The sequence below is a fragment of the Mus musculus genome, chromosome 16, assembly GCF_000001635.26.
Source record: "Mus musculus strain C57BL/6J chromosome 16, GRCm38.p6 C57BL/6J".
NCBI classification, from domain to species: Eukaryota; Metazoa; Chordata; class Mammalia; order Rodentia; family Muridae; genus Mus; species Mus musculus.
In genome coordinates this window covers 22,056,611-22,200,789 of record NC_000082.6, presented here as the reverse complement: position 1 = coordinate 22,200,789, position 144,179 = coordinate 22,056,611, and the positions used below count along the sequence as shown (strand labels likewise).

Below are 144,179 nucleotides of genomic sequence, written 5' to 3'. Positions count from 1 at the left end.
TGAGGGGATGAAGAGAAAGACATGCATAGAAGAGCTGGGGTGAAGTTGCCTCTCTGATGGAAAGACTGTAGTGTTGTGGATGAGCCTGGTGCTGTTGGTATTTTGATGCTAATTCTGCTCTCCTGGGATGGGTTGAGGACATGGAGTGAGTCACATGACTTACTGTGAACCAATGCCCTAATGAATAAAGGAGCCAATCACTGAGCAGGTAGGAGGGGCTTCTGGGTTGGATGGAGGAAGAGAGGAAGCAGGAGAGAGTTAGGTCTTTTTAGAGGGGGATAGCGTGAGAACAAGATGTAGCTATGAGTGCTTCCCTGTTTCAGTGGCAGATCCATCATGATTTGCTACGGGAAGGTTTAGATTTAATAAGGCTTACAAGTTAGGATTTTAGTTGCTGCGCCCAGCAATTGAGTTACCCTAGTTTCTGAACTAACATTGTATTGTGTTTTCCTTCATGCAGTGGCTTCTCTGGGTTCCAGAGAGAAAAATACTGTGGCAAAGCATGAGTTTCCCTGAGTTGCACCACAAAGGCCGTGGGAGATCTGAAGCATGGGACTGGTGTGGTAACGACCCATCAGTGGGAACTTAGCGAGCTGGGTGGAGACGTTTTTGGGAGTTCTGGGCCAGAGAGTCTCCATGAGATAAAAATAGGTAGGCCATTACCCACCAGTGCATGGCTAGCCAGGCTGCCAGAGCAGAGGCACAAGTGTAGAAACATGACTGTATTTTTTGTTTGTTTGTTTGTTTATTTGTTTGTTTTTTGTGACAGGGTTTCTCTGTATAGCCCTGGCTGTCCTGTAACTCACTTTGTAGACCAGGCTGGCCTCGAACTCAGAAATCCTCCTGTCTCTGCCTCCCGAGTGCTGGGATTAAAGGCGTGTGCCACCACGCCCAATGACTGTTTCTTTTGTTTGGTTTTTGTTGTTGTTGTTGTTGTTTTTTTTTTTTTTTTTTTTTTTTTTTGGTTTTTCGAGACAGGGTTTCTCTGTATAGTCCTGGCTGTCCTGGAACTCACTTTGTAGACCAGGCTGGCCTCGAACCCAGAAATCCGCCTGCCTCTGCCTCTGCCTCCTGAGTGCTGGGATTAAAGGCATGCGCCACCACACCCGGCGACTGTTATATTTTTTAAATATTATCCGTAACACTGTAGCCTCCAGGACTCACAGCATTTTTATTATATACATTTGGCAGATAAACAGGGAGGCAGAGTTTATGGTATATAGCTGAATCGACATAAATACCAGTGTGAGGTCTATGGTAGACATTTTATTTTCTTTTTTAAAAGGGAGTTGTAGAGAGAATATCTTATTTTGTTTTAGATTTACTTATTTGTTTGTTTGTTTCATGTATATGAGTATACTGTAGCTATACAGATGGTTGTGAGCCTTCATGCGGTTGTTGGGAATTGAATTTAGGACCTCTGCTTGCTCCAGTCAACTCCACTTACTCAATTCTAGCTCGCTCCAGCCCAAACTTTATTATTATTATATGTAACTATACACTGTAGCTGTCTTCAGAGTCACCAGAAGAAGGCATCGGATCTCATTATGGGTGGTTGTTGGAATTTGAACTCAGGACCTTGGGAAGAGCAGTCTCACCAGCCCCCTGTGGTAGACATTTTCGACTTTCATTATCAACATCCACATGTGGACCAGAGGAAGACTTTGCCATTTCCCTTTGAGCTTCATTCACCCTGGTGGTTGGGAGAGGAAAGCTTTCCTATTTTTCCACGAGTCTGAGGCTCTGGGGTCCTTGACATGGCCCTGTCCATGTCAACAACACACATTTACTCAAGGATATCACAGACTCAGAGCTTCCTCTGCTGTGTGTGTGTGTGTGTGTGTGTGTGTGTGTGTGTGTGTGTGTGTGTGTGTGTGTGTAGGCTAGAGGTCAATGTTGAGCATCTTTCCCGATTACTTTCCACTTTATTTTTTGAGTCTGCGTCTCTCCATGGCCCTGAAGCTGACTAATCTGCCAGCCCTGGGGATTCCAGTCTCTGCCTCCATGGTGCTTAGATTATAGGAACATTGCTGTAACCCACTTTTACTGCTACACAGTGAGACCCTGTCTCCAGAAAAAGAAGAAAAAAAAACCCTCCAAAATACAATTTATGTCCACCCTCCCTACAATTCTTGTCCAGAACACAGCCTTGCTATGTGTGGGTAGGGAGGGTAGGGGGCCCTGAGGCTGCACTCAGGTCAGAACTTCAGGGAGTCCCTTAGACTTGGAAAGACTGTGGACTGAGGACTGGGATTTCCACCCCCAGGACAGGCTTATTTTCTTTGGGAATTGAAACCATTCTACAGGAGCGCAAGTCACCTGTTGGCTATGCTGTGGTGCTAGGCACTCTGAGAGGCCATGTAAATCTTCCAGATGACATTCAGGACAAAGCATAGTGTTAATCTTCACTTTTATTTTTTTTATCACTTGCATATAACACCAGTTTTTCCTTCTGCTGGGCATTTGGCTTTTATTCACTCTGTCATAAAAACATTACAATGAACACCTCGTAGACCTTTGGCCACATTTCTGTTTGCAGTCCCATGTTACTTAGTGGTGGGGATCTAACAGGGACAAACCTGTTGTTAGGTAATCTATCACTGTTTTGACATATTACCAATGTTTCATAGGAAGTCTGCCATCATTCAGCATGACTGCGGTTCCAGTGGCGAGATTCCTAGGCACGTGATCATTTGGCCAAGGCGATGACCATTGTTCAGGCTCTTGATAGAGGATTGCCAAACAGCTTAACCAAAGGGTCGAGCTAATGTGTTCTCCCACTAGCACAGTCTTCAGATGGGCTTGTCATGGAAATGAACATTTGATGGTAATGTTATGAAAATTATTTTCTTTTCCTGGACATTTATATTTCATGATTATCATATTGCACCTAGTTTTATTTATTCGAGAATATACACATTTTTAGTTGTTTGAGAATTTTATCCATGCATATAATACAAACGTTTTGATAATGTCTACCCCCATGCTCTTTCTCTCTCCAGTTCTTCCCCCATTGCCTCACTTTTCCCTCTCAAATTCATGTGTTCTGTTTTTAAACACACTGAGTCCACTTATTGCTGCCAGTGCGTGCATGGATTGGACGCCCCTGCCCCCCATAGCCCCACATCTACACACAGTGAGGGGTTCTGCCAGTGCGTGCATGGATTAGATGCTGCTTCCAAACCCCCCATCTATACACAGTGAGAGGGTTATTTTGACAAGAATTGTGGAGGGAAGAAAAAAACTTTTCCTTTAAGATTTTTTTCCTTCTCCTTTTCTTTCTTTCTCCTTTGTTTCTTTCTTCTGAGGGCTGGCCTGGAACTCCCTCTGTAGACCAGGGTACTGGAACATCCATGAAGATGCACCCTTCCATTGTCAATAGTGCCTCACTAGGGGTTTGACTTCATGACCCCCTCCATCCATGCTAGAATTTTAGCTGGTTTATTCTTGTGTAGGCCTTGTGCATGTAGGCACAGCTGCTATGAGTTCAGGTCCAGAGGACACTTTCGCTGTAGGCACCCACTGCCTCTGGCTCTTATAATCTTTTCTTACTGCCTGCTCTTCCACAATGACAATGTGGTGGTGGTGGTGGTGGTAGTGGTGTGTGTGTTTGTGTATGTGTGTGTGTGTGATACACATGTCCCTTTTAGAGTTAAACACTACCATTTCTTGTTTTTTTTTTTCTCTTTTTTTTTAATTAGGTATTTTCCTCATTTACATTACCATTTCTTATTCTCTATATGCTGACCAGTTGTGGTCTCTGTAATCATCACCAGCTACTACAAGAAGAAGCATCTCTGGATAAGGTTCAGAGATACTCTTTGAGTATAGTATAAAGCTAAGTGCTTAGACGGCAGTTTATGTCCACTTAGCAGAACAATGCTAACAGACTTTCCCCTAGAGCCTAAGGCTTAGCCAGTCATAAGTTCTTGGCTCAGTTAAGTCCTGTCTTGTGGAGTGGACCTAAATCCAATCATAAAGTAATTGGTTACTTCCATAACATTGAAGCCATTATCGTAACAGCGGACTTATCTTGTCAGGCCAGTCGCTGTTGTAACTAAAGGCTTCGTGGCTGGTAAGACATGGGTCAGACAAGTGATTGCTCTTCTCTACCAAGAGTGTGCACAGCGCTTTGCAACACCATGAAAGTGAGTAGGGATGAAGGTTGGTACCGTCGTCCTCATTTCTCTGTGCTCTATGGTTCAACTGTGTTATAGGGTCTTGCTATTGGGTTTTAGAGAGTAACCAAGTATGTTGACAATTTGTAATACTTGAGGGACCTATAGGGCCCCACTGACCAACTACTCAGCAAGTGGCAACCCCTACTTAACAATTGGATTTATTTGATGCCTGTTACTACTATAGACTAACTCCAGTTAAACTTTTTATATATGTATATATTTTAGGACGCTTTTACAGTTGTAGGTCTCCACATAGCTCTATCATGTTAGTTGTCCCTCCCATGTTCTCTCTTCTAGTTCTCTCTTCTATCTGCCCTCTCATCCCCATCCACTTAACCCTTCATCTCCCGTTACCCTTTCCCCCTACATATCACCTACATTCTATCTTCCTTTCCTCGAAATCCCCATAACCCCTTACAAGGTTCCTAATTTTTCAGGGTACTCTAATTTAAATGCACACTTCTATAGAAAATTAGCATCCACATATGAGAGAGAACACAGTTACAGTAAATCTCCAACCCCAATAAGTCTGTGCAAAACCACACAGCTCAGTTACAATATTTATAAGCTGCACCCCTAGACTGGGCAGATTTACCACTACACTGCTCTATTCCCAACCATGAGATCCCTTGCTACTTGCAGCTTCTCCGGGTTACATGGTTCTGCTCCATCTTCCTTTCACCTCCTCTTCCTCCATCTGCCTCCTGCCCTCTCTTCCCCCACTCTCTAAAACCTCAAGCCCCACCTTTCCCTTCCACTGCCCAATCACAGGCTCCTGCCTTTACAGGGGGCAGCCGCTCTCGAGAAAGCAGAAGGTCAGAATACAAACAATACCAGGGCAACCCACAACAACACATGGCCTTTATCTTCCTGGATCTGGGTGTCGCTCAGAGTGATTATTTCCAGCTCCATCCACTTGCCTACAAACAATCATTTCATTTTTCTTAACAGATGAATAATATTCCATTGTATACATGGACCACGTTTCCATTTTCTGTTCCCCAGTGGATGGGCATCTGGGCTGTTTCCACTGCCTGGCTGTTGTGTACAGAGCAGCGGTGACCATGGGTGATCAGAGATCTCTGTGGTAGGATAGAGTCCTTTGGAGATGTGCCCAGCAGAGGTATTTATGGGTGCTACATTTGCTCTTTCTAGTTTTTTGAGGAACCCCCAGATTGATTTCCATAGTGGCTCTGCTGTTTTTATGTCCTCACCAACAGTGACTGGGAATTCCCTCTTTCTCCTGGCTGGGCTGGAACTTGACATGTAGATCAAGTTGGCCTTAAGCTCTCAGAAATTTACCTGTCTCAGCCTCTCAAGTATTGGCAGTAACAGTGTGCTCTACCACACTCCAGCATGGCTTATTGATTTTTAAAGATCCTGACGGAGTAAGATGTATTGTTTTATGAAGACCGAGGAGCCAGATCCTATGGTGAAAGCTTGCTAGCTCAGAGAGGCAGAGAAAGCACCTAGCTGACTTTCCAGCAAACATTCCAGGAGGAAAAAGCTTTCGCCTTCTCTATACTGTCTTAAATCCCTTCAACTCAAAGACCTCCCCACCCCTTTACTTCCATTCACTCCTTGTTGTCAGCTGGTGACTTGCTCCACCTCCTGACCTAGGGTTGACTTTCTTTAGCTCTAGGATTAAAGGTGTGTGCTAAGGCTGAGCCTTACTATAACTACTTGTTTACAGTAAACAAAGAGCTCTAGTATCAAAGGCTGAGCCACAACTAGAAACATTCTTACAGTTCACAGTCTCAGGGTTTACAACGTGATCAAATATCCCACAACAAAGATGAAATCTCTAACTAGTTTTAATTTGCATTTTCTGATGGGAAAGGATATGGAACATTTTTTAAAAAATGGTTTTAGTGATTTGCATTTCATTTTTTTGAGACCTCTCTGTAGAGTTTTATGCCCCATTTTTTTCTTTTTTTTTTTCCATTTTTTATTAGGTATTTAGCTCATTTACATTTCCAATGCTATACCAAAAGTCCCCCATACCCACCCACCCCCACTCCCCTACCCACCCACTCCCCCTTTTTGGCCCTGGCGTTCCCCTGTACTGGGGCATATAAAGTTTGTGTGTCCAATGGGCCTCTCTTTCCAGTGATGGCCGACTAGGCCATCTTTTGATACATATGCAGCTAGAGTCAAGAGCTCCGGGGTACTGGTTAGTTCATAATGTTGTTCCACCTATAGGGTTGCAGATCCCTTTAGCTCCTTGGGTACTTTCTTATTTTTTAAAAAGATTTATTTATTGCATGTATATAAGTATACTGTAGCTGTCTTCAGACACACCAGAAGGGGGCATTGGATCTCATTACAGATGGTTGTGAGCTACCATGTGGTTGCTGGGAATTGAACTCAAGACCTCTGGTAGAGCAGCCAGTGCTCTTAGCCACTGAGCCATCTCTCCAGCCCCTCTGTGCCCCTGTTTGAATTGTTTAATTGAGTTGTGTTTTTGGTGTTCAGGTTTTTCTTTTTTTCTTGAGTCTAGATCATAACCCTTTGTCAGATATATAGCCAGTAAAGGGTCTCTCCCCCACCCCCATTTGTAGGCTACCTCTTCCCTTGAATGATGGTGGTGTTTACTGTAAAGAAGGTTTCTAATTTCATAAGGTCCCATTTATTCGTGTAATGCTGTGTGTGTGTCTGTGTTGACGTGATGATCCTGAACATCAGTGGCCTCCAATTTTCAACCAAACAAAACAAAAATCACAGGCTAGCATGCTGAATTTAAAACAAAACAAAAGAAAACAAAAAAACAGGCTCCTGGGCTGGAGAGATGTAAGTGCAGATGTCCTCAGATATCCTAGGGGGAATTGTAGGCAGTTATAAGCTGCCCATCCAGGTGCTGCTAACCATACCTGGGTCCTCTGGAAGAGCTGTCTCTCCAGCCCAGGAGCTTTTTTTTTTTTTTTTTTAATTCAGTATGCTAGTCTGTGATTTTTGTTTTGTTTGTTTGAAAATTGGAGGCCACTGCTTTTCAGGATCATTATTGAGAGATGTACAGTTAAGAGGCCAGACCTATTCCATCTTGGAACCAGCCTCCATCTTAAAAGAAAAAAGAAAGGAAGGAAGAAAGGAAGAAAGGAAGAAAGAAAGGAAGAAAGGAAGGAAGGAAGGAAGGAAGGGAGGAAGGAAGGGAGGAAGGGAGGAAGGAAGGGAAAGAAAGGAAGAAAGGAAGAAAAATGCCTGAGATCTTGGTTCACACTGAACCCAAGCTGCACCCAAGTACCAGCAAGGACCTCAATGGCTTGTTCTTGACCAGAGTTATCTCTAGCTACTTCCTAGCAACAGTTAATCAAAGATTAGTTTGATTGTTTCAGATATACTTTCAGACCATTTGTGATTGTATATGATCTTGCTTCTTAGCACCCACCTGTTGGCTTACAAAAGTCATCTAGTTAAATGCTTGCCAGGATGGACACCCCCTCACTTACTTCCACTTCCTGTAAAACCTTATTCCCAATAAGAGTTTGGGGCTGCTTCACCAAATCATCCTGTGGGTTGGCAGTGAGTGAGCACAAACTCAAGTTTGTAATCGAGACTAATGTGGTTACATTGGAAATGGCTCCTTGGGGATCTTTTGGGGTTCATAAACACTTCTGCAGGGCTGGCAGAGGTAGTCATAAATTTTTTAACCTGCTTTTATTATAGAAGTTTTCTTTTTCTTTTGAGGATGATGGGTAGTTTTGCTGGGTATAAAAGCCTAAGAGGGCACCTGTAGTTTTTTGTTTTTGTTTTTGTTTTTTTTTTTTTTTTCAGAAAACTTGTAGAACATCAGCCCAATGTCTTCTGTCTTATAAAGACTCAATTGGAAAAAAAACTCAGCTGTTATTCTGATTATCTTATCTTTATATGTGATTTGGTCTTTCTTTCTTGCAGCTTGCAATATCCTTTGTTCTGTGCATTTAGTGTTCTGTACTTTGGGGAATTATGATTTTGTTGAAAATATTTTCTGTACCTTTAACTTGAGTTCGTTTTCTTTCTATGCACTATTTATAAAAAAAAAAAAATGTTTTCTTTGACTAAGTGGTCCAATTCTAATACCCTGTCTGTAGACTCTGAAACTTTCTCTTCCACTTAATCCACCTGATCTGTTGATGAGGCCTTCCACTGAGTTTTTCATTTGACTTCTGAAAATCATCATTGCAAGTTTTATTTTGTTGGGAGTGGGGGTTCCTCAGAAATTCTATACCTCTTTATTAAATTCTATTTTGATATTTTGAATGGTTTTATTTTATTCATCTGTTTGTGTTCTATTCATTTCCATTTTGGCATTTATTTAAATCCTCATGAAGTTCCCTGAACATATTTTATATTATTATTTTGAATTTGTTTTCCTCTGTCATCTAATTGGATTTCCCCAGGAAACATTACTATAGGATGCTAATGTTTGGAGGTAACACACTGTCCTGGTTTTGTTTTTGGTTTTTGGTTTTTGGTTTTTTTGAGACAGGGTTTTTCTTTGTAGCCCTGGCTATCCTGGAATTGACTCTGTAGACCAGGCTGGCCTCAAACTCATGTTTGTATTTTTATGATGGGACCTAGGCATCTGAAGTCATCTTTTAGTATGGAATCTGCCCTAACTTTGTTGAGTGGGAGTTTGGGTTTCTGTTTTATGTTATTCTGACTCAGGTTTCTCAGGTTTAAATAGTCTGAATGGTGCTTGAGGTTCAGTCTTAAGTCACTCAATGTGGATGTGAAACTGGGATACCAGAAGTGGTCTTACCCCAAATGCATGTCTTTAATCCCAGCACGTAGGAGGCAGGAGCAGGCAGATCTCTCAGTTCCAGGACAGAGTAAAACTTTGCTTCAAAAAAGCAACAGAAGGTTTTTTTGGAGGTGGGCACTGGAGAGATTGCTCAGTGATTAAGGCCATTTGTTGATCTTTCAGAAAACCTAAGTTTGATTCCCAGAATACACCCAGGGTAGCTCACAATTTCACAACAACCTTTGACTCTAGTTCTAGGAGATCTGACACCCTCTTCTGGCCTTTAAGGATACCAGTACATATGTGGCATATATTTACACACACATGTGCAAATATAAAAATACTCTTTTTTTCTTTTTTTAGGTATTTTCTTCATTTACATTTCCAATGCTATCCCAAAAGTCCCCATACCCTCCCCCTCACTCCCCTACCCACCCACTCCCACTTCTTGGCCCTGGCATTCCCCTGTACTGAGGCATATAAAGTTTGCATGACCAATGGGCCTCTCTTTCTACTGATGGCCGACTAGGCCATCTTCTGATAAAGAACTCTTTTTTAAGATTTGTTTATTTTCATGTATATGAATACACTGTCACTGTCTTCAGACACACCAGAAGAGGGCATCAGATCCTATTACAGATGGTTGTGAGCCATCATGTAGTTGCTGAGAATTGAACTCAGGACCTCTGGAAGAGCAGTCAGTGCTCTTAACCGCTGAGCCATCTCTCCAGCCCCAAATAAAAAACTCTCAAAACCAAAATAATCCTCCTCATTCAGCTAGGGCCAGGTAAGTTCAGCTCCTGAGCATAGGAATGAATCCTTTAGAAAGAGTTCTTGCAAGTCCTTGGATGTCTAAAAGAAACACTGCATTCTGCAGGTGGTCCTTTAATGGAAGAAGCTGGGGGCATGGTGAAGGTGGACAATGCTTGCTGTGTGGTCATGTTCATGCATATGTGACACTCTGAAGGGAGACTTGGTTGCTATGGACGACTTGCATATCTTCAGAGTGTCACATATGCATGAGCGTGATTGACATATACAAAAACCAGTGCTCTGTCAACCCATCGCTAAAAGGGGCAGGGCTAAAATGAGTTAAAGGAGAGAGAACATGATATAAAGGTATTAGGAACATGAAAAAAGCAAGTCTGAGCTGGGTGTGGTGGTGCATGCCTTTAATCCCAGCACTTGGGAGGCAGAGGCAGGCGGATTTCTGAGTTCGAGGCCAGTCTGGTCTACAAAGTGAGTTCCAGGACAGCCAGGGCTATACAGAGAAACCCTGTCTGAAAAAAAAGAAAAAGAAAAAAGCAAGTCTGAGATGACCACCAGTCTGGCCGCTGCATAGGCCCAGACAGGCCACCAGAGCGAGGAATGAGCTGGAAACCAGACAATCCCCACTTGGGGCCCGTGGTCTCGGGCAGTACTGATGAACCCTAGGTGGGAGTGAGCCCAAGACAGACAAACCCCCAAACGGAGCCACAGAGGCAGGCCCAGGCAATGAGGAGCAAACCTGAGATGGCCACCAGTCTGTCACCAAGCAGGCCTGGGGGTGGGGTGGAGTGGGGCAGACCGTGCCTAGGATGACTCCTGACTGGTGTGATTGATAATGCACAGGAAGGCACAGCACTCCCGAGACACTCAGAGGCTCTGAGGTCCCCTGCTGTGGGAAATATTAAAAAACGAACCACCTCTGCTCCAGCGACCTCTCCGGCCTGTTCTTATCTCATGGAGATTCTCTGGCCTGGAGCTCCCAAAATGTCTCTACCCAGCTCGCTAGGTTCCCACTGGTGGGTTGTTAGCACACCAGCCCTATGCTTCCAATCCCTCATGGCCTTTGTGGTGCACCTCAGGCAAACCCACGCTTTGCAGCCATACCTCTCTCTTGAACCCAGACGAGCTGCCGTGTGAAGGAAAAGGCAACACAAACGTAATTCAGAAACAACAGTAACTCAATCACTGGGCTCAACAACTAAAATCCTAACTTGTAAGTCTTATTAACTCTAAATCCTCCAGTGGTGAATCCTGAGGGATCTGCCATTGAAACCGGGAGATACTCGTAGCTACATTTTGTCCTCATGCTATCCCTGTCCAAAAAAACCTAACTCTCTCCTGCTTCCTCTCTTCCTCTGTCCAACCTGGAAGTCCCTCCTACTCGCCCAGTGATTGACTCCTTTATTCATTAGAGGATTGGTTCACAAGAACAGCCACCAAGCCCATCCACAACAAGGAGCCACTTAGCAGAGGAAGCAGGTGGTGGAGAAATGGAAGAGAAAGAAAAGCAGAAGGACGTGGGCACAGCGAAGAGAGGCAGAACTGGAGACTCAAGAGTAGTGAGGAACAGCCTGATGTGAGTAGCCACCTGTGCCCTATGATGCCATGGTGGGGCCCTGGCCTGTGGCCCTGCAATAGCGGGGTCTGTTGTCACAGAGAACCAGGCAGATAGCCCTTGTCTGGGCGGCCATCTGGTGTCATATTGATGTCTGAGGATACAGAGCTGGCCTCTCCCCTCACCTGGGCACTGTGGGAGAGCTGGCCCTGGGGTCCTAAGAGCAGGACAGCTGGTGCTGCCTCTCATCAGCTGCAGCACTTAGCATAGCACTCCTGAAATGACCCCAGACACTCAGGCAAGGTGAGCCCTGCACCTCAGCTGGGCAGCACAGTAGAGCTAACCTTGGTGGCAGTGATGTGGGCAAGCCTGTCCTGGGGGTTTGAGCATGGGACAGCTGGCCCTGCCTCTTCTCTGCTGTATTGTGGCTGCGATGGGGGGAGTGATCCCCTCCTCTACCTTGTCCCTACCTACCTATGACAGGCAGGAGAGCTGGCCCTGGGGCCATGAGAGTAGGAGAGCTGTCCTTGCCCCTCGCCTGCTGCAGCACCCAGGCTCACCTGCACTCAACCCTCACCTGGGCTGTCTGATGGTAGAGCTGGTCTGATGGTGTGGGCACAGATGCTCTCAGGAGAGCCGGCTCTACCCCTTATTGGTTATAGTATTGGATGGACCAGCAAGGGCAGGCCAGAAGAGCTCACCCCAGTATGTGGGTGCAGGAGACCTGGCAGGCTGACAGATAGGATCCAGAGCTTTGAATTTGTTCACCCCAACATCTAGATCATTGGAACTGCTGACATGTGTGAAGGGGCTGGTCCTGCAGATCTAAAACTACAGCTCTCCATGACACAGGGCAATGATAAGGCCTCATGCCAGACCAACAACTCATTGCAATGTACATTTGCAAGCAAATTAGTGTGGACAAAAGGGTGTACTGTGGGACACACTGTGACACACTACAGCTTCCACAATGAGAGTTTTTTTTTTTTTCTTTTCTCTGTTGTAGGGGAGGTTGCAAGGGTAGACTGTGGGTACGAGGTGGGGGGGGGGGGAATGAGTGGAATTGGGGTGCATGATATGAAAATCACAAAGAACTAATAAAAAGGTTTTTTGTTTGTTTGTTTGTTTTTCGAGACAGGGTTTCTCTGTGTAGTCCTGGCTGTCCTGGAACTCACTTTGTAGACCAGGCTGGCCTGGAACTGAGAAATCCACCTGCCTCTGCCTCCCAAGTGCTGGGATTAAAGGCGTGTGCCACCACGCCCGGCCCTAAAAAAGTTAAAAAAAAAAAAGATATTAGGGACAGGCTTAAAAGATAATCGTGAGGAAGTGGCATTAGGAGGAAACGTCTTCTGTGTACCAAAAGAGCAGATGTAACCCTCCGGGATTGCAGTCACCCTTTAAAGCGTCACTGATGCAGAGAGAAAGACCCTGAGATGGAGCTTGTAAAAGTTCAGAGTGCTGCCTGGGAACACCATCCTCAGGGTTTTTAGGGTTAGTGGCGTCCTGCGTCTGCTCTGCCACAGGGCTCGGGCTGCTGGAGGAGGCAGGACACAGGAGTTCTGACCGAGCTTACCCCACGTCGTTGCCAGGCAGTTGTCAGTTGCCAGTTGTCGAGCTATGGGAAGCTATGGGAAGCCTCAGGGCACCGCTCCGGGTGTGAGGAAGCACAGTCTAAGGTACCGGGGGACAGCTGGAGCTGGCTTGGGGGATCCCGCGGCCTGCGATGAGGCCAGGGCCATCTGGTTCTCATCCAGGCTCTTTGGCACCCAGGTGCCGCTGGATGCTGCGGAAGAGCTGAGAACAGAGTGGGGGCCCGAGGCCTGGATGTGGCCCTGGGCCAAGGGGGAAAAGAGGGGAGCTCTGGATATATCCGGCGGGGATAGAGTCCTTGGCTTGTTGGCAGCGGTAGGTTTGGGCTTTGCTTGGTGGAAGCCTTGGCTGGGGGCACTAAGAGGAGGTTAGTGGTTACTGGCAGGTTAGACAGCGGCTCTGTAAGTGAAAGCCTTCTCCACTGCGCCCCATGGCGGATCTCCATAAAAAGAGGCAGTCCGCGGTTTTAAGACATTTATTGTCATGGTGGAAAGTGGATGAGTAAAACCTTACTCTCGGGCTGGTGAGATGGCTCAGTGGGTAAGAGCACCTGACTGCTCTTCCGAAGGACTGGAGTTCAAATCCCAGCGGCCACATGGTGGCTCACAACCATCTGTAACAAGATCTGACGCCCTCTTCTGGAGTATCTGAAGACAGCTACAGTGTACTTACATATAATAAATCTTTAAAAAAAAAAAATCTTACTCTCTCCCCCCACCCCCTAGTGTCCAGGAACCAGGCAAAACACCTGCCGCCCCTTTAGGGTCACCGGGGTTTCTAACCTTAGCTCAACCAGGAACCAGGCTGCCTTCACCGTCCTACAAGGGTGGCCCATGGCTGGGAGCCCTGCTGACGCTCTCAAGGATGCTCTGGAGACTGCCTGACCACCTGCATCCTGACCTCTTTCATGTCCCTCCAGGTTCATGGAGCACCACTGTGTGCTCTAAGGTATGAAGGTCACTAAAGTCAGAATTATGTCATGAACCCTTCGAATTTAGGCTTTTCTGTTTTGTCTTGTTTTGTTTTGTTTTGTTTTGCTTTGTTTTTGTTTTCCATTCTTTTGGTCATTCCCTACTGGAAATCTATCCCTGGGTTAGACCCTCCCACAACCAACACTAATCAAAATAAATAAATAAATAAATAAATAAATAAATAAATAAATAAATAAAAATTGCCCTACAAGCTTCCCTCGCCTACCAGTCAATCTGAAGTTCCCTGCTCCTAGATAACTGGAGCATGTGTCAAGTTGACAAAAAAAAAAACAACAACAACAAAAAAAACTAACCTGTACTATACCTCCTAAATGGCCATCAGATCCAGCCAGAGTTCTGCAAGTGACTGAAACTCAGATTAAAGGAACAAGTCCAGTTTCAAGTTCACAGGGAGAAAGCAGCTTGGAGTCAGGATCTTGGATTTATATCATTTCTTCTTCGTTTTTGTTTGTTTGTTTTTTGTTTTTTTTCGAGACAGGGTTTCTCTGTATAGCCCTGGCTGTCCTGGAACTCACTTTGTAGATCAGGCTGGCCTCCAACTCAGAAATCCACCTGCCTCTGCTTCCCAAGTGCTGGGATTAAAGGCATGTGCCACCATTGCCCAGCTCTTCTTCGTTTTTAAAGACTTTATTTATTATGGTTATTATTGCAGGGCTAGAGATGGAACCCAGGGCCTCATGCATACTACGTAAGCACTCTATTACCAAGCTACAGTCCCAGTCCTTGATTGCTTTGAGGCAGATCTTACTTTGAAACCCAGGAAGACCTGGAACCTTCCATTCTTCTGTCTGTGCCTCCGTGTGCAGGGCTTATTGGTATACAGTACACTACCCAGAGCAGTTTGCTGATTTCCAAGCAATGTTGTGTTTCATTTAGTTAATAACGCACCTCAGAAAGCCTGCTTGGGTCTGTTATCAAAAGCACTAATTCTGACCCTGTTCTATGTCCCCTTGACTTTAGAGAGTGTTTCTAGAAGTAACTGAGTTGGATAGTTCACAATCCCAAGGGCTAAGGATGCCTGGCAGTGGACGTCACTTATGCAACTGAAGGCCCCGAGTCCCATCCCCAGGGCTACCGAGTGAAAAAAGAAATTCTGCTGGGTGTAGTGGCTCAACCCTGTAAATCCAGTGTTTGGGAGGGCGAGGCATGACTGCCATGAGTTTAGGCTATCCTGAACTACACAGTGAGTTCTAGTCCAGCCTAGGCTACAGAATAAGACCTTGTCTTAAAAGATGAAACAAAACCAAGCAAGCAAACAAACATAAAAGCTAAAAGGAAGAAGAGATGGGAGATGTGGTTTGAATGAAAATGGCCTCAAAGGCTCGACTGGCACTATTTGGAGGTGTGGCCTTTGTTGGAGTGGGTGTGGCCTTGTTGGAGAGTATCACTGTGGGTGGGCTCTGAGGTTTCAGGTGCTCAAACCAGGCCAGTGTCTCTCCCTCAACTTGCAGCCTGTATATACAGACACAGAACTCCCGGCTACCTCTCCAGCACCACATCTGCCTGTGTGCTGACATGCTTCCTACCCCGATAATGAACTAAACCTCTGAACTGTAAGTCAGCCCCAATAAAAGGCTTTCTTTTATAAGAGTTGCCGCCAGGCAATGGTGGAGCAGGTTTTTAACCCCAGCACTTGGGAAGCAGAGGCAGGTGGATTTCTGAGTTTGAGGCCAGCCTGGTCTACAGAGAGAGTTCCAGGACAGCCAGGGCTATACAGAGAAACCCTGTCTTGAAAAAAACAAAAAAGAGTTGCCATGGTCATGGTATCTCTTCACAGCATAGTAACCCTGGCCAAGACAGGAGAAACCCTCCTTACTGCTGCATTAAGATGGCAGACCACTAGCCTAAAGGACAACAGAGCTTTGGAGACACAGGACTCACTGTGCCTCCCTTCCTCCCTTCTCCAAGACCGGAAAGTCTAAACAGAATTCAGTGTAACACTGATACTACAAGTGAGCCATATTTGACACTGATTCCATTATTTGTGATGTGTTATCAGGAAAAATAAAACTTGCCTGTAACATGTAAGAAAGTGAAAAGGCTTTCTAAACAAGCCCTTAAAAATAATTCACACAGAGCCGCAAAGTACAGTCACTGCACTATTCTGTGAGGCTGCAGAAATGCGCCCTGTTCAGACTGGAGCAGGAGGGAAGGATGCTGACTTCGTCTTTCACGGGTAGTGGTGGAGGGGGGCTAGCTGGAGCCCAGGACATCCCCAAAGAGCGCTTTGGCTGAGGGAGTGTGTGGTTTAAGCCCAGACCTGGTGAGAGTTGTTAGTTGTTCTTTCTAAAACATCAGCAGCAGTTGGACATGATGGTGCTTACATGGACACAGTAGGCCTGGGGAGGCCTCAAAGTCAGCTTCACTATGTGACAAACTGGAGGCCAGCCTTGGCTAAATGAGACAGATGTAAAAAAACAAAGGGAGGAAAATAGGAACAGTCATCATCTCGTGCCAGTAACCACGGCATGGGCATTATGCTAATGGCCCGCTTCTGTCTTTTTAATTGTGTGTGTGTGTCTGTGTGTGTGCGCGTGTGTGCACATATGTGATGTGTACCACAGCACCTGTGTGGAGGCCAACCCTAGGGACTCAGTTCTCACCTGCTACCCCTTGGGCTCTGATTCAACTCAGGTTGTCAGGTCTGCCTGGCAAGCACTTTTACTGCTGAATCAGCTATATATTTATTTATTTGTTTATTTATTTATTTATCCATTCATTTATTTTTAATGCATTGGTGTTTTGCCTGCTCCTATGTCTGTGTGAGGGCAAGGGAAGCCCTGGAACTGGAGTTACGGACAGTTGGGAGCTGCCATGTGGGTGCTGGGAATTGGCCCTGAGTCCTCCGGAAGAACAGCCAGTGCTCCTAACTGCTGAGCTGTCTCTCCAGCCCCCACTGCTACACTGATCCCTCCTCCAGGTCTCTAAACAGCCTATCTGAATGGTGGGAAGCCAACAAGGAGATGTCACTGCAGTGCTTACCGGCTCTCTGTCTGGACAAATCAGTCAAACCAGCCCCTTCTCAAACCACCTCTGGTGTGGGTCCTCGAAACACTTCTTTCCCATAAAGAAAGGTGATTTAAAAAATTTTAAATTGGCCAGCCTTTAATCCCAGCACTTGGGAGGCAGAGGCAGGCAAATTTCTGAGTTCGAGACCAGCCTGGTCTACAGAGTGAGTTCCAGGACACAAACAAACACAACTTTAAATTATGTTTAATTGTGTATGTATATACGTATCTATTGGATGAGAGTGCAGGTCAGAGGCAATGTGTATGTAGGCAGTTCTCTTGCTCTATCACATGGCTCCCAGGAACTGAACTTAGGTAGTCAATCTTGGAGAAAGGGAAGGGGATTTCTAGAGACTTTACTCTCCACTATGGTATGTAAGCACATGCCTATAATTGCAGAAACTGGGAGGTGGAAGCAGGAGGGGACAGGAGGATAAGAAGTCCAAGGTCATAGCTGCACAGTATGAGTTTAGGGCCAACATGGGTTACCTGAGATGCTGTCCTGAAAAATAAAAATAGAAAAATCTCAAAAAGCACAAATCTAGATATATCATTGATCTTAAGTTACTAAGACAATATCATCAAATTAAGTGTTGGTAACTACAGCAATTTCACGAAACAGCAGCTTCTCTGACGACTGCTAGTTGAATAAGTCAGTGGGTGAACACAGCAATCCTTTCAGCCAGGCTACCTCCCGCTTGCTCAGAAACCAGGAAGAACTACTGACACTCCCCTGAACGGTTCTGGAAGAAGAGCTACAGATACTCCCCTGAACGGCTCTGGAAGAAGTAGCCTTCTCTGCCTATTTCCAGAAAATCCTATCAATGCTAACCTGCTAGGTTTATCTTAAAGTTATCAGAACCCCCTCTCCACTCGCTGGAGAAGACATCAGCGCCCCATGTGTGCCATACATGTTAGGCAAGCATTCCACCACTGCACTGTAGGCCAGGCTCATGATCCTGACAAGTTTCTCATTGTGCTCTGACCCACTGTGATATAGCTGGGGATAACCTTAAACAACCCCCATCCTCCTGCTCTTTGAAGATTGCTAGGCTGTCTCCTCTCTCTATATCATCTTTTTTGGGGGGGGGGCGGGGAGGGGTTGGAGGCAGGGTTTCTCTGTGTAGCCCTGGCTGTCCTGGAACTCACTTTGTAGACCAGGCTGGCCTCGAACTCAGAAATCTGCCTGCCTCTGCCTCCTGAGTGCTGGGATTAAAGGTGTGCGCCACCATGCCCGGCTTATATCATCTTCTTATGTTAAGGGTTAAAAAGTTAAACCGCACTCAGAAGTAATTTGGCAAGTCTCACCAAGCACTTCCTCTGCGCCTGGCACAAGTGTTTCAGAAGTATCCTATGTCCATTCAACAAAACTAAGGCATCACATCTACTGCACTTCATCCAAGCTCTGCTGGGTGTGTGTCGCTCGAGTTCTTGGCATTTCCAGGTCTAATGACTCTGATCTGACTCACAAGCAGTCTTATTTCATTCACAGTGGGTCAGAGCACAATGAGAAACTTGTTGTCAGTTCTGCAAGTCACAGATGTTGCATATGCAAAGATGAGGGACTGGAGAGCGGAGAGGAGAGGGCCTGATTCATAGGATGGGGAGGGCAACACTCCAAGACCTGGGCTGATGGTAACACTGAAGGACCAGAAAGAGTGCTCTCCTGCCTCAGCTCTAGGGAAAGGGTACCACGCCTTCTCTCCTCGACTCTGCATTCTTCATTCACAAAACTAAGTGATGGGCTTGAAGATCTTACAAATTTCTTTTAACTTTCAAGGGTCATGAAGATCTAAAAATAGAGATAAACTGATTGTAGTTCAACTTCATGTAAAGTTTTCCTCTAATTAACCAGTTTTTTGAAACTCCGTGGGGAGTTTCAAGATGCAATATGGGGACCATTGGGCCATCTCTGGTGACTACCTGTTAGGGGTCTCACTGGGCTAGGTGACTGCCAAAATCCCAACAGCTCTGTCTAGAAACTAATTTTTTTTCCTAGTAGCCATTGAGTTTGTAGCTTTTGTTATGGTGATGCTACAGTGTCCCAAGTCAGGGGCCGCCTCAGGAGGACAACATCTGACAGCAATTCTTCATTTTTTTAAATATTTTTTATTACATATTTTCCTCAATTACATTTCCAATGCTATCCCAAAAGTCCCCCATACCCTCCCCCCCCCCACTTCCCTCATTTTCTTTTTTTAAGACAGCGTTTCTCTGTGTTGCCCTGGCTGTCCTGGAACTCACTCTGTAGACCAGGCTGGCCTTGAACTCAGAAATCCCCCTGCCTCTGCCTCTCAAATGCTGGGATTAAAGTCGTGGGCCACCACTGCTTTCTTTCTCTCTTTTTTTAATTCTTCATTTTCAAGATGGAGGACTCAGGAGGTTACACAGGTAGCAGTGAACATAAAAGGAACTCAACTTTAGGTCTCTGACATTGATATAGCACTTTTCTTTGTTTTCTTCTACTAAAGGAGCAATGCAGCTCAACAGGAGAAGACAAGGAACAGGATCAGAATGTCAGGGAAGCCCAGTGAGAAGCCATAAGTAAAGGCTAAGCTCTCAGGTCTGTGGGCAGTGAGTGTATGTTGTATTTAACAGGCCACTGTGCCAGCAACAGACATTTATTGTGCTGGATAATTCTGTTTTGTTTTCTTATCAGCTTGACACAAGCTAGAGTCATCTAGGAACAGTGAACTTCATTGAGGAATTGCCTCTTCAGATGGACATTTAGACCACTCAGTGCCTAAAGGGCCACTGATTAGTGATTGATATGGAAGGGCCCAGGCCACTGTGGGTTGTCCTGAGTGTATAAGAAAGCAGGCTCGCCAGTAAGCAGCATTCCATCGTGGCCTCTGGTTCAGTTCCTGCCCTGACTTCCCTTCATGATGGTACTACAGCTGAAAGATGAAATACCCCCTTGAAAAATACCTTTGGGCTGGTGAGATGGCTCAGTGGTTAAGAGCGCCGACTGCTCTTCCTAAGGTCCTGAGTTCAAGTCCCAGCAACCACATGGTGGCTCACAACCATCTGTAATGAGATCTGATGCCCTCTTCTGGAGTGTCTGAAGACAGCTACAGTGTACTTACATATAATAAATCAATAAATAAATATTAAAAAAAAGAAAAATACCTACGTCAATATTTCATCTCAGCAGTAGGAAACAATCTAATACATGTGTTAGACTGGGGGCTCTTGTTGCTTCTACCATCCGGACCTTGGAACATTTTACCTTAGTCATTCTCCAGACCCAGCACAAAGAAGTCTGACCTATGATGCAATAAAATTGCTCATAGTTTAAGTCTAGAACACTCATGAAGGAAAGACTGGTCATTACCTCCCATAACTCAAAGCTTAACCAACATCTCAGCTGCCCCGTTGCCCCTTTTAAGGCTTGTTATGTGGGCTGAGTTTAGGTACACACTTGGCTGTACTGCCAATTTCCCTCAAATGGTCTGGGAATTGGCTGTTATAATCACCTAGGACACAGATTCCTGGCTTTGCCACGCCAACCTAGAGAACAGCTCTCCAGAGCAGAGCCCTGCAAGTGGTTCAGCTGGCATCGTCGTTACTTGGAGCCTATTAGAGCTGCTAAATAACCTACTTCTGGAGAGTTTGTATCTGAAGGTGAGGATCTAAGAAGGCGCAAGCAGCCATAATGTGCTTGAGGAGTCATTCCCTGAAGGAAAGAAGTTAGAAGCTGAATATAAATAGAATAATTTCAAACTGGTGGTGGCGCATGCCTTTAATCCCATCACTTGGGAGGCAGAGGCAGGAGGGTCTCTGGGTTTGAGGCCAGCCTGGCAGTAGAGAGTAGTAGTTGAAAGTGAGCTTTGAAGTCCATCCTAACTCACAATTTCAACCTAGTTTTCTGTCTTGGAGTGACTTTCCTCCAAATCTCACCCCTCCTCAAGATCTGAAAGCTAGGAATAATAAAAGTGAGTTCCTGCTTTGTCATGGCCTTAGCACTATGCTCAACAGAATACAGATTCAGTCACGTTATCTTCGGCAAATCATTATAAAACAAGCTGGGATGATGTAACCATGAACTAAAACTTGTGAAGCAGGAGAGTGGCGTGAGGCCCTTGTCATCACTTTGACCTCCCAGGGAGGTTTCCCTGCCAGAGATCAGACCCGATTCCACAACCTAGCTCACACTTCTGGAATCAGCACTTGAGAGTCCTTGGCAAGAGGATCAGGAGTTGGAGGTCAGATTGCGTACATGGTAAGTTCTAGGCCATCCTGGTGAGACAATAAGACCTGTCTGACAAAAAAGTCAGTACATATTTAGAAAATGAGTGGACTCTTTTCTAATGTGGGCACAGAAGAAATCACTTAATAATAACCTAGAACCAGATGAAACTAAGAGAGACAAGCTTGAATACATAAATGTGAAATATTTTGCATTGGAAAGAACATGATAAAGACAAAATCTGGGAAAAAAATAATTGCCACATGTATGTAGACAAAGGGCTCATATAACCAATACTTTAAAAAAAGTCACAAAATGGGAAAGAAACTCAGTAGAAGAATGGACAGTAGACAGGAACAGAAAATGTATAGATGCTATACTCTTCTACATAGAAAGGGACCCTATAGAATCCTATACTCTTCCAGAAGGGATCTCCCCCGCCCCCAAAGTAAGAGAATTATAAACTAAAATAACAATGATACCATTTCTGTAAGATTGGAAAGAATTAAAAATCACCACACACTTTGTTGGCAATAGTTGGGAACCAGGTACCCTTTTACAATGGATGGGATGCAAACAGGTATAACTGTGTTTATATGTGGAGGCTGGAGGTCAGCCTTAGGTGTGGGCTCCTCAGGAGCCTTGGGTTGTTTGTTAATGCTTGGGAAGGGAACTCACTATGTAGGCTTTGTTGGCCGGGCATTTACAATGAAGACCCGCTGACTTCAAACTCAAAGATATGCCTGCTCAATACTGGGATGAAAGGGGAGTGGCTACCACACCCAGTCAGCAACTTCTTGTTTGAGACAAGGCCTTTCACTGGTACCTGGGGCTCATCCATTAGACCAGGCTGCCTGGCTACCTCTGTCACCACCTCCCAGAAGTGTGCACTCTAAGTCTGTGCCACCATGCCTGGCTTTTCAAACTTGAGTCCTGGGGATCAAACGTGGATCCTTATATCTATAGGGTAAGCACATTTCCAAGTGAGGTCTCCTCCCCTAATCTGTTGTTTCTGGAGAATACTTTCGCGTGTATATATAAAACATGCATACACAGGTTTTTAATCTAGCAGCCTCACTCTAGGAATGCATGCTGAGGATAAAGCTTCAGAGACTCCAAAAGCATGCATACAGGGTTCTTAGTGGCATTTCCTATTTTCTTTCTTGTGTATTATGTGTGAAGGGTGCCTGTGCATATTCATGATTGTGTTCGCATGCACATGTATGTGTGTGCACGTGCACGCATGCCTACGTGAAGGTCTAAGGTTGATATTAGGTATCTTCCGAGACAGCTCTCTACCCCATATCAAGGACTCTTGCTGACCCACAAACTTTCTGTTGCCTAGGCAGCTTACCTTCTGTGAGCTGGATTACAGACAGACACCATGCCTGCCCACCATTCAAGTGAGCTTCAGGGATGCAGATTGTTCGCAAGCCTTTACTCAATGAGTGATCTCTTTAACTGAGCATCTGCCTTTGGAAAAAAATGGTATATTGGAAACATTGATTTATCCACACACTATGCATGCTGTGCACTTAAAGGGGCGAGGGAAATCTGTATGAACTGAGAGAGTAATTTTTTTCCAGGATGTATTATTATGTCAATAGAGAAAAGTACACACAGGCCTTGGGTGTGGCCTATAGAAAAGTACAAAAGACTTTTATTAACAGGCTATTTTTCCTGTGGGAAGGAAGAGGAATAAGAAAACATGCATGAGTTTAATTGTACAAAAAGAAAAACACATAAAAGATAAACCAAGGATTAGTAAGGACAGCCACCCTGGTGGATGAGAAGAGACGGGTCAGACAGAAGAAGAGGGCATGGACTGCTTTATTAATATTTACTATAGTATTAAATAAATCCATCCCTGCAGCGGCACATTCCTCTCTACCTGCCCCAATGCTCTGGGTTCCTGAGTGAAAGACACACACTCAGTCTATATATTTTGATATGTCTCAATCAGCTCAATAGCTGGGTGACTTCCTAGCTTCCATGTGTTAATCTACTCCCCACCGACAATCGAGAGCTATTACTAAGTCCTACATTCTATGTCAGCTGCTCTGGACCCAGAGTGATGCCCAGCTGGGCCACACTCTCCCGGCTCCTTCATGTGCTGGCTGTGCCTCCCTGTCCTCCACTCTCCTCATGCATGGCGGTTTTCTTCTTCTTCTCCCAGAATGGTGGATCTCCTCCTTCTCTTTCCTTCCTCTCTATCCCTAGCCTGGGAACCCTGAAAGTCCCTCCTCTGTCTGCCCTGCCCAGCCAATGGCTGTCAGCATCTTTATTTACCAATCAGAACCAACTGGGGGTAGGGTCCCCGAGTTTTGGGGACCCAAAGCAACATAAGAATACAAGCAGCTACATTTTACAACCACTTAAATACTTTATATATTAAATAACAGTAAAAAGAGAAAAACAAACATAGTAAAACAACATGAGAAAGAGAGAAAGAAAAAAAGAAAGAAAGAAAGAGAAACCAAATTTCAGGTGAAGGAGAGCAACATTATAGAAGGGAATAAAGCCCTAGTAAGTGTTAAACACTCAAGTGTTCTTAGACCAAAATCAAATGGTAGGTGATAGAAGGCTAGAAAAACACTTATTTTTAAAAATTATTTATTTTTATTTTATGTGCATGGATATTTTGTCTGCATGTATGTCTGTGCATCACATCTGTGCAGTACCTGAGGAAGCCAGAAAAGGGTGTCAGATCCCCTGCAGCTGGAGTTAACAGACAGTTGGGAGCCACAATGTGGGTGCTGGGAATTAAACCCGGGTCCCCTGGGAAAGCAGTCAGTGCTCTTAACCTCTGAACCATCTCTCAAGTGCCATTTTAAAACATTTATTGTTGTTTTGAGACAACAACAATATTGTTGTTTTATTATTGTTGTTATGTACTCTGGCTTGCCTGGAACTTGCTTTGTAGATCAAGATGGCCTTGAGCTTAAAAAAATCCATTTACCTCTCTCTGCCTTCTAAGTGCTAGAATTAAAAACATGCACCCCACATTATTTTTAATTATGTGTGTGTGTGTGTGTCTGTGTAAATGAGGACCAGAAGTGTTGGACCCCCTAGAACTGGAGTTACAGGTGACTGTGTGCCACCTGAGCTGGGTGCAGGAAATTGAACTTGAGTCCTGTGCAAGAGCAGTATGTGCTGTTAACTACTGAGCCATCTCTCAAGCCCCAACAACAAACTTCTTTTTCAAAGATAGATGAGTAATTCTATACATTCTAGTACTGAATTACTATAACCATAATGATTAATCCAATGAAGAATCAACAATAGGAATAGGACTATGGCTCAGATTTTTAGGATGTATAAGGTCCTAGAACAGGAAGGGAAAAAGATACAGAAAAGAATCAGTACTAGGATAACAAACACTCACACACACACACACACACACACACACACACACACACACACCCTTGAATTTTAAGGGTAAGAAAGCAACTACATAGTTTCAAAGTCTTTAGTAACTTTGTAACACAGAAACCTGATTTATACTGACATAACCAGTAGGCGACACATCAGCAGCGAGTCCCCCAGACACAATGGATACTATTATCTAAACAGTGTCGTCTCTTGGGAGGTCCCGTGAGTAACCTAAATCTCCTAAATCTACTCAGGAGAAAACCTCAGATAAATCCACTTTGAGAGCTCTTTACACAGAGAAATCTTTTACACATCAAAATGTCAACACGGGAAGAACAAATGACCAATAAATGATGTATCCTAAAGAAGAACAAACACACCCAAATGCAAAAACTGATTTCAATTTCAATTCAATATATGAGAATTTCATATATGCATGGATATTATCATAATCCATCTCTCCATCCTTCTGCCTAACTCCTCTCAAATCTAACCTTACAATCAACCTATCCCAACTTCTTGTCTTTTTTTTATAATTAAAAAAAATTGTTTATGAGTATTTTGCCTGAATGTATGTTTGTGTACCACATGTGTACAGTATATACAGAGGTCAGAAAAGGGTACTGAACCCTGGAACTGGAGTTAGGATGGTTGGGAGTCACCCTGGGGTACTGGGAACTGAACCTGGGTCCATTGCAAGAGCAGGAAGGGCTCTTAACCCCTGAGTCCCTCTCTGTGTGTGAGAGAGACAAAGCCCCAACTACTGACAGGAATGGATTGCATCTGAATTGTTAAAGGAGCCTCATGGAAACCCCCAAATTCCAGTTATTGCCAAGGCTATTTGTGGCTCTCCACAAACTGATGGTGAGGCCCCATGCTAAACATAACACCCACAAAACTCACTGAACACAGAGAAGTCGAGCAGGTGCCTACCTAGAGCCTTCAGCCCCACTGACTTGTGTTCACACTCTGCACTCTCCCAAATAAGAAAGGAAAACACCAACCCAGCTATAAACCCTGAGCTCTACAATGGTGATCTGCCTGCAGGATACCCTGGTGCAATAGTGGCACAAAAGTCGTGGGAGTAACCAACCAATATCTAATTTGAGTTAAGGTCCACTCCATGAGATGGAACCCATGCCTGATACTGCCTGGGTGGCTAAGAACCTGAAGGAGATGTCCAAGAACATAGAAGAAATCCAAATGCTCTTGTTCTGCCAAAGAAATGGAGCAACAAAGTGACTCCTAAAAGCTTTTTCCTTGTCACAGATCAGTGCCTTCCTCAGCCATCATCAGAGACGCCTCCTCCTGCAGTAGACAACAAGTACAGAGACTCACCACTGGACAACGTACAGAGAATGAGAGACCTTGAAACACTTAGACCTAAATGGGGTGTCTCCACTAAATCCTTCCCCTCAGGGCTCAGTGAACTCTGAGGAAGAAGAGGCAGAAAGATTCTAAGAGCCAGAGGAGGCGGAAGAGATCAAGGAAAACAACGTTTTCTAATCACAGCAGAACTAATGCACATACGAACTCACAGAGACTGGGGCAGCATGCACAGGGCTAAGACAGATGGGGTCCCAGGGCTGAGAGGGGAAGTGGACATGAGAGCACACCTCTGCCTCAGAAGCTATGTCCGATTGATAACCACTCACAAAAGGAAACTTAGTCCTTTCCAGCAGTCTCACTAGGTATACAGACCACACTGAGGGGCTGGAGCCAGGCAGACGGGCAACACAAGATGAACTTAGTGGTAGATTGGGAGGAATTTTGCCTCACGGTGCTTTGTCTTTTTCTCTTTTAAACTTTACAGCTCTTTTGCTTATATATTTTGGTTTCTAATTTTGTTGTTGTTTTTTATGGTTTTCCATGTGTGCTAATGTATGTGTGCGTGCGTGTGTGTCTCAGAGTCTGTGTTTCTTGTGATTATTCATTGGTTTTTTTTTTTCTGTTTGCTTTGTTCTATTCTGTTTTGTTTTTATTTTATTATTATCACTGCCATTTGCAGATGCCTGTTTGTATTCTAATCAGAGACAGAAAGAAAGGGTGTAGACTTGAGGGGGTGGGAATGTGGAGGATCTGGGAAGATTTAGGAGAGGGAGCTTTAAAAATATATTTCCAATAATAATAATAATAACAATAATAATCCCAGTAATAGATCTTGAAAATCTGTATTCTTTATTTTTTTTTTTTTGTTTTTTTTTTTTGTTTTTTCGAGACAGGGTTTCTCTGTATAGTCCTGGCTGTCCTGGAACTCACTCTGTAGACCAGGCTGGCCTCGAACTCAGAAATCCGCCTGCTTCTGCCTCCCAAGTGCTGGGATTAAAGGCATGTGCCACCACGCCCGGCTGAAAATCTGTATTCTTTAAAATGACATTTATTTTGGGAGCACAGCAGTGCATGCCACAAAGCACATGTGGGGCCGGAGGACACCGTGTGGAAGGAAGTTCTCTTCTATACCATGTAGGTTCTGCCGAGGGAATGAAAGTCAGCAGGGTGGCCCACAAGTGCCTTCACTGTCGTGCCATCTTGCCAGCTCTGGAATTTGCCTTTTTTTGGTTATCCTAATGATTATGATGTAAAGTCAAACCTGGAAAGCATTCTTTGTCTTGTAATAAAAATTTGTTAGGGCAAGATTTTTAAAAGCTAAATATCCATATATTCACCATCAAGCTTTATTATTGTTTTTTAAACAAGATTAATAATTTTAATTAAAAATTGCGACAACTAATTCCTGCCTGCCATCATCCTGGACTTCGTGGCATTGGCCTCTAGCACTCAGAAGCCTGAAGGCAGCAGACCTGTGCACCTGGGAAACAACACCACTTTATTCAAACAAACTTAACATTGAAATTCTGGCCCCCGCCGGGCGTGGTGGCACACGCCTTTAATCCCAGCACTCGGGAGGCAGAGGAAGGCGGATTTCTGAGTTCGAGGCCAGCCTCGTCTACAAAGTGAGCTCCAGGACAGCCAGGGCTATACAGAGAAACCCTGTCTTGAAAAAAAACAAAAAAAACAAAAAAACAAAAAAACAAAAAAACAAAAAAAAAAAAAAAAGAAATTCTGGCCCCCATTTTCTTTTTCTTTCTTTCTTTTTTTCTTTTTTTTTTTTTTTCCTCGAGACAGGGTTTCTCTGTATAGGCCTGGCTGTCCTGGAACTCACTCTGTAGACCAGGCTGGCCTCGAACTCAGAAATCTGCCTGCCTCTGCCTCCTGAGTGCTGGGATTAAAGGCGAGCGCCACCACGCCCCGCTTTCTGGCCCCCCCCCCGTTTTCTATTCTCCCTCATCAGGGCCAAGTGTCACTTCAGATTTTGAATGGCTTGACTCCTGCCTGCTTCCTGTCTTCTAGATCATAAACAACGACCTGCAGTGAGAGAGGAGACAGTGTATGCACACAGGCTGAGCAGATGTGCTGAGGTTATCAGGAGTAGAGGCTGAGAGAGCTGACAGGCGATGATCTTCTGCTGGGTGGAGGTGTCAGCCAGTCACCCACGACAGTGGCAGAAGAGCATTTCTCATGTTCTGCACCTCCAGTGCCTCAGAACCTAAAACTCTTGTCAATTTGCTAGTTGGGAGTGGTCTTAATTTTCTCAATCACTGGCACATGAGCTCATTTGCATTCTGTCTTCTGTGAATTAGTCCACAGTTCACCGTCTTTGTTTATTTCTCTACTGGTTTTGCTCTTCTGGTTGTTCTGTGGAGTTCTCTTGTTGCTGCTGTGTAATATACCGATGCTTATGTTGTGACTGTACGAACACTTTCACAATTGAGCCTACAGTCAAGGCTCCTGGCTTGAATGGTTATATATTTTTCCACTTGTTGTGTTTCCCATATGCCTGTCATTTTATCAGGAACATTTACTGTTTGTATGAACAACACGCCCCTTTTTTTCCTGGGGAGTGGGTGTCCTTCTTCAGTCTCCCTCCGAGCCATCCATTCTCTCTTCTTCCAATCTGTGCCCATTGCTTTCTGGATGGGTGCACGACGGCATTCTAGGTGTCTATGCAGAATATTCTGTATTGGCGGTCCTACTTCCCAAGCTCATGTCTTCTTTCAGTGTGGCTGGTACTCATCTCTGAGGATATCACTATATGGGCATATTTGTATCTTTGCATGACTTTGTAATCGGCCTACCTTTAGAATGCCAGATTAACATAATCTCCACTATGTTGTAAAGGCATTGCTCCATCATCCTCCAGTTTCTTTTGTTTTAGGAAAATTCTTAGTCATTCTCTTTCCAAATCCTTTGCACATTGTTTACTCCGCCAACATATGCTTTTATCATTTGAGTGCGAGATGCCACAGTGATGTGCTCTTGCTCTGGACAGGTCACTACTTGCACTGAGCCTTCTGCATACCCTTCAGTCTGGAGAACTTATCTTGGATTTTGAGAACTTTGGCTTTTCTTTCTTTCTTTCTTTCTCATTTTATTGTTTTTATTTCTCAATCTATGTGTGTGTTTGACTTTGGGGGTTGTAGTGGTCTTAATAGCTTGGGCCCCCATAGACTCATGTGTTTGAGTGCTTGGCCCAGGGAGTGGCACTATTAGGAAGTGTGGCTTTGTTGGAGTAGGTGCGACCTTCTTGTAAGATGTGTGTCACTGTGAGGGTGGGCTTTGAGACCTTCCTCTTACCCGCCTGGAAGATAGTCTCTACCGGTTGCCTTTAGATCAAGATGTTGTAGATTTGGTCTAACTCTTACATTATGTTGAGTTCCCAAAATTGCATGAGATTCATATGTAAGATGCTGAGGGTCCCTGACCCCAGTTGGTTCTAATAGGTAAATAAAGTTGTCTGTGGCCAATGAGTGGGCAGGGAGACAGAGGCAGGACTTTAGGATTCGTGGGCAAGGAGAGATAGGGGAAAGGAGGAGCCCCATGCCAGGAAAGCAGGAAGGTCCAGGCCTGAGAGGTACAGAAGAGAGAGCATACGATCATGTAAGAGGTGGGAAAGAACAGCGCCGGAAGGTCCCCTCGCCTGCGTCCAGGGTAGCAAAGATGGAATATAGATTTCAGTAAGTAATAACTAAGGAGTATCAGAGAAGAGGTGTTAGCAACATGGAAGTTTGGGAGTGGCCCAGCCATTGAGCTGATTAAGGCATGTTAAACTAGAAGGCTGTGTGCGTGTGTGCCTCTTTCATTTGGGAACTCAGAACACTGGGGTGATAATGAAGAACTCGTGCTGTCGCCACCAGGACAATTTGAGCGGCATTAATCAACTACTGTAACATCAAGATGCAGGACTCTCAGCTCCTTCTCCAGCACCATGTCTGTCTGCAGCTGTCACTCTTCCTACTATAATGATAATGGACTGAACCTCTGACACTGTAAGCCAGACCCAATTAAATGTCTTTATAAGAGTGCGTCGTCATAGTGCCTCTTCACAGCAATGGAACAGGTGTGGAGATGATTTTTTTTTATCTGTCTGTCTGTCTGTCTGTCTGTCTGTCTAACTGTTTGTGGGTGTTTGAGTGGCATGCATGTCTGTGCAGCATGTGCACGCAGTGCCTTTGAATCCAGAAGAAGGCATCAGGTCACCTAGAACTGGAGTTACAGACAATTGTGAGCTTCCATCTGGCTGCTGGGAAAAGCAGCCAGTGCTCTTAACCACAAAACCATCTCTCTAAGCCCTTACATGTTCTTCTTTTTGTCTAGGATATTGTATTAGTTAGGGTTTTATTGCTGTGAAGAAATTGAGTCCATTATAGTCATGATAGAAAGTATGGCAGTGTGCAGGTAGACATGGTGTTGGACATATGTTGGAGACATAGACTTGGAGAAGGAGCTCAGAGTTCTACATCTGGAACAGCAGGCAGCAGGAAGAGAAGATGCCACACTGGGCCTAGCTTGAGCACAAGAACTCAAAGTCCATCCTTTTGTGACATACTTCCACCAACAAAGCCATACTTATTCCAGTAAGGGCATACCTCCTAATAGTGCCACTTCCTATAAGCCTATGGGGTCCATTTTCTTTCAAATCAACACAGATGTTTTAAATTTATCTTTATTTATATGACTACACTGTAGCTGTCTTCAGAAACACCAGAAGAGTGCCTTGGATCCCATTACAGATGGTTGTGAGCCACCATGTGGTTGCTGGGAATTAAACTCAGGACCTCTGGAAGAGCAGTCAGTGCTCTTAACCACTGAGCCATCTCTCCTGCCCCCTAACACAGATTTATAATTCTTTTCATGCCTTTTTCTAGCCTAATAAACCCTTACTGTGCTGGCTACTTTTATGTCAACTTGACGTTATCTGGAAGGAGGTTCCCTCCTTTGAGAAACTGAGAAAATATCTTCATAAGATCAGGCTGTAGAGCATTTTCTTAATTAGTGATTGTTGGAGGAGGGACCACCTCCACTGTGGGTGTGCCATACCTGGACTTGTGGTCCTTGGTTCTATAAGAAAGCAGGCTGAGCAAGCCAAGGGGAGCAAGCCAGTGAGCAGCACTCCTTCATGGCCTCTACATTGGCTCCTGCTTTTATATTCCTGCCCTGACTTCCTTTGACTATGAACTGTGATATGGAAGATAAGCTGAATAAACCCTTTCCTCCCCAACTTGCTTTTGGTCATAGTTTCATCACAGCAATAGTAACTCTAAGACACCTACTTATCCTTCAAACCGCATTTCCAGTATCAATTCTTCCATGATGACCCCTGGTAAGCCTAGGCTGAATGGCACCTGGTTGCCAATAAACTGTCACATCTGAAATGCCATGGTACCTCTGTGTGCACATCTGCCTCTAACCACAAATCTGTCAGGTCTGGAAAATGCTTACATCTTGTGCATGCTTATTGCTTTGCACTATGACATCACATGTCATATATATATATGCCTTCATTCAATCTGAGGTTTCAGGTGACCACTGTTTATTCAACAACATTATCTGGACGAGGTCATACTTGCTGGAAGATTGAAGGGGAAAAAAAACCCAAGAGTCTCGTTCATCTCGAGACTTACTAAATAAAGGGGAGACCTTTTCTCATATAACTTAAACAGTTTTAATATTTATGTGTGCCTATGTGTGTATGTGTATGCACACACCATGCTGTGGCGCGCAGGTGGAGGTCAAAGGACAACTTGGTTCTTCCCTTCCCCCATGTCAGGTCCTCAGTCTTGACAGTAAGCACCTTCACCTGCTGAGCCATCTCCCTAGCCCCTTGTATAATTAAAAACAAAAAACAAAAAATCCAAGATATAATTCACATCAGCAGTAGAGCATCTATCTGCCTGGGATCAATCCCAGTACAAAAACCAAACACGAAAAACCCACAGAAGATAGGTACTTTAGTGAGTTCTTCTTAAGCATATTTACAGCAGCAAGCAACTATGACTACTAGCCAGGATATTTTCTTATCTGTGTGAAGTGCTGAATGTATCCTGGTGCCAAGATGGGAGGAGAAAGGGGGTTACAGAGGAAGAAATGCATTCCAGGGCAGGGAACAGCACGTTCGAGAGTAGGTTATTCCGAGAAAGCAACATCCAAGGGCAGGTTATTCCAGGGAAATGGAACAGTATGTGCAAAGGGGCAGAGTTCTGAGAAGGCGCGGGCTTTGGAAAGTGCAGGGGAGGTGGAGTTTATTGTGAGGAAAGGACTGAGTTATTTCAAAAATGAGGAATCTGAACGGAGCAAGGTTAAGACACTTTTCCCTGTATCGACTCAACAGAAGACGTCTAAGGGACACTACTGTACACACAGATGCTGCTGTGGCCATCTCAAAGTTACACCATGCTGGCTTTGGCCCCATCTTCCAGGATGGTTTCCTTTTCTCTTCCAGCTTCTCGCATTATCTAAAAACACTGACCATATTAACCTCGTTTGGGATAACCATTTCCCCCATGGTTATGTAGCTTCAAAAAGTTAATGCTAACATGATTCCATCAAAAAGTACCTCTGGCCAGAGGCAGATCTATTTCTGTAATGACGACTTGGCCCTTTGTGAACTGTCTGGCTCATCTATGTTTACCACATGTGTCTTAAGCCTGTGTGTGACCATGAACTGCTTGCTGCATCCCAGGGCTTCAGTATTCCCACCTGCAAAGTGGGAATAGGAAATACTGTCCCAGCCACCGTTTTGTTACTCTGCCACAGAGAATCAACAGGAAGCTGTAGATTTCTCTACTGCTTCTGAAACTCTTGGGAGAAAAGGCTAACAAAGTGTCTTAGGGTTTTCAGACACCTGTGAACAGACACCATGACCAAAGCAACTCTTATAAAAGCAAACATTTAATTGAGGCTCACTTATAGATTCAGAGGTTTAGTCCATTACCGTCATGGCAAGAAGCATGAGAAGCATGCAGGCAGACATGGTGCTGGAGGAGGAGCTGAGAATTCTGCATCTTGATCAATAGGCAACCAGGAGAAACAGGCAGTTTCAGGCAGCTAGGAGGAAGCTCTCTTCTGCAATGGGTGGATCCTGAGCATGGGAAGAGACCTCCAAAGCCCATCCCCACAATGATACACTTCCTCCAACTAGGCCACATTTCCTAACAGTACCATTTCCTATTGTTGCGGTAAATCTCCAACCCCAATGAGCCCATGCAAGGAAAACACAACTCAGTTATATATTTATAAACTGTAGGCTTGTATTGGGCAGATATGTCTCTACCCACTTTCTTCCCCAGCTATAAAATCCCCGCTACGTGCAGTTTTTCCAGGCCATGTGCCTCTGCTCCATCTTCCTTCCAACTTTTCTCCCTCTGTCCTCCTCCACTCGTTATCTCCTTCTCCCCTCCTCTTCCTATCTTGCCCAGAAAACCCACCTCCTCATTTTTGCCCACTGATAGGCTATTTCTAATCTTTCTTAGCCAATCAGATAATTAAGGGAAATTCCTCTATCCCCTACGGGCCAAGAATATTCAAACCACCATACATAGGTTTTAGAAAGAAATGTAAATACTTGAAGACTGTCCCCAAACTTCTGATCCTAAACTCTCATCTTGCTTTACTAGGTTTACAAGATCACTCGGGAACTCTGACAACCATTTCAGCTCTCTAGGGAGGGCTAATGTAGGGAAGATTGAGAGAAACAGCCAGGAGTGCGTTTTGTTAGGTAGGAGCGAGGACCTCTATAGATTTCTGGCTTTCCCTTGGAGGTTGCTCCTGCCATCTCCAAAGGGTTCCCTGGCCCCCTTCCTATCACAATTGCCTCTAGGAACTGTGGCTACTGCATGTTGATCTTGATATCAACACAATGGGATTTGGAGTCATCAGGGAAACAAATACCTGACCATGACTCTGAGGGACTGGGTTTAGGTGGGAAGAGCCATCCTAAACGTGTGTGGCAGCATCCCTCATGGGCTGGGCTGCTAAGCTGCAGAAAGAGACAGCGAGTTGAGCATCAGCCTTTATTCTTCTGCTTCCTGACTGTAGACCCAATGCAGGCAGCTTCTTCACACCCCAGCTCCATGCCTTCCCTACGAGGGTGGGTGGTATTCTCAAAACATGAGAAATGACTAGTATAGAAAACTGATACTCAGTAGTGGGGCCATGGGTGTGATAATCCTGCCTGTATGGTCTGCAAGAACTTGGAACTGGCTTATAGGAGGACTGTAAGTTTGGAACTTTGGGTTAGGAAAGTCCTAGAATGCTGTAGGCAGAATTTAATAGGCCAGGCTGGTGGGAATTTGGAAAACTAGAATGTCAAATGTGGGCAGTGGAAACCTAGCTCGTGAGGTTCTTGAGGAGAACAAGAACCCTATGGAGAACTGGGTCAGGGACCGTTTATGTTCTACTGTAAACACTGGGGCTGCCTCTTGACTGAGTCCTGAGATCCTGAATGAAGTTGAATTTAAAAGTAATGGGATGAATGTGCTTGGTAGAGGGAATTTTAAGACAGGCCAACACTCAAACTGTAGTACAGCTGCAGTCCATTGCTCAGTCAGGCCTACAGTTAGAGAAAGCAAAGAGAGGAAAGATAGAAGTTTGATAGACTTGAAAGCGGCTGTGGCTGTTAAGTACCATCAGGAAACTTGGGTCTCTGTGCTGGGCCTACAGGAGAGATGCTCTGAGGGGAAGATCCCATCTATTAAGATTTCCAAAATACAAATTTATCTGAAAGGAGCTAATGCTACTGAAGGGGTTCTTTACTCAACCTCCCCCCCCCCAAATAAAACAAACAACAAACAACAACTACTTAGGAAAAATGTGTTTCTCCAGGATCAGAACACCACAGCCAACAGAACCATGGTCCAAGAGGAAACTGTGGGGGCAGGCTCCATCTTGAGCTGGCAGCAGAACCTGGCATCAGCATCCACATGAGAGTAGTTGTAAGCACGACAGATAGATGGGGAAGGTGTCATAGAACAGAACATCATGGGCTGGAGAGATGGCTCAGTGGTTAAGAGCAGTGACTGCTCTTCCAGCAGTCCTGAGTTCAATCCCCTGCAATCACATGGTGGCTCACAACCATCTGTAATGGGATCTGATGCCTTCTTCTGGCATGTCTGAAGACAGCTACAATGTACTCATATAACTAATAAATAAAACTTAAAAAAAAATAAACAACAGAACATCATAGTTGCACGGAGTCACGGAGGCTAGACTATGTGTGGCAGGGTTGATGTCCTTGTGAAGAATCTCTGTGAGGCCATTTTGTGAGCTCTAACAAGATGAAGCCTGACCTGCAATGGAGACTCCATGTTGGAGATGATAAAAACAGGGGACTCCAGGAGGGAAAGCTGCATGTGTTAAGAGAAGCCAGCCCCAAACAGAGGCTATGCTTGCTGCAGGTCGGCAGAGCTGGTGGAGCAGGGCCACCCAAGCCCTCTGGAGCCCAGCGGGTTCCTCAGAAGCCCCAGATGGCGGAGCTGTAGGATCTTGTTTGCCCTGCTGCCCTTTGCTTCTGTTTTAGTCAGGATTTTTCCTCCCTCTGGAATGGGAGTCTTTATAATGGCATTGTTACCAGAAATGGGCAACTTGCTTATTAACATTATAGTGGTTCTCAATGAAGTGATAACCCTCAGTCTTTAGAGAGACTTGGGACTTTTCAAACAGTGTTAGGAATATTTAAGATTATAGGGGCTTTTAGAATTGGACTAAATGTATTTTTATTACGAGAAGAAAGCAAAACTTTAGGGAGCTGGGGTGGAATGTTATGATGCTTAATCTTGTCAATTCGATGAGATTTCGAATCACCACAGAGGACACAGGACTAGGTTTAGTGTGGAGGACCTATTATAGATAGAGGTGGCACAGGTTCTCGGGTAGGAGTTCTAGACTACATAAAAAGAAGAAAGGGACCTGAACACCAGCGCTGGGCTTTGCATCCTAGCTGTGAATGCCATGTGACCAAGAAAGACTCCTCAAACTGTGAGCCAAAGTAAACCCTTCTTTGCTCCAACTTCTTTTGGCCGATACTTTGTTGCAGTACCAAAAACAAAAACAAAAACAAGTCAGAAAAACCACAAGAGGTGTGGAGAAAAGTGTCCTTTGTGATCACTAAGGCCGTGCTATCTTCTTGAAATACCATTTACAATGTCAACAAGATAGAACACACTAAAGACAGCAAAAAGCAGCTACCTCCCAGAAAGATGTCTGCAAGTAATCTCAGAGGCAGTGTAAAAGAGGGCTCCCCTCACCCCCGGAAACCTATGCTAAGAAAGAATCGGTCTACTGCATGTGCTGCTCTTCAGGGTAGCCATGGTTTGGCCACAAACACTTGACATGTTTGAAAATGTAATGCAACAACCAAAAAGGCTCCCTAACCTTTCAGCCAGGGAGAACACCAACCCGTGGTAATTCCTTGTCTTCTGTAGCCTGTAACTATGACTTACTGTGAATGGGCAAACATAGCCTTACAAAGATGACGGCCTAATTAGCAGCCTCCGTGTAAATAATCTGAAGGCGGCTTCCAGTCTGCCGTGAGTTGTGCAGCACTCACAAGTTGTTTTCACTGGCGAGCTTCTTCCACATTTTACTCAGGAAGCATCTATCCCTGGTTTATCTGTCAGTCTGGGCAACACTATCAAAGCCCTATTCCCAGTTCTAGAAGCAGTAAAGTCCAGAGAGGAAAATGTGTGGATAGTTGATGAAAGCTAGAATTGAGATGTCAGTAAATATCTAGATGAGAAAGAATCATCCATCACTTCCTTATCAAGACAAGTAATTAAGGACCGCTCCCCCTGTCCTGTCCACCCAGCTTTTAAGTTTCCCTGGGTAAAGAAATGGAAGCAGAGTGCAGTGTGTCACACATTACTCAGCTAGCCTTTTATGTCACCCTCACAAGGGGTGGTTGTTTTATTTTCTCTAGGGATAAAAGTTAGGCTCAGGGATGTTGGCACACTTTGGGGCATACTGCTGGATCTGAGTATAGAGGAGACAGACCCTATGGCCCATGGTGACTTCTCCACCCAGACATACCTCCCAACACGTAAGCCTTCTAAAAAACCAAGGAACACTTCCCGGATCACACAGAAGTCCAAAGCCATCTCACCTCAAAATCCCTCCGTTCTTTTCTGGAGCCCTTTATTTCTACGATTCCCACGGAGCCATGTGACTTAGATTGCCGCTTGGCAATCTGTCTGGCTCCTTCCCGGGAGAGGGACTAGGACCCTGCCTCTTCCGTCCTCCGCGTGGAAGGACAACTTTCTTCTCCAGTTCCTTCCCTCTCCAGTTCCTTCCAGAGTTCAGGGAACGCCTACCAAGCCTGGGACTGAAACCCGCCCCTCAGCCTGTGCATCGTCACCTCGGCCATCACCTGGCCTCGGGTCTGGCTCTCCTTTCTTGGTTGGGGAAACCGAGGCTCGGCGCCACGGTAACTTTACTAGAATACACGGTCTGGGGGAGGGGACCCGTGTGTTCCTCCGTCCTTTGACCACATGCGCCCCCTTCTTCCAAGAGCTTGGCTCGCAGCGAGTCTCTAGATCGGTGCGTGGCTCGGGACGCGCGAGGAAAGTTGTCAGCCCTAGCGTGCAGAGCTCTCCTCAAGGTGCACCTCACTCTGGCCCCGCGCCCACGTCGCGTCCACCTTGCACACACCCCGCCCACGTCCGCGCCCCTCACCTCCCGCGCGCCGCCTGGCTCCGCCGCTCCCGGCCCCGTTGGGGCCGCCGCCGCTTCCGCCCGCCGGGCGCGCAGCCTGGGAGCGCCGAGCCCTCGGAGCGCGCGGCGCGGGACGGGCAGGGCGCGCACTCTCGGCGGTGCACACGCCGCTCCAACTCTCAGGCGCGCGGGGTGCGTCCGCCCGCCGCCGCCGCCCCGGCACCGGGAGGCAGAGCAAGCGCTTTGTCCGCACGCCCGCTCGGGACTCTGCCCGGAGGAGGCAGCCGCGCCGAGTCCCCGCCTCCGCCTCTGCCCCCGGGCGGGCCGGGCCGGCCGCGGTGGGGGGAGCCAGGCTGAGGGCGAGGGTGGGGGCGGGGGCGGGCGCAGGAGGAGAGAGGAGGGCAGCGGAGGCGGCGGGAGCGCCGGGTGCCGGGCCGGGGGAGCCGCGGGCTCTCGGGAAGACGCGGATGATGAACAAGCTGTACATTGGGAACCTGAGCCCCGCCGTCACCGCCGACGACCTCCGGCAGCTCTTCGGGGACAGGAAGCTGCCCCTGGCGGGACAGGTCCTACTCAAGTCCGGCTACGCCTTCGTGGACTACCCCGACCAGAACTGGGCCATCCGCGCCATCGAGACCCTCTCGGGTGAGCACTCGGCGCAGCCCACGCCGCGCCTCGCCGGCTCGGGACGGCGGCAGCGGGGAGGCCGAGCCCCATGGGCCGCGCCCGCCGCGACTCCCGAGCCCTCACGCTCACTTTCACGCACCAGCCCCGCGACTCTCGCGGCGGGCTGGCTCCGGGATGGCCGGCTGCCCTGCCCCCACCGCGGGGGCTAACACAGACCCTTGGGCCTCAGAGTCGAGGCGACCCTGTGCCCCTCCGAGGGTCCCCAGGCTCGCTGGCTCCCTAGGAGCGCCCCTGGAGTGCCCAGCTGCTCTCCAGAGCTTCCCCCGCCCCCACCTTTGCAGAGTCCCCCGTTTTTCTTTTTCTAGACCCTTCTAGTACCCCCTTTGCCAGGGACCCCCCCAAATCCAGCATCTCTCCTCCTAGCCAGACCTTCCTTCTTCCCATGCCTCGTGCCAAAGACCTCTCGCCCTCTGTCGTCTCCCAAGCCGCACTCTCCTTTTGAGACCCCCTCTTGTCTTCTGGCCCCCCACTTTCGGCATCTCCTCGACTTCACCTACTGAACCCTTCGAGGTCTTGGGGTTTTTCCCCACCTGGCCCTTGTCGGACCGCACATCTCCCTCGGTCCTTTCCCGAAGCTCAGTTCCCTCTCTCTGGTCTCGGAAGCGCTCCTATTTTTCCCTGAATTTTTTGTCCGATTTTATTGAGAAGAACTCGGGGCTGGGGGCTTTCCGCCTCCCGTCTCCCCGCCTCCTGCTCGGCCAGGAGCACCTTTTTACGAGGTACCCTGTCTCAACTCGGTGGGGGCCCGGGCTGAGAACCGGGAAAGAGGCGACCGGGGGGCCCGCGAGCGCGCTGGAGCCCGGACGGGAGTCGGAGCGCGACACTCGCCCGCGCGCGCGCTCCCAGCTCGCATCCCGCACACGCACGCGGCGGGCCACGCTCCCGGGGGCCTGGGACCCCCGGCCCCGCAAGGGAACCCCCTTCTTTGGGAAACCTGTGCGGCGGGGCAAGCTGGCGAGACCTTTGGGTCACCCCAAAGCAGGCGTCCGCAGAGCCAGGGACTCCTGTGCGTGTCCCCGGGACCGCTGTCAGGGAGGGCAGGGGGCGAGCGCCTGGGAGCCTCCGGGTCCCGGGATGGCGGGATGGGGTGCTGGGGGCCGGAGAGACCGAGGCGCGCCAGCCTTGCAGCTTGAGTTTCAAATGAGCTCATCTTTTCAAATTGGCGCCGCTCTTTATTAAATGTGTTTTTCCGGTAATGCCACCCACAGCTATACCTGGGGTCGGAACCGGGCTTGCGCCCGTCCCTCCTCGCTCGTTACCCGGGGCGTCCACTTTTCATCACAGTTGGCGCTAAGTTCGCCCAGCTGCGGCCGGGTGGAGACCCCTTGAAGGCTCCAGAAGGAGGAGCCCGAGCGCGGAGTAGTGTGCGAGCCCCTCCTTGACCCCCGCGGGTTTGACTCTGGGAGGTTCTGAGTGCTTTAAATTTCTGTTTTAAAGGTAAAGTGGAATTGCATGGGAAAATCATGGAAGTTGACTACTCAGTCTCTAAAAAGCTAAGGTAAATATATTTTGCCTAGTTCTTTTTTTCTTTACCCCTTCTGTGGTTGGGCTTCCATACGCATAACTAAAGAAATACGCTCAGCTTAAAAAAAAGTGCCTATATCGTTTTTAAAGGGGTTTTTGTTGGTTTTGTTATTGGACATTCATAGCTTTAAAAGTTATTATTGTTATTATTATTTACTTTTGTTCTATAAGGTGTTTTCTGTGCTTGCAAACTGGTGCCTAATTAGGGGTCGAGATGGAGAACACTAGGTGGATTCAGTTGGCTGTGACCGATTAAGTTTATCATAAATTGCCTTTCACTCCCCACGGCCATCTCTAACCCCAACACAATAGCAAACTTCCTGTGAGATGTTAAGAGTAAATATTTACTGTTGTCAGCTGAATTGCTTAACTAAACCATGCGATTAATTTTTTTTGCATAGTTTAGTGATGAATTATAAAATAATTCAGTAAATACGGAGGGTTTTTTGGACAGTATTAGAAGTAGCATGTTTGTATTGGATTGAGGGAGAAGCCAGACTTTAGTAACTGAAGCGCTGGGCTTGGATCCTGAGCACTTTGTTGTCACTGTTGCTTTAGAGAAACGTTGGGGGATAAACAATGTCTCGGGGAAGTCGATAGTTAGCTATTGTTAATGAAGGAGTAACGCGCTCTGTGGGGGTTGGGTTTCCCCAGTGATTCTCTACGGAAGAATGAAGGAGAACATCTTTGTCTAAAGCTCCTTGTGTACTTTAAATTGGGAGTCTTTCTTCTTTCTATCCCCACCCACCACGTGTCCTAACTTAGTTTTCTATCCCATTAACCAACGTTTCTTTGCCGTTCTTCATTAAGCATCTGAATTGGGGAGGCAAAGTCTGATTTTTTTTCCACCTCCTTAGTCTGAAGTAGATGCTCAAGTTCTATCAGGATTAAGAACATTTTAAAACAAATTAATTTTATAAATACTTGGATGTGTTGGAGGGTCTTAAAAAACATTGTGTGCCCAGTTCTACGCACATCATAATGTAACAGAATCTGTTTGGAAAATGGTTGTGCCCCATTAGAAAGCTGTTTTAATACTTTTGTTTTTGAAAAGTTAGGAATTCTGATTTTCAGTCTGGGCTGTTATACTGAACAGATTCTCAGGCTGAAAATGTGTAGCTGGTTCTCTGTAAAGTGTCTTATGCTTATATTTTCCTTCAGTGGCATTATTTTTTTAAGTTGGGATGTGTAAGGGGATGTTTTCTGGGATGCTAAATGCATTCTGTAAGTTTAAACCATTCGTCTCTTAACAGTTGAAGATTTGATGAATAATGTTAGGACCACTGAGAATCCTTAAGGCAGTATGCATCTATAAATATTTCATTTTTGTTGGCTGTCTTGCTCTTGTGAATCTGTTTGGAGATTAAAATTAACAAAAGTCACTAATTTTTTAATTGAGGTTATTTGATATCCCATTATTCCACAATGCAGTGTATATCATTTAATTTTGAAAATAAGTGAAGTACTAGTTTATTTAAAGTCATCGTGATCACCTAAAATTTAACAAAAAGACCACTTTGTTTTTTTGTTTTTAAATGTAGGAGTTGTTTGCTTTTTGGCTGAAATGTCACGTAATTCTGCTTATGATTTCAAAAGTAGTCATGTCACAAGTTTTAGCATAAATTAAATAGTCTAGGGCGTCTATAGGAATAAACGATTTCTTTGAACATGTTGACATTATCAAATAACTTGGAGGAATCTGAGAGCAGGCTGTGTGATTGACTACACCTGAAGACAGTTAACATTCCAAATGCATGGGTAGCCTGCTGGAGAGAGTGCTCTCTCTCTCTCTTTCTCAGTTTAAAAATCAAAAGTTACCTCTTGCTGTGCTAAAGGGGAGAAGGCTAAACTGGTTGGAATTGATTAGCTGAGGTCCTTCTGGGATGAGACATCATTAATTCTTCATAATTCTGGGCACAACTATGCCTTATGGCTTAAAAAACAACAGCAAAAACCAAACAAACAAAAAACAGGGTACTGTGACATTTAAGACCAAAGCTTTCATGTTATGCAGTGATTATTTTTGTGTTCTTTTATTGTTTTTTGATGCAAATTGACAAGTTGGAAGTAAATTTGTGAACTATGAGGGTAAGTGCTGTATGTGTTTTTTTGAGTTTTGTAGAGAAAACAAGTTATTCTCTCTTGTTTGCCTCCTTGAAAAAAATGATTCAACAATTGAGTGATAATTTTTTTTAATATTGTGCTTGTTTCTTTGATTTCTTAGGGAAATCACATCTATATCCCAAATACTTTTTTTTTTAAGCTAATGATAGTTTGTAAGATGCTTTAGTCTTTGTGGAATTATTGGTATGCTATTTGCTTACCACTGGGTCTTCAGTTTAATCACATAGCATCATTTTATACTGGTGGCTACAAAATAGACAGACTAGACACTAGTCACCCTGGAGAGGATTCTTTTTCTTTGTGCTACATATGTTTCATCCTTTGTAAGTGCAAAGTATTGTCTGTCTGGCAAGGCATGCCATTGTTTGTCCCACGTACATTCTCCTTGATTTCAGTCTGCTGAATATAATTTTTTTTTCTGTATTCATATAGTAAGTACCTGTAGGTCAAAGATTTTTAAGAGGAAAAAAAAAGATAACTTTAAAAGTGCTGTTAAAAGTTATGGAAACTTTCTTGATAGAAATTTTACTATGGGTACTGCTGAAAGTTTATCTAAGAAGCCATGTCTGCACACGGGTACACATACTGCATAAGTTGTGTTGACCTAAGACATGCTAACTTAATGTGCTTTTGTCCCTAAAGTTGAATGATTCTGGGAAAAAAAGAACTTAAAAAAGCAGGCAGTATCTGCCCACTTCTAGGAAGTAGCTGAATGATGGTAGATAGGGTTCTACTGGGACAGTTAGATCCTGCGAGGTGGAGCAGGGAAAGCTGTGAATCTGTCTTTCATGAGTTAAAAATCAGTAACTGTCTTCTCTCCAATGCAAATGAATTTGGGCTCCTATAGGAATGCTAAAGAAAACAGTATCCCAATTGTATTTTGCTTGTATGTACTACATTGTGTATGGCTGAATTAAATACCAACCCCCCCCAAACCCACCCAACTTCCAGCCCTCCCTATAACAAAGGCTTTTTCTGCATTAATTTTAATTTTCTAGAAACAAGAAAGACCTTATTAGTTTTAAATCTTATTTAGTAGCCTTCTATTTCAAGACTTTGTTGAATTAGAAAATAATTCATTATATATGTGGATAGATTAATACAATGTCACATGAATATTAAACTGCAAAGTCACAGATTTAGCTTTAAAATGGCAGTAGCACATTTTAAAAAAGATAACTTTTTTTCCCTTTATTTTCTAAAGAACACACATTTTCCTGATCTCTAGAAATTTAAATCTTATTTAGTAGCCTTCTATTTCAAGACTTTGTTGAATTAGAAAATAATTCATTATATATGTGGATAGATTAATACAATGTCACATGAATATTAAACTGTAAAGTCACAGATTTAGCTTTAAAATGGCAGTAGCACATTTTAAAAAAGATAACTTTTTTTCCCCTTATTTTCTAAAGAACACACATTTTCCTGATCTCTAGAAATTTAAATCTTATTTAGTAGCCTTCTATTTCAAGACTTTGTTGAATTAGAAAATAATTCATTATATATGTGGATAGATTAATACAATGTCACATGAATATTAAACTGTAAAGTCACAGATTTAGCTTTAAAATGGCAGTAGCACATTTTAAAAAAGATAACTTTTTTTTCCCTTATTTTCTAAAGAACACACATTTTCCTGATCTCTAGAAATAAGTGTTTGGGTTAGAATAGAAATGCTAAAGAAAAAAATTACTTGGTATTTAGACAACAATGTAGTCTTGAAATGTTTGTAAGAGGCTAGCACTTAACTTTTTATATATTGTTAAACATTAGAAACAAATGAGGTCTACAAATAAAATAAAAGAGAATTGATACATAGTCCATTTGCTACATTGTGCTTTCTAATAATAACATTTATTTGCAACAATAGATAATAAAATGGCCACTAAGAAGTCCCTTAAGAGTTATGTGTCTTGTTGTGTTAAGCTGAGGTTGTCATTTCATAGATGAGGGGAAATTAATAATATTTGGAGAAAGCTTTTTATATATCATGGTCTGAAGTATATTTTCTTTAAGAAATGATTTTACCTTTTAAAATACATTTAAAAGATTAGAAGATTCAAAACTAATTACATGTGAAAATTATTTCATCTTTTTAAATGTGTGTGTGGTTTGTGTGTAGATTGCTTTAAGTTTCTTAGTGCATTCAAGAAGAATGTTAATGATGTTGTATTGTGTATAAAAGAACAGAGACCAGGGCAAATTTGTCACAAGACAGAAAAGCAGTAAAAAAACAAACAAAAAAAAAAACCAAACCAAACCAAAACAAAAACAAAACTTTTAGAACTATTTATAAATGTTTGATATTTTCTAAATATTTGCTATCTACAACTGAATCACTATTCTATGTCTCAGTTGGTCACTTGTTACCAAACTAAATTGTCATCCCTCTGATTGAGCAGTGTGTGTGCGTTCTGGGGGGGCAGTAGTTTTACACAGATCAAGTAGCAAGACAAAGAGGAGATCTTTAATTGAGCAACTGTTACTCTGAGTTTCAGTTCAGACAAAATCACTAGATGATTGAAACTCACAAAGGAAGGCACACATAATGCCATCTTCCCCGAGTGATGCCCAGCTTTTACAGGTGCCAGCGAGGACACAGACACCTGCAGAAGACTCTTCAGTGCCAAAACTACCTTCTTAGAGTTCTCTCAAATTCAATTCCATGAAGGCTTTGCTCTCCCCAACACCCCTACACACACACACACACACACACACACACACACTTTCATTTTATTTTTAAGACACAGCCTCTCTCTGTGGAGCCCCAGCTGTTACCGAACCCATGAACCTCTTTGCTTCAGCCTCCTGAGTGCTGGGATCATAGGCACACACTCCTGAGTGCTGGGATCATAGGCACACACTTCTGTGCCCAGCTTTTAAAGTGTGTTACTGCATGTGAATGTTCGCTTAGAAATGCTGTACTTGGGAGGATGCTTTGTTATTTTTGTACAACTAATTATGGATCAGTTTTTATTAGAAGAGGCGTAGAATTGGAAGCTGCTTAGAAAATTATAAATATAATTTAAGATATAAATTTAAAGAATGCATTTAAACATCGTGAGTGTATTTTCAGTTGGTTTCTTTTTTTTTTTTTTGAGACTGTTGAGCCTTGGCTAAACTAACTTTTAAAAAAATGTGTTGCTTTGAAACTTCTAGTCAAAAGCGTAGTATCTCAAAAACTACGTCTGACTTCTTAATTTGAGGGACAGAAGAGTTGTGCTTAAGAAGGCATGCCTAAATAATTGATTGGTCTGTTTTGTTTTGTTTTGTTTTTGCAGTCACTGGGAAGTACAAATTAGTCTGGGGGAATATTCAACAATATAATAAACACATAAAAGCAAGCAAATAGCATATATCTACCAGTAAAGACAACTCTCCCCTTCTTCTTATTTATTGCATTAAACCATTTGAAGCTTTTTGCTCTATAATTTGACTTGGTGCTTACAAACTTATAATTTTCGTTTGATGGCGTGGGTTCTATTTTAGGCAGCAAATGGCGGAGTGTCCTGAATTATTTTTAAGGTTTTACTTGTCCTGTTTTGATTATGGATTTTAGTCTGGTTGCTTCACAAAATACGGGAAAGAAATTATTTTTTTTTTATTACAGAAAACCTTAGGTTCTGTCGCTTTCACTGTCAAAGAAGAGAAAAAAATTATAATAATGTGTCTTCAATCTAGTTCAGAGTTGGGTGGCATGTTGATGCTGGATAAGGAGAGCAGAAACAGGTGCTTCTGTGGAAAGGGCCATCATGTCCACAAGCCAACCCTAAGTCCATGGTTAGACATCGCCTCCCGAATAGTGATAGCCAGCCCCCTTCCTCCACCCCTACCCCGACCCCCAAGCAATAATTTTGTATTGTTGCTTATTCTTGCACCTTCTAATTGTTTAGGTCTCTTATGTTTTTATTTCCTAAAATGCAAACACTTAGTTACAGTTTTCCTGGTCTGTTAAAGTGGGCGTTTTAAGTTCAGTGCTTTACCTAGCAAATAGAAACACTTGTGTGAACTTTTGCAACCAAAGGGATGTTTGCAATTTATCTCATTGCTGTGTATTTACTTAATACATATGGAAGTGTGAATTGACTTAACAATTCTTAAAGATTTTTTTGTGATCTGGTACTGTTATGAACACGGTACTAGAGAGCATTGTGGTAAGGTGTAGCTCTTGTGACTGCATCTTAAGTTCATACAGTAATAAAGCTATTATGGCCTCTACGACAGAAATTTTACTTTTTTAAAGTGAGATTTGGAAAGGGGGGGGGGATGAGTTCTTTTCTCATCTGAGGAAGCTTAGTCTTAGAGAAATGGAGTCATTTGTCTAAGGCAGATAAATAGATTCACTAGCAGGGAAGAACCCAGGCCAGAGGTCCATCACAATTCACACTTAATCAGGGAGGGCCCAGATCCCATCAGGAATGATAGAACTTGTTTGTCAAGTGCCCAAACTTGCAACTGCTTCATTCTTACCCTGGTCCAAATGATCTGATCTTCTGCGCTACACTATTTTTATAAGAAACATAATTAGAGATAGGCACAATTTTTTATTATTTTATTTTTTGGTTTTTCAAGGCAGGGTTCCTGTGTGTGACAGCACTGAGTGTCCTGGAACTCACTTTGTACACCAGGCTGGCCTCAAACTCACTGAGATCCACCCACCTCTGCCTCTGAGTGCTGGGATTAAAGGCATAGAGACAAGCAAGTCATTTTAAAAGCAGCATTGATCCTTGCTTTATTTCTGCTTGCCGTAGACAAGAGAGTGGGGCATTTATCCAGGGAGGTGTTTGGTGGTTTTGTTTGGCTGCTACTTATACTGTTTTGTTTTTTAGTGGTTACATTCTTTGTATTAAGAAATAGACAGTGCTAAAAAGGACATTCCTCACTGGGGACAGTGGCACACACACCTTTGATCCCAGGCTAGCCTGGTCTACATAGCAAATTTAAGGGGAGCCAGGGCTACATAGAGAGACCCTGTCTGTCTCAGTAGGCCATAAAACCAAAATAGGACAGCGGGCTCAACATTTGAGCCACAAATTAGGCACTGACTTTGGTTCTGGTCAACGTTGTATCACCTTTCTGCAAAGTTGAAGAATTCACCTGGTGGGCTTCTCCAAGCTCAGCCTGTTGCAGGAGGCAGTGCTGTGTTTTGACTTGTTTCCTTGGTGGGAGCTGCCAGTCTTTCTTCCTCTGCTTCATTTTCTGTGTGAAGAAGGACTTTGACCCCTGCTTTGAGTATAAATGAAGGTATGCCATGAATGGAGTCAAGTTCTTAATGACATACTCAGGAACTGAGCTGGTGTGCAGTGCCCTTCATCTCTGAACTGTAATGTTCTCCTGAACTCACCATTTGGTTTCCTTTTGTTGACTCTCATGGTAGTGGTGGTGGGACAGAGGGTGGAATTATCGAGAAAAAAAAAAGTAGGTGAAGGGTTAATTTCTAACTTCTTATGCGGGTCTTCAAGTTGTACAGCTCAGGGCTTGATGTGGCATTTTCTGTGTAGTTGTGACTCAGAGGATGGGACAGGAAGAGAGTAACTAATAATTACAGAGTGGTAGCTGCATCTTGTGCATTTGTGGCTGTTTCTTTAGTAACATGAAACTCATTTTCTTCTATAGAGGGAGGTGGTACTTTTTTTAAAATTAACTTTTTATTGATTCTTTGAGAGTTTCACAATACGTACCCCACTCTGACTCATCTCCCCCCCTTGCAAACCTCCCCCCATAAAAAATAAACAAAAAATAAGCAAAACAAAGCATAGAAAACATGTCATCATGGACGCCATAGTATGTCACAGTGTGTCCCCACAGTATAGCCCTCTGTTCACAGCAGATGCTGTTGCAATGAGTCACTAGTCTGGTTTGAGGTCTCTGGCTTCTGTGATGCTATCAGTATTGGATCCTCACCTGGTCTCTTCCGGGTTATCCCTTTGTTGCGTGCGCTGTGTCACGTATATCCTTCAGCAGGACCGTCAGGACAGCCCTCTCACAGGCCCCGCCCTCTCACAGCCCCAACAGTGGAGGTGGTACTGTTTTTTTGTTTTTTGGGTTTTTGTTGTTGTTGTTGTTGTTTTTGGTTTTTCGAGACAGGGTTTCTCTGTATAGCCCTGGTTGTCCTGGAACTCACTTTGTAGACCAGGCTGGCCTCGAACTCGGAAATCCGCCTGCCTCTGCCTCCCGAGTGCTGGGATTAAAGGCGTGTGCCACCACGCCTGGTGGTGGTACATTTTTAACCGTAAGATAATATTATGAAATGTGTTAAATTGTAAAGGATAATTTCTTTCCTCAGTCAAGCTCCTGAAGGTAGCTTAAGGTATCAGAAGAGACTCTCTCTGTGTGTGTGTGTGTGTGTGTGTGTGTGTGTGTGTGTGTGTGTGTGTGTGTTTGTGTGTGTGTCTGTGTGTTTTCAAGGCAGGGTTTCTTAGTGCAGCCCTGGTTATCCTAGACTCAGTTCATAGATCAGGCTGGTCTAGAACTCAAGAAGCCTGCCTGGCATTAAAGGTGTGCATCACCACACCTGGCTTAGAGGATGCATTTTTAATACATATCTTCTTTTACCCTTTTCTTATTGAGAAAGCAAAAAAACGGAGTGGCCTTCCTGTGTGCAGGTAGCTTCCTATCAGCCACTATTGAATGAGATGCTGGCCGTGCTGCACTGCTGTGTGGGTCTTTGTCTCCCCTTGGAACCTTTTCCTTTAGCTCCTTGTCTCTGATGTTAACAACCCTACTTTGAAAAATGGATGTTTTTCTTCATATTGTATATGCTCAGAGTTCCGAAGTGCAGTTCTCTGTGTATTTCTTTGTCAGCTGTCGATGATGAAAGATTAACAGAGAAAGAGCGTTTAGTCCTCTCATCGATTAAGAAAGAAAGGAGGGAGGGAGGAGATGCCACAGAAGCAGCCCCTGGGTGGCTGAAGCCTGGGGTGCCGCTGAGTCCTCTGGGATTTCCAGAGCACAGCCAGGGCTGGGCAGCTCTGTAACCTTTCTTTCCTTGACGATGGAAACCTCCTGGTGTGACTGGTCTGCTCATGCATTTTGTTCTTTAAGCCCCTGCACTGACCGTGTCCTCTCCCCCTGCTTTCCCTTTGCAGTGGTGCTAAGGAAGCCGGCTCGCAGGCCTGGTGTGTATGCTAGCCTCAGTGCCCCCCCCCCCCCCCCCCCCCCCCCGCCAGCTAAGGTTTGGGGCAGCCCAGGAGGCACGTGTGTGCTTGCTCAGTGTGTTGGAATGCATGATCTCTGTGGCACACACTTCCCTGACCTGTGCAGCTGACACACCAGCTTCTATGGGTGTGGGGCCACGCACTGCAGAGTTTCTGTAAATGGTTGAAAGATTGGGGGAAAGAGTTTCTTCTCCCTGGTGAAGGTTTTTCCTCATTAAGTGCAGTTGTCTGCATTCTTTGCAAAAGGAAGACATCTCTCTCATTTCCTTCTTAATTATTGAAGGATAGAAAAGAATCTGGACCTAGAACTCATCTGACTTCTGCATCCAGCTAATGCCTTGAAGCCTGGACTCTGACGATGTGCTTGATGGGACACCTGAGAAGGAGGGAATCGAGTATCTTTAGAAGTACACACCCTATTCTCCCTTTTAGGGAATTAAAAAAAAAAAGGCTAATGGCTTAAGATTTTTACATTTTAGCTGCTTTTATTCTTAAAATTTTATACATTTTGTCTGTTCCTCATGAAATACCCAAGATGACAGAAATAGGACTGAGAGTTTGTAAAAGGGCATTTTGTTTTTGGTGTTAAAGAGGCCTGGGAACATCTGGTTGCATCTTAGACTTTTGACCTGGAAAAGTTAGTTCTTTTGTCCATTGATTTTCATATAAATGGTTTGACATGTTTTATTACTATTTCAGTAATGCTACCAAAATTGATTTGTAGCTTTAGTAGGGTTTTTGGTGGTGGTGTTTGTTGTTTGTTTTTATTTTTGTAGACAGGGTTTCTCTGTGTAGCCCTGAGTGTTCTGAACTCACTCTGTAGACCAGGCTGGCCTCGAACTCAGAGATCCGCCTGCCTCTGCCTCCCCAGTGCTGGGATTAAAGGCTGCTACTGCTGCAGGTGTGTGGGTTAGCTTACTTGTGATGATAAGGTCACAGTGTTATTTCTGCCTACCTGACAGATTTCAAGGCTAAGCTCTGAGTTTGACTTTCCATGGCAGTGGTTTGTAGCACTGCCCCACGCACAGAGCCTGTGACTGAGGATCGCTGAGTTTGTTTATGGGGCCAAGGAGTAGCTGTGTGTTCTGGACAACTCCATGCTTGCGGCTGTGCTCAGGGCTGCTGTAGACTCTGTAGTTGCCTCTCAAATTTGGTTTAGAAAGAGGTGTGGTATTAAGAAAAAAGCCTACCGGTGTGTGAGGTCTGGATGATCTTAAGCCAGGTTTTGATTGGTTTACAGAGCACCCAGCCCTTCTCCTGGTCCCCTGGGCACCTTCCCTCTTGTGTAGTGGCCCTCTGGCCTCTGTCACTTTCACTTTAGAAACTGCTTTGCCAGTTGCATGGCAGGCTTCCAAATCTATGGATTTTCCTGTAGTCGACAATAGTTTCCTTTAGGAACTTCTAGGCAAGCAGCCCTTTACAGATCCACTGGAGTCACCTATGTGTGGTGACATGGGACCCTTACCTAAAAGGGACAAGCTTTCACTTTAGGCTTTCATGCTCTCTTACCAGTTGAAGCTGCACAGGAGTAACATAATCTTGAAAACATTAAACGGGTTAGATTGACAGCCAGTCAGATGGGGTGGGAGTTGTCATACTCTTTCCATATCACATGGAGTTTATTCAGAAAAAGGGTATTACCCTTAAAAACGGCTAAAAATAATAAGGTAGCTGCTTAGCAAGTGGAAGGGGATTGTGGGGGTGTGTGGAGGACAGTTGGGTGAATGTAAACAAAGTCCATTACATCCACGTATGTAAGAACAGGAAAGCGTCCTAATGAAATCCATGTGTTATGTGTAACTAATATCTGTTAATAAAAGCATTCTCTTAAGAAAGGCCAGCAAGAAGGCTCAGCAGGCAAAAGCACGTGTCAATCAAGCCTGATAGTCTGAACTCAGCCTCGAGAATCAACTCCTGCACGCTGTCCTCCGGCCTCCTTGTGCCTGCTGTGGCACACCCGTGCTCAGACTCACACAAACACAAAGAATTAAATAAAAACAAGTTTAAAACCTAATTAAAGATTGCAAACAGAGTACAAAGGAAGTCATGGTTACATTTATCATGTAAATTTTATTTTATCCTTGGGGAGTCGAGTGCACCCCAGCATGTGGGTGAGACTGGAAGGGCTTCCTTCTGCCTTGTGGGTTGGAGTGTTAAACTCAGGCTACCAGGCGTGCACCTTCACTCCTGAGCCATGTTATTGGCCCATGATTATATTATTGATGACTAAAATGTTTTGAATAAACTATAAAGTAGCCTTTAAATCATAGTGGTGGCAAGATATCAGTGGTCATACCGTGTAAAATAATCCCCCCTTTCTTACACCGTTCTTTTTTCTAATCACTTATTTTATAGGTCCCAGTAATAACTAATTACCTGAGAGTAATTATAGGTCAAATACGAATTTTTGAAACATTTGTCGGTTCTCCTTATTTTTAACTCTTTGAGGATTTTGCACATACTCTTCCAAACTCCTCAGATCCACCTCCCTTTCTCCCTGTCCTCCTTTCAGTTTTTAAAAACGTACAGCTAAATAAAATCTTCAAACCCAGTTTGCACTCCCCCCCCCTTCATCAGCGTGAGACTCCTCCTCCAGCAGCCATTGGCTGGCAGCAGCTCCCTAGTGGGTGAGCTAGGTGGGATGGGAGCTTGCACCCCTCTCCTCCACTCCATGCTGGAATGTTCATTGGTTTGATCTTAGCAGGCAAGCTCAGCTGTGAGCTCATGATCTACCCTGTGCTACCCTGCTTATAAACCCTCTCTGAATCTTCTGGGGTATGTAAATTCTAGTTTCTCCTATTGGCTTTGTCTATTGGCAAAACCTGGAAGGAGAAAAAAAATAATTAAAACCACCAATTCTTTAGTTACTTTTACCTGAAGCTAGGGACTGTTAGGGAGCCTGCAGGGCTTAGGAACCCCATGGGTGATGCCCAGCATGGTGCTCTGCTTCTTCCTGCTGCCTCTTGCCTTCCAGGATCAGTGACCTCATACATATATACATCCACCTTTTGCAATAAGATGAGAGCTCACAGGTTCCATTCTCAGGTATCTCTAGACAACTGCAGCAGCAGCAGCAGCAGGTGGTGGCGGCAGGGGGGTTTCTAGACTGTGCAGAAGAGAGCTCCAGCCGCCTGTGGCCACTGGGAAGTGTAGGGCCAGTGTTTGCAAATACAATTTCCAAGAGAAAGATTAAACAGTTTTTAATGCAGAATCCTTATTTATAGTTATATTTTATATGTATTTTGCCTGTATATATGTATGTGTACCACGGGCATGCCTGATGCTCATGGAGGTTCAAATAGGGCATTGGATCCCCTGAAAGTTGGAGTTACAGTTGGTTGTGAGCCACTCTGTGGGTGCTGGGACCTGAACCTGCAATCCTCTGGCAGAGCAGCTGGTGCTCTTATCTGTTGAGCATCTCTTTAGCTTCTAAACCCCGAATCTTTAAATTTTGCTAACAGTTCAAAAAATGTTTGTAAACATTGAGGATCCAGAAAGACACAGGTAGAGGTTAAAGAAGACTCAGGGGTTAATAACATTTGCTACTCTCTACCATGTGAGTGTCTGTATCCATAAAGTGAATGCATACACAGGAGCTGAAGACACTGTGGAGAGAGAGAGTGTGTGTGAGTGTGTGTCTGTGTGTGTGACTGTGAGTGAGTGAGTGATGGAGTGTGTGAGTGTATGTGAGTATGCAAGCATGTGTGAGTGAGAGTAAGAGTGACTGTGTGTGTGTGTGAGTGAATACATGAGTGTGTGTGTCTCTGTGAGTGAGTGTGACTGACTGTGTATGTGTGAGTTATGTGTGTGAGTGGCTGTGTATGTCTGACTGTGAGAGTGAGTGAGTGAAGGAAGGGGTTCTGAGACAAGACAGTCTCTGTGTGGCCCCAGCTGTCCTGAAACTCACACAAAGGTCTGCCTGCCTCTGCTTCCCTGAGTGCTGGTGTGCAGCACCACACCCTACCCACTGCCCACTATCATTCTTCGTCCACGAGTGATAAATAAGAGGAAAATCCTTCTCTCAAAGGGCTGGATGTGTTGTGTCCTCCACATTCCTCTGTGTGTGCCTGTGGGGACCAGCGGTTGACATCGGCCGTTTCCTCAACCACTCCCCCTCCTGTCACTTTGTCTTGAGACAGAGTGTTTCATTAAACCTGAAGCCTGCCATACTGCCTGTCTGCTCACTGCCGGGCTTATTGAATACCTGTTTTGTGGAGCCATCTAAAATCTTTTTAAATATAGGAAGTATATATACTGACTATGTATATTGTCTTAAGTGCATGTATTACACAATGCAGGCTCATATGATAAAATATAGCCCTCTATTTCCACTTAATCGGCAAAATAATTTGATTCCACTTTCTGATCCAGACAAGGCAACCCTAGCAAGTGCTGTAATTCATGTGCTAGGGAAAGGTGAGTCTCTGTGTCTGGCAAGCACTTTACACTTTTGTTTTACATTTCTTTGTGAGTGTGTGTATGTGGGCATGCAGTAGAGGTCAGGGGACAGCCTTCAGGAGTGCTTTCTCTCCTCCTCCTACCTAGGTTCTGAGGATGGAACTCAGGACATTGGGCTGGCTGGCAAGCCTTTACAGTGTGCTTTGAATAAGGAATGCCCTCCACAGTCGGGCACATGGACACTTCCCCAGATGGTGGCATCCTCTGAAAAGGTGTAGGTGCTAGAGCCTTGCTTGCTTCAGGATAAAAAGCCTTTGCTACCTGGGGCTGATCTTTGAGATGAAAAAAGCTTGCAGACTTCTAGTTTGTGCTTGCTGACTTCTAGTTTGTGCTTGCTGACTTCTAGTTTGTGCTTGCTGACTTCTAGTTTGTGCTTGCTGACTTCTAGTTTGCTGCCTCTGCTTTGTGCTTGTGGCTGAGGGTGCGAGAGCTTAGCACCCCGTCCCCACTGCAATGCCTGTCACCTACTTCCATGTGTCCCACCTGCCTGCCACCTACTTCCATGTGTCCCCACCGTGATGGATTCTTAACCCCCTGGAACTACAAACCAAGATAAGCCCTTCTTTAACTTGCTTTTGGTCATGGTGTTTTAGCACAGCAGCAGAAAAGTAGCTGCTATAACCATTGAGCCATCTTGCTAGCTCAGATAAACACTTCTGAAAATATGTTTCAGGTAAATGTCTACTATAAGGCGACGTAGAACGTTTTAATTTTTTTCTTAGAATGACTGGCCTGAGATGTGTAATTACCCCGCCCCTGCTTTCCTGTGTGCTGGGGTAACAGTTGTGCTCCCCACTCCTTGAAAAGGCAGATGGGTTTGAAAGTAAAATAGACCAGTAAAGAAATATGTTAATGAAAAGCAGGGTGTTTAAATAGGTTTGAAAGTGTTCTGGTTAGGGTTGTTACTTTTTGTGTGTTTAAATTGAGGCATTTGAAGACTGTTTAGATTCTGATCTTTGGCTCTGGGTGCAATAAATACGCATTAAAGCCAAAGTAGAAATTGTTGACTTAAGAGACATTTAAAAAAAATAAAAATAAAAACCGCTCTGAGGGCTAGGATGTAGCTCGTTGGTAGGGTGCTTGCCCGGCGTCAGGAAGCTCTGATTCAGTCTCCAGTACTGCGTAAACCTGGTGCAGTGGGTCCCCTGTCATCCCAGCATTGCATGGGGAGCCATCAGAAGTTGATCCTCCGTGTAGTGAGTCAGAGCCAGCCTGTTTGTGTCAATGCAGATACTACTCTGACAACTAGAAGTACCACTTTAAAACGGTGTCTTGTACTATAATTCACAAGCATGAAAGAGCTGGTCACAGTCTCCAGCCAGCATAGGTCAGATACCAGTTTGGAATTTCAGGATCCAAGTGGTTTCACAAAGATGGCCAACCCTGATTTGCAGGGCAGGGTGATGAAGAGAGGGGGGACTGGAGAGGACTGGTCTTTGGCTACATTTTTCTTCCTCCTCCTCTTCTTGTTTTTGTTTTTGATTTTTAAGATTTTATTTATTTTATATATGTGAGTACACTGTTGCTGTACTTCAGACACACCAGGAGAGGGCATCAGGTCACAATACAGATGGTTGTGAGCCACCATGTGGTTCCTAGGGATTGAACTCAGGACCTCTGGAAGAGCAGCCAGTGCTCTTAACCTCCAAGCTATCTCTCTGGCCCACATTTCTTTTTCTTAAAGACAGGGTCTCACTATGTTATCCTGGCTGGCCTGCGTAAATCAGGCTGGCCTAGAGCTCATGGAAATCTGCCTCTGGAATGTTGGAGTTTTTTGTTTGCCAGAGCAAATGATGGGATTTAATGCACATATATCACCATTCCCAGCCTGGGCTGGTCTTCTAAACAGAAACACTTTTTTTTATCACTGTGCAGACCAAGCTGGCCTAGAAGGCATGTAGACCGGGCTAGCCTTGAACTCATAAGATTGACCTGCATCAGCCTCCCTAGTTTTACAGGGCAGCGTGCACTCTTAAAGGTCCACACAGACAGACAAATTGACAGCAGCTCGAGCTGCTGCTGCTGCTGTCATTGGAAGGCTTGGTGGTGGCTCCTGACAGCACATCCTGCTTTTTAGTTCTGTTGGGATCATGACAGCAGGCTTCCCCAACATGAGGACAGAGGAGAGTGATGTCACCAGCTGCCTTCCATGACCTTGGTGTTGTTTTTGCATACCCTCCCTTTATTAGACATGAGACACTAAGTCTAGGCCACACACTCGGGATGTTGGACAACTTTGGGAGCTGTGGTGGATGTTGAAGTCAATCAGGAAGCAACAAGTAGATGCGGGCTTTCTGTGTGACTTTCACTGACAGGCAAGGATGCCAACACAGTAGCTTCACAGTTAGCGCCTTTCAGAGTGAAACTGGACTCTGGAGAATGATGGTCGAACCTGTTGTTGGCTACTGAGTGGTGTTGACTCCGTACACCTACAGGTTAAGGAAGCCATCCACTCTCTCCATTTCGGAGACTACAGAGTGAAGCACAGGATTTTAGTGCCTCTGGTGAGGATACATTTTTACTCTCTCAACCTCAGTTTTAGATTTTTGTTGTTGTTACTGTTTTAACCTCTTTCTCTTCTCTGAAGAGTAATTTCAGTCAGACAACTCTTGGTAGACACAACTGTTCCCTCCCTGCCTCGCCTGAAAGAGCTAAAGTTTTTAAATACCTAATTGAAGACACAAAAAACACTTTTCTACTATCAATACAGATGTTTGCTACATTTCTGCCAGCAGCAGAGAGCCCTTTTTGCTATTTTTGTAACTGGGTGAGGTCTGATTTCTCCAGAATTACGCCATACTGTGGTTAGCCGTGGCCTACAAGAGGGAAATAGATTTACTCTTTAAAATCATGGGTTTTCTAAGAAATGTGCCATTTACTATCCAAACACGAGCATCTTTCTCCAGCAGAACACAGTGGTCACTGTGATATTAGACACATGCAGTTCTCTCCACCCCCTAGAAATCGAAAGCCATGGGTCCGTAGATCTTTGGCCCCTACCTTTATCACACACTAGAAACACACTGCAGACACGTCTATTGGGACCTGTCGTGTTTGAAGAGATTTGAGAGTATTTAGAGATTGTCTTTCATGTCGAGCATGTCTCTGTTAGGCAGTGGAAGCCAGGGCCTACAGCATTCTAAGCAAATGTAGCCACCGAGCCGTATCTCTAGTATAAGCATATCAGGTGGCTTGTTCTGTATTTTACCAAACGGACGCCAGTTTCTCAGCTTTGCATTTAGGCTGCTCTGAGCTACTTGCCTTACTCAGTGAGTATAATAACAGTCATGATTAAAACTCCTCTTTAAGCTCATCCCTGGCTATCTGCAATGTGCTTATTCCTGGAATACATGTAACGTAAGAAAAACGTTTCTGGGGACATAAGTTATGTGGCATGGGAAGTTTTTTCTTCCTTTTAAAAATAAAAGTTACTTATTTATTGTCTTAGTTATGGTTCCCATTGCTGTGGGGAGGCACCATGACCAAAAGCAACTTGGAGAGAAAAGGATTTATCTCACTCTCCCATATCACAGTTCATCGTTGAAGGAAGTCAGAACAAGAGCTCAAGCAGGGCAGGGTCCTGGGCAGGAGCTGATGCAGAGGCCATGGAGGGATGCTGCTTACTGGCTTGCTCCTCATGGCTTACTCAGCCTGCTTTCTTACAGAACCCAGGACCACCAACCCAGGTTGGTACCATCCACAATGGTCTGGTCCCTACCCCATCAATCACTAATTAGGAAAAGGTCCTACAGATTTGTCTATGACCTGATCTTACAGAGGATTTTCTCAACTGAGGCTCCCTCCTCTCATATGACTTTAGAGTATGTTAAGTTGGCATAAAACTGGCCAGCACATGTATGTATATATGTGTACACATGTGAGTTTTTGTGTATCAGGTGCTCCAAGTATCTCTGGGAGCCTGTGTGTGTGTGTGTGTGTGTGTGTGTGTGTGTGTGCGCGCGCGTGCCTGTGTGTATGTCAGGTCCTCTGGACCTGGAGTTAATGAGAATTCATGACAACCTCATGTGGGTTCTGGGAACCAAGCCTCTGTCCCCTAAGAGAGAAATGATTGCTTTTAACTACTGAACGGTCTTCAGCCCTGGTCCTTTCCATTGTGTGTAGAGTGGGTCTTAGAATCCTAGTCCCTTTAGTGTTATCTACTTCAGAAAGAAAGGTACTTTTTAAAATTTATTTTAAAAAATGCAATGCTAAATTTTCTGCAAAGTTTACGTATTCCACTGAACCAGTGTATATTCCCAATCGTTCTTCTTACTCCCTTCTCTCCTTGTTTGAGACTGGACAGGAGTTCACTATCTAGACCAACCAACCTGGCCTTGAGGCTTGTAGATCCTCCTGCCTCTGCTGCTAAGTGCTGGCATCAAATCTCTGCATCATCAGGCCCGGCTTCTGGCCTGTGATCTGAGTAGTTTGCTGATTCCTCTACAGTTTAAAATGTTGACTATGTGTGTGCGTGATCAAGACCAGAGGTCAGCCTTGGATGTCATTCCTCAAGAGCTGTGCATTTTGCCTTTTGAGATAGGGCTTGTCACATGTTAGTCTGAATGCCTGCATATGTTTGTGCCTGCAACTGTAAGTAGGAGGGCAACCTTGGATGGAAGATAGTCTCTTCTGGTCTGCAGCTCTGAGAGGGCTGGACTGGTGGCCACTGAGCCTCCGGAAAGCAGTTTGCTTTACTCTCTAGCCCGGGAGTTACAAGCACTCACCACTACACTTAGACTTGTACAAGGTGGCCCTCTGTGAAGTAACCTAAGTGTGGACTTTGAGAAATGCCTTTGCGTTAGGACCAGCTAATACTTGAGCCTCAGTTTGTGTTCCCAGCTCCTAGGAGCCACAGGAAGTAGGTTCCATTTCCCATGTGTCCTTCAGCACAAATATCTGAACCACCACTCTGAAAACATAAGCAATTCAAGAAAGTTAGGTTTCCCTGAGTTGGATGGATACGGTTCACTTATACAGTTTGCATCGTCAGTTGAAACTAGTTGAAAAGGAAGGCAGTGATAATTCCTGTTCAGATGCATTAAAACACTACTTTCAATGACATACTCCAGCCCGGGTGTTTGTCAGACTTGGCTGTGTTAAACTCCTACCACGCTTTCTCTTTGAGTAAAAATATGACGTGTTTCTGGTGTGAGTGCTGTACAAATGCTCTGGAAATGTGTTTAGTTAGCTTGTTCTCTGGTGTGGTTTAAAGTGCCTTCTTTGTGATGGTGGGATATTGATTTTCTCATTGTGTCGGTGTCCTGCCTCAGGCTCCTGAGTGCTGGGGTGTCAAGTATGAGCCACCAGCCCCACTCTGTGAGATTGAGTCTAAAGGTTTGCATTCATGGGACTAAGATGACCTTATGGCAAGAGAGGCTTGCAGGGCTTGAAATCTTAGTCTGTATCCTCCACATCAGCTTGCTAGAGCAAGCGTTATACCAGTTAACATCTAAAGTTATTTGAGCTCTAATGGAGAGGTTGTATTAGTTGCTTTTTTTGTTGTTGTTGCTATGATTAAAAACATTATGACCAAGGCAATTTATGAAAGAATATTTACTTGGGCTTGTGGTTTCAGAGCGTTGGGAGTCCATGGTGGTGGATCAAAGACATCACAACAGGAATAGCTGATTGCTCACATCTCAAACCACACACAGCACGCAGAGAGCTCACTGGGGATGGTAGGAGTTGTTTGAAACCAGTGGCACGCCTCCTTCAGCAAGCCCTAGCAGCTTAATCCTTCCCAAACAGTTCTACCAACTGGAGACCAAGTATTGAAGCATAGGTGTCTATGGGGGCCTTTTTCATTCAAACCACCACAGAGGTATTTATGAGTGCTTTCCTTGGGAAACAGTTTCATTCTAGGCATCGAGTCTCAGCCAGGTCATTTCTTTTAGAGACTCAAACATTGTGGCTGGTGCTTTAGTCTGCTGGTGGGAATAAAGGGGCTTCTCTACCTCATGGTGATGTTGTATTGTGTTGAAATAACCCATTCATCCCCACTGGGCCCCCTCCTGTTTTCACGTCTCTGTGTGTGCTCCACTGTGTTTGGTAGTCTCTTGTGCAGCTTGCAGAGGCTACACCACTGGGGAACAGAACTCCCCCTCTGGAACGCTTCTAAATGCCTGTAGCCCGTTAAGGCTGGGATGGGACACTGTTCAGAACAAAAGATACTCAAAACCTGTGGATACCCCCAGGATGCAGTTCCTGTTTCCCACATACATCCTCTTCATCATTTACTGCCAAACCTTCAGCAAGGGATTTCTGAATGGGAAGCATTGGATTAGTACTGGAAAGTCCAAAGGTAGGAAAAACAGAGAGCCTGTCAGCCTAGAATTCAAACTAGCATGCATCATTAGCATGATCATTCCCGAAATGGCTGGGGACAAGGTCCAGTCAGCTCGTGGGGCAGGCAGTAAATTGCAGAGGCATTGTAAAAGTCGTTGTGAACGCAGGGAAATTGGCAGCTCCCTTCAGCCCCATAGTCTCCTTGAACGCCCATCTAAAAGGTCTTGTCCTACATCAAGTGTCTTCTGGCCCTGAGTGGCTCTCTCCAGATCTCAGTTATGCTCTCAGTCATAGGCCTATGTGTCTGTTTACAGCCCGAGCAGGAAGGAATGAGGCACTCATGGTGTGTGTTCCTCAAGACTGGCTGTGGGCGGGGATCCCCAAGGATGGAAATACATTGTATCTGCTTTATTACAGTTTAATTTTGGTACCATTCTTAGGGAAAAGTATACTCTAATAAAGCTGTTACCCTTTTAAATTGACAGGTAAGCAGAAAATGCTTTTGTTCAGTTTTAGTCTCTTGTAGCCCAGGCTAGCCTTGACTTTTCTGTATAGTTTCAGAGAAGAACCTTGAACTCAAGCCTCTACTTCCCCATTGCTGGGATTGCAGGCTTGCATCAATCACCACACAGGGAAAACCCCATTTCTCTGCCAACACTGCTGAAAACCAATCTGAAACCTTAGCACGCCTTTCCAAAGTGTAGGTTAATTTTTTTATTGGATATTTCCTTTATTTACATTTCAAATGTTTTCACCTTTCCAGGTCTCCCTTTCAGAAACTCCCTATCCCATTCCTCCTCCCCCTGCCTCTATGAGGGTGCTCACCCACCCACCCACCCACTCCCGTCTTCCTGCCTTGGCATTCCCCTACACTGGGACATCGAACACCCTCAGGCCCAAGGGCCATTCCTCTCACTGATGTCCAACAAGGCCATCCTCTGCCACAAATGCAGCTGGAGCCAAGGGTCCCTCCATGGAACCTCTTTGCTTGGTGGCCCAGTCCCCAGGAGCTCCAGGGGTGTAGGTTAATCTTTTAAGGAGGTAAATTAGGATAACAATGATGCTCTTTAAACAGAGAAGGCTGAGTTGAAGGTTCTCAGTGTGGCCTGTGGGCCAGGCACATCTGTACTAGGCGGCGGCGGGGGATTCCTTAGAATTGTAAAGTTGGAGTTGGGGTGGAAAATATAAATGCAAAGAGTATACTGAATCAGAGCTGCTGATGGCGTATAAGTGCATCTGGACGGACATCCTAAGTATGTAGGGAGTGACCTTAGCCCACCTGATCTTGGGGGGCTGGGCTCTGGCACAGCTTTGTGTAGGTAACAGCCAGTACTGATATGGGTGGCCAGAAGTTTAGAACACACTTCCAGTTGTCCTCTGAAGTGTCCACCTCCTGAAAGTTTAGTAAAGAAAAGCTTAAAGTTGTTTGTTTAGTTGGGTCTTGCTGAGCAGGCATAATATCACACTATAAACATACCCCAAGAGAAAGCACCCTAGAAAAGTAGCTTGGGGTGGGGACTGGAGTGATGGCTCAGTGGTTACCAAGGACCCAGTTTGGTTCCCAGGACTCACATGGAATCTCATGACTATCTGAAACTCCAGCTATAGGGGATTTCACACCCGCTTCTGGGCACCAGGCATGAACGTAGTGCACAGACATCTCTGTAGGCAAAGTACTAACAGAAACATAGGAATCTTAGAAATAGTTAAGTGTATGTGGGTATATATCTGGGAGTGCTCGTGCGTGCACACACACACAGAGACACCCCCCCCCCCCCTTGTGTGTGAGTGTACAGAGGTGAGGGGTCAACGTTGGGTGTCTTCCTCTGTTGCTTCCTTCCCTCATTTTTTGAGACAGGCTTTCTCAGGAAACCTGGTGCTCAGTGATCTAGCAGGATAGAATGGCTGGCCAGCAAACTCTGGGGATCTGAGGGTACAACTGAGGTTGCCCTGCCCAGCTTTTATGTGGGGTGATGGATTGGAACTCAGCTCCTCACACTTTTATTTAGTGAGCCATGTCCCCAGCCCCAAAGCAGGGGTAGAGAGATTGCTCAGTGGGTAAACACATTTGTCTTAAAGGCCTGAGGACCTGAGATTAAACCCAGAATCCACACAGATAGTCAGATGCCTACTGGGAGCTGTAACCCCAGTGCTCCTGGGAGGCAGATGGGAGGCAGAGACAGGAGACTTTATGGGAATTTGCTGGCTTCTACTGTGGTGTACAGAGTGGGAAGACAACAGAGAACCTGGCCGGGCTCAAGGTGGAAAGCTAGGGCTGACACCTGAGGTTGTCCCTGATTTCCATATGTATGCTGGGATGCAGGTGTGCCTGGGAGGAAGGGAGGGAGGGAAGGAGGAAGGGAGAGAGAGAGAGAGAGACAGAGAGAGAGAGACACAGAGAGAGAGAGAGGTAGAGAGAGAGAGAGAGAATGAATTATACAGGTATTGTAAAGCAGTGGTATTTCCCCATAGTCACAGGGTCACATTTCAGTGCTAACTTCCTTATTAAGGCTCCAACATAGAGTAAATCATAGAGTGGGCCTGGAACATGTGATGAAGTAAACGCCACAGTAATTGTAGGCATCTGCAGTAATTTACAATATGAATGTTGCACCACCCCTCAGAACACCCCCCCCCCCCACACACACACACACACACAGAGGTCTCAGCAGTGAGGGAAAAAATGTGGGTCATCTCAGCAACAGATTCTGAGTCTAGTGTTTAATATACTGTGCTTGGAGAATTTGGATAGGAAAGATTTGGAGAGCCTGGGCTTCTCAGACTGTCTCAGGAGGTCTGGAAGAATGGCTTCTCCACAGTTTACTTCTGGGTGGGGGATCCAGCAGTGGCTGCTAGAGACAGGAAGAACAAGGGGTTTCTGGAAAGTGTGTGTGACATGAGTGTGTGTGGAGGCCAGAGGTTGGGTTGATGTGAAGTGTCTTCTTTAGGCTTTTTTTTTTCTTAGTATTTAAAGATTACACATATCGTGTGTGTGTGTGTGTGTGTGTGTGTGAGAGAGAGAGAGAGAGAGAGAGAGAGAGAGAGAGAGTGTGTGTGTGTGTGTGTGCTCGCGATACCTGCCTGCCTTATGACACCTACCTGCCTTGCCCGAAAGGTTGTAAGGGCTGGGGAAGTTACTGCCTCTCACTGTACCATCTAGGACGCACTCAAATGACCTCTGTGCATGTGTATAGGCAAGGGGATTTGTCACAGACTAACAGAGCTGGAAGACTAGAGCCCAGCAGGTGTGTGTGCTTGTACTTGGTGAGAGAGAAAACAAATGTCAGATGGGTTGCCCACAAAGCTGGCTGCTGACAGACCTAGAATTAGGGCTTAGGCTAGCTTCCTTCCTCTGGGCCAATGAGATGGTTTAGTAGGCGACTGGCATTTGAAATCATGCTGATAACCTGAACCTGAGTTCCAGCCCCTGGCCCCACATGGTAGAGGATGAGAACCATATTGTTCCTCTGACTTTATACCTGAATTGTGGCGCATGCACACATATAAAGTAAATAAAGTGTAAGTGGGGGAAACCACTGTTTTTACCAGACACGGTGGCTGACTTCATACCTCTAATCCCAGCACTTGTAAGAAGAGGCTGAGGCAGGGCAATTACAGCTTGTGGAGACCAGCCTGTGCTAAATAGTGGGACATCTCAGAAAGCCAAAAGAACGGTTTCTGGTTAAGGAATTTATGCTCCTCACATCAAGTTTCAGAAGCAGAGCTTCTGAGCTAGAAGAACATCACAAAGACCAAGCTAGATGATAATGGTTTTCTCTAGTGGTAATCTATTTGGTAATTGCCTTGGAATGTCTACAGCACTTTGCATAACCTGAGTTACAGTTTAAACTGAAGCACTGAATTGTGGCAATTTTGTAGCAGTGGCTCTAAGACTGTCAGTGTGTATCTGTATCTGGCTCTGTATCAATAGGGCACACCTGCCACGAAACCGTTGCTACAATAGTTTGATTCAAACAATACTTCCCTTACTGAGCAACATGCCATTATCATCAAGGTCCCTAATTGACAGTGTGTTCTGAGTTAAATGCAGACGGAGTTCCAGGTAAGAGACAACACCACACTCCAGATGCTTGGCACTCACCCTCAGGACCGTTCCTAACTGCCCAGGCTGGAGACGTTACTCTCTCCCGAGGAAGGGTTTTCATAGAGGAAAAACCCACCTTCCCCCTGTTTCCTGAGGCTCCCTTGGAACCTTTTTCTGTTTAAGCATCTATCTGCTGCAGGAGCAAGAAGGGCAGGTAGGATTCCTATGTCTCAGCAATACTCCAGCTGCTTGCGATCATTTAATTGAGTGTGTCCTAGCTGGTACACTGAGAGGCAGCAACTTCCCCAGCCCTTACAACCTTTCGGGCAAGGCAGGTGGGTGTCACAAGGCAGGCAGGTAGCACAAGCGGCAGCAGAAGCTGGGACTGCTGGCCTGGGCTGGAGAGCAGTAAGGCCCACGGCCAGGTTGGACCAGGTCTTCTGGCCTATTTTCCACTCAGTGTTTGCCCACACTCACAAACTGTTCCAACTTGGCCACTTCGACAGAATTTTATTTGAAAGCTCTTTTTTCCTAACAGCACCTCAAAATGAGTGTTTTGTTCTGGGTTCCCATCTTCACTCAGCTGATAGAAAGCAAGGCCAGGAGGAGAGACTGGGGGTCAGTGCCTTCACTTAGAAGGCTTCGGTGAAGCCAGGAGGCACCCTAGTCTGTATTGTGTGCCGAGCAGGCTTAGTTGGAGACAAGACTTGTTAATCTTGTACTATAGCTGTCATGTGGGCTTATGTCAGCTGACTTCTGCCTTTGTGAAGCATCCGCTGATTGACAGCCAGAGCTCTTTTGAACAGGAGTCCATGGCTATGTGTGGTTAGCGTATAGATTTATGATGGGAAGGATGAGGTATAGTTGGCTTAGTATGGAAAACAGAGGCCATTTAACAAGGACTGTTGCCGTGGTGCCAGCCTTATTTGAACCCCACAAGAGCAGACTTAAGTCCACCATTAAGAAAGGAGAAAAGAGGGGCTGGTGAGATGGCTCAGTGGGTAAGAGCACCCGACTGCTCTTCCGAAGGTCTGAAGTTCAAATCCCAGCAACCACATGGTGGCTCACAACCACCCATAATGAGATCTGATGCCCTCTTCTGGTGCATCTGAAGACAGCTACAGTGTACTTACATATAATAAATAAATAAATAAATAAATAAATAAATCTTTAAAAAAAAAGAAAGAAAGGAGAAAAGAAAAATCTTCAGAGGCAATCTACATTTGTCTGACTGTAAAGCCTGCATTCTTTCTGCTGTACAAAGTTTCTTAATATAGGAAGGCATACAGTTACGCAGCTTGGGTAGTCTAGAGCAGATAGCCTCCAGTTCAAGAAGGCTTTAAGAAAACCGGGAGGGCTTTGTTTAACTTCCGATAACACTGGTCATCTGGAGCATCATTGAGCACTACTTGGTACCACTCTGTGGGAGGCAGTGAGAGGCTGAGGTTGAGGGAGAAGAGCCTAGTCTCCTTATGGGAGAAGGGCAGTTCTTGACTTGGAGCTGTTGGGAGTCTGACATTAACTGTTTCTTGTGGGCCTGTTTATGGTGTCTTTAGGAATGCCAGTGGTTGTGACCAAAAGCTCTTCTTGTTTTTTGTTTGCACCTGTGTGTTTCTAAAGAGCAGCGGCTCCTTTCTATTTTTAACAGCTACTATCATCTGATAGGTTTGAGAGCTTTTCTTACCTTCCTGTTTCAGTTGGCCCTTCAGTAAGGCTTGAACAGCTCAAGGAGCAAAGAATGCTACTTGCAGTGACTGGCAGAGGACATGCCACTTTCGTGTGCCCCCACTCTGTCTTCTTTCTGCTGAGGCTAGTGTAGGATGTGGTCCATGGATGGATGGATAGATCGGTGAAAGAGCTTAGTTTCTGTCTTTGAATCCCCTGTGTTTGGGATCCAGGCCAGGGCCCGCATTCATGGTAAACATTCTGTCACAGAGTCACATCCTACCTCCAAATCCTTGGTCATAGCCTTGGTAGTGTCTGTGGTAAAGAAATATATTGGCAATTTCATCTCTTTTTTTTTTTCCCTTTACCTTTCTTTCTTTCTTTCTTTCTTTCTTTCTTCCTTTCTTTTTCTCTTTGACATTAATTTGGTGATGTCTGAATTCCCTTAAAAAATCATCTGCTTTTAACAGGACTTGTTAGAATTTGATAAGTGACTTTGCCGTAATCATGCGTTCAAGCAGATGGCTGAAATGGCTTCCATGAAGATGGGTCTCAGTATGAAACCTGCACCGGTTTAATGTTGCATGGAAATAACGATGCAGGGTCTTTCCCGCTGTGAAATGCTCCACTTACCCATGTCGTATCCACAGATACTGTACTGTCTACTTCTCTTCTAAATGTTTCCCATCCTTGGAGAGTTTGTTCCTTCTACCTCCCTCTATGTCTGACTGGCCAACATTCTCACTGGAGGAATTAGAAATGTGTGGCTGTCACTAGAACCACAGCATACCTGTTGGAATATATTTTTCTGTGGAAGTATCATTATTGGAGTCAAAGGCCATGCGCTACTATACGCTTCTCATTAGGATACTTAAGTACGTTTAAAAGTCATGTTTTCTGAACTGTTTCATGGTCTGCCTTCCATTCTCCCAGCTTTTTTATAGCCGTATTGATGAGTGACTAGGGCCTGAGGAGAGTGGGTGACAGAGTCCTCTGAGATGAACACCTCAGGCAAGCTGCTTGATTGACATCTGTTGACATCTGTTGGCAACTGCTAGCCATTCCTGTTAGATGTGGTTGAATTGAGGGAAGAGAACATTTGACCCCATCCCTTTAGTCATTTTGGAAGTTGGTTTTATTTATTGGCCCTGTTATTTACTTCTGTTTGCTGGATATTTTCTGCCCACCTGTGATAAGGTCCAGACAAGTTCACGCCCACCACTTGCCTTGGTGACTTAGGCTGTGGTCCAGCCCCAGACAGCAGCATCTGGACCCCAGTGTACACGAGCGATGCTAGGAACTGCTACTGCTTTACAAATACCTGGGCGCGCGCGCATGCCCAGAGTTAGCTCGCGTTTCTGATGGCAAAACTGTCTTTTCTTTTCCTCAAAACTAATGGCAAAAAAAAAAAAGTTTTATAATTATTCAAAACTTATCCTTAATATTAATTATAATTAATAATATAATATACAATGTTTATATAATATATTTATATTATTACAAATAATGTATCGTGTATTATAAATTATATAAATAATATAAACATATAATAATATGCAGTAATTTAATAATAATATTAAGTTGGTAGAACAAGGGAAGTGAGCCTCACCCTCTGTGTATTACTCAGTTAGAACGTAGCTCTTACGTCTCTGCTCTTCAAACACAATCTTAACACAGAAGCCTGTGATTTCTTCTCTCTCTTCCCCTTCTTCTGACAGGATCTCATCATGTAGCCCAGGCTAGCCTGGAGCTTATGTGTAGCCCTGACTTCAAGCACACATCAGTTCTGTCTCAGCCCGCGGAGACACCACTCAGTTAAGACAGATTAGCCTGCCCACCCACCCACTTTTTCCCCTTCTTCTGAACACTTTTCAAGTGTCCTATTAATTAATTAATTTCCTGAGTTTCTCATAGCTGGTGACTCACGGTCACGAACCGGTTCTATTCATAGCATAGGCAGCAATGAGCAGTTAAACTGTAGTTTTACATGGAAGAAAATAAAACCAAAAGAAGAGTCCCCGGTGAGAATGGGGTCCGGAGTGTCTAAAGCCCCCGTGAAATGGTGGGAAATTCAGCAAGCCAGAAAGAGCAGTGTATGGCATTTGTCTCTCTCTTGTCTCTTAAAAGTGTGTGTCTGTTTATTTCTGTGTGTCTTTGTGCATGTGTGTATTTCTCTGTGTTAGCTTTCAAGCCTGGGACAAGTGGCTGAGGTGCCTATTTAACATATCAAGGCGGACACTGGCCACCAGGTTCTCCCTCAGTCCCCACCTGTCACAGAGCTCTCCTGGCTGGTATACCCTACCCCTACCCTAAACTCTCCAGCTCAGGGCTTGAACTGCCCCTCCCATAATAATTCTACCTTAGGCCTGATTGCTGCACCTGGTTCCTCTTTCTCCCTCCCCCCATCTCCCCACACGGCTTAGGGCCAATGGCCACTCTGGACTCTCTCAGATGCCCCTGCCTCTGGCTCTGCTCTCCCACATATGTACAATCAGCCTTCTCCACCTCTATACCCAGGACTAGGCATGCTTCTTTTCCCCTTTTCATTCAGTATGAATATGTGACTGTGTACCTGAGTTTTGTGTGTGTCTGTGTCCATGTGAGTCTGTCCCTGTGGTGTGTGTGTGTGTGTGTGTGTGTGTGTGTGTGTGTGTACATGTGTGTGTGTCTCCTCTGTCAGCTCCCAGCCTGGCTTCATACTTTCCCTCATTTGGACTTCCACTCCTGAATCTTGCCTGACCATCTTAGTTATTGGTCTCGAGGCCACTGAGCCCTGCCTCCCCCACCCCCTTTCTATCATAATTAGTTACATGCTCTTACTCAGTGAGTTCCTCTCTACTTAAGTTCAAGCAGTCAGACAACAGCTAAAAATTAAGAACAACCACCTACCAAAAAGGTGCTGTCCAGCATTAAGAAGTATTCCTAATAGTGAAGTAAACAGAATGCTCTTTCTTAAAAACAAAGGACTTTACAACTAAACCCAAGTTGTGTGCAAATGCCCTAGGACCAAACCTTCTCAGTTTTTTTTTAAAGATTTATTTATTTATTTATTTATTTTATTTATTTTTCTTATTTCCCATTAATTAATTAATTAATTCACTTTACATCTCAATCCCAGCCCTTATTTATTTATTTTATATATGTGAGTACGCTGTAGCTGTACAGATGGTTGTGAGCCTTCATGTGGTTGTTGGGATTTGAACTCAGAACCTTTGGAAGAGCAGTCAGTGCTCTTACCCACTGAGCCATCTCGCCAGCCCTGCTTTTCAAGGTTTGAACTGAGAGATGTTCCTCGTGATTATGTTGCCTGTCTTCTCTTCTGAATCCCCAGTGTTGGGATACAAAAACATGAACTTTTAGGGTGACTTCAGTGAATATTGTAAATGTTTTTAAACATGAGTCTTTAATGGATAGAAAGTAGAAGCCGGGCGTGGTGGCGCACGCCTTTAATCCCAGCACTTGGGAGGCAGAGGCAGGAGGATTTCTGAGTTCGAGGCCAGCCTGGTGAGTTCCAGGACAGCCAGGGCTACACAGAGAAACCCTGTCTCGAAAAACCAAAAAAAAAAAAAAAAAAAAAGTAGAATACCACAAAACTGAAAAAATTAAAGAGAATTATAGTACAAAATTAGCCAGGTAGAATGATTGGTCAGTGGGAAGAAAGTAGGTTTTCTTCCTTGTCTCTCTATTTGTGATAAAAGCTTTCTTTCTGTAGATGGGCATCATTTACACTAGTTGCATTTAAAGAAACTATGCTTTAGGTACCACTCCAAGCTCCATGCCATGTGGAGCCAGAAGCCTAGTCTATGACACTTGGCTGAGGGGGACTGCTCTAGAGGTAAAGACGTTGGAGTTTCTGTGTTTGGTGCAGGGGTAGCCGTGGCTGCAAGAAGTGACTAAGCACACATGATTCAGCTTGCCTGTCTGTGGGACTCCTGAACACCTGGCAGCAAAGAGGTTTAACCTAGTTTCCTAGATGAGAACTAGAGGGCAGGAAGGGCCAGGAGCAAGCCCAGCGTGAGCTGGGTGCTGGTGACCTTTGGCATACTTGGTCAGGGATGATACTCTTTATCCTTCCATGTCGGGTAGCCTCGAAACTGGTTTCCTTTTTACCTACGAATGGAAGTTCACATAGACTAGCTTAAGCAAAGAGGGCTGTGAGGCTTGGTTGGCTGGGGTTTTGTTTTGTTTTGTTTTGTTTCTGCTATTTCTTTCCTATCTCACTTTTTAAATGAATTTATTCCCTCATCTATTACATCGCAACCACAGTTTCTGCTCCTTCCTCTCCTCTTAGCCCATCTCTATCCACTCCCCCTTTCCTTCAGAAAAGGGCAGGTGTCCCAGGGCTATCACCCAAACACTGGCACATCAAGTTGCAGGGAGACCAGACATCTCCACAGCCCAGTAGGGGAATAAGGGTACCACAAGCAGGCAGAAGTGTCAGAAACAGCCTCCCTCTGTTAGGAGTCGCATAAAAGCACCAAGCAACACAACTATAACATAAATGCAGAGGGTCTGGGTTAGACCCATGCGAGGCTTCTTGAATTTCAGTTCAATCTCTGTACGCCCATGAGCTCTCATGGTAGGTACTTTACCAAAAGCCCTTACCCATCTCCCCAGGCCAACAGTAAAGTGTTTTAGAATATGATCTCTGTAAGAGGAAATAGTGAAAGGGGTCCCTGGTAGTGGGGATTCTGCAAACCCGGGGTCTGCACAGCAGCTAGAGTGGGGATCCATTTGTTTGTTGCTGGGATTAGAGGCATTGCATCATGCTTAGGAGTTATCTGCAGTGGTCAGATGGTTTGAGCGTCGAGCCTCAACTCCATGGTTTTATAACATGGGCAGGTTATCAGGGCTCTTTTTGCTTCCTAGTCTTCATCTTTAAAAATATCTACTGTATATTTTTTTAAGATTTATTTTGGTTATGTATCCGCATTTTGCCTTACTGTGTGCATGGTGCCTGCAGAGGCCAGAGAGAGGACCTGATGATTCTTCTGGCCTTTGAAGTAACCACACGCATGTGTTCATACACACAGACAGATGGATGGACAGTTACATACACAGGGAAATCAAAATAAATACTTAGGGAAAAATCCTGGTGAAATATATTATATGTGCATGTTTATAGCCGCATGCGTATGACCCTTGGAGGTCAGGACAGGTATTGGAACCTCTGGGATTGGAGTTAAAAGATGGCTGTGAGCCACCATGTGGATGCTGGGAAGTGAACCAAGTCCTTTGGAAGAGCAGCAAGTGCTCTTAGCTTCTGAGCCATCTCTCCAGCCCTTTCTTTCCTATGAAATAACGTATTGCCATGTAACCCCAGGCTGCCCTCCAAGATCCTCCTGCCTCAGCTTTCCTAAGTCTGGGATTACACATATAGTATTGGCTTATTTTTTTCTTCTGTTATTAATTCAATAAAGTGAGTTTAGGTGTGAGGGTATAAAGAATTTTTAACTTAAAAAGAAAGCGCAAGTACATCATTTTTCCTAGTAGTGTCAGGTTTAGAACATACAAATTTCATAACAGGCTGCTATTAGGATTCCTGGGGCCTCACAGGCATGGCCTGTGTCTAATACACCTTTGTACCCCCAGGGGACAGGATTCTGGGACTAGTCATAATTCCATTGCCTGTCTGTATCCTGTTGTCCTCTATCCATTCAAAGGGTAAAGCAAAGCCAGGACGAATAGTTCCATGGGTCTCAAGTCCAGCCAGGAAAGCTGTTTCTGAAGACAATCGAGGAGGTTTGGGCAGCTGGCACCGGGCCGTTAGCAGAGGTCCCTCAACAGCACCAGTGGCAGGGGTGTGAACCTGACCTGTCAGCCTGATCCAAGGTCCAGCGGCGAACGCTTCAGGAGAGAGAACTCTTCCCCAAGAGTGACTGATCCTTGGTGAAATAACTTGAGTGCTTTCTGCTTTGTGGTTAGGGACTATATAAACATTGAGGAGTGGGGTGGGGTTTAGGGAGTAGATGTTTCCTATTGGCTCTGTTTGAGATGTTAGTGATGCTCAGTTTGCATGGGGAAGGACTCCAGGTGTTTTCCCTATGTGACTGACGAGATCCCCTCAGTGGAGCGTCATGGTTCCAGAGCAGGTACAGAAATGGATACGGAGCGGCTCCACTCCTGCTGATCTCAAGTTCCCGAGACTCCCGAGGTCTGAGCTCTCTCAGCCTTAGCAGTTCCTCTGTCTGGTGGCATGGTCCACTTGCCCCATAGTACCCCAGTGTTCCTATTACCTGGTTTTTCACATGCTCCTTCCTGTAGCTGCAGCTCCCTCCACTGTGACCATGATAAATGTGCCTTAAATCTAAATAAACGATACCTTTTATTGCTACCTTTTTGTCCATAAACTGTCATACTTTACCTAGTTTTTCTGTGACATATTTTTGGTTTGTTTGTTTGGTTGGTTGGTTTTGGTTTTGGTTTTGGTTTTTCGAGACAGGGTTTCTCTGTATAGCCCTGGCTGTCCTGGAACTCACTTTGTAGGCCAGGTCAAAAAAAAAAAAAAAAAAAAAAAAAAGCCAGGCTTGGCTTTTAAAGGCGCACACCTTTAATCCCAGCACTGGGGAGGCCAGCCTGGTCTACAAAGTGAGTTCCAGGATAGCCAGGGCTACACAGAAAAACCCTGCCTCGGAAAAAAAAAAAAAAAAAGAGAGAGAGAGAGAATTATTTTATGTATATGAACAGTCTCTGCATATACACCTGCATTCCAGAAGAGGGCATCAGAGCCCATTATAGATGGTTGTGAGTTACCATGTGGTTGCTGGAAATTGAACTCAGAACCTCTGGAAGTGCTTTTAACCACTGAACTGTCTCTCCAGCCCCTTACTATGACATCTTTTTTTTTTTTTTTTTTAAGATTTATTTATTTATTATATGTAAGTACACTGTAGCTGTCCTCAGACACTCCAGAAGAGGGAGTCAGATCTTGTTACGGATGGTTGTGAGCCACCATGTGGTTGCTGGGATTTGAACTTCCGACCTTTGGAAGAGCAGTTGGGTGCTCTTACCCACTGAGCCATCTCACCAGCCCCATTACTATGACATCTTAATGGAAGTAAATTTGTACTAAAAATTATTAGTACAAATCGAGAAAGCCTGTAACTTGATAACACTGGACTATAGTCAGGTGATTAACTATAACCATATAACTTTGGTAGTCTACTACAGTGTTAAATAGTTCTGATTCAGTTGTTCCTGACACCCAGAAGGTGTTTTTAGCAGTTCCTCTACCCCAACCCCCAAAGAAGGGCTTGTTTTACTTGGCTGAGTCAGGGATTAAATATACCAAGATCTCGGGGCAATGCCTATATTCATGGTTATGAGAACTATGCCTTCCATTTGATCAAATTGCATGTGACTCTTATTTTAAAAATATCTATGCATATGTGTGAGTTCCTAAGTGTATGTGTGTGCAACGTGTAAGTGCAGTGCCAGAAGAGGGCAGAAGAGGGCAGCAGATCCCCTGGAGCATTCTATAGTTAAAGGTGGTTGTGCCACCATGTGGGCAGGCTGGCCTCAAACTCAGAAATCCATTCGCCTCTGCCTCCCAAGTTCTGGGATTAAAGGTGTGCGCCACTACCACCCGGCTTCCTGATTTTTTTTTTTTTTTTTTTTTTTAAGATTTATTTATTTATTCTATGTAAGTACACTGTAGCTGTCTTCAGACACTCCAGAAGAGGGAGTCAGATCTCGTACGGATGGTTGTGAGCCACCATGTGGTTGCTGGGATTTGAACTCCTGACCTTCGGAAGAGCAGTCGGGTGCTCTTACCCACTGAGCCATCTCACCAGCCCCCTGATTCTTTTTAAAGACAATATATGGATTCTGCTAAATTCTAAACAAACCCAAAAACACAAGGTAATTAATTTCTCAGACATACTGTGAGCCCCCACAACATGATCCTGGAACCTTAGTGGGGCTGTCCATGGGATTCTTAATGCTTTAACCCACTGGCCTTATTTTGCAAATGAAAGCATGCACCTGTGTACACATACACAGCCTATGACCCTATGAGCCTATGAGAACAGTATGAAAACAATCTTAGAAACTTGTGAGATGCTTAGCATACTTTGCTCTTCAGTGACCAAACAGCTTTCTCACAAGACTTAGCGCTTGCTGTTACACATAGGGGTGTACATCCGTGCCTGTGGCTGTTCCTTTGCAGGTGCAGTTCCCATGAATTCCCTGCAGGGAGCTAGCGGGTTGCACTGTTACTATCTGAGGTCTATTGTAATCTTTTAGCCTCTTAAGCAGCAAACTTTAAGGTATGCTAGGGAGTATTTTACATGAAGAGCTTGCATGTTTGCTGGTGTTTTCCCCCAGGAGAGGATCTTCTCTGCATTTTAAAGACGGATAATTAGATTCTCTTCCCCCAACTCCCCAGAGACTGCTTACGCTGCCGATCACATTTTTAATTTGCAGAGAGATGGGTACATAGTATCTATTCACTCCTGTGTTTGCTTATGTTTTCCATAACAAATTCATAAGTTATACAAAGAAACTTAGAATAGCTGGAATTTAACTATTTATTGTATTTATTTACTCTCTCTTTATGTGGTGTGTGCATGTGCATGTATGTTTGTGTTCTTATGTGTACCACAGCTCCTTTAGAAGTCAGAGGACAACTTGGGGGGAATGTGTTATCTCCTTCCGTCATGTGGGTTCCAGGGCTTGGACTTGGATCATCAACATTGGCCTGGTTTTTTTTGGCCATTATGACGAGGATAGAGTGGTTGTATACCAACCCTCCATTTGATCTCTTGGGCTGTTAATAAATGGCAAGGTTTTGTGTGTATGTGTGTGTGTGTATGTGTGTAGAAAATACTCAAAGGCTTAAAACAAATTTTTATGTTTGAGATCTCAAATGCGTATTCAAATATTTTTTCCTGAGAATTTCTAACTTGAGGATTACCTAAGACTGCCTATAAATGTAGATAAGGGCTTTTGGGAACATGGCTCAGTCAGTAAAGCACAGAGATCTGAATTTAACCTCCAGAATCTGTATAAAATTGCTTGGCACAGTAGCATGCACTTGTAATCTCAGCACTGGGGAGGCGAGGCACAGGCTCCCTGGGGGCTGCTGACTGGTCGGGCTAGCCTAATTGGTAAGTTCGGGCCAGTGTGAGATCCTGCCCCAGAGGAGGTGGGCGTTGTTCCCGGGGAGGACACTGCAAGTTGGTCCCTGGCCTCCAAGTGTACGCAACAGACATTCAGAGCATTTTAAGTGTTTGGAGCTAGAGAGGCGGCTCAGTGGTTAAGAGTACCTGTTGCTCTTGCAGAGGACCTAGGTTAGTGCTCCCAGCACCACCTGATGGTTCACAGCTATTTGTAATTCCTGCTCTAGGGGGTTAACTCCTTTTCTGATCTCCAAGAGCACCAGGCCTAATGTGGTATACATACTTACATGCAGCCGAAAACTCAAACACATTCAATAAGTCTAAACATTTTATTAAAAAAAAATTCACTATAGAGATCCACAGCATAGTTAATTTTAAAATGCTCATGGTTTGTCAATTTTTAAAAACTACTTATTTTCACCTTATGTGTGTTGGTGTTTTGCCTGGATGTATGTCTGTGTGAGGGTGTCAGATCTTGGAGTTACAGTTGTGGGCTGCCATGTGTGTGCTGGGGATTGAACCTGGGACCTCTGGAACAGCAGTCAGTGCTCTTAACTGCTGAGCCTTCTCTTTAGTCCCACCTCACCAGAGGCATTTTGTATACTTTGCTCTTTACAGTCATTTACTTGTGTGTGTGTCCATGTGTGCACACACATGTGTGGAGGTCGGAGAACAACTTGGGCAACTTGATTTGCATCTTCTACCATGAGGATCTCAGAGATCAGTTCGGGTCATCAGGCTCAGAGACAAAAACATTTACCTGCCGAGCCATTTTGCCAGTTCTAACTTGCTTTCTGTAGCTTTGCCCTGGCTATATTTTCTGTACACAAATACAGTTGGAATACGAAACTGAATAGCTGCTTTAAAATACTATCATGAGGATACATGAAACATTACTTTTCAATGAGTCAGTAAGCAGATGGGTAAAACCACACACCTTTCATCTGTGCAGTTGGTTCTCTCTCTTTTCTTTCTTTTTTCTTCCTTTCCTTCCCCTTTCTTTCTTTTGAGACGGGGATTCTCTGTGAAGCCTTAGCTGTTTTGGAACTCACTGTGTAGACCAGGCTGGCCTCTAACTCACAGAGATCGTCCTGCTTCTACCTCCCAAGTGCTGGGGTTGTCTCTCTCTTTTTATTTGGGTTCTGAGGCTGGGACCAAGGTTGCCAGGATTGCCTGCAAGCCCCTGCCCCTAGCTCCCTGCTTCATAAAGAGTCTAACAGCATACTTGAAGCATAGACTGGTTGGTTACCTTATGCTTTTTCCAAGCTTTGCAGTCTGGTGTGTCTCTTGTAAATTTTTAACTTCTTTTCTTGGAGGGGATTGTGTCAAGTCTTACTGTGTAGTCCAAGCTGGCCTCCAACTCGTGGTGAGCTCCCTACCGTGACCTCTCAAGCCTAGGACTGATGGTGCCTCAGTTGATGGCTACTTAAAATCCTTTCAGGCTTCTTTGCTTTTTTCTGTTCTGTGCAGTCTGTCAGGTTTTAAAAAGCCCTTGTCACCTGTTATAGTAAGAACAACACAGCTGTAGAAACTTCTCCTCGTGTGCGTTTGCTGGATGGGTAGCCCCTCCGGTGTGACTCACGGGTCCTGAGGAAGATAAGTAGTGCTGACCTGAGTCGGCCACTCACTGGTCAGCCAGCTCCGATCACCTCTGCCTCCACACCCTGGCTCCACAGTCAGGCATTTATCTTCCTGTCAAGTTTCCTTGGAGTGAGAGCCTGCAGGCTTGTAACTCAAGATGCAAAGGAAACACTGTAACACTTAAAATGCTGTGCGGGTGGACCCTGTTGCTTTCCTTACACAGTATGGTGAGCCTGTGTCCTTTGATTTTGCCTATCATGACAAAGCCTGTTTTCCCAGGTCAGGGTGAATCCCCAGAGAAGCCCCAAGAAGTAGGGTTTCCCCTAGCCAGGCTTCCTCTTAACTGTGTAGTGGTGCCTGGTAGGCAGGAGTAGCAGCTTCATTTCTGAGTGAGCTGTACACCCACAATCTCCCTTCTGCTGAGACAGCATTGTGGATGAATGAGGCTAGGAAGGAGACCATCAGAAGCCATGTTCATGGACCTGGCACAAATCACTAGGGCTGACCTTACAGAGGGAAGAATGTAGTAGCCACCATTGAAGGAAAGTCTGAAAAAATAGTTCATTCGTTCATTCATTCATTCACAGTTTGGTCAATGTCTACTAGGCTGTATGTAAGCATGACCCCCCACACACACACACACCCCCAGTGCTGACTTTAAAAACTTGTGGCCTCCATGCCCGGCTTATTTCGTATCTCTTGAGACCTGGCTTTGTCTATGCATACAGAGAACTGGAGAATAAATAACGAAGCAGTGGCTTTAAAACTGAATGTCCTCCTTTGGTCAGTTGGCTCCAGCATTTAAGAGTTCATGCTTTGAGAACCTTTGTTGCCCCTTCATAACTTTGTGAGTTTAAAGCTTTAAATAAAAAGGGCTTATTGATCTGCGAGAAGCCTCAGAGTGTGGCCCTCCACCACTAGAGGGCAGCGCGGCCTTAGTCACATGATCTGAACCTGTCGCTTTGCTGGAAGCTTCCTTCTCTTCTGTATTCCCTTCCTAAGGGATTGCTATATGCATCCCTTAAAATATAATGTAAACAAAAAGTATTTAATATCAAATGATCTCTTGAAATAGCTAAATTGTTAGCTTTCTAAAAGGGTTTAACATGCAGTCATTTATCCTCATTATCATGTTTTGTTCTAAGTTCATGAGTCCTGAGGAAGCCTTCACATCAGGGCTCGAGGAGTGAAGGCCCTCCCCACACCCCCTTTTGTGCCTCAGGACATCTCTCCCTGGGGAGTCTTCTTACTGGCTTCTTGTGGGCCTGTGGGGATCTGTAACAGCAGCATTCTCTTGGGAACAGGGGGTTAAGTACAGTTTATACTGTTTTGATGCCCCCAAGCTTGTAAACACCCTTTTGTTTCCTGTACTTTGCAGATGAGTAGAGAGATGTGTTTCTCTCAAGAAATAATACTTTCCCTTTTTCCCATGAAGGCACTGGTGTCCTTTAAGGGGTAGGGAATCTGATTTTGTCCACATTTTACATCTTTAATGTGTAAATTCCTGGATGTGGGATTATTGTGTGGAAGAGTGTAATCATAAAGGGACTTGATAGTTACTACCAAATCAGTTTCCCAAAAGAGTATAGGAAAACATTTTTGCCCTAACATATATTCCAGGACTACACTCCCCATTTCAACGTCTTCATCTTCATGGTATTTTATAATTACAAACAGTTTTCTAAGTAGTGGATCCTTTTATTTCTACTTCAGAAGTACATTCCTAGTCGGTGACGTATATTAGGAAATGGCTCAACCAGGTAATGTTTCAAATGGGTGTTCTTTATTCCTCTGTTGGAAATGTGTGAGGCACGTGTGTCTGGTAAGGCCCCAAGAAGCGTGGCAAGAAGGAGATCTGTTTAGCTTGGCATCTACAACAGTTTGCTTAATCACAGGGTCCTTTTTAACGACGACATGGTGGTGCTAGCTGGTGGAAACAGGACTGTGGTTTGGAAGGTGATGGTGGTAAGATGTATTGGGAGTTTTTAGAAAGTAGTCTATTAGGGCTGGTGAAATGGCTCAGCAAGTAAAGAAAGGCACTTGCTGCCAAGCCTGACCATAACATGGTGGAGTAGGAACCAGCTCCAACCAGCTGCCCTCTGACCTGCAGACTCGTGTTCCCAGCTCCATATAAATAAATGCATGTAATAAAGCATCGTCAAGTTTCTTCTGGAGCTTGTGATCATGTTTATACAGTAAAGGATCTGCAGTAGTGAGACTCCATAGAAAAGCCTGAAGGAACAGATAGGCAGGTCTGAAGACACAACCCCAGGCAGAGCTTCTGGGAACTGGTTGGAAGTGGTTTGCCAAGGATGGTCGATCTCGTCATCGGGCAGGGTACCACTGAGCCTGTGGTGCTGTCTACTCTCCATCTATTTTAGGAAGGATGAGTTTGATACTATGGTGAGCTATCAAATCTGTAGAGAATGTTTAAGATACTTTGGGCAGCCATACTTGGAAGACTCCAGGAGGACAGTTGTGTGATGGGAAAACCTCAGAGCATAGGTAGGAAATGGTATATTCCTGGTCTTGGTGTTCATCAGGGCTGCGACCTTGATCAAATCCAACGTCAAACTTCTCTGTCTGATGTCTAAGAAGATACTGTGGTTGACATTGACTCTTCTTTCAGACTTGGAAAATAAAAGCAATAATCAGAACCTACCAAGCCATCTATGAATCATGACACAATGAAAAGAGTTATTTACATGTTTATATTACATTCATTTATTTGGTGTGTGTGGTCTGTGTGTGGGGTGTATACAAGTGGAGGGCTGAGGACAGGTTGTCAAAGTTGCTTCTCCTTCCACCACGTGGATCCTGGGAATTGGGCTCTGGTCATAAGACTTGGTGGCAGTGCCTTTACTGAAGTAGCCCTGATGATGCCAGCTCTTTCAAACTTTTTTTAAAAAAAAAGTTAAAATCATTCTTGGGGTTTGCTGCCTGACTTCCATACATTTATATACAACCAATAAATGCATCAACCAATGTAATTTAAAAAAAACCAAAAGGTATTCTTAGTTTGTTTAATATTAAAACAAAACCCTAAGACAAAGACAGGTGGCTGGCTGGTTGAGTTTGGCCTCCCAGCCCTGTTTGCTGACACATTTTCTGCACTGGTATACTTAAAGTACTTTTATTGCAAGGACTGACCATAGTAGCATATGCCTGTGATCTCCGAATTTCAGGCTGTGGTGTTATATAGTAAGATTCTCTTCTCTAAAACATAAACTCAAAACATAAGAAATGCCAGTGGGAGAAATGTGCAGTTGTTTGATTTGATTTTAATTTAGTAGTAAATAATTTAGGATGTTATTATACTACCTGTGGGGAAGGGAGGCCTCTCAAGACACTGCTGTTTGGAACTGAGTGTAGCCACCATGGAAATCAGTGTGGAGGTTCCTCAAGAAATGCTGAAAATAGAATGGAATGACTCAGCGAACCACTTAGGCTGGGGTGAATCTAAGTCAGTGTGCCAAAGAGATAGCAGCGCAGCGCATGCGTCCTTCACAGTGGCCAAGATAGCAGCGCAGCGCATGCATCCTTCACAGTGGCCAAGGTATGGGGCCGCAGGGAAGCCCTTCAGCAGGTGAGTGGATTAAAAGCTTTGGCAAATATGCTCAGTGGATACACATAGCACATATGCACAAAATACTCCTCAGCCGTAAAGAGGAGTGAAATGCCATACCAGGGGAATGAAGGAGCAGGAGATCATGTCAAGTGAGACAAGCTGGGCTCAGAAAGACAAAGACCAGGGGTTTTCTCTCCTATGTCTACGCTAGACTCTAAAATATAGGAAGGTCATGGAAGGGGGACTGTGTAAGGAGAGAGAAGGGTCTAACTGGAGGGGAGAGCCAGGGACAAGAAAGGGGAGAGGAATAAGAGTGTGTGTGTGTGTGTGAGAGAGAGAGAGAGAGAGAGAGAGAGTGTGAAAGAGAGGACTGTCTGATGGGAGAAGAGGAGCCATCAGTAGATAAAAGGAGAACAGTGGCAGAGCAGATCTGATTAGCCACACAGACGAATTATTTTGATGTTTATTGCTATTTAAATTGCACTTGATAAGAGCTCCTATTTGATAGTAGCTGAAAATGTGGGCCCCATTGCAGTGGTCAACAGCTGTGGACAGTAAGTTCGTTACCCAACTATAAGAAACTGCATCTTCCTTTCCTTTCCTTTCCTTTCCTTTCCTTTCCTTTCCTTTCCTTTCCTTTCCTTTCCTTTCCTTTCCTTTCCTTGCCTGCATCTTTCTTCCTTCCTTCCTGCATCTTTCTTCCTTCCTTCCTTCCTTCCTTCCTTCCTTCCTTCCTTCCTTCCTTTTAAGATTTATTTATTTTATGTAAATGAGTACACTCTTACTCTTTTCAGACACACCAGAAGAAGGCATCAGATCCCATTACAGATGGCTGTGAGCCACCATGTGATTGCTGGGAATTGAACTCAGGACTTCTGGAAGAGAAGTTGGTGCTCTTAACCGCTGAGTCATCTCTCCAGCCCCCAAAATGCACATTTTCTCCATGTGTCTCTGCCTTTGGTTTGGGGGAAGAAGTGGAGCAAGCAGGTGATGTTTTTACAGAACTGAAGCTCATGTATCTGTACCCATTACGGTTGCTCCTTACAAAGAGCCTGCCTTTAGGAATAGTCTGCATTTAGGCTCACAGCGTCACTTCCTGATGGACAGGAATTTCACCCAAGAGATCTGTTACCATTGTAGTCTCATCTGTCTAGAAATCTAGAACCAGCATGTTTTCTGTTCTCGGGTTCCACAGGACTTCTATAGTCAACAAGTTTAAGTTAAGGGTGAAATCAGGATCTGGCCGTGAACTTGTTGTTGAAGCCCCGACTGTGGGAAGCGTGGCTCAGCTTCCCCAGTCTCCCAGCCCTGCTCCATGCTTCCTTGCTTTTGGAAGCATCTTCTCCATGGGTCCCTATCCTTCAGGCACCCACAGTGAGGAGGGCATGGTGCATCATATCATACATCAGCATCTAGGACACTGACAAGAGGGCAGAGAGAACAGGAAGGAAGCGAGTGGTCAGAGCCCGAGCAGGGAGGGGGCCTGTGCGCCTCGCCATGCTCACGTGCTCACGCCTCGCCGCGCCTCGCCTCACCATGCCTCGCCTGCTCCTCTGCTGACCTGCGCTCGCTGCTTCTCACTGGTGTCCACAGCAAGCCCCTCTCCCACTGCTGCCACGTAAACTTGAGCTTACCGGTCCAAAGAATATGTGTCTCAATTTTATTTTGTGTGTATCCCTTGTATCACTAAATAGATAGCTAAATGGGGGAAGCGTGTGTGTTTAGAGCAGAAGTTAGAGCAAATCACTGCTTTGGCAGCTTTGGGCCAAAAAAAGAAACTAAAACTCTCTAAGTGTGCTTTCTATTCTGAGGCCGCCACAAGATGTTTTGTGCTGCAGTTGATTCCTCGGTCATGAGAAGTCGTAGGAGGGGCTCAGCATGACGCTATCTCTCAAAAAAATATTAATTTGGACTTGAGTTTAAAATTAGCAAGGGGAAGGAGGGGGAAGAAATAAATCATTGGACTCAAGTGATCCGGAAGCCAAAGAGTAGACACCTCATGGTGGGAGGGGAGACATACATAGATAGTTCCTGCCAGTACAGCCACACCGTCTCCGGGTAGCACTGTGAGACCTGTCAAGTAGAACCCTCAGTGAGTTGTAACCCAGGTCACCCCTCGTGTAGGCTGGAACCTGAGTCAGTAAGGCTTGTGACTAATGGCTTGTCATGTCAGCTGCTTTATCGTAACATAATGACACACAGGAGAGGCGGTCACTACCTATTTTTAGGGATCTTCCTTCTGGGAATCATGGTGAACGTGGTCTGCAGAAAACCACTTCCGGGCCTGTGTTGTAGACCTCCCAAGACAGAGCCACCTCCTGGCGAACTATGGGTGCTCCGAGATCACACCCTCCACATACTTGAGATCTGAATTGTTCAAGAGTTACAGGTATTTATATACCTGAATGAAATAACCAGGTCCTAGCTATGAACCCAGCAGCAGAAGTTGCTACAGATGTGAATGGAGACCTCACATGGTTGTTCCATTTTCTGAAAGTCTACTTTGTCCCTGGGGTGTGCAGTAAGTCAGGCACTGGAGCTGAGGCCCTGCTTAGAGTCCTTACCGCTTAGAGGCCTCTCTTAGCTCCCTACATTGAGAGAAGACAGAAGCCTGCCAAAACACCAAGGATGATATTTAAATGATTGAGGCTTTTCCTGCTAATAACTTGTCTATGTTACATTTTTCAGTCTGTTTCAATTGCTTGATCAATAGGATTTTTTTTTTTTTTTTCTTTAAGACTGATAGCCTAGGTTCATGTAGTGGGCAGGTCTCAAGGGAAGCAAGCAGGGTGTCCACAAGCCACTCAGAGCTGCTCAGTGAATACAGCTTAGCCTCTGGCCCTTGTTACTGCTTGAGCGCCGCCTCCTTTGGGATAACTCCAGACCCACCCCCTCCTGATTGCTTACTCTGTAGTCTTATTTAGGAGCGGAGTGCATGGTGGGAAGAACTTAGGCAATTACTTGTTTCACTAGATAATTTCATGTGACCCTTCTGGAAAGGCGAAGATGCATGGATGTTTGGTGTGACACAGTTGTGTTGTCTGGCAAAGCCTGTCTTGCTTATGATCTGTATTTTAATTGTTAGGCTTTAAGTAAACCCTGCTACTTACTCTCTGTAAGGTGGGCGGGTCTAATGCATCCTCCCAAAAGGTGTTTGTGGGGGGTTTTGTTTGTTTGTTTGTTTGTTTGTTTGTTTGAGACAGAGCCTCAAGAAGCTCAGATTTGACCTCAAAACCATGCATTGATGCCCTTGTATTTCAGTCTTCCTTGCCTGTACCTCCTGAGAGCTGAGATGATCAGCATCCGCTGTTTATATGGTGCTGGGACCACACCAAGGGCTTCGGTGTATGGTAGACAGGTGTTCTTCTGATTCACTCCATTCCTAGCCCCAGAAAGATACTATTTTTTTCGAGACAGGGTTTCTCTGTGTAGCCCTGCTGTCCTGGAACTCACTTTGTAGACCAGGCTGGCCTTGAACTCAGAAATCCGCCTGCCTCTGCCTCCTGAGTGCTAGAACTAAAGGCGTGCGCCACCACGCCCGGCGATACTATTTTTATAATAATAAAAAGTACCATTTAAAGACCTTCAGTTACTGTCAACTGTTGATTATAAATTCGCTGCTGTTTCTGTAGGTTTTTGCTGTTTTTGTTTCTTAGGGTTAAGTCGCTTCAGTGCCATCCTGGCTGTGCGTGAACGTCTAAGCCTGAAGGATCCTTCTACCTCAGCCTCTCTCATGTGGCTGAGATAGGCCTGGCCTTGCTGTTTCTGAGATCCCTCTAATCTCCCTGTGGTAGTGACTTGTCATTGTGACAGAGTATTAGGCAGAGGCAGCCTAAGGGAGGAGCGGGTTATTTTGGTTCAGAATAATAAATAAATCTTTAAAAAATTATCTTTTAATAAGACATAGTAATATCTTTAATAAGACTGACATATGTCTAAGTAAAATATATAGAAAATCTGGTTTACCCATGGGAATGTTCTACTTTTTGACATTGCCATCTGCAGAGTTCACACGTGAGAACCATTCAGTCAAGTGGCCTGTGTGAGTTAGGAGACATATGATGTGAGATTGCCATAGGGTGATTCATTGTTAAAGCTGAGGTCATTATACAATTTCTCCATTTTATGTAAGTTAGAAAATATACAGAAAGTGTTTAGTCCGATTTATGATTATGTTATCGGTACAGAAAGACTCTAACATCACAGCTAGAGTTCTTGCCCATGAGAAACACTGCTATTTGCAGCCCTGACCTCATTGCCGACTGGTGGCTTCTGAAAGACTGGCAGCCCGGGTGTGGACTCTTAGTTACATGTGTAAGTGTGACATTCTAGTAAGCCATCCACATCTTTTCCAGCCCTGGCTTGTGGCTCTGGAGACTACTGCATGGGATCACAGGAGGGAAACTTCTCTGCAGAAGCCAGAGGGCAGGGTGGCCTGACCTCTTAAGGGTGCTTTTGCCTATTACACTTTCTTATCTCTCTGTTCTTGGTGTGCACTGGTTGGTTTTTATCCTTGACTGGAAGAGAGCCCCTTCCCAACATAATGCTTTTATTGATTATTTGGGAATTTCACAAAACGCACCCTGATCATACTCACTTCCCAGTCCTCCCAGGTCCTACCCCAACCTTTACGACACCGCCCTCCCTCCAAAAAAGAAAGGAACCCTAAGCCTAGTTTGTGTTGATCAATATTCACTGGAGCATGGTCAAACTCCCAATCCTAACCCCAAAGAAAACAGTCCTTCCCTACCTGCATCCCGCCAGGAGCCATCAGCTGTGGGCAGCTACATTTCAGCATCCCTATCACAACTTTTATGACTTCTCTTTAACGGCTTCCTGTTTCGGCTGCTGCTTTGGTGGTGGTGGTGGGGTATCACAGAAGCTGGCACTAGAAACCATGTGTAACGCCATGATTCCTGCCCCCGCTGACGGTAAAGGGCAAGGCAGCTGCTTTTGTAGTGGAATCAATGCCTGCAAATTCAAGACTGAGAAAGAGGAAGTCTTTAATTAAGGAAAGAATGCCTCATCAGATTAGCCTGTAGGCAACTCTATAGGTCATTTCATGAACATCTTGGGGGATGGGGTGGAACCCCTCCTTAGCAGGTGGGCCTGGGTTCTATTAGAAAGCAGGCAGAGTACACCAGTAAGTGGCACCCCTCAATGGCTTCTGCTTCAGTTCCTGTAGCTAGCTTCCCCCTGGAGTACCTGCCTGAGCTCCCTCAGTGGTAGAATGTGACCAGTATGAATCACCTTGCTTAATTCTCAAAGCAAACCCTACTAGGCCGGCCTGTCCTTGTTTTACAGAGAAGGAAACCAAAGTGGGGCAAAGTCAGACTGTCTTTCCACATAACCAACCAGTGGTCACTCCTGAGGTCTTAGTCCGAAGCCCATGACTTTCCTTGAGTGTTGTGTTATTTTTTTGGTGTTTGAAAAGTGTTTGAGTTGATGGACACTCTGGGTACTCGAAAGACTTTGAGTAAGGTTATATGAGTTAGTGTGAGTCTCTGTAGCATGTGGAAGATGTTGAGTGGAGTTTGGTTGTCCAGCCACATAAAGAAGGCCTCAGTGCCCTATTTTGCCACTCAGAAGTGTGCCTTTTATTTCCATGGATCAGGGTGGCATGGAGGACTTACAGCGCCAAACATAAACTGGTCACATTCTCTGTGGGAACGATGGTGCTTGGTGGCCAGGTGGTTTTGGAATGTATTTGGATCACTGGCTGGAACCATAGAGAATTCTGTGTGCTGGACAAGGCAGGTAGAATTCATTCCACAGATGCTTCTGCCTCTGGTCAGCAGAGAGGTGTGGAGCAGGTGCCCATGGGTGAAATGGATAGCAGGTGGGGGAGACAAGGTATGACCAAGAAGGGGCTGAGTAAGAAGGTCTGTACCAGAAAATTGAAAAAGCTCAAAGGAGGCAGATAAAGGTCGTGAAGAGAGGCCAGGAGTTGAGTTAGTGTGAGTAGGCACTTAGAAGTTTGACAAAAGTTAGGAGGATAATCAAGATGGCTCCCTGGTCCTGAGCTGGGGATGGTGGGAAAAAGATTCTGCTGCTGTTTGATTACATGTAATGGGGGTATTGGTCTTTAGAAGACAGGATTTTAAATTGAGGTGCTGGAGACAATGGCTGTGCCCTGCTAGATTTGGACTAGACAGCTGCCTGAGTTTTCTTGACACCATGGCTCAGTGAGCTCCCCAGAACAGTTTATTTTGGGAGATGATAATTAATTTTTTTTAAACAAGGGATATGTGAATTGACTTTTCTCCAGAGATAGTTTTGTACTGTCTTTTCTATATCTTACCCAGTGTCATTGATTTTCCTAACACAAGGCCTGATACCTAGAGACAGTAGAAGATAGAAATAGGGGTTAGACTTGGAGAGAGGGAGAGAGTTCCTGAGGAAGCTGGCTGTCTCCACCAGTCACAGCTGGCACTAGGGATGCCATGTTAGCCCAGGAGCTCAAATGTTGGAAAGGTAGTCCCTCCACTGACAGTGTTCAGTTTGGTGAGAAACCTCTGAGCAGCACGGTGAAGCGGAAAGTGTCCCTTTTCTCGTGGCCTTGGGTATTTTGGTGATAGTGACTAATAGGTCACACAGCATAATGCTTAAGTGCATTCCCTCTCACGAGCCTCAGCCCTACACTTTCTCAGGTGAATGAGAGATCTTATATCCCTGTCCCTTCTTTACTGAAAAGGAAGGCTTTACAATATGTTCTTACTAGATTCAGTCTATAGGAAATATGTGGTATCTTAGTTAGAGTTTTATTGCTGTGAAGAGACACCACGACCAAGACAACTCTTTTTTTTTTTTTAATTTATTTATTTATTATATGTAAGTACACTGTAGCTGACTTCAGACAATCCAGAAGAGGGCGTCAGATCTTGTTACAGATGGTTGTGAGCCACCATGTGGTTGCTGGGATTTGAACTCCAGACCTTCAGAAGAGCAGTCGGGTGCTCTTACCCACTGAGCCATCTCACCAGCCCCAAGACAACTCTTATAAGGGACAACATTTAACTGGCTGGCTTATAAGTTCAGTCCATTATCATCATAGTAGGAAACATGGCAGTGTCTAGGCAGACATGGTGCTAGAGAAGGAGCTGAGGCTGCTACATCTTGATCTGACGTAGCCAGGAAGAGAGTTTGTCTCTTTCTCGATAGGCGAACCTTGAGCACTAGGAGCCCTTGAAGTCTGCTTACAAAGTGACACACTTCCTCCAACAAGGCCACACCTCCCAATAGAGCCATTTCCTATGGGCCAAGCATACTCAAGCCTCCACAGGGAGACAATGCATTTTGCTTTTTAATTAGATTTTACTAACAAAGTTAAGTTTTCCATTAAAAATGACAGGAAATAGAGGCAGGTAGATTTCTGAGTTGGAGGCCAGCCTGGTCTACAGAGTGAGTTCCAGGACAGCCAGGGCTTCACAGAGAAACCCTGTCTCGAAAAACAAAACAAACAAACAAACAAAAAATGGCAGGAAGTAACTTCCGCTGTTTTGGAGTATGAACAAGGAGTTTAACAACGACTATTGTGGCATATGCAGAACAATGAATAGAAGTGCTTTGTAAAATGTTTAAAGTTTCATTTATTTTATATCTTTATGTGTGCACATGTGAAGATCAGGACAATTGTGGGTGTCAGGACTCTCCTTACACTGTGTGGGTCTAGGATCAGGATGGAGTCCAACCCATTGATTAGGCTTGGTGGCAACAATTTTACTTTTTTCTCACCGACCCTAGAGGTGCTTTTTAAAAAAAAAATTTTTTTTTATTTATTTGCATTCCAAATGTTGCCCCCCACTTCCTGGTCCCCCATCCCCAAGTTCTTTACCCCCTCCCTCCTCCTCTTTGCTTCTGAGAGGGTGTTCCCCTATCCACCCCCAACCCCTACCTCACGCCTGCCAGCATCCCCTTTCCCTGGGGCATCAAGTTTCTACAGGATTATCCACATCTCTCTCACTGAGGCCAACAAGGCAGTCTTCTGCTACATATGTGCTAGGGGCCACGAAGCAGCCCTTGTATGCTCTTTGGTTGGTGGCTTCATCTGGGGGAGTTCAGAGGGGTCCAGGGTTGATTGACACTGTTGTTTTTCTTAAGGGGTTGCCAACCCCTTCAGCTCCTTCAATCCTTCCCCCAACTCTTCCGTAGGGGTCCCCGACCTCAGACCAATGCTTGATTGATTGTAAGTTTCTGTCTCTGTCTCAGTCAGCTGCTGGTAGAGTCTCTCAGAGGACAGTCATGCCAGGCTCCTGTCTGCAAGCACAACATGGCATCAGTAATAGTGTTGGGGTTTGGTGCCTGCACATGGGATGAATTCCACGGTGGGCCGGTGACTAGGTGAATTCAAGGTGAATTCACTTCAGTCTCTGCTCCATTTTTGTTCCTGCATTTCCTTTAGACAGGAACAGTTCTGGGTCAGAAATTTTGAAGATGGGTGGATGGCCTCATCTCTCTACTTGGGGGTCATGCCTATCTACTGGAGGTGGTCTCTTTAATTCAGCAGTGTAAATTCTTTGATAAAATCAAGTGTATTAAGTCATTGTCACTTTAGCCTTGTCATCCAGTAGTTGTGTCCTTTCACATGCTCAGTGGAGGCAGGAACTCTTGAGTTTTCTATATTGAGTCAGCTAGTGACCGAGAGCCCAGGCATGCTGCTTTGGGTATACTTTCAGCTTTCTGTAGGTCTGTATACTTGTCCTGGTTTATCTCAGGAACAGGTTGCTTCCCTCTGAACTAAACTAGTTTATTTTCTTGGCTTGCTATCAGGAACCTTTGGACATACCATGGCTTTTCATTGCAGTAGAGCATTTGCCTTTTAGTGGAAGCCCACATACAGACTTACTCTGCATCTGATCTCTGGCTGGGTAGGAAAAGGACTTGAAGATTTTCCCTGAGACAGAAGAGATGCCCACAAGAAATAGGCTTGCCGTAAGGCTGCGGGGCCTGGGAGGAGGTAGCCAGCCAGGAGTCACCATAAAGTCGGAGGCTAGCCTGTCAGAGGGAGGACCTCTGGCCAGTCTTCATTCACTCCTTACATCTGTCTCCATGCTAATAGCTTGTTTGAACTCTGGAGTTCATTATCATTGCGAGTGTCTAAATAGTGGGGATTATGCATTTAACTCCCTATTCAACCAAGGACCTCAGCTTCTTAGTGTTTTTTTTTTTCCTCTATGATCTATCTTAAGTTCAGACAACTCATAAATAGACCAATAGACAATAGACCAACCTGGACTTGATATATAAATGTTTAGAGTAAATTGCTGATCTTGGTTTGGCAAGATAGCTCAGTGGGTGAAGGTGCCTGGAGACCTGAGTTTGAGCCCTATAGCCTGTGTGCTGGAAGGAAAGCATAGACTCCCAGTTCCCTGGGTATCCTCAGACCTAACCATCGGGCCTGCACCACAGGACAGGTGTGCACAGGCCCATATAAAGCAATGATAAATTTCTCAATGAGCTCAGGCTGGGGAAAGAGAAGTTCTTAGGTTATAACACCTATTCTTAAATTGCTTTGGTGGCTGACCCCAGGGGTTGTGAGATTTCTGAGCTTGTCTTTGCATGAAGAACCTGGAGAGAGAAGGACACAGCGTTGGATGAATTGGGAAGGGATGGCTGTGAGGAGGGTTGAGGGAGAAACGCATGGTACAGAATTCCCAAAGAAGTAGTCAAAAGTTTTCTTCTACGTGAAAAGACTTGAGAAGAAGTGGGCCGTGCGGTAGTGTGGAGAACAGGTTTTGTTCTGTTGAGACAGGGTCTTCCACTGGAGGCTTGACCTGGAACATGTGTGGACAGTGCCCTCAGATGTGGGGCAGTTGTGTTTCTATCCCTGAGTGTGCTGGTGCAGTCATGAGCTACCACCCGCTAGAGGATACCTTTTATTTGTTCAGTTTTTAATGTGCCATGTGTGTTTGAGTGTGCCGGGCCATGACCTGTGTGCAGAGGGCAGCTTTGGACGTCCACTTCTATACACCCTCACTTGGGTCAGGGTTTGAACTTCATTCTCCAGGCTTGTTTGACAAGTGCCCTTAATCCCCTGTAAAATCCCCTTGATAAAGACAGAAAGAACTTTTGTCAAAACTGGGGACCTCCTTACCTGCTAAAGAAACTGAACTAGTCTCTGTCCAGAGTTTGAAACAATAGCGAAGACCTTGTAAAAACATGATATAATACTCTATTTAGCCAGTCTTCAATCCTAGGGTTTGTGACAGTACTGTAACACAAGGTCAGAGAGAGGTGAGGGATCAGAGTATTAACAGTTTAGAGAGCTTTTACATAAACAACAGCTTTACAATCTACGTGTTTAATTAAGGATTTATTTATGTATATAAGTGCTCTATTTGCATGTATGTCTGCGTGACAGAAGAGAGCATCAGATTCAATTAAAGATGGTTGTGAGCCACAAAGTGGTTGCTGGGAATTGAACTCAGAACCTCTGAAAGAGCAGCCAGTGCTCTTAACAGCTGAGCCATTTCTTCAGCCCCTAAAAATCTAGATTTCTTAATTTACTAGCTAGCTTTCTTTGGGGGTGGGAAGGTCAGGCAGGTGAAGGCAGTTTTGCTCAGTAGATGTTCATAGAACTTCTCCTTTAGGCTGGGGCCGTGGCTTGTGGATAAATCTGAGCAAGTATGAGAACTGGAGTAGCAACCCCAGAACCCACATAAAGCAGGTGGGCCTGACAGCCGCCCATGAGCCCAGCCCAGCAGCTCAGGGCAAGCTAGCTAGCTTAGACTGGCTGGAAATGGCAAGTCCCACCGTCCTTGAGAGAATGAGGAGGACCTGACCTCAGCTTCCAGACATACATGTGTGAGAGCACACATACTCAAGCATGTACACACATGCATACAACACACACACACACACACACACACACACACACACACACACACAGAGTCACATGCAGAATAGTTTGCAGAAGGCTCTCCCTAACCTTGAACCCTGTAACCTTATACCTTTGAAGTCTGCTTTTCTTCTCAGGCCTGCAGGGCAACTTTCTTGTCCTGGCAGTGCACTTTAGAAAGAACAGTGGTGGCTCTGTTCCTTAGGCCCCCTCCCTGGAAGCTCATCTATCTTGCCTGATCCTAACCTGGAACTGAATCCTACCCTTTTTGGGTCATAGTTCATGGGAAAAGGTCAGAGAAGATTGCCTTCCACTAGTCCTCCCTGTAAGTCTATCGAGATGCACGCTGAGGGTGCAGAGCACAGGCGTCTCAGTAAACCTAGGTTACTTTATTAAGAAGTAGAATTTTTATTTTTTTTTATTTTTATTTATTTATTTATTTTTTGCTGGATGAAAAGTTTAGTACCCTGCGTTTGATGAAAAGATGGAAACTGATCCCATCTCTTAGAAACAGTGACTGGCAGCCTGCAGCCTGCAGAGCACAGCTTCCTCCCTCCTCACTGCCTTCTCTCACTTCTTACAGTGGGAAGTTACTACCTTTTACTCAACCCCTACACACACACACACACACACACAAGAGAGAGAGAGAGAGAGAGAGAGAGAGAGAGAGAGAGAGAGAGAGAGAGAGAGAGAGAGAGAGAGAGAGGTCTTTCCCCTCCCCATAAACAGGATTCCTGGAGAAACCTTCATTCTTTGCTGTCTCTTATTTCAATGGAAGCAGTGGGGCAGGCTACAGATTCCTCTCTTTAGAATAGTTCCTCTTATCAGGACATCAGAAACTCCCAATTTAACTGCTGTTATAATTTAGTGTATCTCCTCCCATATTTTTGTTTGTTTTAATTACACTATTAAGGCATGCACATGTTCATGCATGGTGTTGTAGACTTTTATGTCAACACTTGGAGTTGATCACGGATTTGAGCTACCCTTGGACTCCTGACCTCTTGGGAAACCGCACTACCTAGAGTGTTTCCTTCAGGGTAAGGGCGTGCATTGGTTACAGAAAGATGTTGACAGATCAGAAGGAATTTAAAGAGGAGCTGGCACTGTTGGAAAGTATAGCCAAAGGGCACTGAAAGAGATGTTTGATGGCCGTTAAGAATGAATGTGAAGGGGGCTGGTGAGACAGATGGCTCAGTGGGTAAAAGCACTGACTGCTCTTCTGAAGGTCCTGAGTTCAAATACCAGCAATCACATGGTGGCTCACAACCACCTGTAATAAGATATGATGCTCTCTTCTGGGGTGTCTGAAGACAGCTACAGTGTACTTACCCATAACAATAAATAAATCTTTGGACCGGAGGGAGCAGAGATCCTGAGTTCAATTCCCTGCAACCGCATATGGCTCACAACCATCTGTACAGCTACAGTGTACTCATATACATAAAATAAGTAAATAAATCTTAAAAAAATGAATGTGAAGGACACAAGCACCACATCTTTGCAGTTATCAAAACAGGAATTAAAAATGAATGCTGCACATGAAAATGCTATAACATAACCCAAGACTTCACGCACTAACCTAAAATACTAATTAAAAAAAAATCATGTATGTCTGAGAGTTTTGTTGGCTGCTGGCAGAAGTCAGAAAACGGCATTGGATCCCCTAGAACTGGAGTTAGCTGTGGGCTGCTGTGTGGGTGCTGGGAACTGAACCCAGGTCCTCTACAAGAGGCGACCAGTGCTTTTAACCACCAAGCCAACTAAAACTTAGCTCCTAAAATTAATTTTTAAAAACCTCTAAAAGAAAAAACAGTGTTCAATGTAAAAAAAAAATCATCTTATTTTTATGGTAAAATTTATTAGCTTGAGAATTAAAGTCCTAAAGGAAGTGGGAAAAGCTGTGTAGGAGCCGCTCTGAGCTGCTGAGGGCTCTTGTAGTTCTAATTTTGAAGGCTGAGGTCATGCCTGCTCTTCCCAGCATGGATTTGTCACCTAGTTCTGATTACACAGTTTTGCATATCAGGGTCAGAAGGTGGAGTCTGGTTGCAGTTGGGGGGAAGCCAGGCTGACTCAGCACGATGTCACAGAGAATGTCATGAGCATTTGGGTGTTTTAATTCTATCAGCGTCTCTCTCATGGTGCCCCCTGCTGGGATCTCAGATTATAAACAAGATAGGAGTGTAGCGATAGATAAACTGCCACACTTGGTGAAGTGCAGCAGTAGGTTGCTTACGCAGTTCAGTTGCCCTTGAATCGTCCCTGCATGGGTATGGAACAATCTTGTACATACTGCCAGCGGAGGGGACAGACACCAGGGCTGACACATAAAACCTTAGGTTAAAGCTGCCAAGAGAAGAGCATACAGGATCAGAGCCTTGGCTCTGGCAGCCTTATTAAGCCAGCTTTAGCCACCCAACCACCTCTATAGGCCAATTAAACAAATAATTATGAAAAGTAGAAAAAGAGGTTTATTCAGTGTGGCCACATTAGGAGGAAGAACAGAGATCCAGAGAGAGAACTCTCCCTCCGGCCATCTCCCTGTCCTAACATGCAATTTAGGTTTAAATAGCAGGCAGGAGGCATGAATGAATAACTATCAGTCCTAGGAAAGGCGTGACCCACCCCATCGCTGCAGTTAGAGCACCAGTCTGTCAGACTGAAATCAGCTCACCCTGTGGCTGGAACCAGAGTCCGAGTCTTTGCATTTCCTAGCATGGGACTCCTGGGAACCCCGATGTCTTGGGTCTATTGTGACAACAGTCTTATAGCCAGGGACAGGAGGCAGAAGTGTCTTGTAGGATACCTTTATTCCTGCCTGGACAATTGCACGGTCACCTTGGCATTGTCTCTGCTTTGTGGCAGTCAGGCAAGGGAGGTACCCATCAACTCAGCAGAAACCTGAAGGGCATGTGGTACCTGTCGGGAGGGAGCCATCGGGAGCCCACTGCTGCTCTTGGAAGGAACTTAGCTGGCATGCCAGTCCTAATGAGGACTGTTCTGGATCCAACCAGATGTGGGGGCAACCTACTTTATAATCTGGTTATTTTGATCTAACAACAGTATTTTAATAGGTGACCTGAGGGTCCACTGAGTAAAACTTCTGGGTGCGAGCAAGCCAGCTAGTTTTCAGAGGAGTCTTTTTGGTGTGAGCAGTGTAGTGTGGTCAGGGTGGAGTTAAGGATGTGTGTGCCCGTGGCTTAGATTCATCTGTTCCCACACTGTTCACCTCTAGTGCTTCCTTAGTCACTCACTTTTTGAGTGTCAATTTGGGGACATGTTTGGAATCTGGTGATGACCATGGAGGTAGACCTGGGGATGAAGCAGGTTTCTGAGACTTACAGCTCCGAAGCAATGTTATGAGTGTTTAGTGACCAAGAGTCTTCAGCTTTTTTGACCTCATACCTATTGTATTTTCCCAAAAGAGCCCTGTAATTAAGCTCTTTACCAAGGTCTTGGCTTCAAATTAGACATACACGTGATAACAGAGATAAAGAAATATCATAAAACCCAAGAGAACATGATCTCCCTGGCCTTGGGCAGATCAGTCTTTTTCCTTCTTCCTTCTTCTAAAAGGAGTTGATACTTTTGATTTTTGTTGTTGTTGTTTGGTTTGGTTTGGTTTTTCGAGACAGGGTTTCTCTGTATAGCCCTGGCTGTCCTGGAACTCACGCTGTAGACCAGGCTGGCCTCGAACTCAGAAATCCACCTGCCTCTGCCTCCCGAGTGCTGGGATTAAAGGCGTGCGCCACCACGCCTGGCCTCTTACTTATGACTTTTTTAAAAAGATTTATTTATTTATTATAGTACACTGTAGCTGTCTTCAGACACTCCAGCAGAGGGCGTCAGATCTTCTGACTTACGGATGGTTGTGAGCCACCATGTGGTTGCTGGGATTTGAACTCTGGACCTTTGGAAGAGCAGTCAGTGCTCTTACCCACTGAGCCATCTCACCAGCCCTTACTTATGATTTTTAAGATAGGGTTTACTTATGTGATCCTGGCTGGAAGGAGTTGATACTTTTTGTCTGTTGGTAGAATTTACTAATACATACTGAGTGAAGACATTAGCCTGCACACCGACAGATGCCGATTGCCCAGGGCCAGAGAGACTCTGGCAAAGAGAGGGCTTTCCTCTGGCTGCAGAATCTGTAAGGAGAGTTGTGCCCCCTTGTGACAAAGATGTTAAGAGTCAGACAGTCCTAAAGTTCTTGTGATGCTCGAATACTTGACTCTTTTCTCAGTAACTGAACAAATCCTTAAACTGCAACATGGACATGTTACTTATCGCCAAGTTTGCAAATGTTCCTTTTTTTCCATCCCATTCCATCTATACAGAGTCTGTATGTTTTTAAGGGGTAGACATTTATGTTTATTTCATTTATTTTGTTCTGATTGAATATCTGTTAAATCTGAGCAAAACACCAACAGTCCAGCCTCTCCCTTGGTCCACAGTGTGTTATGTAGGCGGGATTAGGTACGTGCTGACATTTCTCTTTTAACTCTTCCTCATTTAAACTGGTTAGTGTCTTTCCCCATTGTTGTTGGGTCCCACTTTCCCCGAAACATACAGAAGTTGGGAAGGTAGGGCATTTGTGTGCACACACACACATGCATTTATATGCACCACATGAATGTAGGTGCCTAGAGATCAGAGGTCGCTGCAGCCCCTAGAACTGAACTACAAGTGACCCAGCGTCCTCTGCAAAGCAGTAAGTGCTCTAAACCACTGAGCCATCCTTCTAGCCCCATGAATAACTCCTAATGTACTTCTGCTTTAAAAGCATTGATGACTGACTGCAGGATGTTACCGCTGAAAAATAATGGATGGCTGAGCAGTTCAGAACTTGCAAGTGTTGACATACTATGTTAGTGTCATGAAACTACACACTTCCTGCTATGTGACCACTCTCGAAACCTCCAGGTATGGGGAGGCTATAGGCTCGTGACAGTATACATGTGTATTTGAAATTCTAAGTTCCACTTGAGATGGCAGATTTCAGCATTGGAGGCAAATGCATGTGTTTTGGTTTCCTCAGAGTAACAACTTCGCTTTGTTCATTTTCAAGAAATGCCTGTCACATACCCAGTTCTAAGTGCCCACCATTGCTAGTCTCTGTTAGTAGATTTGGATTTTCAGACAGAAAGCGGCTCCCAACTTCCGATTGTCCCCACTCTCCGAGCCGTCTTCCCTGTACAGCAGGGGTCTGTGTCCATGCTTTTGTTGCATTGCCTTTTTCTGTGTGTGAATTTGACTCCAGAGTCTACATATTTAAGCTTTAATAATTGTTGCTGCTTCAACAGCATATGACAGCAGGACTTTATGACACGTCATACAGCCCAGTGCCCATGTCTCCAATCAGGTCGTGGCACCTGTAGTTGGATTCGCTGTTTATTTGTACAACCTTTGCAAATATCAGCAAGTGGGAAACATTTTGACATCTTGGCATAATGAGGAAATAGTTTTATCCGTGTGGACTCCCAAAAGGGTCATGGGGATCCCAGCTCCCTTCAGATTACTCGGAACTGCAGGAATTATTGATGAAAGGTAATTGGTGTCTCTAGAGTGTGAGTTTGAATCTTGCTTCTACTTCCTATTGGCTGTGACGTTAGGAGGCTGCTTGGCCTTGCTGTTAACACTGCCTGTCACTAACTGGGTGTGATAGTAACAGCCACTTCCCTGAATGAATTGACCTACCCAATAGTTAACTCACAAGTGGGTTTAAGTAGCATTCCATACTTAGGTTATTGGCTGCAGAAATGTCCAAAGATCCGCTTGCCATAAGTTGCCTCTTTTCAGACCTCTAGAATGCTCAAGACATCCATCATCATTACAATTGTTCCCATATAGTGCCCATATGATTATAAGACACATCTTAGCTAAAACCAGACATGCCCTTCCATACAGCCCCCAGTTGCAGGATATAGCTATTGTTGGCGCCTAACCACAACACTCATTAGTTAACACTTGACTACTATTGAACTTGTTACTATTCAGAGGTTGCTTTTAACAGAGATTGACCTGTCCAGCCCACGGGCTCTGGAAGCAAGCTTGTCCTGGCATGGACTAACTACACAGCCTTGGCAGCACAGCTATACTTTCTTAAAGCTTGCATTTGCTCTGTCGGAATTGGGACTGCCAGTATTTTCTGAGCGTATTGTAAGTGTTAAACCAAATAGTATACAGTAGGCAGCCAGATGTCTACTGCCTTCCTTATGCCAGCTTTATTTTTCTTAAAGCTCATCTCTTCATTTATATAAAGCCTCTAAATGCTGTTCAGACACTGTTGTCCTTGCTGTCCTTTAAAACAGTGTTTAAGAAAAAAAAGTAAACGTAGAACCGGAAGAATTTTAACGTTCTCTTTCCTGGAACTCACAAGGTTTTGTAAAACTGTAACATCCTTTCTTCCACTCTTGCTGGGGACTCAGAGCTGCTCTGTTTGACAGAGCCGCCTCTCTGTTGAGTCTGCTTGTGGGTAAACTGATTGCTATTCTGTCTCTGAGGCCCAGAGACCCTGTCCAGTGTTTCATGTTGTGTCTGCCCACCATGGAGAAGCAGAGTAAGTAGCCTGAAAGGTGTCAGTGTAAGGCCAGCTCCTCCTGCTCAACCTCTTGCCTCCCAAGTGCTCTGGCTTGCTGCTCCTAGAATACCCCTCCTTTCTGGAATTACTTCTATTGTTCGTCTAGTCAGAGTCTACACTTTCCCTTGTCCATACCACTTTGAGTGAATATCTCTCTTCAGAGAATCTCTTTCAAAACTTTTGAAGAATGCTCTTGATCAAAGAGGTTCTTCTCTGACCTTGGATTCCTTCCTTGCCTCCTCCGGTCTCCTCCCCAGTTCTTTGAATCAGTGTATCAATCGTTTACTCTTTGATGGAGCAGCCCTGCTCCCTCTTACTTGACAGTTCCACTGAATGTTGGCACCTGGAGGCCAAGAGTTCTCTTACTATGGTCTCATTTGTTTCTAAGATTTCAGCCAAAAATCGTTAGTCAACTTTTGGTCATGCATGTCTGACTTCCTGCTAGGCACTCCGTAGATTATGTAGATCTATGTGGGCCCAACATGTTTACATGTTTAAGATGATGTCTAAGATTTTCCCCCCATTTGCTGTGATAAAATACTCCAACAAATGTAACTCAAAGGATAAAGGACTTATTCTGACAGTTCAGGAGTAGAGTCCATCGTAGGAGGAAGCCAAGTTTGAAGCAGCTAGTTACATTGTGTGCAGTTAAGTCAAAAGTAGTGAATGCATGCCACTGCTCCATACCCTTCTGTGAGAATAGAACTTGAGGAGAGGTAACAGTCACAGTGTAACAAATTCAGGTGATGAATCTTTGGAATGGGACTCAAGAGACCAGCAGCATCAAGGTGCAGATCTGCGCTTTTTGTGCAGCCAATCCCAAGCCCCTAAATCCTCAGCCAATCATATCTTGCCACACTATCACTGGGCATCATCACTTGTTTAGACTGATGTGAAGATGGGGGGAGCGGCCACCACCCTGACCTCAGCTCCTTTCCCTATCTCACGGGTGTTCCAGGAGCCGGAAGCCATCTTAGGACTCTTCGAAGAGTCTCAGGAGCCTGGGTACCTTGCTCTCCATCCCACCTTTTCCTTCATCAGGTTGACTTCCTCATCTCCCACACCCTTCTCCTTTTTATACAGTCCAGAATCCTCTGACCGGAGAATGCTTCTGCCTACAGTTAGGATTGATTTTTTTTTTCCACATCAATTAATGTAGTCAGTGCCATGCCTCAAGCTTACCCAGAGACCCATTTCTCAGGTTACTCTAGGCTCTGTCAAGTCAGCAATTAGCATTAACCATCACAAGACCCACTCCTCGTCAACTTCACACACAAACACACACACACACACACACACACACACACACACACACACAATCATCTCCTATCCCTTGCTCCTATAGGCACATGACTGTGTTATAATGTAAAATAGATTCTGTCCAACTTTAAAATTCCCCAGTCTTTGAACTCTGAGCTTTTATACATTAAAAAAAAAAAAAATCTAAGTTTCTTTAATCCAACAGAGTAAACATTCTTATTCCAGAAGAGGAAATTCAGGGTATAGCAACAAATGATCAGACCGAAACCCAGTAGGGCAAACGCCAAATCCTGCAGCCCCATGTGTGGCATCCGAGGCTCCTGATAAAACAGAATAGACTCATAAGGGCTTGAGTAACCCCCTCTCCCTCTCTGCCATCTGCAGCACACACAGCCTGTCTTTTGAACTAGGTCTACACTATGCCTGGAGCTGTCCTTGACTCCCACAGTCCTGGCATCTCTGATACCCTAAAGTTTCCATTGTAGGCTTTACCTTCATAACATAAAGTGAGTTCTGAAGGCTTGCTCGCTTGCTTGGAACTCTGACCCTGCCACACACTGTCATGTCTCAGTTGCTCTCCAAAGCCGTGGTGCAAGACTCCATGATCCAAGCTGGGTGATGATGGCACACAGCCTTCAATCCCAGCACTCAGAAGGCAGAGGTAAGTAGATCTCTGTGAGTTCGAGGACAGCCTGGTATACAGGTAAATTCCAGGACAGCCAGGGCTACACAGAGAAACCCTGTCTTGAAAAATGTACTGGCTAGTTTTGTGTCAACTTGACACAGGTGGAGTTATCACAGAGAAAGGAGCTTCAGTTGAGGAAATGCCTCCATGAGATCCAACTGTAAGGCATTTTCTCAATTAGTGATCAAGGGGGAAAGGCCCCTTGTGGGTGGGACCATCTCTGGGCTGGTAGTCTTGGGTTCTATAAGAGAGCAGGCTGAGCAAGCCAGTAATGAGCATCCCTCCATGGCCTCTGCATCAGCTCCTGCTTCTTGACCTGCTTGAGTTCCAATCCTGACTTCCTTGGTGATGAACAGCAGTATGGAAGTGTAAGCTGAATAAACCCTTTCCTCTCCAACTGCTTCTTGGTCATGATGTTTGTGCAGGAATAGAAACCCTGACTAAGACAAAAAACAAACAAACAAAAACAAACCAAAACCCCTGTCATGTGCCTCTCAGTCTGACATCTTCCAAACCTCCCAAACCAATAGCACATGGCTGACCTGCCAGGTTCTGCTGCCAGCTTGAGATAGTGCCTGGGCTCCATGGGCCATAGCTTTGGCTTCTGCATGCTGCCCCCTGGAAAATGCTCTCTTTGGAGGAATAGGAAATCCACCCCTTCAGCCATAGTCTTAGTTCAAGCTTTCTTCACATATTCTGTGTTTCCACAAGCTGGAGCCTTTGATGCACCTGGTGAGGTATCGTCCTTGGGAAATCTCTGCTGCCCTCCCTCCCGGTGCAGCACAGGCAAATCTGTTCAGCGGTGCTGATCTTTTTAGCAATTGCACCGACTTTCTCGGCATTGACCTGACCCGTGTGGAGATTCTCCCTACCAAACAGATTAGCTCAATACATTCCTTTTTGACTCAAGTTCTCAGGACACTGACAGAATGAAGCCAGATCACCGTAGCCCAGTTCCTGATAGAACTGTTCTTCCTTCCCTCTGAAACCACATGAGCTGACCGGCCTTCACTGTCTGTCCTTTAAGCAGTCTTGTCTCCTAAATGCTCACCAGAACAGCTCATTAAGCTCTGCTTCTGCACGACTCAGATGAGCCTTAACTACCGGGGACCCCCTGAGTGAACCATGTAGAGCCGGGGATCGATACAAAAGCAAGAGGGATTTGCACGCTGGGGCAGTTCTGCACCAGAAGGAGAGGCAACAACCCCAGGTGGCTTGTTCAGCGAGTTTTTATACAGTTTCCAGGGGTGGAATAGAGCATCAGCAACTAGGCACAATGTGATTTGCGGAACAGTGCGCCCTTTAAACTGATTGGTCTTTAGGGAATGAGGTAGTAGGGGCTTCCCATATCTGCCCCTCTGTTTTTCTGAGACATGTAATCAGCCTCCCCCTTCTGGAGGGGAGGGGTGCCTATGTGTTCCATGACCTCCCTCTTCCAGGAGGAGAGGGGTCTTCATATTCTGGGGCCTGGTGGAATTTTCCAAAGGCCCTGAGCTGACCTCTTCACTTACAGCATGCTGGGGCTTTTGTAGCATAAAGCACCAAACTCTGCCATATTTCATCCACAAAACAATTCCAAGGGCCTCTGCACCACCATGAGGTCAGATTAGTTATTACAGCCACAAAACCCACTCCTGGTGCCAATTTCTGTTTCACTCTTTTTGTTGTCTGGGGGAAAAAAAATACTCTGACTAAAGCAACTCAACCGAGGAAGAGTTTATTCTGGTTTACAGGGTCAGGGGTACAACCCTCGTGGCAAGGTCAAGGTGGCAGGATTTGAAGTAGGTGGTTACATCATCTCAAAATCAAGACGTGGGAAGCGGTGAATGCCAATGCCGCTACTGCCCAGCTGCTTTCTCCATTGTATATACAGCCCAGAATCCCCTGCCCAGGGATGGAAGGGTCTTATCTGCAGTTAGCATGGATCTTAGATCAATTGATGTATCAAGATAATGCCCCACAGGCATGGCAAGATTCTCATCTCCCAGGTGAATCAAAGTTCTGTCAAGCTGAGAATTAATTATCTCATGTGGGAACCATGATCCCGAGGTGGTGGGGGAGGCAGAGTCACCATCCCAGGAAACAGACTCCAGAGTACGGATCTAAAGTATTATGCTGTGACAAGTATTTTTATATGGCCTTTGGACTGATGGAGAATCAACATAAGCTCTGGAGTAGCCAATGACCCCACTGTCTCTATGGGGAGGTGCCAGCTGCCAGCACACAGGGGACTTCCATAAGGATGGGGACGAGGGGGGACTGAAGGGAGGGGGGAGCAGCCACTACCCTACTCTGGGCCCATTCTAAGGCTGCATGCCATAGGACATGGACACTTGCACTATTAGGGCTGTGTGGAAGCCTCCCTCACTGTCCTCATGCCCCACCAAGGGGCCGCAGCACCCACAATCACAGATAGAATTCACTTTCTTTCTCCACTCATTTTTAGCAAGAAACTCCCTTCTGAGTATGTCTGGTTCTTTCAATTTTGTCAGTTCAGGTCTTGGAGTCATTTGAATATCTTACTTTTCCTTGCCCTCAGAATCGAATGCATACCCCATAAACTGCTCACAACTGGGGTGTTCAGAGTTTGCATCACACGGGACCAATGGTTTCCTGTAACTGTGCTCACCTCACCTCCAGAGACCACACTCAGATTAACCTCCTGGAATCCTCCAGCTTACTTTCAATTACTCCCCCAAATTTTCAGGATCCTCCATTGCCTTAAAATAGTCTATATCTACTTGTAGAATCTATGGTTGCATAGCAAGCCCAAATTAGCTCAAATATAAACTCTGTATATGTACAGATTCTGTGGGTCAAGAATGGTGTAGTAAGTGCTGGGCGTGATGGCCCACGCCTTTAATCCCAGCACTTGGAAGGCAGAGGCAGGCAGATTTCTGAGTTCAAGGCCAACCTGGTCTACATAGTGAGTTCCAGGACAGCCAGGGCTACACAGAGAAACCCTGTCTCAAAAAACAAAACAAAACAACAAAACAAATAAGCAAACAAAAAAGCTATCCTAGCAGTCTACATTTTGAGCTGGAGAGATGACTCAGCGGTTAAAAGCACTGACTATTCTTCTGAAGGTCCTGAGTTCAAATCCCAGCAACCACATGGTGGCTCACAACCACCCGTAATGAGATCTGACGCCCTCTTCTGGAGTGTCTGAAGATAGCTACAGTGTACTTACATATAATAAATAAATAAATCTTAAAAAAAAAAAAAAAGAATGGTGTAGTAAGAGATTTTGTCTTTGCCCTATGTCTGGAATTTCTACTGGGAAGACTCAATGGCAGGGGTAATTGGGCATGGTAGTCTCCAAAACTCATTGATACTGCCCATCGTTAAACTTCGTTTCATGGCTAGCTGCTGGGAAGATTCAGACTTGTGTTGGTCTGGTGACCCAGCTTCCTAGTCTGTGGACTTAGTTCCCTGAAGGCAGAGGCTGGGGTGTGGAGCTCTGCCTGCCCCAGCAGAGGCTACGCTGCAGATTGAGCATGGAACCCTGTTCCTGCTCACCCTCTCTGTCTGAAGCTCAACCCAGGGGCTGCGCCGTAGGACTCTGGTGGGTTTCAGTGTCCACTAAGTATGGTGTCCTTTTCCAGGTGCAGGCCTCCCTGGGCCTGAGTCACCTCTGGTTTTGCTTGTGGGACTCGCCCTTGGGTTCTCCCTCTCCTTGATTGGCAGCTGCTCCCTGGGAAGCTTTGCTTGATATTTTTTTCTGCAGTTCTGCACAGCAGGCTTCTACATTTCATCCTTCATCCTTCTCGGCTCCCAGATGATAATTTATAACTGGCGCTGGATAAGGATTTCTAAAACTTCTCTTAAGTTCGGCTGTTTGCCCTGTTTGTTAAAATTCTAATTCGAGTAAGGCTCATTGAGATGTTTGGGGTTTTTGTGATCCATCTGTAGCCTGAACCACAGGAGGCCTGTGCTGGCCCTCTGCCCCGCCTTCTCTTTGCAGCAGGCTTGCTCTGACTGCAGTTTGGAATCGTCTTGTCTAGCTGCCTGCCTCTCAGCTCACTGCCTCACGGCACAGCTTTGATGAAAGGGGAAATGAATCACCAGTGTTGGATCAGGTGTTGACTTCCTGTGTACAACTTCCTGTTAGTGGGTGCACACAGATGGAATTTTTCGAATACTAATAAATCATTGACATTGATTTGATTTGCCTACATCTTGTGATGGCCCTGGCTGAGGAGAGGAAGGGTTTTCTTGATTACTTAGACATTCGCTCTCGGATCAAGCGACACACAGTAAATACACCTGTGTCTTCCTTTTGGAATGGCTGCAAAGGGGTTCAAGCTACTGGAGCTCAAGCGTCTTCTCAGATGCCTGAGATGGGAATCCCAAAGTCATCATTGTGGGAGCAGAGAAAAGCGCCTGGGCTGGAGTGCTAAGATGGCTGCCCGTGAGGCAGAGCAGGCTGCAGAGCAGGGTTGAGCTGCAGCTGTGAGTGTGGTGGAGGCCAGAGAGGCTGAGAGCAGACTGGTTCAGGTGACTGAAGGCCTGGACAAGTGGAAAGCAGTTTGAGAGTCAACAGAGTGGCTTTCTGGGGTTGGGGGTGTGTGTGGGGGGGGAGGTGTGTGTGGGGAGGTTGGGAGCTCTCTGTCTGTTAGGTTGGGTTGTCACCTGTATGTTAGGTGCTCTTTTTTTTTTTTTTTGGTTTTTTGTGACAGGATTTCTCTGTGTAGCCCTGGCTGTCCTGGAACTCGCTCTGTAGACCAGGCTGGCCTCGAACTCAGAAATCCTCCTGCCTCTACCTCCCAAGTGCTGGGATTAAAGGTGTGTGCCACCATGCCCGGCCCTAGGTGTCCATTTTATGGGAGCCTTGTGAGGGTGCTGCCCCCTTGCCCCAGCTTCATGTCTCTTCAGGCCTGGTTTTCTGATTTAACTTTAACACACCATGTGCTCATACACTTTAGTAACTCTGTAGAGGTGTGCCCTTCTATAAGGGGCAGCCATTGTCAGTGTACTGTGTGGCTGTGCTAGGCAGGTGAGGCCCTTCACATGTCTGAGAAAATGTTCTTGACAAAATCCTCCGAATTGGTTATAAATCACATTTTTATCTAGGAAGTTACCCCTAATTAATGTTCCTCAGTTTAAAGGCAGTAGATATATTTGAAATTTGGAGAAAACAAATTCAGTTGTTGTTGTTTTTAAAGCAATTTTTATTCTGTCTTACCATAGTCTGCTCATCTATTTTTCAAAAAGATTCTCTGGGATTTTTTTTTAATTAGGTATTTTCTTCATTTACATTTCAAATGCTATCTCAAAAGCCCCCCATCCCCTGATTTTTTTTGTTTTTTAAAGGTGAATTTAAATCCCTATATTTGTCTTGGTGCTAGGAGACTGATCCCAAGGCCTTGATCATACCAGGCAGTCTGGAGCTGTTCAGTCTCAGGAGATTTTTATGCATTCAAATTGTGTAACTTGAGCTCTAGAAGCTAATTAAAAAAAAAAATCAAGCCGGGCAGTGGTGGCGCACGCCTATAATCCCAGCACTTGGGAGGCAGAGGCAGGCGGATTTCTGAGTTCGAGGCCAGCCTGGTCACAGAGTGAGTTCCAGGACAGCCAGGGCTACACAGAGAAAACCTGTCTCAAAAAACCTAAAATAAATAAATAAATAAATAAATAAATAAATAAATAAATAAATCAATCAATCAATCAATCAATCAATCAACATGCTCTTTTCATTGCTATAATAGATACCTGATGCAGCTAAGTTTATAAAGATTAAAGGTTACTTACCATACAGATTCAATTTGGGTCTGTAGCAGCTGGGTTCTAGTGAGAACTTCAGCACATGAGAATGGTATTGAAGGGAGTTGCACCACCAACCATGTGATTATGTTTTGGAAAAGGAGTGTATGAGCTGAGCTGCCAAAGTTGTCACAAGGAAATGCCTCACTTCCCCAGTTACCCAAGGACCTTCTACTGGGCCTCACTTCCAAAGGTTCCCTTGCCTCTGTGTAAGTGTGTGCTCTGCCTCCCACCCTGTTGGACCGACCAGTCTGTAATCATAAGAGATCCCTGGAGATTCCCAAGCCACAGCATCCTCTGAGATGTCAGAGATGGTCTTTGATGGGTATCTCCCCCTGGCCTTCCAGATGTGCTGCTTGTGTTGCCTTGATAACAGACTGCTCTTGCACTTTCTCTGTGGCCAAGGCTAGCCTCAGACGTGGGGTCTTTCTCCCTTGGGTTCCAGAGAACTGAGATTACAGGTGTTTGCCCCTCCTCACTCCCTCCATGAGAGATCCCTATGTGGCTCATTATAATAAAGAGCCTTTAAAGTGTTCTCCTCCCTGTTCTTCTGGAGCACATCTCCCATGCGTCCTGGGTTTTTGCTGGTCTTTCCCCAGATCTCTCCCTTGTGTGACAGGGGAAACTCAGAGAACTAAGCACAGGGACAGAGTGCTTCCTCCACGTGGCCGTGCCACAGAGAAGGTGGCCCACCAATGGTTAGCACAGGCCCACCCCAGCTTTCCCTGGCTGCCCTTTGCCTTTGCAAAGAGTCTGGTAGGTACCCAGTGGTATTTGTTACATGGATTGGCAACACTTTTAGTTAAAACTTGAAGGTCATCTGTTCTGCAAAATCATTCACAGTGCTGTTAGCCTCTGGTAGGAATATTGGATCGGATTGTTCAGGACACCAACCCACGGTGTGGTGAGATGGAACCTCTTCACTAGACACGATCTGATTGGCTGATGAGAGGAGCTCACAAGGCGGAGTAATGGTTTGCTTTGCATGGCCTTCCTACTGCCTTGGGGGTTAGGACTCCATCGAGAATTCATGTCATAGTCGCCGTCACGACTATAATGAAAACGACTGAGGGCATAGTTTCTTCTTTGGGGGTAAAATGGTATTGGCTCATTGTTTATAGTGTGGAGTTGGGAGAAAGAGGCTTGTTTAAAATAGCCACTGTCATCAACAAAGTGGAGTGTCACCTCTTGGCAGCAGGTACTCCCGTGGCTGCAGACAGCTGAACACGGCTATGGTCTTGCCTTCTGGGCTGAGGAAAGGTGAGAAGATAACAGAGTTGGTGCAGGGCAGATCCAGGGATGGCATAGAGAAATCCCTGGGTCTGATGCTGATGATGTGTGCTTCCTGTGACTGGTGAGCTCGTCCAGGTGCCACAGTAGGCCATCCTCATACATTCAGATTAGAACTTTGGTTCTTTATGGTTTTTATCTGAACTCACTGCCGCATGCAAATATTTGTTTGTATCCTGATTAGTCGTAATTGTAGATTTGAAGTCGGAGCCCACATAAAGGTCACTTTTCTAGAAATCGCTTTTCTTTAGTTTTTCTTTTCTTTTTTTTTTTTTTTATTACGTATTTTCCTCAATTACATTTCCAATGCTAGCCCAAAAGTCCCCCGTAGAAATAGCTTTTCTAGAAACAGGTTTTGTTAAGTGGAAACTTCATTACAAGTGGTGCTACATACTTGTAATCCCAGCACTCAGGAAGCTGAGGCAGGAGGATCATGACTTTGAGCCAGCCAATCCCAGGCAACATAGTTAGTTCAAGACTAGCCTGATCTACATTCATTCCGAAACCGTCTCAGACAGCACCCACCACCACCACCACACAACACCACCACACAACACCACCACACAACACCACCACACAACACACCACACAACACCACCACACCACACAACACCACCACACAACACCACCACACAACACACCACACAACACCACCACACAACACACCACACAACACCACCACACAACACCACCACACCACACCACCACACCACACAACACCACCACACAACACACCACACAACACCACCACACAAAACACCACACAACACACCACACAACAGGACTTCATCACAGCAGAAAGAGAGAGGCTAGATGGCACGGTGTCTTCTTCCCCTGTGTTTCAACCCTGGACAGCCAAAGCAAGCGTGCATCTTTGGGATGTACAAAGACAGATGGCAGCCTTTATATCAAATGCCTGATGTGCCTGAATTCAAATGCATGCTGCCTTTCAGGCAATGCATGAGTGCCCTTACTTACCCCTATCTGGGGGCTCTCGGAATTTGTCCCACCTATATCTGGGGGAGGCTCTCAAAATTGATCTTGGTCCATGAAGTGTGCGTGACAAGGCCTGTCAAAACTAAAGCAGGTGATTTCCCACATGTCCCCACCTATAGGGACGTTTCTGGTATAACCTTTCCCGTAGGAGAGTTTGGTAAAAATCTCCAGTGAGGTCAATGTCCAGAGGGAAAGCCATGCTTTATTTCTAAGACCTGTTATTAAAAGGGATACACACTACACGGGATCTAATGAAAGAAACAAAGTACATTCTTGAAATACAGAATTTTGTTGTTGGATTGACAATGCCAACGTGGTGTCTTAAGAGCAAATATTTAAATATAGAAAGCAAAAGCCCTATCACTCCCTAGCTGAGACTTGGTTACTTATCCAAAAAGTCTTGACGTTGATAGCAGCGTCACTGGGAGTGGTCCGACCTCAGTGAGATGCACAGAACCATTGAGATAAACAGCAGTTTGTAGTTTGGGGAAACCTACCTGCTAAAAACTGAGGGATGCTTTCTCTGTGCCTTTGAGACTTTATTAGTCTGCATCCTGTTACACTACTCCAGGGGCAGTGGAGAAGATGGGAAAGCTAGAGCTTTTGCACTTTATAAAGTATGAGTAGAGGAGAGCAATGGGACGTGGTGTCTATAGGAAGTTGTGTCTGGAGATTCAGAAGACAGTTGGCATTTTCTTGTGCAGGTATCCCCGCCTCCTAATCTCCCCCTCCTCCTTCTTGTCTTAATGCTTTCGTCTGAAAGTTTACGCTGTGCCCACCTCCACCAAGGCCCTATGTTGAAATCCTGATCCTCGAAGTAATGGTTCAGAGTGATGATGCCCCTGGGACTCTTTGCTACACAATGACTCGGCAAAGGACCCACGCTGAAGGCTGGCCTCGAAACTGTATGCCAGCCACCCAGTCCACAGTGCTTTGTTACCACACAGACAAGACACTTCTGCTTACTGTTTTGTTCCATCCAGTCGTGGCTTTCAGGAGTTCTGTCTGATATGCAGATGTGAGTTGTAAGAGTAAGGGGTCACTGCATTCGTAACTGCAGTTGTCCACGGACAGCGATCTGCCAAGGGATCACTGTGATATCTAACTTAGTCATTATATGATTTGTCCATGACATTGCTCCTGCTCACCATGTAGGAGCGTATGTGTTAGTGCCAAACTGTAATTGATCTAGGTTTGGGGTGGGACTCGACTCTTGTCAGGGATCTTGTCTCTCTTAATAGGTCAGATGATCACAGAAGTTTTAAAGAGCACTTTCAAAACTAAGGAATAGGAAACATTTAAGAAATGATCAATCATGCTGAGTTTGTGAGATGCACAAAACCTGCCTATGTGACTGGAGCAGGTGAGCTTGCCTGAGCCCTACAGTCAGTCAGCACACCTGCCCTGCTGTGCAGACAGTAGGTTTTCCAAAGTGCTCTAATTTCCCCCCAAGATGAGGACCCCATCTCACCTGATGGATCTCAGAGTTGTTATAGAAACAAGTAGTTGGGTAGAATTTCTCATTGAATCCCACAGGATGCTCTTGGCTTCCTCTGCTTCTCTGTAGCTCTACAGTTTCCCTGGGGATCCCTGAGCCTACATTTAAAATGGAACCTGGGAAGCAATGACCTAGGTTCTACAATCATGTTAACTCGTTCTCAACTGAAATAGCTGGCCCAGCATGATCAACGCTTTTAACAAATTCTCTCAGGAGAAAATAAATTTCCCAGTTCTTGGTATCTGTCATCGACATTTATTTCATCTGAAATTCACCTAGTTGCACCTTTTATCACCTTTGGGAATCTAGAGTACAGAAATAATGGCATTCATAGAGAATCCCCTGAGACATCCTTGTGCTGGAAGCTAAGGTGGGGCCATGTGTATTTTGAATCTACAAGGGTGCCGTGATTACAGTTGATCAGGATGCAGAGTCAGCCATCTGATGACCCCAGGACGGACTGCCCTTGTCCTGGTGTGGAAGTGGCCCTCCTGCTCTGCCCTACTGCAAGCAGTTGACTTACATTTTGAGTCTGAAATTCCTGGGTTTTAAAGCCATAGGAAAAGTGACTGTAGTTTTATTAAGGGCACCATTTGCTAACTTAAGGTCCTACTCTGCTTTCAGTTAAAACAAAAGCGAGGAAAGGTCCCACTGCAGCCTTCACGCTCTCAGAGTGAAGGTGTGGGTGGGACGATCAGTCTGCAACCTAAACTACAGGTGTAGAATGGGGGATGGGGGGAGCATTAGTCAGCATAGTGCCTTTCAGGAGTTATATTGATTGTAGCTTGCTTATCAAAGACTTTTTAACAGCTGACATGTAAGCAAATACTTAACAATATTTGCCTTTTGTGGTCAGTTACTTCAGGATGATTTTTTTTTCTATCTCCATCCATTTACCTGTGACTTTCATGATTTCAATTTAAAAGCTGAGTCATACTTGACTTTCATGATTTCAATTTAAAAGCTGAGTCATATTTTGTTGTGTAAGTGTACCACACTTTATCCATTCATCTAGCTTGATTCAGTTTCTGGCTATTATGAATACAGTGTACACAGTGAGAAATTGTCTTCTGTAGTAGTATGTAGAGTCCTTTGTATCCCCAAATAAGAGTTCGTACATTATAGGTTTTTTCCTGCGAAAGTTCTGGGGCTGGTGTTGAGTCTCAGTGGCTGAGTGCACAGGCTGCCAGGTCCTATAACACCCTTGTTAGTTGGCTCACAACCACCTGTGATTTCAGTTTCAAGGGTTCTGATTCTGACCTTCGTGGGCACCCACACTAGTGTATATACCCCCACACACATACATATACACATATAATTAAAGATAATTTACAAAACCCGGATCAGCTTCATTAGTAGTTGGATTTTATATTTATCTTATAGTAGTTAATATTTATATTTGGAAATAACATTTTTTTCCTTTAGAAATATTCTATTTTCTTGAAAATTTTGATGACTTTTTCTACAGATGAATTTGGTAACAGCTTATGCAGGGAATTTCTATGTAGTCACCATAGGCATGCCCCTATTAAAAACTATGGCTGACAAGTGAGAGACTAGCCTTCCCAACACAGAGACAGAAAGTAGCTCTTGAGTCTTTTGCTTCTTTTTCTATCCTGGCACAAGACACAAGGTGCTTTGTCCTGGTCATTAACAAAGCATATTCACACTATAAAAGTTACACAACAACCTGACCTGGGGGCGTAGGCCTTGAATCCCAGCACTCAAGAGGCAGAGACAAGCAGACCTCCATGATTTTGAGGTCAGCCTTGTCTCCAAGGAGTGTTTCAGGACAGCCAGGGCTACATAGAGAAACCGTGTCTCAAACACCCTCCATATATTACCTAGCAGTTTGAACATGTGATCTTACCATAGCCAACACGGTTGATGCTTCCAGCCAGCAAATGACCTGTCTTCTGAGACCATGTCAAACCCTGGGAAGAAGACCCATCCATGTCCAGAGGGTCAAGGCCACTGCTGTCTGAGGGAACGGCACCTCCAGCAGTACTTTCTCATCCCTGCATGTGCATGGAGGGAGGGAGACCCCACCTCACTGGTTTCCCTATTCTGTGTTCTCTGTTTCTCTCCCTTCTCTGCTTAAATCACAGCATTTTCCTGAGGCCTTGCCTGGGTTGAAGCCATGGGGGAGTGTGTAACTGTGTATAGCCACTGTTTGTGTAATACTGGCACAAGAAAGAAGGGGAAAAGAATGGGGGTCCACGGTGAACACCACATCTCTTCTCCAGCGTTCCCCCAAATGAGTGCTTGCACCTCTGCACTAATGGGCTTTCTCAGGGTTTAACATTCTTTCAGAAGATAGAAATAAAAAGACCATGCTTGCTTGCTTCCCAGGCTGGCCGTGAGTTATGATCCTTCTGCGTCATGAGTGTTAGTGTAAGAAACCTGGATCCCCATGCCCGGGTTGTTTTTTTGTCTTTTTGTTTTTTTGGTTTTTTTTACATTAAAAACCAGAAGATACTGGAATCATTTAGAGCCATCAGACTAGCAGGATGTCCTAATAAAGGCATCTAAAGAATAAAACGGAACGAAAGGTCTAAATGACTGTGATAAGGAAAGTGGGTGGGTAGGAAGCGTTCTGTCTAAGGTGGGAAGATTGTCCGTACGCTGCTATTAGTGAAGCATGGAGTTAGAGTCAATATGGAGAGTGTGAGGTGTATTTGGGAGAGACATAAGCTTGTATTTACAGAGAGCTGGAGGACACAAGTGTTGACTTCTGCGAGGATTGGGAGGTGGGAGATTTTTTTAATGATGTTTTAATATTGAATTATGAAAAATTACCTACCAGAAATAAAATTTTAAATGAAAATTGAAACAAAGCCTGGTTTTGTTTAAGCCCATAGCATTTGTGACTTTACCAGTTGTCCTTGAGCCTAGGATAGGGTCAGTTGCCAGCTTTTTTATATATATATTTTGAGAGAATGATCATAGCTTCTAACTACTTTGGTAGAAAGTTGGAAATTTAAGGCTGTATTTGAATCGTAGTTTCTTTAACTTGTTATTCTTTCAGGATTTTTTGGTGCCTGCTGTTTAGAATAGGAATGTCTGCATATGCTTTGGTAGCTACAGTTGGACAGTGAACTTGATTATGATCTCACATCTGAGGCTTTGTTTTTTGCTGATGTTTGAGTGTGTAGAGAAAAAAAATCTTAGAATGGTCTGGTCTTGTCTTTACAGGAGCAGAAGAATCCAGATTCGGAACATCCCGCCTCACCTGCAGTGGGAGGTAAGCCTGCGCGCGAGTGCTTCCGTGACCCGCCTTTCTTTTACTCTAGGAATTAAAGGCCTTCAGACTTCCCCCCAAAACCTCTGGGTCACAGGGTACGTGAAGTGAGTTAAAGATTTTATCTGTCCCTCCCTGGCCCAGTGCACTCTGACCCCTCACAGGTGGCTCCCTCAGGTACCCGGCCACTGAGTACCAGCACACCAGCCATGTGGTTTGATGACCAGATTTTTATCTTTTACCATTTTATCTTTTACCATTCTGATTGGTTGAGGCCTGTAGAAACAAAGTTGTTTGTTAGAGTACATTTTTTGTTTTGTTTTGTTTTGAGTTATTTGCTATGAGTAAAGTTAAGATATATTTTCAGAGCACTAAAAGTTCTGAGATTGCTATCTTAATATAAAATACAGTAGAATTTAAAGAGTGGCCTCACTGTTAAGAACAAACTGCCCTGGCCCACAAGAAACCAAGAGAGAGAGGGAGAGAAGGGAGGGAGACAGACAAAGACAAGAAAGAAGAAAAAGGACCAAGCTGGAGAGTTGGCTCTTTTTGGAGGACACAAGTTCAATTTCCAGTGGTCATATTAGGCAGCTTTCAATTACCTATAACCCCAGATCCAATACTTCTGGACTTTTCAGACACCTGTCCTTTTGTGTGTGTCCTCATGTAAACACACATGCACACATACACATGTGTGCACACACCCACCACTCTTAAAATACAAAATAGCCAGGCATAGTGCTGTATGACTTTAATTCTAGCACTTAGGAGACTGAGGCAGGCAGATCTCTTGAGTCTGAGGCTAGCCTGATCTACATAGGGATTTCCAGGGCAGCCAGAGCTTCTGACAGCCAGACCCTGTCTCAAAAATAAATCTTAAAAAGAACAAACTTTTAAAAAGATGTATCATTTTTATGTGTACTTATGTGTGCCAGCATGGGTCTCCGTACAGCGCTTTAGTGCAGGGGCACAGGAGACGTTACAGGTCGTGAGCTGCCAGGTGGGTGTTAGGAGGGAACTCAGAACCTCTGCAGGAGCAGTGTGTCCTCCTTACTTCTATCTCTCCATCCTCAAGATGTTACTTAGAAGATAAGGAGATCCTGGGGCAGCTGAAGGAAGTAGGAGCTTTGTCCTCTCCTGCTTCTCATTTCAGCAGCTTGGTTCTGGTTATCTTAGGATAATAGCTGTTCATTTACCAAGGCTCCAACATTATGGTATCACCTTAGTGAATAGAGAGTTAGAGGAGGAAGAAAAGAGAGAGAGAGAGAGAGAGAGAGAGAGAGAGAGAGAGAGAGAGAGAGAGAGAGAGAGCCAGCCAGCCAGCCAGCCAGCCCGCCCGCCCTGGGTCCTCAGATTCGTTGAGTTCCATTTTTTATGGAGGACCTGAGGTGCTGGCTTAGTTACATCACTCCTGTAGTAGGTTGTTTCTCTTACAGAGGGAAACAGATGTCGTTTTTGTGACCCTTTCTTCCTGTATCTTTACAGGTGTTGGATGGGCTGTTGGCTGAATATGGGACAGTGGAGAACGTGGAGCAAGGTAAGAAGTGAAGAGTCAGCCCCGAGTGAGGAGAGTAGCCTCCTGAACTTCAAGGACCTTGCCTGCTGTTTCTTTCAGGTTGGGATTGTGGGGAGAAGTAGTAAGTCCCAGCACACCTCTGAAGTGTGCTTCCTCTAGCGTATTTATCCACTGTCAGAGGCAGCTGTCTGTCGGTCCTGTACTCTGTATATCTGTATAGTTTGTTGTTCGAGGAGTATTATCTCAGGGTCCCTCTGTATAGTCCCGGTTGACCTGAACTCTATATAGACCAGGCTAGCCTCTAACTCACAGATCCCCATCTGCCTCTTGACTCCAAAAGCTGGGATTAAAGGTGTGGCCACCACCTCAGGCTTACTAAACTGCAGTGCTGGACAGACAGTTGGAATGGGGCAAGCTTACTGCGTCTGAGAATAGCTGAGTTTTCATTGATGCCCCTTAGCTAGCTGGGGCTCACCAGGAGGTGGGAATACAGCCTAACGTCTGTTTCCTGTGAGGTGTGACCTCCACACCGAGGTTCCTGTTACACTTATGAAAGTGCAGGTTCTAAGGTTCACCACATACCTCTGGAAACTGGGGGTCGATGGGGGGGGGGTGCTTCATTCCTCATGAATGAAGAATCTGAGTGGTTTTGTGTGCACTCAGATCTGAGACCCATCATCATAGGAACATCGCCGCATATGCCAGGAAACACTTCCTTTTCCGGTAAAGCCTGGAGCACTGATGTTTTAAGGGGGCCAAAGGCACCTGAAGCTGCTCGTATATAGCTCTTTAGGCCTCCTAGGAAGGTAGATCCTAACAATGAAAACAGCAAAGGGTAGTAAAGATTATTTTTGCATTGGTCCTGGCCGGTTCTTCAAGACCTTGATCCTGTGAGCTGAGCTTCACCAACGAACCTTACTGACTCGGTTTCCACTTGTATAAAATGACCAGAATTTCTCCCCTTCCTGTATCATCAAATGGTCACACCATTCAATGCAAAGGCATTTATGTATTTTGTACACAATCATAAGGGACCATAAAGTCTCCAGGAAAAGATCATACAGAGTCCCATGCCTGACCAATGGTCCAGTCTGTCCAGGTAGTTAGCATAATTGTTTTGAAGCAGCACTTCCTTGGGTGGTCTCCCCTCTGCAATTGGAAAGAACTTTACTCTGTTTCTTCATGCTGCTTGCCCCTGCTCAGAGTTGAAAGAAAAGCACTTAGAAGAAAACATGTTTTCTTAAAAAGTTTTCACTTAATGAACAGAAGACATTCTAGGGGACAGAGTGGGCAAGATGGCTTTACAGGTACAAACTTGAAAACAGTTTTAAAAGCAACCTCAGTAGCTGGTCTGGATATGGTGGCACATGCCTGAAATTCCAGTCTGGGGAGGTGGGGCTGGATTAGCAGCTGGAAATCAGTTCAGGATGGTGCTACCTGAGGAGGGCACGGGACAATACGTACCCTTCAGTGCCCGAGCACTGGAGACGGCTCGGCTGCCAGTGCCTCAAGCCACAGAGCAGACTATTGAGATGTTCTTTTGTCCCCAACTTTGTGGGTGATTTCTGACCCAGCAGAAGCAATCAGTGGAGTCTTAGGAACACGAATTTAGTAAGCAGTGAAGTAAATTACTTAAGTGGAGCTCAGCTTGCTCTAGAATCAAAGGACCAGGTGACTCAGAAGATGAGCTTCTTTGAAGAACAAAGACTATTAGTGAGAAGTGAGGGCAAAATAAGACTGGGATGCCTAGTGGATGTCTTTTTTGGGAGTCTGAGTCTACAGCCTTCTCTGTCAGTCTAGAAGGCTACAGATAGTCAACCCCTGAGATTGGTCTGACACTGAGTGAGGACGGCCATGTATCACAAGGCCTTGTTTTGCACGATGCCGTGGGCATCCCTGAATAAGCATCTTCAGAAAGCAGCTGGCATGCTCCTGGGCAGAGGCCAGGACTGGGATCAATGCCAGTAGTATGTAGATCACTGTTCAGTTACTGCTGATGACTGGGTATGTCCTACCTGTCCCTCAGTACCACCTCCCCAAGGCTGAAGTCGTTTTGAGATCACTGGGCAGAGTGTTTTTAATCCCAGAGTCTTTGACATTTAGGGGTTGCCAGATTCCTTTAAGAATCAGAGTCACATTTCTTTACCTTTTATTGATGTAGCAAGTGGAATGGTCACAGAACTAAAAGTTTAAGAATGAATAATTTGTGTGCATGGGTGTACATTGTTGCTTTTTCCACATGTATGTCTATGTAAGCATGTTGAATCCTGTGGAACTGGATGTGAACAGTTCCAGTTGTGAGCTGCTGTGTGGGTGCTGGGAATTGAATCCAGGTCCTCTAAAAGAGCAGCCAGTGCTCTTAACCACTGCTACTTTGAAAGTCAGCTTTATTGTGATTTTCTGGAATTATCTTTAATGCTATTAACTTTAAATATCCTAATGTCATATTTTGAAGCGTGGATATGATTATCATTCTTGCTTTTTGTGAAAACATATTTTTCATTTAGGTGTTTTGCTTGCATGTCTGAGTGTCTGTGTGTGTGTTTACAGATAGGACCTACCTATGTAGTCCAGGCTTACTATACTACCTTGATGGATAGACGGATGGGAGGATGGATGAGATAGATATATAGATGGATAGATATAGATATATATTGCATGCCACAGATATATTTTATAAATATGATTGACTTTTCTTATCATCATATATAATATACATAAATATGTGTTATGCGCGCACACACACACACACACAAAGGATGTCTTTACTAGAAGACTCCACTCCAGCCATTTTTGGAAGTCTGGTTTTTCAGCCTTCTCTGTAGCTCTAGAAAGCAGAATATAGGAAACATTCTGTGTGTTTTGAGTTAACAATTAAAATTAATAATAATAAATAGGTCTAGAAAAACAGTTTCTTTGTTTATTTTCATAGTGTCATATTCTTCCACCCATTTTTCCTCTTTAGTTTTAACCTAAGGAAGTAAATTCAGAAGAATACAGATCAAATAGTGTTTACAACAGAGGTGACTCGGCAGCACTTGGGGTGACAGCGCTGGATACAGCACATTCCCAAGGGGCTAACGACGAGGCAGTCCATGCTCTGTTTCTTTCCTGCCACTCTATGTGACGATTAAAAGTGAAAATACATAAGTACACAGAGACAATCCACATGCACACGCTTACTCCGCACTCACAGAAGATGTGAAGTAGAGGGCAGCATATTATATATGCAGCTGATTACAGAGTATTCTGTGAGTTGATTTACAAATCCTACAGGTACACACTAATAGACACAGAGACGCGCGTAACTACAGTTAAGATGATGCAGTGAGCCGGGCGTGGTGGCACATGCCTTTAATCCCAGCACTCGGGAGGCAGAGGCAGACGGATTTCTGAGTTCGAGGCCAGCCTGGTCTACAGAGTGAGTTCCAGGACAGCCAGAGCTACACAGAGAAACCCTGTCTCGAAAGATGACGCAGTGTTTTGCAGTTCCCATCCTTCCTTGGCCCCGGGGATGAGAGCTGCTTTTAAATGGTGATATGGCTGTTGCTTTTCTCCTAGTCAACACAGATACAGAAACTGCCGTTGTCAACGTCACCTATATGACAAGAGAAGAGGCAAAGCTGTAAGTGTGCTTGGTTTCATTCCCTTGAAGGGTTTATTTGGGTTTGTCTTTGGTGTCCTTTGAATGTGGCATCTGGAAACCTTTGCCGAGAAGACAGGTACCAGCCAGTCCACGTCCTCTCAGTCATGCCTGTACAACTCCAAGGGGTTCTTGCTGCTTTTGGTGTGTCAGTACAACCCCATGGAGCTCACACCAGGCTGTTGGTGATTGTACAGAGACTGCCTTGAACGGTGCTGAGCCTTGGCATCAGCAAAGACAGGAACCGTGTCAGGAAGGGAGGACCAGCCTTATGCTGCTGAACCTATAGGCTCTGCTTTGACAAACTTTTATGAGGCCTTTTTTACCTGGAGCATGCTCTGTTCTCCATGAGGGATGTGCACAGCTTTCCATCCACCCTCACTGATGGAGAATAAAACAACCGTTTTCCTATGTGTGATATTATGAGGACTCACCTCTGTGACAACAGCTGGCTTAGTTATGTGGAAGTGTCCCACCCACGTGCCTGGCGTGGACTCTCTACTCTCATTCATGACTCCGATGCTCCAGTAATGATTAATTTTGAGTTTACTATTAGTAGATTGGGAGTAAGTTTTTTTAAAGTAATGGCAAAAGCCAAGTTTCTTTTGTTTTTTTATCTTTTGGGCTTTTATTTATTGGGGGGGGGGGGGGTTGGGAGAGGGGGAGGTGTACCATCATGCCTAGCTCAGAAGGCTCTTCTGGTAGGAGGTCCTTGAAGTGCCTCATTGGCAGTGTAACTTAGAACTATAACAGTGTCCGTACTTCATGGCTATGGAGTAGCCCATACCCATCCCTAAAGTAATAACCTCCCTGCCCTTGTGAAGACATCGTTTGCCCATTTTCATACCAACAGTCTTCAGGAGGTTGGTTAATTGTTCATTGTTCAAGTGTGGGCATCTGCTGTGAAGCTTGGCAGCCTGCGCCATCACCGGCTAACGCATCCATAGCCCAGTGCCACCTGGGCGGCAGTATCTACACAGTGCTCTCTCACCTTCATTGAATTCTGAAGATTTTGTTTTGTAATAAATTTGCAAACTCTCAGCATTACCCTAGTAGGATTGCTGCAGAAATGTAAAGGCACTGTCCCATTTCATGTATAATTTTTAAATACAGTAATGAATTGTTTATAATAGTTATTTTTTAGATAATCTGTAACCTTGAGGATCAAAGGCATAAATAAACTCTAATGTCTGTAGAGTAAATATTGAATAACTATTGAAATGTTGCCAGACGGACCCTGGGCCCTCTAATCTCTGGGTATTTGCCCCAGAGGAGCAGCTTTAACTGCTGACGTATCCATGGCAACATGTGTGACTTTTGAGAGTTGGGCATAATTTACAAACTCCAAAGGGAAGCTCCACAGTAAAAGTTGCATGAAGCCATAGAAGGCTGACCTCATTTTAAAGTGTGTCAAGTGGGATGGGCAGGGAATTATATCAAAATTGATAATGTAGAATGTTTATAGAGTGCTAGCTGGATTTTAAGGATTAGAAATAATATATTCATTTTAATTTAAGTAAATAGTGTATAAAATAGATAGGGAAGGTATGGAATAAAGAGCTTCCGAAATGTCTCAAATATATTTAAATTTTGTGATATGATTAAAGTAATCGTGAAGATGTGCTACGACTAAAAAGAAAGTAATAATTTTGGACCCTTATCTACAGTTTTCGGTGAGAGGGAAAGAAAAGCGAGGTGCAGAATTGTATCTAAGTCTAAATACTAGGTCTAAATACTGCAAGAGTTTGTTTCATTTTGTTACCTGAGACTCCAGGGGCTGAGGTAGTGTTTGTCTTGCTCACCTCTGTGTCAGTGCTTGGCACAGGCACCGCATGGCTGGCCCATGAGCAAGATGAATCAGCCTTCTGCGGTCTTCCCTAGTCTCTCTCTGATAAGCTTTCCCACCCTGCTGTGTTTCAGAGCTATTGAGAAGCTCAGTGGGCATCAGTTTGAGGACTACTCCTTCAAGATTTCCTACATCCCCGATGAAGAGGTGAGCTCTCCTTCACCCCCTCATCGTGCCCGGGAACAAGGCCACGGCCCCGGGAGCTCTTCTCAGGCCAGACAGATTGATTTCCCGCTGCGGATCCTGGTCCCCACCCAGTTTGTTGGTGCCATCATCGGAAAGGAGGGCTTGACCATAAAGAACATCACTAAGCAGACCCAGTCCCGGTACGTGCCTCCAGTGTTTCCTCTGCTTCCTTCTGAGGGGTCGCCTGCATCCCGTCTAAGCCATGTTCTGGTCCTTTGCTGCTGTAGTGGGAAGCTGAGCCGTTGTGGGACTCCGCTGCTTTCGGTGGGCTAACAACAGACTCACCTCAGGCTGGGGGCTGTGACGAGTGTTCATGCTAATGACATAACCGTCATCCCTGAAGGGCTAAGTTTATGAAGAGAGTACTGAGGACCTCCAAGGAAGGGTGGTCCTTTATGCTAACATCACAGGAGCTGAGATGTGTTCTGTGGGGGGGTCATTGGATGCTTTTTCCTCCTGCCTAGTCAGCTGTGGTGTGGCCATCTCCATTGCCATCTTTGGGTCACAGCTACATCAAGCAAGAAAGTCTGGCTTTGTATTGTGTCTGATTTTCTGTTTTAAGGAGACTGGACAGGAGGTAGCAGTCCATGGCAAAATGATTTGTGCAGTTGTTGATTTTCATATGTTCGTAAGAGCACAGCACACTGTGGAGAGGATACGGACCTTGAGAACAGTGACTTGTGTTCGGGTTTTTATAAAATATTTCCTGTTTGAGTATCAATTGCTTCTGGGAAAAAGGAAGCCACAACGGTTTACCTAGATTGTTGTGAGAATGCAAACAGTCGGGCAGAGCAAATGCGCTCACACTGCAAGGCATCAGATAACAAGCAGATACTCGGAGCTGAGCTGGGGAACTGAGTGAGTGCTCTGTAATCCAGTGTGCAGACCCCTTGGAGGAATGCTGAAATAAGTTGTGGCCTGATGCCCATTTTACTCTAAAAACCAGCTTCTCCTGTCCCAAGCTTGCACATTATAAAGTAATTTTTATTTATCCCTGTCCTGATTCCAAAAGTTGTGTATGGTGGCTTTAAAAGGAAGCAAGTTTCAGTGAAGTGAAATTAGTTCTCAAAATATGTGCCAGCTTGAGCAGTAGGCTGAAGGCTGGGTTCCTTCTAACAGGCTGTGATCCGTTCTGCGATTCGAAAAGTTAAAAACAAGCAGGACCCAGAGGTCTGATAAAGTCATCAGACTTTTAGGCCATTAGTTTTAAGAGCCTGGAAGACAGCAGACAGCAACCGAAAGGAAATCAAAATCTTAGGAAGTCAGAGAAAGGATTGATTCTGTCCCTCTGTAGATGCCCTGATTCGTAAAGCATGCTGGAATTTGGTTCCCATATGGCTTTTAAAGGCTGTGATTGGTGCAGAGGTCGGCACTGTTCCATTGTGCGGCTCCCTACTCTTTTTACCTACCCTCCGCTTCTACAGGCATTTGAAAGGCTACAAAAAATACCTCATTAACCAAACTGGCTCTTTCCAGGTTGGCTGGACGCCTTGGTCCAGCAGCACTCCCGTCAGAAAGGCACGAGCCCCACCTTACACTAACAGCATCAGCTGCAAGTGTGCTAATGGCGTTTCCTTCCTCTGTCCTCACTATATCGGCTGGGGCTGTGCTTTCTCGTGCCTAGGCCCTATCCGATACTGCTGCATTATGGCTCCCAATTCTTTTCCTATAGGGTAGACATCCACAGAAAGGAGAACTCTGGGGCTGCAGAGAAGCCTGTCACAATCCATGCTACCCCAGAAGGGACATCTGAAGCATGCCGCATGATTCTTGAGATTATGCAAAAAGAAGCTGATGAGACCAAACTGTAAGTTTGTATGTTGCCCAGACCAGTCAGTGCTGTAAGATGAAGATATGCGTTTAAAAGAGCGAAGCGTGTTTGTTACTCAGTAAAGGATCAATGCTTGTGATACTCAGAATTTTCTCAGATGAGTGTATAGAGAGGTCGATATGGTTATTAATACATATGTAATATTTATCAAGATTTTTTTTTTGATTATATACCCAGAAATTGGGATTGCTGGATTATATGGGATTGTTTTTTCATTTCCTCCGGCCAGGCCTGACAGGTGGACCCACTTAGCCACCAGAGAGTAGGAAATAGAAGTGGAGTTATCACTGTGTGGCTCCTTTTAGTCAGAATTCATAAGCTGAGGTTGGAAAAGAACTTGAAAAAAAATTGGGTTTCCATTCATAAAGAGTGAGCTTCGTGAGTCTTGGGCGCTAAGTCGGCAGCCGTCCTACTGCTTGCCCCTCTGTCTTTTCAGGGCTGAGGAGGTTCCTCTGAAAATCCTGGCCCACAATGGCTTCGTTGGAAGACTGATTGGCAAAGAAGGCAGAAACCTGAAGAAAATAGAACATGAGACAGGGACCAAGATAACCATCTCATCGTAAGCTACCCCTTCTGACTGACTGTGCAGGAGAGAGCGGTGCTGGTGTTCCTGTCTCCTGCTTGTCTTCAGAGGGGAATACACTCAGCTGTACCCTGAGCATCATGGGAAGCAGAGCCACAGTGTAGCCACATAGCCCGCCGAGCACTCACTGGCGTGAGGGAGGCCCTGGCCTCCATCCCCGGCACCATGAAATTCTTAAAATAAAAATTAGTAGCCGGGTGTGGTGGCGCATGCCTTTAATCCTAGAACTCGGGAGGCAGAGGCAGGTGGATTTCTGAGTTCGAGGCCAGCCTGGTCTACAGAGTGAGTTCCAGGACAGCCAGGGCTATACAGAGAAACCCTGTCTCGAAAAACTAAAAAAAAAAAATTAGCCAGGTCTGTGATCTAGGCTTTCAGAAGTCGGCTGAACCAAAAGTTAAGGGCAGCGTTAGCTGTACAGTGAACTGAAGGGGAGACTTAGTGAGACTCTTCTCAAAGCATAAGGTAAGACTTGGGGCTGGGGCTACAGCTCAGGGGTAGAAGGCTTTTCCTACACGAGTGAGGCCTTAGGTTCAAGCCACAGCACCCTCTTCCCCTCACATATACATACATGTGACCAATGTCACTAGGAAGACTTAGATATCGGGGATTCTGTGCAGTAGTGTTAGGAGATATCAGTCTTTATCTTTATCAGGGGGGTGTGTGGTGTGGGGTCTGGAATTTAACGTTGCTGTCTTCCCCACCGGCCAGCTTGCAGGATTTGAGCATTTATAACCCCGAGAGAACCATCACCGTGAGGGGCACCATTGAAGCCTGTGCCAATGCTGAGATAGAGATTATGAAGAAGCTCCGAGAGGCCTTTGAGAACGACATGCTGGCCGTTAACGTAAGTGCCCGGTCCTTCCATCTCGGCTAGTTTTCCCGAAGCTGAGACAAGACAAGCTCTGTAAGGATAGCTGTCCTTCCGCTGATGGGGAAGTGCCTTGGGAGATGCGAAAAACTTCTGGCTTCCTGGGATAAAGGCATCAAAACAAGAAACCATCAGGAAAACTGTAGTTAAACACAAGTCAATGTGAGCCAATGAAATTGTACCATCCACACCATAAAGGGCGGTGATGCTCAGGGCCACTTAGAAAAGGAAGCGGTCAGAGCGGGGTGGCTCGTGTGTATGCAGAGCATGCAGGTGATCAGGACTGGGTGCTGGACATGAAAATCAAAGTAATAGGGCCAGCAAAGTAGGTTGCCCTGGTTTCTAAGCTCGTACAATGTTGTCATGTCTTCTCTCTTTAAAAACTCAAGTATATCGTTTATCCAGGCACACACCTTTAATCTCAGAACCTGAGGGGCAGAAGCGGGTGGGTGTCTATGAGTTTGAGGCCAGTCTGGTCTACATAATGAGTTCCAGACCATCTGGGGATACGTAGGGAGACCCTTTTCCATTTGTTTGTTTGTTTGTTCGTTTATTCATTCATTCATTCATTTAACTGTATCCACCGAGCTGGAGGTGCTCTTCTGTGGTAATATCACATATTACATACAGCATACATAAGGCCTAGAGTTCATTATGCAGGGTCAGAAACAAATGCCACCTCAGGGCACAGAGACCTTGTCTAGCCTGGGCTGCTCAGGGACTAAAGCTGAGGGCTATTTGAAGCAGGCATTTCAGGCTGCCTGTGGGAGAGAAGAAGGGGCTCACTTCTCACTGGCATCTCTTTTTTTTTGTTTTGTTTTGTTTTTGTTTTTTTGTTTTTCGAGACAGGGTTTCTCTGTATAGCCCTGGCTGTCCTGGAACTCACTGTGTAGACCAGCCTGGCCTCAAACTCAGAAATCCCCCGCCTCTGGCTCCTGAGTGCTGAGATTAAAGGCGTGCGCCACCATGCCCGGCTGACTCACTAACATCTCTTGCTCCCTGGTTGGCACTCTAGTAAATGCTGTCACCCACTTGAATGCTCTGTGTCACTTGTAGAAGAGTATACATTCTTTCTGTTACTTAACTCTCACTTTGTAATTGTCTAAAAATATTTATTCATCAGCAAGGCTCAACTCAGAAGAGTGAAAATCTTTAATTTTTCACTATAATTTTCTAAGAATGGAAAGGGTCAGCCAATATTAACTCATTGACCTTCATTTGAATCTTCATCTACTACTTCATCCCCACATCTCACAGAGAAGCAAATATTGCCACAGTGGCCTGGTGCAGCCCCACTCTCTGACAGCAGCACTCTGTATAGGGGCATCAGTCTATCCCACACCTCTGCAGCCCCACCTGATCACCCATACCGCACAGTAGTTGTAGGACAGGATGGGGAGGAGGGAGAGAGAGGCGCGTCCTCCTGTGTAGATACATCTCGCCATCTAGCTCTTGTGGACTTTGCTGAACATCTCTTTCCATGGAATCTGGATGTTCTCAGAAGAGGCATCAGTGCGCCTCACGTCACCGTATCAGAATATGGCACTAGATATCCGTGCCAAATCCATGCTCTGTGAGCAAAGTCACCAAATCACCAGGTCCTAACATACAACTCGAGGTGATGGTGAAGTTTGCTCTTCTGCATGCTTACATAAAGGGGCACTTTCCAGGGTGACTTTACCCACAGAGAAACAAACAGAAAATCTAAGATGATTGCTTCATGTTCAGGAGGCCAAGGGTTGGAGCGGGCTGGGTACCGGCCAGCTTAGAGACATTTCTCCGCCTCCAGCCCTAGGTTGAGATGTGAAGTAACATGATCTTGAAGCTGCAGCTAAGTGACAAAAAGGCACTGTCATCCAATCAGATGTGAGATTTGCCTGTGTGCCAGTGCTAGTGTGGGCTCTGACTCACCCGTGGGTAATTAGAAAAGACTGGTTTTTTTTTTTCCATTCAACAAATATTTATTGAGTAATAGCATAGCAGACACTGAATACAGCTCTAAACAGTCGCTGACCTCAAGTGAGGCAGGAGCAAGGTTCTGAGCCCTGTGACTCCATCTTGTATCTTTGAGGAAATGGAAGTACTAGACACTGAGGAAGGGGAGGGGGACAAACAGCAGGGCACAAGAGTCCAGAGCTGAGATGGGAGAAGAATTGGTGGGGTGGGGGCCAAGGCTTAGCAGGAAAGCAGCTAGTGACATCATTGATTGCAATAAGACCTAGTTATACCCAAGGTTGCCCAGGAAGCTTTGAAGAAATGCAACTGTCAGGCTGAGGTTTGTTGCCTGCTCTCAGTAGGAGGTAAGGAAGTCCTTGTACCAGGGTAGAGCTGACTGAAATGCTATTGCTATGCAGATGAGGGGGTTGGGGGGGATGGAGGCTGGCCGCAGCAAGCCTGGCCTCCTGGGCTTCTCTCCCTTATCTTTTGTCTTCTTTTCTATTCCCAGCAACAAGCCAATCTGATCCCAGGGCTAAACCTCAGTGCACTTGGCATCTTTTCGACTGGACTGTCTGTGCTTCCTCCACCAGCAGGGCCCCGTGGAGTTCCCCCCAGTCCTCCCTATCACCCCTTTGCTGTAAGTAACTGGGTGTCCCCCACACCACTGTGCTTGGCACCCCCCAACCCCCCTCCCCCCGGGGGGGGCAGCACAGCTACTCTCTTATGTTGAGGAAGGGCAAACACTTTTGTTTGCAGTCTTGATGAGTGATTGTAATTTGAATAAGAGTTTTTCTGGTGGGGAAAAAATACCAAACCAAGCTCTGAACGTGTGTTCTCAAACATGGGGTCATACCACCTAGGAAGGAACTGCTCACTGCTTCAGTAACTCGAGGTGTGTTTTATAAAAATAAGTTGTTAGTTCAAGCAACATTCATGAGTGTTAGTCATTTAGTACAACCTTTGTCCATAACTGAAATATACTTTATAGAAAGAAGACACCATAGTGTTTGTATGTAAACAGCACACTGCCTGATGTTTGAGCCTTAATTCTCAGCAGAATGTGAATGGTATGTCTTCCGCTTGTCAGTCTTATTCACAAACATCATTCAAGATTAGTACATTACCAAATGGAGGCTGAAGACACTGAACACGTGGCAGCTACCTTCCCCCACCTTATTCTTCTCTAAACACAAGGACGAATTTTGTGGGCAGATTTTGTTACTCCTGTGTATAAACCATTTCGTCGGGGAGAATCCAGTGAGTGGGTGAGCTCTTTGCTGATTGGTGCTTGCTCCCAGAAACTTTTCTGAGGTGTTTGGGAGTACTGTGCTTAACACCCTTAAACTAAAGGGTGGAGCTACCACTTAACTATATGTGCGTCTGTAATGGAGGGGTCGTGGCTGAAGCACCCGGATGTGGGTCACATCCTTTCCCTTTGCTTTGAAGTGTGATAACTACCTTAGCACTGAAAAAGACACTGAAAGATGTATCACTCCCTAGGATAGAGGCTGCATAAGGAGCCTTGTAGAGCATATCTGAAAGTTAGGAGTCCTTGATAACTGAAATTACAGTTGAAAATGATGTATGCAATTTAAACACCATGGCTTTCTCTTAGACCAGATTGGTGCTGGGGTGTTCAAGCATAATCAGTCAATGGTGGCTCATAGATAGCACTGGGGAGCCTGAGGGGGAAGATTCCAAACGTTTTGGGCCACCCTGGGTTACATGGTTAGACCCTGTCTCAACAAAAGAAATAGATGAATAAAAACTAAAGATGTGATATTTTCTTTTGGGGGTTTGTCCTTTAATGTCACGCTAAGGAAAAAGCCCCTTCTTCAGCCAAGAATAAAATGTTTTCCTTATACTAATTTTCAATTGTTGATTGGGGGAAGGGGTTATAATGTATTTTACAGCGTATTTATCTCTCCCCCCCCACCCCCCGTTTTTGGGTTTGTTTTTTTTGTTTTTGTTTTTGTTTTTGTTTTTGTTTTTCGAGACAGGGTTTCTCTGTATAGCCCTGGCTGTCCTGGAACTCACTTTGTAGACCAGGCTGGCCTCAAACTCAGAAATTCACCTGCCTCTGCCTCCCAAGTGCTGGGAGGGTTTTGTTTTGTTTTGTTTTGTTTTTTGACAAAGGGTTTCTCTGTGTATTCCTGGCTGTCCTGGAACTCACTCTGTAAACTAGGCTGGCCTCAAACTCAGAAATCCACCTGCCTCTGCCTCCCAAGTACTGGGATTAAAGGGCGTGAGCCACCACTGCCCGGCTGGGAATTTATCTTGATCTAACCTTATTATTTTTTCCAAGTGTATAGCCAGTTTCTCAAAGTCAGTTATTGAGTAATGTGCTAGCTTATCAGTCAGTTTGAAATCGTGCTCTGCCCTTTGTTTTAGCTTTGATTCTTTGAGACAGGGTCTCTTGTAGCCCAGGCTGGTCTCTCGCTATCTCTGAGAATGGCTTTGAGCAGCCGATCCTCCTGCCTCCACCTCCCCGAGGGTGAGGGCGCCACCTTGCCCAGTTCCACCTGTCTCACAGCCTGGTTCTAGGCTTCACCCAGTCTAGTCAACTGTGTCTCCATGGCAGTCACTGCAGATTCCCACTTTCTGTCAGCCTCAACAGAAAGCTTGCTTTTGTTGTTGTGGTTTCCCTCAAAGAATGAATTGGAAAAGGGTAGCTTTTACTATTTGATTTTTTTTTTCATTCCTTTTAGACATGATCAATCCTACTCATAAAACACCTTGGCCTGCCAACTTCTATTTGGAAAAAAATTTAATGGTACTTTGATGTATTTAAGTTAACTAGAGAGGATATGTTAACGAGCCCATAGGGGAGTTTACTGATAGCCTTCTCCTGAGGCCCCACCTCACTGAGACTACTCCTGGTGTGTGCAGATCAAGGAAGCTGGCAGGGTTAAGATCTTAGGCTGCAGAGTCGGATATAGACCCGGCTTCACAATTTGCTTCTGGTTCCTGCTTCTCAGTGTCCAGCCCCCAAACCCTGTCCCTCCGTTGTCCTAAGAGAACCCACCGCGGATAAGCTGCTGTGCACAGAGACATTCAGTCTGGGGTAGAACAGTGAACCTTCCTAACCTTGGAAAACTGCCCAAGTCCTTGCTTTTCCTGGCTCCCAGAGGGGACACCTACTCTCTTTTCAGCCAGGGATGAGTCTGTCATCAGGTCAGAGCTGTTGAGACGATTGAGAATAATGCATAAACCTGGTCCCGGCCTTCGATACTCCTTTCTCACTGTTCATACCTCTGGTCTCTGGTTTCTCCTAACTCGGGTGTCAGGCCATCTCTTGCCTCTACCTTGCAGCCTGCAGTTCTTCCTGGAAAGTAGGCGAGCTGGTGGTGACTTCTGTGAACTTTCACAAATGTGTGTCTGCTGTATATCTGTCTGCCAGTCAGCAGAGTCAAACTGGGAGTTTTTAATGGGTCAGTGTATGAAAAAGACCACCTACTCTCTCCCTTGTCAGTACTGGGCCACACCTAGCTGTCATCTTTGTAAAAACACTACCCCATATACACTGATAAAGCTTTTGTGTGTATACACACACACACACACACACACACACACACACACACACTCACTCACACAAACATATATATATAAGACAGCCTTGACCTTTTTAGTAGGTGATTGCATCCTGCCTTCCTTAGGTCAGTGGTAGATTGCTTTCTGTTCACCAGAGGAAATATTAATTTGAAAATCCCTTTCTATTAGACGCTGTCAACTCACATCTTAGTGTGGGGAGAAGGGAAACAGAACACTGGTTACAACCTACATTGTTGTAAATAAATACTCATTTATGTTATGCCCAAGTATTAGGGACCCCAAAGACCACTGAGGAACCAATTCTGATACAAACACACATTATTACTAGCTTGTGAGCAAGAACTCCCACCATCCCCATCACAGCGGGTTAGAATGAGAGCCCCACGTCTAGGGGTATAGGGTATTTATTGTGGATACAGCAAGTTTGGGGAATTTCTATTCGGGTCAGCAAGTTAATATTTTAAAAACTGCATCTCTGGTGAGATCTGCAGGAACCGGACACAGGGACAAAACCACCTGACAAACAGGATGGCTAGGTTATCTACTCTCTGCAGGATGTCTTCAGGTATCTCTGTACATTGACCCTGCTGTTGGGATGTTTGCTTGAGTGGACTTTGTGGTTTTCTTCCTGGAATTGGAGTTTAGTACCTGGTCTCTCACAAAATGGAGTTTCTTCAAAACTGGAGTCGGTTGGGCTTTACAATTTACTCTCCTGAAAATAGCTCATACCTTTTGGTTCTTAGATGTACGTGAGGTCACGTTTACATCTAGGCCAGGTCTACAAGGCCCTGGGCTGCCACTCTTCCATCTTGGTCACCCTGGCTTAAGACTTCTCTGAAGTTATTTTTTCCTTTTGTCTCCCAAGTAGACCATAAATCCCCTTGTGTCCCTCCCTCAGGTCTCCCACGGGGTGGTGCTTAGCAGCTTTTGAGGAATGGATAACAAATACAATCAGATATAGGCATAGACCCCGTGGGATAGACCCGTGGGATAGACCCGAGGAAAGTGGTCCCATTTGTAGAGCTAGAGATTCGGACCGAAGCGTAGACCTAAGCCTCTGCAGGAAATGACCTGTTGTTAAATCCAGAATTCTTTCTTTCTAGCAATTATTCAGCTCCGACTTAGGGATAAAGGGAATCTGACCTCATTGTTGTTTTACATTAAAAATTTCTGTCCTATGGTGGGACTGATTTTGGCAGTGTTCCTGTTAGGACTTTTGAGGCCCCGGAATACCATCTGTGCCGTGGATCTGTTCTTGGCTTTGCATGGGTGTTAGACTCACAGTTCACAGTAACCACTTTTGCTATGAGAGCCGAGTTGCTTCGGGCCAGAGGCAGGCAGAGGCCTCATTTCCCCTGGTTAGAAGTTTGAGCAGAGAAGCCGCAGTGGTCCTCTTTCCTCTGTGCTGACCTGCCACGCCCCAGGCATGCACAGAGAGAGGGCTGGAATCCATGTGCTTTCCAGAGAGTCTCCAAGAAGTAGGGCCAAGAGAGAGCCTTTTTGCCCACGTGCCTTCAAATTGTGAGGCTTCCCTAAGGCCACTGGCCCGGTAGCACCCTCTTGTGGGCTGAGACACCTCTCCTGTCTTTCAGTCCAACCAAGGCATGAGCCAGGATGCCACAGGTGAGAGGCCCCTCCCTAGAACCTGAGAAGCATCCAGGGAGCTCAGAACTCTGGTTTTGTTCTAAGGGATCATAGTGTGAAGCTCGATCTGGAGCCGAGTCTAGCTGGAGAGGCGGATGGTGGAAGACATGCACATCACTCAGACATGTGTGCTCAGGGCCCTCAGCTCTCCTCAGACTTCAAGCTCCAGCCACACCTCCCTGTGTCAGGCAGGGCTGTGTACCTGGGTACCTTGTGCCTGTCACTGCCTCCCTGGCGGTGACAGTGAGAACAGGGTTTACTCGACTTTATGTAAAACGTACTTAATTACAGAGTTTGGCTGACTTCAATAAGGGTCCCTCCCATAAGAATATGGACTCAGATATGTCTCACAGGACCACTATGAGAATAAAAAATTATAAATAGATTTATAAATACTGTAGGTATTCAATTTAAATAACAGCTGTTTCAACTTTGATTTTCTTAATAGCTAGCTCTGCTTCGTGAGTCCACATCTGCCTTCCTGCTCCACTTCTCCCTCCCCACACCTGCCCTCCTTCCTCCCATCTGTTCTCTTCCCTCCCCACATCTGTCCTCCTCTCCTCCCTACATCTGCCCTTCTCTCTCCCCACATCTGCCTTCCTCCCCACCCTACATCTACCCTTTTCCCCCTTCCCCACATCTGCACACAACGCCTTTATCCGTCTGCTTCCTTTCAGTTACTGTTGCTTTCAGTTTCTCCACTGAGTTTCTATTCCTTCTGGAATAGAAACTGTTCTGTCTCCAGTGATCACATTTGCTTGTTCTGAATAACTCTTGGGTTTTATTCCAGGGTTCTCTGTTGCTTGTAATGTACAACTTGTAATTTCCTATAAAATAGGAGCCACTAGCCCTGTCTCCACCCAAGCAGGTCAGAGCAGTGAGGGTGTGTGCGCTGCATTCATAGGGGGCAGGGGTCATCTTAGAAGCCAGGTGGCACCTTGCCATGGGTTCCATGGTCTCATGGTAAAGGGAGTTGAGCAGAGAGTAGGAACACAAGGTACAGTTTGTAGATGTGATAGTGGTGTTGGCTCATAGACGTGTTGCGTGGACTCCGACTCACTGAATGTCTTGTTACTGTGCAGACCCACTCCGGATACTTCTCCAGTCTGTACCCTCATCACCATTTCGGCCCATTCCCACATCATCACTCCGTAAGTGCCCCTCATTTCTGCCCCAGTCACCATTCCTCCCCAGTTCCTTCTGCTCTGTGGCCAGTTCCATGTATCCCCTGATGACCGGGCCTGTGAATGTTCACAGTGTGAATGTTCTCTGCTGTGGCTCGAGGCTGCCCGAGGAGTCATGCAGCTCACAGTGGAAGCACCAAGCCACCCTGGGAGCCCCCTTACCTCTGCGGCCTCTCAGGTGATGCTCACAGTTTGAGCTAAGCCTGGACTGTGTAGTGAGTTTCAAGTCAGCCCAGGCTGCATACGGAGTAAAATCCTTTCTTAAAGAACAAGAAGCCTAGAGTTGTGGCTCAGTCATTAAGAGTGCACATTACTCTACCAGAACACTGGAGTTCCCAGATCCCACATCAGGTGACTCAGTCATCTGTAACTCCAGGTTCAGGGGATCCAGTGTCTCCAGTTTTTGTAGGCACCTGCACTCATGTACACACACACACGCGCACGCACGCACGCACCACACTTTTTAAAACATACTAAGGCCGGGTGTGGTGGCACACGCCTTTAATCCCAGCACTTGGGAGGCAGAGGCAGGTGAATTTCTGAGTTCGAGGCCAGACTGGTCTACAAAGTGAGTTCCAGGACAGCCAGGGCTATACAGAGAAACCCTGTCTCAAACAAACAAACAAACAAACAAACAAACAAACAAACGAAATGTTAATAAGCTAAAGAAAAGCCTCCAGTAGGCAGGGGATGTGGCTCAGTTGGTAAAGTGCTTACCATACAAGCATGGACCGGAGTTCAATTCTAAGCACCCACATAAAAGCCAGGTGTGCCAGGTGCTCCTGGCACTGAGGGACTGGTGGTAAGAGATCTCTGGATCTCACGGGCTAGGTAATCTAACTAGGTCAGTGAGCTCTAGGTTCCGTAGGGTACTTCATAGTAACACTAAGGTATAAAGAGCGTGATTGAGGGAGGATACCAGCCTCAGCCTCTGGCCTCTAACATGTATGCACACATAGGAACATGTACACAGGCATACACTATATCACACATTTTTTTTTTTTTTTTTTTTTTGCTGGTGTTCTTCAATCAAAGTCTAGCAAGCAAAGCCACATCATTCCCACAGACACCTATAGCATCAACCTCTGCCAGCCTGGCCTAAGAACCTCTGACTTTCTTCAGGGGTTCCAGGAATAGGTGGCTTACCCACCATCCTGGGTACTCAGCATGGAGTCTGGTCACAGCAGGGCGAATCACCTTGTAAGGTGGTGTTCCTCATTATAGGATGGGCTGGACAGCTTCCCCTCTGTCCTTTGACCAGGCGTGGTTAATAGCTTTTTATTATTTTGTATATTATTGTATATGTGAAAGCTCATACCCACCACAGCACATACAGCGAGCACCATGTGCAAGTCAGGACAACTCCCTCCCTCCCTCCCTCCCTCCCTCCCTCCCTCCCTCTTTCTTTTAGAATAAGTTATTTATTTTATGTATATGAGTACACCATTGCTCTCTTCAGACACACCAGAAGAGGGCATCAGATCCCATTACAGATGGTTGTGAGCCGCCATGTGCTTGCCGGGAATTGAACTCAGGACCTCTGGAAGAGCAGTCGGTGCTCTTAACCTCTGAGCCATCTCTCCAGCCCCAGGACAGTGTTCAGGAATTGTCTCCTTCCACCAGAGATTGAACTCATGTCATCAAGCTTACATGACAAACATTTTTTTTTTTAATCCACTGAGTCACCACAAAATAACCCATTTTGGTTCTTGGAGGAAGGCCCAGGAAGTATATATATCAAATCTGTGTCTGAGAACCCAGGGACAGCCAGCTACATGTGCCCCACAAACATGGGTGGGTGGGTGCTCAGAGGTCCTTGCAGGCTCATGCAATCTTGCTTAGGTTCAACATCACTCCTCAGATTCATCTATAGAGCACCAGGCCACACACTGACATGGCACTTTGGCCATCTCCCCAGATTGCGAGGCCTTCCCATGTTGGGTCTGTTAACCGCACTTGGCTGGGCCATGAGGTGCCAGGTCAGAATGATAGCTGTGTATGTGTTCTTTTCTAGTACCCAGAGCAGGAGACTGTAAGTCTCTTCATCCCAACCCAGGCTGTGGGTGCTATCATCGGGAAGAAGGGGGCACACATCAAACAGCTCGCTCGATTTGCTGGTGCCTCCATCAAGGTAAGATTGTTACTGCCTGTCCCCATGGGCCACCTCCTGTCAGTGCTAGAGAATTCTCACAGCACCTAGAGATGGCCATTCCTGTCAGCTCCCATTCTTCATCTTAGTCCTTTCCTGTTCAATCAAACCAAAGTTAGAAGAAAGAACTAGTAATGACCAAACCTGATCCTCCAAGGGTTGGCACTGTCCCCTCTTCCCGAGAAGATAGAGAAGGCCCACATGAGCAGAATGAGCATCTATGCCTAGCACTCAGCATGTTGATGCTCCTTAGCCCAGGCTTCAAGGACTTACAGACTGTGGGAACGCAAACTGAAGAACTTTCTGGAAAGTGCTGATAAGATCATAGGCAGACAAAGCTGATAGTGTCTCCTGTTAAGAGGCCAGGACTGAGCCAAAGTCTGGGAGAGGGAATTCCCCTTGGTTTGCAACACTGATGTGTGCAGATGTGGCTGCAGCCCATGTTCTGCCCCCTCAGTTGTCAGTGATTGTTTGCCACAGATCTGCCTCAAGCCCAGCTGTTGCTCTGACTCAGCGCGAGGCCGTGACTCCGAAAGCCCCCGTGAAACGCTTCCGGAAATGCTTTTCATTGTTACGGGAAAGAATTTGCTACCATGAGACAACCCAGAGTTATGCCAAGTCTCATGACTTGGAGAGAGAATGCCTACACTTTTCCCCTGAGAGCTGGAGTTTCTCCCACAGCCAAGTGTGACAGGGAAGAAAACCAAAAACAAAGCATTCTGAGTTGTGCATTATGAGGACAGTGGTGGCCCTGGGAAAGATGGCATCTTGCTGTACTCTCAAGCTGCATCCATCTGTGCTTGCAGTTAGGGGTTCACATTTGCACTGGGGGTTAGCTAGCCCACGGTGGGCTGGGCATGATGAGAGTGTGGGGTGCTTTATGCCCGATGGCTTGGCACGTATAATACCCTGGCCTAGATGATGCAGACAGCAAGGATGAGGATGACCATAGTCTGCAGTGCCCAGAGATCTTTCTTAGTGCCTAACGCTGTAGTCTGAGATGGTTAAACACAAAACAAAACAAAACTCTACAGTGAGACAGCTTGGACCGAAGGGCTTTGAGGGTTTCCTTTATTCAAACCTCAGTTTACAGGAAAAAAGCAAGACACAGAGAATAAGGCTCATTGAGACACCTAAGTGGTCAGCCTCAATCTTAGACAGAAATTCCACTGGCCACTAGGATCCTGAGGTCCTGAGGCAGACCAGACCACAGTACCTTCTTGGTCTCCTCAGCAGGTGGAATGACTGCCTGGAGCTACCAGATCCAGATCAACTCTGTTGTTGACTTCTCTTCCTCTTCCTGTACAGAGTTTTTAAGTCAGAGTGTGCTGGGGGTGGAAATGTAACAAGAACCCAACGGGGGCTTGGCCTCTGTGGCTTTCCCTAGCTGCAGAGGGATCCACAACCCCTTTCTTGACTCTAAAGCCAGAACCAGGTGACTGAAGCTGCCTAGTTCTCACGCTTACTGCAACTGGAACTCGGCCCCTCGAGTCATTTCATCAGCTTTCTGTCTTTGATGGTTTTCTTCACTGCTTAAGCCTTTGTCTAATTCCTCTCCACAAGTCCGAAGCTTGGCTGGGTGAGGTCTTGCTCTGAGATCACGATCTTCCTTATTCCATTTAGTATAAGGCTTTTCTTTAAACTTTTATCTCCTTGAACACAATAAATACATAGCTCCACTACACCTCCTGGTGCTCCTATTCTCTTCAGACTGTACATTTTATATTTTTCCTTGGTTGGCTTATGAGAGTGGCCACATGACAGAGTCAGTACTAGGCTGTCTTGAAATCTCTGCCAATGCCATTAATCCAAAATGCTCTAATTTAGCCTCAGATAGATTTTTTTTTCCCCCTAAAATACCACAGGAGTGGTCTCCAGGCCATTTACTGTATTCTTCCCTCTGAAATGTCTTCACCTGGGCCTCCACAGTTCAAATTGCCCTCAGTGCTGTCTTCATGCTCCTATTGGTAATGGCCCCGTAAGCCCTGCATTCAGGTGCATTCAGCTCCTTTCCTAATCCAGAGTAGCAACATTCACATTCCACCACCAAACAGCCGGTCTCAGCCACACTCCGCTCGCGGTACCAACTTCTGTCTTAGTGTTGTGCTCTGAAGAGACACTATGACAACTCATAAAGCATTCAGCTGGGGCTGGCTTTACAGGTTCAGAGGTTTAGTCCATTTCCATCATGGCAAGAAACATGGTAGCACAGCCAGATGTGGTGGTCTGGAGGTCTACATTAGATCCATTGGTAGCAGGAAAGACACTGGGCCTGACCTAGGCTCCTAAAACCCCAAAGCCCACCTCAGTGGCACACTTCCTCCAACAAAGCCACACCTGCTAATCCTTCTAAACTAATGCCACTCCCTAAGCATTCAAATGTATGAACTTCTGGGCCCATTCTTATTCAAACCACCAGATACCTTTAATCAAACTATTGGTGAGGTCTTTGTATTCTCACAGGATTAAAAAGCTTGCTGGCTCCATCTTCCCAATGGGGAAGGAAGTGCATAAGGAGAAAGGTTTGCAGAGCTGTGGCTGGAACCAAGGCAGCCTCTTTTACTGACAGACATACCTGCTCTGCCTTCCTAATCTTTACAGCTGGCTCATGTGTGCTGTGAGTTAGAGCCAGGGTGACCTTTCCTGCAGCTACATAGGGACTGGACAATGCTGCCGACTAACCCTTCCTTCCCTCTAGGCCCTGGGGGTTGCCAGAACCTGTATCTGCTAGGACTTGGATGCAGGGAGAGGCAGTAACTACTGACCTGCTCGGACCTGCTCTGGGCAGCCAATGGCTCAGACTTGATACTGAGAATTAAGGCCATGACTTCCCTAAGACCAGGGCTGAGGCAGCACAACGTCAGACAGGGCATGGGGCTTGAAGGCAGAAGCTTCCTCACCAATTGGTGTGCGCAGGGCTCTGGGCATCCGCACATTCCTCTTTCCTTTGACCGCAGATTGCTCCAGCAGAAGGTCCAGATGTCAGTGAGAGGATGGTCATCATCACTGGTCCTCCTGAAGCCCAGTTTAAGGTCAGTGCCAAGGACCATGTGAGCCCTGCAGGCTCTGGGTCCAGGGCAGACAGCTCAGAGGTGTATTCATTTCTCCTGCTGCTTGTGGGTGTCAGACTCCGGCCTGGTTGCGCATTTCTCTGTGCTCTGCCTTCTCTCCTCAGAAAGGTGGGTCGTCAGTCAGTACCCATTCTGTTGGGCATCTTTGGCTTTTCCAGCTGAGGGGCATTAGCATGCATGCGGAAAAGAAGCCTTATGTAGTAGAAGTTCTGACAGCTCCTAAGGGGATTCTAGCAACATGGGGGAGAGTCCCTTCCTCTGGGAGATTAAAACTTGAATTTCAAGAAGTCAGAAATGTCTATTAATATGTCACAGACAAACAAATGTGGAGTACTATGTGAAAGAATATTATTTTGCCATGAAAGAATGAAGTGTCAGTGCATGCCTAGGGATGGACCTAGACACCTAAGAGTATGTAGGTCGTGCTTCCACGGACATGAAGTGTCTGCAGCAACCTGTAGAAAAAGAAGGGGAACTGGAGGTCGCTGAGGAATGGGAGCAGGAAGGGGTGGGACCAGCTCCTGACTGCTGTGGTGGTGGTTGGGGGTGCAGAGGCAGTCTTAGGGCCTCATACATAGGGGGTAGCAAGCTCTTGACCACTGAGCCATACTCTTAGCCCGCTTCCAGGGTTTTTTTTTTTTTTTTAAGTTTAATACAGGGTCCCACTAGGTTGCTCAGGTTGGCCTTGCTTTATTTTATTTTATTTTTGACCTTGAAATTATTTCCCTCAGCCTCCTGAGATCCTGGGATTCTCAGGTATCGGTAGCTGGTACTACTGATGGGTAATGGGATAGAGCCAGAGTATTACAGAGAGCAATGGTCCCCCAGCACTGACTGCTGCCAATGTACATGCCAAAATGATCTCTTTACTAGCACATGCAGGACCGTGAGTTTGATTCCTAGTGCCACCGTGCCAGGTTCAGACTCACTACATCTGTCACCACCGCGCTCACGGCCTTCAGTAACTGGAGAACTAAGCGCGCAGTGGAGAGGGAGTTATGAAAATCTTAAACCAATGCAACAAAACAAATACTTATAGGCACTGGGAATATGGAAATAAGAATGTAGTTGTGGTGGCTCGCCAGTTGGCCCAACCTGGACACAAATGTTCCCTAGAGGAGGCAACCACAGCCACGAAGCTAGCAGCCCTGTGCAGGTTGCAGAGTGAGGCAATGTATGGCGCCCCTGGCTCTGCGGGAACCTGGGCAGGTGTGCTCGGAGGGAGGACGGCATCCATCACGGAGTCTCCCAGCGCCCCCTTGCACTGGCAAAGTGGCGCAGCCCTCTTTGGTGGCTAGCCCAGTCACCGGCTTCTTCTCAGCAACGGATCTTGTTCTCAGGCTCAGGGACGGATCTTTGGGAAACTGAAGGAAGAAAACTTCTTTAATCCCAAAGAAGAAGTGAAGCTGGAGGCCCACATCCGAGTCCCCTCGTCGACCGCTGGCCGGGTGATTGGCAAGGGCGGGAAAACCGTAAGTTGGCTCCTGATTCCCTGCCCTGGCTGTGCCTGATTTCTCTCAGATCCTCGCTGCCTCTTCTGCTCACTCTCACATGTGAGGGAGGGCCTTAGGCTGACAGGCCTGGGTTCTCCTGACCCATGCTCACAGTGAAGTGTGAGATTCCATGGACAGAAGGTCATCAGCACTGCTCTGGCACTGAGGTCTCACTTATATACACGCACACTTATATACATCCTCCCTTTCACACCTACATACACACAGCAGAACCCAAAGTATCTGCTGGCCACTTGACACCACTCTACCTGGTTTCCAAGTCCAGAGACTGCAGCTCTAGCCTATGGTCTCTCTTGATGGCAGTTTCAATGACCCCCCCCCTCCCTACCATAAGCAATTCTCTGGTTCTTTCAAAAGTCTGGATGTCTGCTATAGGGGAGTTGGCTCAACAAAGGGTGAGAAAAATTTACTTGTAAAGTAATTTATGTTTTTGGTCTGAAGAAGGTGTAGGTAACACGTCACCTGAATTCCGAAAATGGAGGTATAATTCAGTGATAGAATGGGCGCCAGACCCTCAGAGAAACATTTTAATCCCAGACATGAATAGGGTATCTGTTGGGTGCGAGTGTGTTCTGGAAGATGGCTTTCTCATTAGGCGAATGGGTGACTGGACAAGTACTTGTAGAGCTTGGTGCATGATGGTGAAGTAACATTGTTGGGTGATAGGAACTGCAGTGCCCCAGGGAGCTCAGATTCCAGGTGTAGTGAGTCACATGCAAAAGAATACAGTCAGCCTGGACTGCAGGCAGTCTCTGGATCTACAGGTACAATCCAAATCCAGAGTACACACAACCGAGTGCCGGAGGAGTTGAAGCCTGAGCCTCTGTTAGAACCAGTCACTGGATTCTCTACATCCCCAGCTGTGCTTGGCTGTCCCCATCATGACAAGGATCAGGGACAGACAGGACCTCTGTGTGTTTGTAATCCCAGCCCTCTGGAAATGGAGAATGGAGGGTCAGAAGTGGATGGCCATCCTCCCCCGTGTAGCAAGTTCAAGGCCAGCCTTCTCTCAAAAGAAAGGGAGGGGGACGGGAAAAGGAGGGAGGAGGAAGTTGGTGGTTTATGCTCTGTCAGACAACAGACTGCTCATGGCTAACAGCCAGGAAGCAGGCTTCTAACGTGGGCTGTCACTGGGGTCCCCATGAGTGTCTACAGAATTAGAGCATTTGGCTTAGAAATGGCCCATGGAAGCTGGGCAGTGGTGGTGCATGCCTTTAATCCCAGCACTTGGGAGGCAGAGGCAGGTTGAGTTCGAGGCCAGCCTGGTCTACAAAGTGAGTTCCAGGACAGCCAGGGCTATACAGAGAAACCCTGTCTCGAAAAACCAAAAAAAAAAAGTGGCCCATGGAGTCAGGGCTACACCCCAATTTTCTGTCAGTCAGCCTTAATGAGCCCAAACCCACACCTGGCCTAGCAGGACAAAGGAAAAGAGGATTGAGCCTCCTGCCTCCTTTACTCCCCTAGACTAAGCCCCTCCCCCTGTATCCGTAGCCCCTCCCTCCACTGCCCAAGAATTAGCTTTGGGATGGGGGCTCGCCTGGCTCACTGCCTTCTCTGCCTTCTCAGGTGAACGAGCTGCAGAACTTGACAAGTGCAGAAGTTATCGTGCCTCGTGACCAAACGCCAGACGAGAATGAGGAAGTGATCGTCAGAATTATCGGGCATTTTTTTGCTAGCCAGGTACTACTATTCATTCTGGGAGGCCCTGCCTCCTGCCCAGCTCTTCCCACTAGCTCAGAGTTTGTATTTGTGTCGCGTGGCCACCACACACAGTGTGGAACCCCTCCCAGCCCCCTGACCTCAGGGACAGGAAACTGTTGGTGCAGTGCCCTTGGCATGCTTAGGTTGGGAGTGTAGCATCCCTAGCCATCCCGGGCTTCCTCTGAGAGCCACGTGTCTGTCAGGCAAGCCCCCCGGCAGAGCAGCCAGATGCCAGGTTTCACTGTGGAAGGTTAACACTCAGGAAGGGCCCCTAGTTTTTTGTTGCTCTCTTCCCTGCCTCACTAGAACACCCATGTCACTGTGTGCCTTTGCCAGAGAGGCCAGCACTGCAAGTGTCTTGATGGGTTTGCGAGTGGGTTTTGGAACCAAGCAACTGTGACCCTCGAAGAGCTCTTCTCATGCTTGTAGGCAACTTGCCAACTGCTTGCTGACCTAACCCCTGCAGTTGTTGCCTGGGTCAGTCTCGCAGTTCAGCCTGTGGGCAGCTGGAGCTCACAGTCAAGCTCCAGGTGTTCAGGCTGTGCCTGGGCTCTCGTCTCTCCCTCCTTCCCTGATGTTTCTAGTGCTTTGGAAAGGCGAGTAGGAACATAGCAGAGCTCAGCTGTGAGAGGCAGGGCCTTCGGTCTCTTACCCCCATCGCTGACCCCTGCTACTGCTTCCTGGTCGGTCTGCTTACTGTGAACTCTAGGCTGCTAGTTCCTCCCCCTCCCTCCTGCGAGCCCCTGCCTTGTACCCTGCAGGCTTGCGGTGAGGTGGAGAGGAATTCTGCCCTTGACTGCCAGGCCTGGGGGAGGTGAAATTGGCCTGAGTATCCAACTTTTCCTTGCCCAAGCCCTAGACCCTCGGTTTCCTCCGGGCCCTCAGAACTGGGATTGTTTCTTCCCTGTGCCCTCCCCTCCCCTCTCTCACACTCACTCACTCTCTCACTGCAGACTGCACAACGCAAGATCAGGGAAATTGTACAGCAGGTGAAGCAGCAGGAGCAGAGATACCCTCAGGGAGTCGCCCCACAGCGCAGCAAGTGAGGCTCCCACAGCACCAGCAAGCAACCGATGAATGTAGCCCTCCCAACACCTGACAGATGAGACCAAACAGCCAGCAGATCGGGAGCAAACCAAAGAGCATCCCGAGGAGTGCGCAGTCTGCAGAGCAGCCAGGGCCTGCAGACCTCTACACATCCTGGGATCCAGGAGGGCACAGGGAAGGCCAGGTTGTCCAGAAACACCGCTTGGCCTGCCCCCAGCTTCCCCTGGCTTCTGCAGGCATAACAGCCATCCACTGCCCATCCAACTCAGATTCTCCTCAGTTCCCAGGACGCTATCCCTTTCGGTTGAACTAACATAGGTGAACATGCTCAAAGCAAAGCAAAATTCCTAGCCGTTTCTTTGTTGTGGAAAGTTGTCTCTGTACATGTATGTACATATCAGAAGGGGAAGGATGTTAAGAAATGTGGCCTGTGGGTTACACAGGGTGCCTGCAGCGTTAATATATTTTAGAAATAATATATCAAATAACTCCACTAACAACAATTTTTACTCAGTGATTAATTTTGTTTTCTTTTTGAAGAGAAAGCAGGCTTTTCTAGACTTCCAAGAATAAAGTATTGGGTGAGGTCCACTGGTATAGAAAGGAACTTTGAGCCACCCACACAAAAAATTCACTTGGAGGGAAATCTTGTCAAGGACACTTAATGGCAGTTGTGGGTCACCTGTGTCTGTCAACAGAAGGGATACCGTCCCTGAGGAGGGGCCCTAGGCCCTGGTCACCTGTTTCTCCCACACACCCATTGCTCAGTTTCACAGGTTTTTAAACTGATGATTTTTGGTTTGTTTTGTTTTTGTTTTTTGCATACTGCTATATAGTTCTGTCTCTCTCCTTATCTCCCTCCTAACCTTCCTCTGTCTTCTTTACCCAAAATTCTTTTGAGTCCCTTCGTTCTTTTTCTGCTCCCCGTATCTATGCACCCCTCCCCTCCCCCCAGGCAAAGCAGTGCTCTGAATATCATACCACACACAAGGAACAAATGCGAACCACACAGACCAGCCTCAGCTTACACTCGGTTACTCAAGCGAACAAGAGTCGGCGGTACTTGTCCTAGCATTCGGAAGAGGAAAGCAGGATCCCAGCAAATAAACCAGCCAGCCAAACAAAGAAAAATCCCACAAAGAAAGAATGGACTCTCTCTCCATCTTGGTATACAAGCCATCAACATTTAGTGAAATTCTTTCTTTCTTTAAAAATTTAAAGTGCAGGAAAATAGCAATTTATACGAGGTTGTTGGCCCAGGGCGTTAAATTTACAGATTTTTTTTAAATGAGAAAAACACACAAATAAAAGCTACCTCAGGTGTTTTTTACCTCAGCACCTTGCTCTTGTGTTTCCCTTAGAGATTTTGTAAAACTGATAGTTGGAGCATTTTTTATTTTTTTAATAAAAATGAGTTGAAAAAAAAAAAAGATGAGCTGCCAGCCCCAAGCAGGCGGCAGCCCAGGTGTGCCGCAGCTCTTCTGTCTTCCGCTAGCCAAGAGCCTACGTGGCCTTCTTGTGGACAAACCTAAAAATGTTTATTTTTTAAAAAGTGACAAAGAAAAACAGAGAATATTGGAGCCGTCCTGAATTTCAATAGGGTACGTGCCGTGAGGGCTTTTGCGCTGAAGGATGACCACATCCTGGTTATGTGAAGAAACCATGACACTACCAGACTGCGATGCCGGTTTCCTCTACTGCAAGCAGTGTTCTGTGACAAAAAAAAAAAAAAAAAAAAAAAAAAAAAAAAAAAAAGGAAAAAAATATATCCAAGCTAACAAGATCTTGGTGTCTTGGTGTCTTATTTTCTGAGTGTTGGGTCTCCCAGAATGTCAGCTGGAGGTTTGGGGGAATAGCAGGTGGACAATTGGACTGGACAGCTCCTTGGCTACCTGGCTGTAGGCCGCCCAAGCAGCCTCACCTGAAACGTGGCTGGGTTCCAGCCCTGTGGGCGGTTGAGGTGCCAACTAGAGGGCAGACTGCATGGCAGGCGAAGCCTCAGGCTCAGTGGGTCTCAGCCTTCCCAACTAACGCTGTGGTCCTTTAGAATGGTTCTTCATAAAACCACTTTGTTGCTACATCATAACTAATTTTGCTACTGTTAGTTTGTTTGCTTGGTTGTTTCCATTTTTTTTTTTTTTTTGTTTTTGTTTGTTTCTATGACAGGGTTTCTCTGTATAGCCCTGGCTGTCCCAGAACTCACTCTGTTCCTGCATAGCCAGCAGGAACACAAACTAGAAGAAAGTGGGATTTGCTTTGCTTGTTTTGTTTTATAAGATCCTAGTATACAGTCCTAGCTGATGTGGTAGTGAATGTGCCTGGAAAGTCAGCTATCTGGGCTCAGCCTCCCAAGGGAACGGAGTTCACCTCTGTGCCTGGTAGTGACAGGTGTCAAAGGACAACACTTGACAGCATGAAGCTACTCAGTGTTGGACTGCCGAGGGGCAGACTGGTCCTAGAGAGAATATTCTCTTAAGCCACCATTATTGAGGCCTAGACCTGCCTGGGTCATCTAGTGAGACTCTTACCTCAAATTGAAAAATAAAACCATCGATCCCCTGTATCTGTAGGTCAAGGGTTAACTCACTTCTGAAAGGTAAAGTAAAAAGTAAAGAGTTAAGCTGTAGATTCTGAATTTTTTCTGATAATATTTATAATGAGCTATGGTTCCCCCCCCCAAAAAAATATTATAAAGCAAAAATTAAGAAGCAAAATCAGTTCTGTTTCAGGTGTCTTTATTCTGCTCAGTTCCAGAAGGAAATCAAATTTTGAAAGTGGTCATAGAGGTTTTTACAAATTACTAAGTTCCTTAATAGTTCAGTGCACACTGATTACTCTCCCCTCTATCCCTTCTTGCTTCTCCCCACCCCCACCCCCCACCCCGCCCCGTCCACTCTACAGCTTCCCTACAAAACTATTTCTCATCTATTCACGTTGTTTGTGTTGCCATGGCTTTAGGGGGGTATCTATTGTAGCCTGGTGGCTCAACTATAGATATACAACTAAAGACGGTGACTCCTCCTCCCCGGGAGTTTATCAGTAGCCAGTTGCTGAGCAGGGTGTGTGTGTGGGGGGGGGGGGGGAGTCCCATGAGTCCATCCCTCCCAGGATGTGACACGGCCAGACTTATGCATGCCTGGTGCAGGCAGCCCCAGCACTGGGTGCTCCTGGTTGCGATGGTTAGGTTGTGCCTAGAGGACAGTGTATAGCAATGCATCCACGTTCACTGCTTCTATTCACAGGAATAAGAAATAGAAGCACCATAGATGTCCATCAACTGAAGTGTACATGAGGCTGGAGGATGGCTCTGATTAAAGCACTGCTCTTTCAGAGGATCTAGGTTTGGTTCTCAGTAACCACAAGGGCTAGTTCCAAACTGCCTGTAACTCTAGCTCCAGAAAATTTGACAACCACTTCTGGCTTCCTAAGGAGGCATATACTCACAAATAAAAGATAAGTTTTTTTTTTTTTAATTAAAATACACTGAATACAGCTGAGGTTGTTTGGTTTGGTTTGGTTTTCGAGACAGGGTTTCTCTGTGTAGCCCTGGCTGTCCTGGAACTCACTCTGTTGCCTTGAACTCAGAAATCTGCCTGAGTAACCTATTGGTTACCACCAAGGTATGTGTGCCACTACTGACTGTATCATAGGGCTTTGCCCTGCTGGTCACTGATGCTCATAGGTGTTCTAGCGGGGTGGGACTGTTGGTTGCCTCCCTGCCTAAGAAGCTTGCACGTAGGCTTCTGATACCATGAAAGCTAGGCCTCAGGGAGGGGAATTTTCAGGTCTGTTCCAGCTCATGGATCTCTGGGCCCTGATTGATTGATTGATTGATTGATTGATTGATTTTATTTATTTTTTGGCTTTTTGAGACAGGGTTTCTCTGTGTAGCCCTGGCTGTCCTGGCACTCACTTTGTAGACCAGGCTGGCCTCGAACTCAGGAATCCACCTGCCTCTGTCTCTGTCTCCCAAGTGCTGGGATTAAAGGTGCGCGCCACCACCGCCCAGCTTTTTTTTTTTTTTTTTTTAAGATTTATTTATTACATGCAAGTACACTGTAGCTGTCCTCAGACATCCCAGAAGAGGGAATCAGACCTCATTACAGATGGTTGTGAGCCACCATGTGGTTGCTGGGATTTGAACTCAGAACCTTTGGAAGAGCTGTTGGTGCTCTTAACCG

The 144,179-nt window shown here is 45.5% G+C and overlaps 1 protein-coding gene across 1 annotated transcript; it reads left to right on the top strand.

Annotated features, from left to right (window-relative positions):
• Positions 1 to 37,490: 37,490 nt before the first annotated feature.
• On the top strand, positions 37,491 to 141,781 carry Igf2bp2 (insulin-like growth factor 2 mRNA binding protein 2). Its single transcript, NM_183029.2, has 16 exons — positions 37,491 to 38,004; positions 39,484 to 39,544; positions 111,680 to 111,728; positions 113,211 to 113,262; positions 116,803 to 116,866; positions 118,805 to 119,056; positions 120,589 to 120,723; positions 121,184 to 121,306; positions 122,039 to 122,174; positions 124,645 to 124,773; positions 130,415 to 130,483; positions 132,531 to 132,647; positions 135,623 to 135,697; positions 137,077 to 137,208; positions 138,817 to 138,930; positions 139,905 to 141,781. Exons 1-16 carry the CDS (start codon positions 37,827 to 37,829, stop codon positions 139,995 to 139,997), a joined length of 1,779 nt encoding a protein of 592 aa, NP_898850.2. The 5' UTR covers positions 37,491 to 37,826; the 3' UTR covers positions 139,998 to 141,781.
• The last annotated feature ends 2,398 nt before the right edge of the window (positions 141,782 to 144,179 follow it).

What these genes read in the sequence shown, in the direction of transcription:
- Igf2bp2 (NM_183029.2), top strand. Translation starts at nt 37,827, where the DNA reads ATGATGAACAAGCTGTACATTGGGAACCTGAGCCCCGCCGTCACCGCC. An exon ending in CGCCTCACCTGCAGTGGGAG is followed by an intron (nt 111,729 to 113,210) that starts GTAAGCCTGCGC and finishes GTATCTTTACAG; the next exon opens with GTGTTGGATGGGCTGTTGGC. An exon ending in CTCCTGAAGCCCAGTTTAAG is followed by an intron (nt 135,698 to 137,076) that starts GTCAGTGCCAAG and finishes TCTTGTTCTCAG; the next exon opens with GCTCAGGGACGGATCTTTGG.